This window comes from Vulpes lagopus, chromosome 5 (assembly GCF_018345385.1).
Source record: "Vulpes lagopus strain Blue_001 chromosome 5, ASM1834538v1, whole genome shotgun sequence".
Lineage (NCBI taxonomy): Eukaryota > Metazoa > Chordata > Mammalia > Carnivora > Canidae > Vulpes > Vulpes lagopus.
Genome location: NC_054828.1, coordinates 85610019 through 85719372, shown reverse-complemented (window position 1 = coordinate 85719372; position 109354 = coordinate 85610019). Strand labels below are relative to the sequence as shown.

Here is a 109354-nt window from a genome sequence, read left to right as displayed (position 1 = left end):
TTTTTCTCAGAAGCAGACTCTCATTAATGAAGCTCCATGTCTGATGTGCAGATACATTTCCATTTATGGTGTTTCCCTCATGTATGTTTGGAGGAGCCCTCATTTCTTATTTAGAGCTTTGTTACCATAAGCGAGCGATGTTCAGAATAAAAAGGGCCTCATTACTCAGTAGCTTTGCTGAAGACTGACGCTGGAGCTGGCAAAAAGCGATAGTAACAAGGCCTGATGTTGACTCAGAACTATATGCCCCACACAGTGCTGAGGGCTTTACTAGCACTATTCTGTGACCCTCCTTACCGAGTAATGACCATTATTGTCACTGAGGCTGAGAGATGTTATTGTGCCATTTCAGTTAAGGGTCCCAAACAGAAGATGCTATGGCTGATACTTCTGGCTATTTAAGTAAAATTAAAAATTTATACTCCTGAAGTCATTATTACACTATGTATTAACTAATTAGAATTTAAATACTTGAAACAAAATAAATACAATTTTAAAGTAAAAAAAGTAAAATTTAGCTCCTCAGTCACACTAACCACAGTTCAACTGCTCAGTGGCCACACGTTACAGGTGGCTACCACACTATAGCCATGTGTGGCTACACCCTGGATGTAGTACATCCCATCATCACAGAAAGTTCTCTTGGGCAGTACAATATAGAAGGGAATTAAGATAGGAGCCCAGATTCCAGGGATCCCATGGACAATAGGAGTTAGATAGGACTGCAGTGTTTGAAGGCACCTGAGTGGGGCAGACTGACAGCTGATCAAGGGGACCCTAGTCCTGGGAGCGCTGGCTAAGGTTCAAGCTACCCTACCCAATGGAGAATGGGCCCTAAGAATTGTCTCTGGAACTCCTTCCTCTTTCATGACTAACTAGTGCCCTCTACTGACTGGCACATCTTCTTCATATATTTGATCAGGTCTAGTTGAGTCTGGGAGTAATTCAGCCTCTGAAACCTTTCACTTAGGGATTCTAATTACAGAGGGCAATCTTCCTGGTTTAGGCCCAAATTCCTGGGGAGAGCTACCATAGCTTGCATACTGGAGCATATCATTAATGAGCAAAGGGCTACGATCTTGCACTTTGGAGCAGAACCTCACACCTATTTCCTTTCCATTTCACCAGATCTTGCAAATAGGGACAGCACATTTCTGAGGTTCAGGTAGCCTGCATTCAAAGAGCAGCAAAAATTCTGTATTGCAATGGGTACACTGCTTGGAGAGTCTGGAAGGCTTCTGGGCCAGAACCCATAGGAAAAATGTAATTGCCATTTCTCAGGAAACTCAGAGTTAATCCCTAAAATTGCCACGGCCTTAACCTCATCTGGCAGAACAGAACACATCTACTAAGTGGTGACCTAAGGGTGGGTGCCTTCATTGAGGGCTCAGGGAGTCCGCCTCCCTCTGCTGGTTATGGCCCAGGGAGGCAGGAGCCTCTGGATTCCTAAGCCACCTGTAGGCTCTGTGCCAGCATTCCAAGACCAATTCTTACTCTGACATGGCCACTTTACAAATGATCAATCAGTTCACAGACACACACAGAGAACCCATGCACCCAGGCACTGTGCATCATGGCACTGTACAGACCAAGAGTGTTGATACCCTGGAGGTGACACATACACTGAGAAGACTCAACAAATGGCTTTGCAGACAGTCTCACTGAGACACTCCTTAGGTTTGAATCTTTCTCTACGTTTCTGTGCCCAGTCCTTCTCTTACTGCAGGACCTTCACCAGGTAACCTATGGATCTAGTATTCCCCTTACCACAATTTAAAAAAAAAAAGTAAGGGAATGGGTACTGCTACATCCTATAACATAAACTGTTACATCCTGCAAACATTATCTAAGTGAAAGAAGCCAGATACAAAATACCATATATAAAATATATATATATAATCTTAGGATCCCATTAATATGGAGATATTTTAAAACTGACTGTGGTGATAGCTGCACATATCAGTGAATACACTAAAAATCATTGAAATATACACTTGTATAGTATGTGCATTATATCTCAATAAAGCTATTAAAATTTAACTGGTTTTAAATCTAGGATCACATATATTTAAACTTCTGAAGACCTCAAGTGGCATCCCATAAGTTCTGGAATCATGTTCTGGTGACATACTGGAAAAATAAAAAGCAAATAAATCAAAGGACTGAGGTTTAGAACAGCTGGCAAGGAAGATCAGAAAGGTCTGTGACTGGGCACAGACTGGGTGGCTCTCCAGTCATCGTGGCAAGGACAAAGGCAAGATTATAAAACACACTAGGTTGAAATTATCAGAGACCTTTATTATGGTCCTTACCATTCATTAAGCAACCTATACAAATCATTTTCTTTTCCTCTGTCTCAAACAGCAGAGACTGCATCCAAGCCTGACATGGAAGACACAAGTAATGGAAGACCTTGCAGAGAAAAAACTAACAGGTGAGATCTCTGCTTATCCCAGCTTAGGGGAAGGTTAAACAGGAAAAGCAGGTAATAAGTACAATATTCCAAATACTCCGTTCTTCAAAGCTGAGGCCTGCAGGAGAGGGGCTGGCCAAAGGATGCAGGTGAAAGCTCACGTAACTGCCCACCTCAGCAATCAATCCAAAGTTCCTAAAAAAGAACAAAAACAAAAAAAAGCAAAGAGCAACATGTAAAACAAGGTGCCTCAAAAACTGGATGAGTGTAATAAACTGGACAAAGTTCAAATGGAAGCTGCATTGGTACTGGCAGTTCTCTAAGAACAAAATACGCATTATAAGGAACATCCACCCAAAAGATCTCAGAGGATAAACATATCACTATAGAAATTGGGCTGCTGGGAATTAAGCATGCTGGTCCAGAAAATTAGATGAGAAGTAGGGAAAAGGCAAAGTAGTTGCCCTGTTAGTTAATGAGCATTCGAGGATTCCATACAGTGATATAAAATAATGAGGTAAGTTTTCTAAGCAAAAAGTTTATAATCTTTTGAGAAAGTACCAGTTCAAGATGGGAGACTGAGCCCACAAGTTTCTATGTCCTCCCATTTAGAATTCCATTCTAAAGAAAATAAGGTTTTAAAAGGGTAGAAACCTACAACAAAAAATGAGGCCTGTCACCAGTTAAGAGATTTTAACAAAAGCTGAATAATAGAAATTTGATTGAAGTATGTTTATAAATAGAGCAGAAAAAAACATAAGCCTAGAATGAATAGAGGGGGCAGCAGAAGTGGGAACCCATGTGCCCATGGTTCCAGGCAGACTCAAGGTACCAGGAATGACAGAAAGCAGCACAGGCTAGAAAAGGTTAATGGCTCAAGGGTCTACATGAGAAATGACCCCACCTCCCTACAACCCTTCCAGCCAAGAACATCACCAGAAGACAAATATTTAAAGCTAAGTGGAAAAAAATCAGAGGGCTCCCTTCTAATAAAGTAAATGAATTATCTGGAGAACTAGAGAAGCTTTTGAAAATGCCAACTCCTCCTCACAGAAAGCCTTTTGGGGCCTCAGCATAACATCTAGTCCCACCTCTGTCCACCCTAAAGTAGAAGTGCCAAGCAAACACCACCTTCCCATACATACACAACTTCCAAATAGCCTTCTTACCCCTTTATTCCTAAACAGAATGAAAATTACCAGGCAAACTTCAGAGTAAAAGGAAAAACTAAAATTAAAAAAAAAAACACACAACTAGAATAAAACATAATTCAAAGAACACATAAGAAAACAAAGCAAAAATACCTCTAAGTTAAAAAAAGAAACAGCCTCTTCTTGTGATAAAGGCAAATTCCTGGTGAGATCAACTGATAAAGCTGATTGAAACTTTTTAAAAAAGAAAATCCTTCAAGCCCTGAAGAGGCATCAATAAAAGTGAAATCCCAGATCTAGAGAAGGCAAGAACACAAAGTAAAACAAACCCAGCCTCCAAATCTGCTTTTGCCCTGAGGTCATTCACCAGCTCAAAAGAAAGAAGTGAGAAATTTTAGCTGAGTCAAAAATCTTAAGATTCTGCCCATGTGGGAAGGCCTAATTTTTTTTAAAAGCTGTAGTCCCAAAAGGCTACACTCATAGAGTAAAGCCACGCTAGAATTAAATCAGCCCCCTTACAGACTTGGAGTCAGGGTTCACATATATTCATTACCACAATAAACCAAGAATCTTCAAGTCTTGGATTTGGATTAAGGAAATCCTGAACTTACATATTCCCCTAGGTGTCTTGCAGCAGCAAATGAAAATATTATTTGGAGAAACGTTTCATCATACAGGCCTCAAAATAGCCAACAAATAATATTTTCAAGTACAATGACTAATACACCAATTTAATGAGGCATAAAGAGGAAAAAAGAGCATGAAACAATATAAACAGGTACAAGTCAGGAAAAAAAATAAACCAGCCTCATAAGGCTGTGGATATTAGACTAGACAGAGATTATAAAACAACTGCACTTATTTTGTTTAAAGAAATAAAAGACCAACTTCAAAACATCTGGAGCAAGTGACAAAATAGATGTGAAAAATAAGCAAAAGGAATTCACAGAACTGAAAATATAAAAACAAACTAAGAAATCAACAGAGAAGTTTAAAGAAGACAACCAGAAAAAGAATAAACTGGAGATCAGAAAAAAAAAAAAAACTACACAGAATGCCGCATGGAGAGGCAAAATTATGATTAAGGTTTAACACATACATTTAATGAGAATACTAATGAGAAAGGAGAGAAAGAACAAAGCAAAGCCATTATCTAAAAAGATACTAGCTGAGATTTCTCCAGGACAGGTAAAAGACATCAATCCATAGTTTTAAAAAAGCCTAAGCAGACCACAGAGAGGGAAATCTGCATGTAGATATATCCAGAAAAATGTATAGAATTCATGGATTCTAAGACCGTATTTTCTTGAGGATGAGGAAAAAGGTACTATCTTTAGGCTCTGATGAAATAAGGATGCATATAGTAACTGGTAGAGTAATAATAAAGTATATAATTTCCTGATAGAGGAAAAATATTATATAACAAATTACACTTAAAAAGGGGCAAAAATTTGAAAGAAAAAATAAAACATAAAATAGGACAAATAGGAAGCCATAAAATAAGATAGCAGATTTAAATCCATATATATCACTAATTACAGTAAACATAAATTAAGTGTTCCAGTTAAAGAAAAAGACTGCCAGCCTAAATTAAAAAAAAAAAAAACTATATTGTTTATAGATATGGAAAGGTAAAAATAAAAAGATAAAAAATACCATCCAAATATTAAAAGAAAGCTGGTAAGTTTTTAAAATATTAGACAAAATAGTCTATTATGCAAAAAGCATTATCGGAAGTAACAATGGTTAACTTGTAAAAAGCTCAAGAACTTAATAACCTACTGTTGACCAGAAGTCTTAAAAATAACATAGTCGATTAGCACATATTTTGTATGTGTATTACATACTGTATTAGTAAAGTAACCTAGAAAAAAGAAAATGGTATTAATAAGGAAGAAAAAATACATTTACGGTGCTATATTATAAAAAATCCCCACATACTCACACAGTTCAAACCTGTGCTATTCAGGGCACCTGCCTGCTCAGTACTGCATATGACTCTTTTTTGCCTAAGATTTTATTTGTTTGTTTGTTTAAAGAGAGCACTCCTGTGAATGCATGTAGGTAGGGTTGGGGATATGGGGGATCTCAAGCAGAATCCCTGCTGAGTAGATCTTACCTCCTGAGATCAAGACTTGAGTAGAAATGAAGAGTCGGAGGCTTAACTGACTGAGCCACCCAGGTGCCCCAGGCCTGCGACTTGGCACCACACTGGGCATAGAGCTTACATTAAAAAAGAAAATGCCCACTTGGGGCACCTGGCTGGCTCAGACGAAAAAGCATGTGACTCTTGATCTCGGGTTCATGACTTCAAGTCCCACACTTGATGTAGAGATTACAAATAAATAAATAAACAAAATCCTGTGCTGTTCAAAGTTTCAGCTATATACTATGAAAAACTTTATGCCAACAAAATTGATAATTTAGATAAATGTAAAATTCCTAGAAAAACTGTAACTTATGGGGAAAGCAGGCCAGGGCTGCCTCAAAAAATAAAATAAAAACAGAATGGTCTCAATATCATCCAAGAAAAATGGATTCAATAAGAAATCTTCCTGCAAGGAAAATTCTAGCCCAGATGACTTCACTGGTAAATTCTACCATTCAAATGAGAAATAATTCCAATCTGGGACACATGGGTGGCTCAGTGGTTGAGTGTCTGCCTTCAGCTCAGGGCATGATTCCTGGGTTCCAGGACTGAGTCCCACACTGGGCTCCCTTCATGGAGCCTGCTTTTCCCTCTCCCTCTACCGCCCACCCCCCCCCCACTCATTCTCTCTCTCTTTAATAAATAAAATATTTTTAAAAAATAATTAAGTACTCAGAGGAAAGCACCTAACAAAATATGTCAAGATTTCATCCTAGAAAGTACTTTACTAAAAAAATTAAATATCTAAATAAATGGATAAATATACTATGTTCATGGACTGGAGGACTATTATAAAAATATTGTTTCTCCCCCTAAGTATTCTATAGATTCAATGCAATCCCAATCAATATCCTTTTTCTGGGGTGCCTGGTTAGCTTGGCGGTTGAGCGTCTGCCTTCGGCTCAGGGTATGATCCCAGGGACCTGGGACTGAGTCCCACATCAGGCTCCTTACGGGGAGCCTGCTTCTCCCTCTGCCTGTGTCTCTGCCTCTCAGTCTCCCTCTCTCTGAATAAATAAATTAAAAAAAAAAATACTTATTAAAAAAAAAAAGAATTTATCAAAAGGCACCATAAAGAGTGAAAAGTCATAAACCAGGAAAAGATATCTACTTCTCATGTATTGATTCACATTCAGAAAAAAACAAAGAATAAAAGCATATACATATATACAGATATGTAATTACAGATATAGTTATAAATCAGAAAAAGACAAAATATCCAGGATAAAAATAAAACTTCACCCCACCTCAGAAAATGGACAAGCATATGAAAAGATGTCACCAGTAATCGGGGCAATGCAAATTAAAAGTATTACACAATTATCATTAATATTTCTACCAGATTGGCAAAAATCAAATACCAAGTATTGGTGAGAATGAGAAGCAATGCAAATTATCACACACTTGGTAAAAATGTGAATCAGGTATTCAGGAGTTCAGTAATATCTACAATCTACAAAACGTGGAGATATACAAATCCTATGTTCCAGCAATTTTATCCACATACACACCGCTAGAGAAATATGTGTAAGAATGTTCATAGTACATTGCTTATAACAGAAAAAAAAGTTATTCAAATATCCACATTAAAATGGTTCCATTGTATTACTGTCACACAATGGTATGCCATACAACACAGAAAGATATGTGCAACCACAAAGACAGATCTCATAAATGTGTTAACCTAAAGAAAACAGCCCCAGGACAGAAGGTGACTGATGAATACATATGGTTTGGTTACATTTTTATAAAGTTCAAAAAAATACAATACTAAATCCTACTGTTTAAGGATGCATGCTTATATGGTAAAACCATAAAGAATATCAAATAAATAACTATCAAAAGGTCAGGATACTGTTACCTCAGGAAAGGTGGTAGAAAGACCTAGATGAAGAAGGAATACATAAGGAGTTTCTGGAGGCTGACACTATTCTATCCCTTGACCTAGCTAGTAGTTACAATGGCGTTCGTTTTATTATTTATTGACTTTACATATGTTATCTGTGTTCGTAAGGAAAGGCTTAGAAAAGAACATATGTATATAAACTCATCTGCATAAAATATTCAGAAAATTACACAAGAGACTAATTAACAGTTGCCTGCAGGGAAGGCACCTCTATGAGAGATTAAAGGACAGAAAAAGTAGAAGACAACTGTTCACAGTACTGTTTTTCAACTACTGCACTCAACCAATATATATAAATCATAGGAGATTTAACTATGATAATAAAATATGTTATCAACCTTGATAATGTCAAAATACAATTATAGATGGACACCAAATGAGAGTTAGGAGTGGGCTAAAAAATGGGAAAGGAAAAGATAGGCCCGCTAGTAGTCATCCTTTCCAAAGTGGGGAGTTAACCAAAAAAATAGGTATTTTAGTATGTTATATAAACTGTAAAAGTAATAAGAAACTAAAAATGATATCACTTTAAAAAATCAGAAAGTAGGGATTTATGGAGCTGTATAGTTTACCTAAATCTTCATGTATCACAATAAGAAATTAATAGATACTATCTGCAGTTGAAAAATCAAGGATGAAGCATATTACTTAGAAATGTAAGTAACCGCCTGAAAAGCTAAAAACAGAAACAAGAGTGTGGAGCAGCAGCAGCATTTCATTATAAGTCATTAGTATATTGCCTTGATTAAAAAAGAAAAAAATAATTTTCTACTTAAGAGTATATACATCCAAGGACACAAGAACATTTATCATACCTGGTACAAAATAACATAATACTGACTGAATCCGCAAGAGCTAAAATGGCCAAAATTCAGATCTACAAATGTAGGCAGAGCAGAGGAATGCAATTACTGACATTGAATCAAAAGATGAAAAGGAATACATCCACCACTCAGTAAATGACCATATATTAAAAATCCAAGCTAAGTACTATGCCATGGTAGAGACCAGAGTGGAAAACTACGTAAGATCTCTCCACTTCTATTCCTGGCACCCTCCAATTCATTATCCACAGGTCTGTAGTGTTACGTCTTTAAAATAGAAATCTGATTATATACTCTCTGAAAAGCTGGTAATTAAAAATAAGAATGTAGAGTAGGCTCCAAACGTGTCTGGTGAACTGATGGAAGTCAGTCACAAGAAGTTGCCTTGAAAGAATACTTGGAGCACCTGGGTGGCTCAGTCAGTTAAGCATCTGCCCTGGGCTCAGGTCATGATCCCAGGGTCCTGGGCTGCTTATCCCGCTGCCCCCCTGCCCCTCCCCCCTCATGCTCACTCAGGAGCACACTCTCTCTCAAATAAATAATTTTTTAAAATGCTTAAAAAAAATTTCATTGAAAAAATACTCAAATCTAGACTTGAAGCCAGCCAGGGAAGCTAGCCATGTATCTTAAAATACATTTTTAAAAAATGTATCAAAAGGAGAGCAGCCTAGACTAATATACAGATGCAGAACAAAAGAGAAAAATAGTGAAATAAATACATCCAGAAAAGATTTCTGAAGGTAATGAGGCTCAAAGGAGATAATGAGAACACCCTGGTATTGTAAAGGTGAGAATGAACTGAAAGCGTGTAGCTCTCACATACTCAATCAGAATATGTGCAGGGAAAAATAAGCTGATCAGATTTAGGAATTATTAGAGAAAATAAGGTATTTCAAATATTTTCTACTGCAATGACAAGACTTAGTACATGAGTTAATCCAAAATTCTTAAAAACAAACAGAGACAAGTACATAATCTCCTAGTGGAAAAATCAGTACCTTATACAGATTGTTGAAGGAAAAAGAACAAGAAGCAACACTTTGCTTTTGCAATGTTGGCAACTGTTTCTGATCTCTAGCATCATGATAAGGGGAAGATTATACACAGGAAGAGAGATCAAAGTAGATATCAAACTTCTCAATCCACCTAACTCTCTAGGGTCCCTCTCATTTTTTATAATTAGCAATTTTCAGGAAGAAGTTCTAATTACCCAAGAGAATGAGAATTGGTAAATCTCACTAGATTTAAGATATTAGTTTTTCCCAACTTAATAGGAAGGAGGGGAAAAGAATTACCCCTAAAGCAGGTAGCAGTTTTATAAGGTTTTGAACTCAGATCATTAGAATGGGAAAGACAGGTGGAAATGATTACTCATCGACAGAGAACTCACCTTCAAGAAAAGCAAATTCATCCACAGCTTCTATTGCATTATCTGAAACACATGGTAAAGGGACCCTTGACTAACTCTGGTCATTTGGACATCAAACTCTTTAAAAAACCACAACTACATAACGAAGGGCATGACACTTTATGCAAATGAGGGCATTTATAAAATTTGTCCCTCGCTGTCATGAGATCCATTTCTACTCTACCACCAAATCTTACGTATCAGCTGTTTCTCTACAAAAGTAAGAAAACTCTAGGTAAACCCTGTTCAGCAGGGGCACCTCTTTGCTCTGAAAGTCATCAAAAAAAGAGTCTGGCAAAACAGTAGTGGGATTAAGGGATACAAAATCTTTCACATGTACAAGGGTGACCAACTACGAAGAGGCAGAAATCAAACCCCCAGTTTCTCAGGGGAAAAGAAGTGTCAAGCCTGGTACAACATGGCAAAAGGTATGAAGGGGTCTAGTCAGCTTTAGCAACACTTAGACTCCTTTCATTACCTACCCCACCACCTCTCCAGCCACAGCTTAGGGACTCTAAAGGTAGGACTTTCTATCACTGTGGCAGTCCAAAAGAAAACATCATAGGGAGACCCTGTGGCACCTCTCATCTTACAGTGATGGCTTATCCACCAATGAGAGGGAAGCCTCCCCCAGCCCTCCCTTCTTTGCTCCCAGACACCAAAATACCAGAGTTTGACAGTCTACCCAAATCTCTCCGCTGGAGGGTTTTCCTCTTTCCTTGTTGGGCACAGCAGTAGGCATCTTTTGCAATGGTCTCCACAAATAGTTCCTGTGAAGCGAACAAGGAGAACTGAATCAATAGGTTCTAGCACAATTCTTGTGAGCGCTTCTATTTGAGTGGTGGGAAGGGAGTAAGGGGTGCTCTGGTGCACAGAGAGGTTCTCAGTCCAAGACTTCAGGAGGATTCCCTTTCCCCCTATCCCCCTACCTCGGTAGGCCAGGCCACCTACCTCCTCCCTCACTTATAAAAAATCCACCCCAGTCATTGAGGCTCCTACAAGTTGTGCCAGACACTCGAAACGCAACTTAAAGTCGTCCAAATCCCTTACGAAGAGGCAGGTGTTAACAAATCAATACAACTACTGTAGGTATGTGCCTCTTTATTTGTTTATTTATGATAGTCACAGAGAGAGAGAGAGAGAGGTAGAGGGAGAAGCAGGCTCCATGCACCGGGAGCCGACGTGGGATTCGATCCCGGGTCTCCAGGATCGCGCCCTGGGCCAAAGGCAGGCGCCAAACCACTGCGCCACCCAGGGATCCCGGCATGGGCCTCTTTACCCCGGTCCTCTCGCCTACACTTCCGTCTGAGACGTCTGCCCGGCACCTCCCTCACCTCCCTACGCTATAGGAACACCCGGTCCACGCCACCTCCTCCTCCTCCTCTCCCGCCTCCCCAAGCCGCCCCAGACGCCGCTAGGCCCCGCCCCCCGGAAGCTTCCCGAGACCCCGCCCCTCGCCACCTCCCCGCCCCGCAACGCCGGGGGCCCTGACGCTCTTGCCGCACCGCGGCTCGTGCCAGAATGAAGATGGCTTCCTGTCCCGCGAGGGTCACGTCAGGGTCCGCCTTCACCAGAGCCTTCACTCGCGCTAAAGGCAGCCTCGAGAGACGAGCCCCGGGCGCACTCGTCGGGGCTTGCGGCTGCGGGGCCGCCGCCTCCCCACTGGGCCCCTCCTCCTCCCGGGGCGTCCCGCTTCCAGCCGCCGCCGCCATCCCGGCCCCGAGCGTGCTGCGCGCGGCCGCCAACTGTGCGCGCGCATGCGACGCCGGCCCCTTTCCCGCGCGCGCTGGAGGCCACGCCCCCTGTGGGCGCGTGGCTCCGCCCCTTACGCGGCTGGCTGCTCCCGGGACTCCGGTGGGCGGGGAGCGGCGCTGGGCGTGGCCGCGCTGTCTTGGCGCTGGCGGTTCGCCGCGGCTGTGCTCGCGTGGACTCGCTTCCGGGTCCTGGCGCGCCGTCGGGCCTAGTTAAGGCCGGGCAGTGTCCCGTAGTGGCTGGTGCCAGAAGGAGCTCGTCGGTCTGGAGAAGCCCCGACCTGCAAGAGAGTCTCAGTCGAGGAATAAAATTGAGTGATGGCCAAGACTGGGAAGGGCAGGTGCCTGTCCGAGGCCCTGATGTACCGGGGGTCGCTCGTGCGGGAAAGAGGGTACCGAGCAGGGCGCGACATCGGGGCCAGGGGCCAGGAGAACAAGGTGCCCTAGGAGGAGGTAGGACTTTGGCAGGCAGAAATGGAAGAATTTCAGCCCTGACCAGAAAAGAGGCTGGAAAGGATGCAGTGGTGGCGATCGCGAGCCGTGCACGCGTGTTCAGTCGCCACTTGCACCAGAGCATGGTCTCAGACTTCTTGTTCGCAGGCTCCCTTTACGCTCTTAGAGATTACTGAGGACCCCAAAGAGCTTTTGTTTCTGTAGCTTATATCGACATTCGTTGTATTTGAAATTAGAAATTTCAGAATTTTATTTACGGTAACTCATACACGTTAACGTAAATGACATTTTTACAACAAGTTTTCAAAAAAAAAAAGTTTGATGAGGACATTCTCTTTAATATTTGGGTTTGATAGAAGACACTTGGGATCCTCTAGCTGCTTCTGTATGTCAGCGTTACCACTTGTCACATAGATCTGGAAACTCCTGCATCTTCTTGAGGAAATGAGAATGAAAAGGCCAAATAACCTCCGAGTATTGTGAAGAAAATAGTTTTGACTGCACAGACACCTGAAAAGGGTCTCCAAAACACACCACCCCGAGTTAGTCCCCACACCAAAGTTTGAAATCTGCCAGCCCAGAGGAACAGTTCATATTTGCAACAACACTTTTCATCTAAGTCAGTTCTAACAGCTCACATTTTTTAGCATCCACTATGTGCATGGTTCAAGGTGCTTTACGTTTATGTATGTATTGAGTAACAATTCTCGTAATACCCTTTTCGAAGTAGGTAATATTTTAACTTTTACGTAAATCGAAGTTCAGACACAAAGTGGTTAACTTACCCACAACAGAATGTAGTAAAGCCATGAAGAGGTTGAATTAGATAATATGTACTATTTCCATTCATCAATGAGGTAGTAAACTCTACATGAATTCGTTAGCCGAGGCTCCCCTAGAGCAGAACAAGAGGCTTGGCCAAAATTAAAACCTTCAGAAAGGGGGCTGTGTCACTGAAAACTTCACTACAACCTCCTTTAGGGCCTCCTTCCTGAGTCCACCATCAGATTACATTTGTGGACACTCCTGCACAGGGAAAGCTCCACACAAAACTGATAACAGCACAGCCAGATTCTTGTGTCCCCTTACAATGGAACACTTCATGGAGCAATATTCTAACAATGTCGAAATAGTTAAGTACTAATGGCTGCCTAAATTCTGAATTAGTACAATAAATGAACACTAGGAACAGGAATTTGTTCAGACTTCCTGAGAGGTTGAGTCAAATTGGCTCTTCAGCCTCTCTTTCTTCCCGGTTTTCTCTGTTATCCACATTTTCCCTACCGATCTTACACTTGCTCCTCTTCCCCTCTCTTTTCTCTTCCCAGCTCCTATTTTTTTTTCCCTCATCAGTTGTGTATTTTACCACTTGATCCAGCTCCATCCTCCTTTCCCTGGTTTTACTATGACTAATAGGAAGAGGTTTATTTAGACCACACCGGAGTTCTTGACTATGAACATTGAAAAGGCACTAAGTCCTGTTAAAAGGGGTAATCGGGATCCCTGGGTGGCTCAGCGATTTAGCACCTGCCTTCGGCGCAGGGTGTGATCCTGGACTCCTGGGACTGAGTCCCACATCGGGCTCCCTGCGTGGAGCCTGCTTCTCCCTCTGCCTGTGTCTCTGTGCCTCTGTGTGTGTGTGTGTGTGTGTGTGTATGTGTCTCATGAATAAATAAAATCTTAAAAAAAAAGGGGGGGGGTAATCATGTTTGACTGTCTTTGAATTTGAGTGGTCAAAAGGCAGAGGAAACAGGAAATAGGTATCAACCCCTCCCCCCACACACACACAGGTTTGCATATCAATCCATATAGAATGAAAGGCTAAAATTATCTTTAAAGGCTACAAAAAGAAAATTAATGCAAAAAGGATGTGTTGTGTAATAACATTTTATGTAATAAACTAATAGTTAAAGACAAGTACCATCTCCCCTCCTGGAATAAGAGTTCTATCCATTAAATAAGTGTTTGGTGGAAATGCACTTCATTTCTAAATCATCTTTTTTAAATAATTGCATGTGTGTTGTATGTTGTTAAAATTCAGCTGAATAAATTTCAAAGATCTCATTGGCTTTATATAACACTTCATGAATTGGGCAACATCCAACCTAGCAGATAGAAAAGAGCTCAGAGGAGCTATGCAAAATGGAAACTTACAGGTGGAAGGGAGCAGGAATAAGGAAGGAACTAGGCACAAAAGCTGATTGGTTATTGCACAGTTACTTTCTTTTAGGAGATGGCCGGATCTAACAGGCATATTAATTGTTTACTAATGTTGATCAGGAGATTCCTGATCAACTAATATTCCATTTCTGGGAGAGCCAAAAGTGTCTTGGTTTGATGACATAAGGCTTAGCATTAGGTGACTCCATTTGGAGCCTGTTGTCTTGTTTTTAACAGTGTGTTAAAGAGCAGGATTCAACTAAGTAAATACTAAAGATCTCATTGACTTTATTCAGCAATTCATGAATTGGGTAGCAACCAACCTAGCAGATGGAGAGCTGCTCTGAAAAGCTATACAAGGCAAGAGATTTCTTTTTTTTTTCAGTTTATTTTTTTTTTAATTTTTTATTTATTTATGATAGTCATACAGAGAGAGAGAGAGAGAGGCAGAGACATAGGCAGAGGGAGAAGCAGGCTCCATGCACCAGGAGCCCGACATGGGATTCGATCCCGGGTCTCCAGGATCGTGCCCTGGGCCAAAGGGAAGCACTAAACCGCTGCGCCACCCAGGGATCCCAACGCAAGAGATTTCTATAGACCAAAGTAAGCAGGAATTAAGAAGTTATACTGAACATTTGCTGATTGGTTAAAGCCAGGGTAGTTTCCCTATATAGAGCAAAGAAAGCTCTTAGAGCCTGGTTAGGTAACTTATACTGACCAGGCAAGCATTGACTGGTTGATCGAAGCCCTCCTTTTCTAGAACAACTGAGCACAGAAACTAGTTAAGTTTTGGTTTGCTGACAGGGGGCTTATCATAAGCAACTCCATCTTAGGCCTAATCTGGTTGCTTTAACATATGCAATATATATATGCAATATATACATATTTTTATATATTTATGTGTGTCTATGTATGCATCCATATATGCACACACCCACACATATTTGTAGGATCAAATGTTAAACTATAGGGAAAACAGAGGGCATGGTAAGGTAAAAATAAATAAATAAATAAATAAATAACCATCAGAATGTTTAAAAGGACAAATAAAGAGAAAGAAAAAAGTATTGTGAACTTGGCCAAAGAAACCTTGGGATGCAAGAATTGCTTAAGTACTCAAAAGCCAACTCATCAGAAAGTAAAAACATATGGGAGAAAAAAGAAGGGAGAAATAAAAGGAAAAGTTTTTCAAGTCTTAAAAAGGTACAAAGGAAAACTTTACTCTTAACTTGGTGTTTAAAGAAATTGTTCAGACAGTGGTTCCCAATCTTTCCCCTCCAACTTTGATTGAAATGATAACCCAATGCAGTCTATAAAACACTCCGTAATTGGACTCCTTTTAACCTCTCCAGTCCCATTTCATACCACATCACTTCCTCTGTGTACTCAAGCCACAGATTTTGTTCCCAGATCTATAGCAGTTCTGCCAGGAAAACTTTTCTCACCTTCCTTCAAATTGCAAAAGCCTTCCCCCACCAACTCACCCTCCCGCAGAAGAGGTTAAGTTATCCATACCACTGAACACCTGTCCTTCATAGTATTGTTCACAGTTTTCAATCCTTCGCTTACCTGTGTGATCATTTGATCAGTGTTTGACTCTTCTTTTCCCCCACACTCCCTAGACTGTAAGCTCATTAGGGGAGTGCCTCTGTCTACTTTTGTTCATTGAGTCTTTGGTACAGTACTTGACATTTAGTAGGTGCTTGAAAGATATTTCATGAATGAATGAATCATTAACTGGCTCATCTGGAATTGCCATCGCCTAAGGAAGAATGTCAGCACCTGGAGAGAGAATTGTTATTTGAAAATATCCACCAAGGCTTTCTCATACAGTTGACCCTTGAACAATGTGGGGGTTAGAAGCACCAACACCCCTGCACAGTTGAAAATCTACACAAATAGCACCTGTACATAACTATGCCACCTGCATCTATAAGGTTTGTCTCCACTAAACTAAAGATTGTGAACCCATGTGCCTTCCTGGGCCCAGCTGATAATAAAAATGAAAGCCCAGCAAACTAGAATGTGGGCCATGTCCAGCCTGCCACCTTTTTTTTTTTTTTTTGTAAAGTTTTTTGGAAATAAACCATAACCATTTGTTTGTGTATTTTCTATATAACGTAAAGGTGATTTTAGCAGGGATTTACCATTATCGAAAGAAAAGCACTCTGCCTCAGGATTGCCTTTACTGCCATTTACACTATTATTATGTAATCTTGTGCCTAGGAAAAAATAAACAATGAGCCAATTAATAGATCAATAAGTGGTAATTAAGATAAAAATTAAATGGAGAAAGTAAGTAATTTGGCATAGTACAGAGATGGGATTAAAGGTCCCTGATAAGTGCCCTCAAATATATATTTTGAATGAAGTAAGGTAAGACTAGAAGAATAGAAGATACCTATGTGGCTATTGAGGAACTTGGTGAAGCCTCCCTCAAGTGTGTAAACTAAGGAAATAAAGTCACGCTCTGAGAATTAAGTTCTACAACTATATGAAACAGATCAGAACAGATACAAAATCCTCTTAAGGAGACATAATAAGTCTGAAAGTTTAAGCAGAGAGAAAGACTAAAAGGGCCACCAAAGCATGGCTGGTTGGCCATGAAAACATACAAAAAGGAGTATCATGCCAGTGTTCTGAACATCAGCAGAGCCCTTTTAGGAAATGCCCACTAGAGATGGCCCCTCAGCTAATGGCTGTGAATATTCTGGTGCCATTGGTATGGCCATTCCTATAGCAAAAAATGGCAGTGTCCGACTTTCCCAGCTTAATGCCAATATAAATGTGAATCATCTAAATTGCTCCCCTTGTTTGGATTCCATGCTCACTCACTAAGCAACATTCTGATAATTTGCCTTCCTCGGAGGTCTGTCTTCAGTGAAAGAATGTGCCAGCCATGTGAAGACAAGTATTCCAGACACAGAAGTGGTTCTAATCCTCTTGTGAATTGATAAGTAGACATTCTGGTTTCATGCATCTGCTCTCTGAGCTTAATTAATAAGAGAGCAATGAGATGGATCCACATTCAGTATGCTGACAGGTCCAATTTCTAAACATGCAGGGTGGAGACCAGACCATTGGCAGAGGGAATACCACTGTGTGAGGTATCTTGGGAGATGACCAAATCCTCATCCTCTGATATCCCTACATTGCCTTCGTCATGAAATTCCTCTAAGCTTTGTATCTGTTTGCTCACTCTGAGAGCATTGATTTATAGGGAAAGAACCAGATATGGATTGGCAAATCTCTGATGCAGATTAGAGAAAGGATATGAGAGTGAATTCAAAGCATATTTGACCCTTTTCACTAACCAGCTAAAACAACTCCTAAAACTCCTAATGTAATTGACTTCTGAAGATGTTCTTTGATCTTGGCCCACTTTTAGTTAATTTTGGTTAATAAAATACCATTTGTGTCTCTGGGTTGTGATTATTAAGTATCTTTTCATATCTGTCCATTTTCTCCACTATAAAATGAGGATATTGACTCTTCTCATCTCATTGATTTTACTAATCATTCATTCAGCAATATTTATTGAGTGCCCGTCATGTGAGAGGCACCATGCCAAGCACTGGTGATATTGAGGAAATAGAGACAATATTGGAGAAATTGACTTCTAGTGGAAAAGACATCATTTAAATGAATTGTGTTAGTCAGCTTGGGCTGCTATAACCAAATATCATAGATTGGGTGGCATAAACAACAGAAATTTATTTCTCATGGTTCTAGAGGCTGAGAAATCCAAAATCAAGGTGTCAGTTGATTTGGTTCCTAGTGAGAACTCTTGCTGGCTTATAGACAGCCACCTTTTCACTTTGTATGCACAAGACCTCTTCTTTGTGCATGCATAGAGAGGGAGAGCTCCTTGGTATTTTGCCTTATAAGGACACTAATCCTGTCAGATCCAGGGCCCCATTCTTATGACTTCATTTATCCTTAATTACTTCTGTTAAAGACCCTATCTCTAAATACAGTCACCTCTCTAAAGACTCTATTTCCAAAGACTCTCATAGGAGTTAGGGCTTCAACATATAAATTTGAGGAGGACACACATCGTTAATGGCAACTGAATCAACCATCCCAACACATTGAGTTCAGATGTATAGCCCCGAGATCCAGTTTATGGTACTTTATTATGGCAGAAAACTAATACACTAATGTTTGAGGGTCCAGCCCCAGTATCAATATCATTTCTATCAATTTATTCAAGTAAACAGAACTAAAGGCCTTCGCTGATATACCAACACTCTCAAAGTCCTCATGTGGATCAGCCTTTCTCCCCACCATTGTTACTGCACTCCCCTTATTGCCTATAGGACAATCATCTCCTTGGGAACTAAGGATTAAACGAACAATACTCAAAGTTTTGAAAATACAATGAAATTTTGGAATATTTTTGTTGTTCTTCTTTATTTCCGAAACTAAGATTGTACCAAGGAAAAGAATGGAAAAGAAAGCTTAATATAAAAAAATTACTAACTGGGGTACCTGGGTGGCTCAGTGTTAAACGTCTGCCTTTGGCCTCAGATTGTGATCCTGGGGTCCTGGGATCGAGTCTTGTATCAAGCTCCCTGCAGAGAGCCTGCTTCTCCCTCTATCTATGTCTCTGCCTCTCTGTGTGTGTCTCTCATGAATAAGTAAATAAAATATTTTTTAAAAATGACTATAACAGGCATTGACTATTAAGGAGTAAAGAGAAGTCTAAAGAAGAGAGGTATATGGATTGGGAGCAGCCACTACCCCCAGGGCTGAGGCAGGAAACAAAGGATGGAATGAACATGGGGGGAGCACCCTTACCACCAGAGCTGAAATCAAAGCCTTGTTGGAGAGGATACAGCCATGACTCACTGAGGAGTGAAGTCATTGAGTTGCCTGCTAGCAAGATTTGCTGGTAAATACCTTCTGGATGCTTTGAGAAGATGCCTTTAAAGAAGCGTTGCACACTGCCTGCCACTGTGCCCTACAAAAGCCTGCTCCAAGAAAAGCACCCTTTTCCTCCAGTGCCCTCTACTGATGAAGCATAATGTTCCATCAACTGACCAAGGAGAAATGTTCCAACATCACCAACAGACAATGAATGGATTTGTTGCTGAGACGCAATGGACTGATAACATCATGTTAACCCTGGTTAAATCGAATCCTGTGCCTATTCTACACTGACACCCGTGCAGCTGCGTGAAAAGAGAAAACAACATCAATTAACAAAACCCCACTGACCGGTCTTACTAGCCTGGTTAGTCTCGAGTGGGTATCGGGGCAGCCAGCTGCCCAACCCACTTCCCTGGCCGGCTCACTGGCCTATTCACCCCACATGGCAATTCCTCACTCTCCTCTCACGTGTCACCTTCTCACCATCCACACGCCCTCTTTGCTGATGACCTCGCTTCCTATTTCATGAAGAAAATAGAAGCACTGAGATGAGAGCTTCCGCCAACTCACCACCACACCTACCCACCTGGCAGCACCTGCACCCACATACTCTGCCTTCCTGCCTGCTACCAGGCTGAAATGCCCGGGCCCCTCTCCTTGGCCAGCCCGTGACCTCTCTCCTTAGACTCCCATCCCTTCTTGCCTACTCATGGAAACTGCTCTCGCTCCTACAGCATCGACATTTCCTCCCTCTGCTGAACCATGTCTATCAGCATACACCTTAAAAAAAAAAAAAAGTGGACTGTTTACCACATACACTCCTCTAACTTCTGCTCATTTCTTTGCTCTTATTTACAGCAAGTCTTTTGAAAACTTCATCTATATTCATTGTCTCCAATTTTTCTCTTCTCAATCCCTCTTGCACTTATTCCAATGAGGTATTTATCACCTCCGGTCCACTGAGACCATATTCAAGATCACCAATGACCAGGGGCACCCCTGGTGGGCAGAGCCCTGGACAGGTATTTTTTTCAAGGTCCTCGTCTATCTAAACAATTTTATTTTAAAATGCATTTCAAGAAAAATGTATTTCAAGGTTCATGGACCTGTGTGAGATGTTGACATTTATCAATGAAGATTTAGAATCATTAGGAGTGAAGAGGGACTTATATATTTGTTTATTGTTCTATCACTGTACATGAAGGTTCTTTATAGAGTCCAGGCACCAAGTACTTCTTTTCAGATGCAGGAAACATCTCTTCTTGCTCTTTTAGCTAATGTTCTGTCTCTCACAGCAAGAAAAAGGCAGCAACACCGTTACTGCTCACAGTGTCGTGCTTTGAAATCTGTTTGTATTGAAACAAGATGGTTTTGGGCTTGGGTTTTTTGTTTGTTTGCAGAGGGCTTTGGTGTGTGTGTGTGCCTCTGCAGTTCTCTAGTACCATTTATTTAATGCTGATTGCATTATTACTATGACATTGCTGCATCTATCATGGCAGCTGTGCATGCTGGCTTCCAGTCACTCTATCAAAGGTTGTCTCTGTACTTCACTGATGATGACCAAGAATGTAAAACTTACCCAGAATATGCAGAAACATATGAATGATAATCTATTTTCTGATTATGTTAAATTTTCCAATTGGCATTTTATAGTGTTAGAATAGAAAAAACATGTCTCCAAATCATGTATTCTCTTTAATTCTTTAAGCCATAATCACTGCATTTTCTAGAATATGATCACTTCCAGTGTTGCCTGTACCCCTACTTCTGCACACCACTACCAAGAAGACATGGAAAGAACAGGAAAAACAGTCTTATTCACATAGGGAATTTCCATTCCTTATTGGGCACTGCTTCAAGACAGACTTGGGAAAGCAAGTTGATGACCATATTATTGGAGGCAAAAGAGGACGTCAGGTAGGAGAATTTGTCAGCATTGCAAAGCAAGAGTCTTAAAAGCCCTCATAGGAGATATGCATAGCCTCTGCTGAAGGCCTTCTTAGTAGGCAATGTGAAGCCTGAGGAGTACAGGGGGTGACAACCCCAAGAGGCAAGGGAGGATGCAAAGTAAAGGATGCCTGCTACTATCCCATATCTTTGAGTGCTATAAATCAGAGATGGCACTATGCTGGAACACAGATGGGTGAAAGCTGGGGCATGGGCTCATACACACAGCTCAAGGCCACAAGTGCAGTGGATCATCAGTAGCCCAGGACACTGAAGTCACAGTGTCTGATGTGAGAGTCACCCTCAATCACTGTGTCAGAGCCATTCTGGTGAAATCTCACACAATCCCACACCAGCCAGCAGAAGCAATCCAACTGCCAGACTGCCCTCCCGGACCAGGGTCCAACCAAGAACCCTCAGATGACTCCACTGACACTAATTTGGAGTGCTTCGACCTAACAAGTCAACCCTTGATATAGAGTGCAGATTCAGAGAGTGCTCCAAAGGGGAGAAAACAAGGATTGAGTCCCTATCTAAAGACAGGGGCTGCCATTTGTTTCTAATCACCTGGAGAGTCTGCCACAATTAAACCAGCTCTATTGAAATCAGAAGTCACATAACTTCACATATTTTGCCACTTCCATTTATGCCCTAGCTTCCCTCCTGGGATCCTCATTTCTCTTCTTGGCTTGACTTCACCCATGATTACTTTAAAGCCTAGATACAAAAATTCCTCACTGTCAAGAATTATTTTTTGTAGTGTTTGGAGAGACCCAAAATTTCATCAGGAAGTTTGTTTTTTCAAAGATGCAATAGAGTCACAGAATTTCTCAGCTTGAGGGGATTTGAGACATTCATAAAATCACAGACATTCGGACCTGGAGGAGCTTTAGACCAATTCTTTCTGTCTGAAATCACTCTTTCCAAGCCTCCTCTCATTGTTTCTGTGACATCCAATGCCCTGATTTCCTTCTTATCTTTTTGGCGACTCCTGAGTCTCCTTTGCAGACTATTCTTTCTAGGGCTACATCTTCATACTCTTGCTCACTCTAGATCCCCAAGTGAGCTCATCCAGACCTATGGCTTTAAATACCATCTACATGCTGATGATTCCCAAATTTATATTTCCAGCCCCATATTCTCCACTGAGTTTCAAGCTCACATATCCAGCCATGCAGATGGAAATGGCTCCACTGTACACAGTCCTTACCTAGCCCCAGCTGATGCTAAGTAGACCGAAGAAATACTGTCTCCACCAGGCCCCACCTAAATTGGTAGGTTCATGAGCAAAATAATTGCTGTCATTGTTTGAGCCACTAAGTTTCATGGTGGTTTGTAACATAGCAGTGGATACCTGGAACACAGCAGAAGCCCCCTTCTCAGAACTCCCCTCTCTGAGCATCCTAAGTGTCTTTTGGCTTCCTCCATGACTTAAAAGTTGTTATTAACCTCAATGCCTAGCCTGGAGCCAGGCACACAGGAGGAGCTCAATAAATATTTATGGTATGATTAGATGAGTGAGTAAATCCTCTTGTCACATTTGAAGTTTTCAGCCACTGATAAAAGCGAGGTTTGTTTAGTCATTTGCAGGGTGGTGACAACAAGCATCAATTCAAATAGAGGAAAGGATCGTTAAGGAGTGTGCTGTCCTGGTACCACTATGCAGGAGCAGGGGCAGACTTTCTGATCACCAGTCAGAGCCCAGATGACCAGAAGTCGTGTGCATCTGCGAAGGTAGATGGTCCTAGTACTGGTGTCTGGTACCATCCTAGTACTGGTGTCAATACAGGAGACAATATGCCTTTTCTTTGTTGAGGAAGCAAAGGACTCTTTTTGTTGTCTGTCATGCCCAAAAGCATGTATCTTTCTCAGAAGTGGGGATATTCTCAATTTGGGAGACAGAAGACAGGGGATCGAGGCAAAGAAGTTTCAAAGAATCAGTCTTGCAGGAGATGCTGCACTTTGGTGGTGCTGATAATGACAACATGTCAGAGGATTGAGTTTCAGGCGGGTTCCTTGGGGCCCTGTTCATTGCTTTCTGCTCTGATGTGTGGTTTCCTTGGTGACAGGATGGCTGCTGGGTGGACAGAAGCTTTGGGGCCACCTGACTAGCTCTGACACTAACAGGCTTTGACAGCTTTGATTGGGATGAAAAGATTTAGGGTCCCTACTGGCTTTCTTAAATCAAACCCTCTCTTCTGGCATGAGTTTGTTTATAAATGTTGCATTGGATGAGGAGAATTTTCCTGTGCACAGAGCTCCTTTACCATAGAGGCTGACTTGTTGGAGCTGCTGGCAGAGTTTCTAAGGTTAGGCACCCCCAAAGCAGCCCAGCCAGGCGGGGTTACACCCTGGTCTGCCTCTCAAGCAATGCCTCTGACAGCATGTACCAGTCAGTCGCAGTAGGAACACAGGAGCCACTGCAGTTATTTTAACAGAGGGAATTTAATCTAGGCAACATGTGAGGCAGGTATGGGAGGCTGAAAAGGCAAAAAAAAAAAAAAAAAAAAAGAGAGAGAGAGAGAGAGAGAGAATATCAAGGTAAAAACAAGGGCAGTGACTGCAGGAAACAGCTCCATTTCTGGGGAGCAAAGGAGGGAGATGGGAGTTCCAGTCACTTAAGAGGCTTGGAACAGGAGCCTGCAGAGCTGAGACCCAGACCCCCATTGAGGGGCAACTGTCTAGTATCTCTGAGGCTGGTGCTGGAAGCATAGAAACAACTGGCAATTGGAACACACTGCCATTGGAAGGAACTGTCACAGCAAGGTGAAGAGTCACTGCTGGAGTGATACTCAGAGGAACAAGAAGCAGCAGGGAAGGAGCAAGCCCACTCCCAGCCCCTTACGGACAGAGCCTAAGCTGGAGCTGGCTGTGGTTTGCAGCATCCCGGCCCCAGCCTCACAGAGTATAGAAGGTATGTTTGAGCTGAGTGATGTCAGCTTCATAACCAGCAGTGGGAGGGCTGAAGAAGACAATCATAGTGGGAGGCCAGATGGAACACCTGGCCAGGGACATCCAGGCCTACCCGCTCACTATGGAAATCATCCAACGTTTACTGAGTTCTTTGCACATTACAGGCAGCTTTTTACGTTATCTTATCTAAAAGTAGATAATGGTAACTGCCAGTGTGTTCTAGCACTGAGGAGAATAGAGACTATCCCCAGCTTCCAATGTTGGTCCCTTTCGCCTCAGCCTTGACCCTGAGCTCTTGCTCTCACAGCCTGGAATAGCTTGACGCACCCTGACCTGTGCTCCCCTCATCCAGTGCACTTCCCAGATCTGGAAGTTTTCACCTTGTTCCTCTGGAGCAGATGGACAGGTCCCCAAGCAGGACGTCACCTTGTCCCCAGCCCTGTTTCAGCTAGAATAGATCCACAGCATTTTCTTCTCACACTGGGTTTCCAAGCCAGCTTACATTTGAAGAGAAGGTTCTACAGGAAACAACAGCTTGGAAACCCCGTACCCTAGTGAAGAATCCTTCAACCTGCCAGCTGCCATTGAGCCAGCAAGGCTCACTTCCCATGGTCTCCTCTTCCGAGATGTCCTCTGTCTCTACCAGCCTCAGGCAAATGTCAGTCCCTATTTGTCCCCTACAGAAGCTAACTGTCCCCCAAATCCCTCTAAAGTATTCTTCCAAAGGTATGTTGGTGGGTGGTCTGCTAAGTGCTCTGTCTCTGGGCACACGGTTGTGCCTGTTTGCACGTAGTGTAGTTTGAAGTACTATTTTTTGTTCATTTATTGGTTGGTGTGTTTTTTCCCCAAAAGCCTTTTAATCCACCCTAGAGGAAGGAAAGGGTAGAGAAAGGAGTGACTCGGTAAAAAGAAAGAGTAGTATTTTTCCTGTCCCAGATGGACCCTAGGCCCACACTTGCCTGTAAGGTTTGCAAAAGTATAAACAGAGGCAGTTTGCCTGCATTCCCACCTTTGCTTCCCACCCCCAACTCCACCCAGCAGGCAGCAAACAACACTTCATCCCCACTTGTCTAAATTCTACCCAAAGTCTTGCTAAAAACAGCTGCCCTTGGTTGTCCCTGAGGCCTTGGTGAGCTCACCACAGACAGGATAGATGCGGAAGAGGCTCATGCAGCCCTGGAAGAGGCTGGGACATTTAGGCAGAGAATTTTGGATCCCAGGTACCCAAGGGATGGGTCAGTCAGAAAAGACTGGCCCTGGTTGGCATAGACTTGGCCCTTGGCCCTTCTCATCCAGTGTGGAGGGATTGACCCCTACCAGAGCCAAAGCAGGGCACCTGAAACAACGGTCCAGGACTGCAGCCTAAGAGAACAAAAGAGGCTTTCCTGGGCACAACGGAGCCCAGAAGGAGGGGTGGCCACGCAGCCAGGCTCCTTCTGAAGTCCCCAACCAAACAAGCACTCCTAAGCCAGTGTGAGAAGCAACAGACGTCAAGGTATGGGCCAGTGCTCCATTGCAGCATCCCGTGGCAGAGGTGGCAAGAGTGGCTGCAGCCATGCAGGCAGGCCTGGGGCAAAGGGCCAGTGCCGTTTGCTTAGACAGAAGCCTGGGGGAGCTCTGCTCAGGCCTGCACAGGCCCCAGCGTCCAGCAACTCATGTGGAGGAGGCAGGCTTCCAGAGATGAACAATGGGCCCTGCCCTGGCTCAGCCAATGCTAGGGCTGGCAGCAGTAGGGACAGAGAGGAAGGGAAGGAGATACCTGGTTGTATATTAATTCTAGAAAAGCCCAAATATGACGTTTCTTCACTTTGTTGCACTCGCCAATTTTAGGCACCTTCCCTGCTCTGCTACATCCCCACTCTCCTACACTCAGAGTTCTTGAGTTTACTGCCCTTTATTTTAATATCTAATACCTTTCTTTAAACCTTTTCCAGTGGAGAAATTCAGACAAAGGCAAGAGCAGATGGGAGAGTACCCCCACAAGTGAACCCCCACACGGCCCTCACCAGGCTCAGCATCATCAGTTCAGAGTCCATCCTGTTCCACCCAAGCTCCCACCTCTGTCTCCCCTCCTGTATTATTTTGAGGCAGGGTATGTCTCTTTAAAATGATTCCTTTTTTTTATGATTTTAATGATTCCTTTAAAAAAATGTAACCTCAATGCCTTTAGCACACCTAGATTAAAATCAAAAGAAAAAACCTTAACACCATCAAATATGCGGTCAGTGTTCTCATTTCCGTGTCTCCTAAATACTACTCACGGCGCCCTGGGGAGGGCACTGGCAGGAGCAACATCTGCCGTAGGATGCCAGTGGGCCTGGCTGTGGCCCGGATGAGGCGGGTGCCAAAGGTTCGAGGCCGGGGCGGATTGTGAGAGATGGCCAGGAGGCGTGGGGGCTGCAAGCGAGCGCTCAGCAGAGGGGACGGAGTCCTCCCCCATTCCTTCGCAGCCCGTGGGAAAGGAGAGGCTGCAGGAAGAGGTGCGGTGGCAGCAGCCCTTGCGGGAGAAGTGAGTTCTTCCTGAATGCTGGCCAGTGCTCATTATCAGTAAACAGAAGTGGACATGCATCACCTCAGCAGGCAGGCTCCCTGGGATGAGACTGAACTTCCTCCGGAGGTAAGCCATGTGCTGGGCTAACGGAGGGGGCAGGAAGAAGGGCTGGATTCGGCTAGTGAATGTTAGACCTAAGGCGGCCCCTTTGGAGAGGGAGCTATAAAGGGAAAAGCAGGGGCACCCGAGTGGCTCAGCAGTTGAACATCTGCCTTTGGCTCAGGGCATGATCCTGGGGTTCTGGGATGGAATCCCACATTGGGCTCCCTGCAAGGAGCCTGCTTCTCCCTCTGCCTGTGTGTCTCTGCGTGTCTCTCATGAATAAATAAATAAAATATTTTAAAATAGAATAAAAAATAAAAGGAAAAGCATGTAGACTTTGTCCTCACACCAACCTAGGCATAACATCTGCAGCTGCCAGTTACTAGCTGTGTGACCTGGAGCAAGATCTAACCTCTCTTAGCCTGTTCCCACATCTCTAAAACCATATAATGGGAAACATAAAAGACCCCTAAAGGAATCGATTCAGTAACACGTGTGAAATGCCTCATCAACACTTAGCCAGAGAGAGAGCACCTGCCTGCTGCTTCTATCCCAGCCTCTATCTTCTTTCCCTTGACACCTAGATTCAGTCACACAGGTTGCTGAGGAGCCAAGGCTCTGAAAGGGCTCTTACTATGATAGAGATTCTGTCTTTGTCTACCATGCCATGTGGTCCAAATGGCTTTCACACTCATGGGAACTCCAGTCTTTTTCCTCCACTCAAGAAATCCTTCCAGAACGCAGGTGAGGTGGGAAAGAGGTTTTCTGGGACCAGGACATGTTGGGATAGCTGAGGACAGCAGTAATGACTGACCAATGGAGAGGACAGGAGAGACAGCAGCTCTGAGACACCAGGGGGATCAGATAGCCCTAGGAGCTCTGTGAAGGGGGATCTGGGTTTATGACCTAGCACCAGGGTTCCAAGGGTGCACTACCCATGCAGTCCCATGGAGTCCCATGCTTAGAAGGGCTTCACTTGGTTTAATGCCTTGCTATCACCATCTTGAAATTGTTAAAAAAAATTTAAGATTGTATTTATTTATTTGTGAGAGACACACAGAGAGAGGCAGAGACACAGGCAGAGGGAGAAGCAGCTCCTTGCAGGGAGCCTGATTCGGGACTCAATCCCAAGACCTCTGGATCACGCCCTGAGCCGAAAGCAGATGCTCAACTGCTGAGTCACCCAGGTGTCCCAAAATTTTAAAAAATTTTTAACAAGGACTCCACATGTTCATTTCACACTAGGTCCCACAAATCATGCAGCCAGTCCTACCTGGCACCATCCTGCCAACTGTGTGGATTCCTGCAGCATCCCCAGTGAAGAAGAGAAAGAAAATCCCAGCTGATCCAGCTAGTGGACTTCGAAAGCAGGTGCTTCAAAGTTAAGGGACTATCACATGGTTCCAGTGATCACCTACGGTGTCTTGGATGGGTGGGCAGGGGGCTGATTAATTAGAAGAAAAGGAAAGACTCTAGAGTCTGCAGGTCTTACAGACACCGCTAGTTGGGGTGGAAGTAGATGTGTGACTGAGCCACAAGAAGTGATTTTATTATCTGCTAATAATAAAAACAACCCAGCATTCAAGCTGGGGCTTGAAGATTTCACAGGTGGAGCACATGGTGTGGCTGAGCTGGAGCCTTGGAAAGCAGATCTTAGTGGAAGATTAGGCAAGCTGCAACTGTAGATAATGGGGTCAGGATGGCGATGGGAAAGTGTGGAGAGGAATGGGGGCTGTGTGTCAGGTGGTTGTATAATAAGTGGAGGACAGTCCTTGATATTCAGAAATCTAGGCAGCAGACAGCATTGAGGAAGATGATCAGTAAAGCTGGAGGTCCCAGCCCTACACAAGGGTTGCAGGTGACACTGCAGAGGGGGATGCCTGAGCCTCGGCAGGTTTCCAGCACCAAGACTGATGAAGAAGAAAGAAGAAAGAAGAAGAAGAAGAAGAAAGAAGAAAGAAGAAGGAGGAGGACCAGTAACAGGAATGGAACACCAGAATGAAGCCAGTTGGGCTTCCTGGGAAGATAGTGAAAAGGCTGGCATCTCCATTCCTGCCACTCCTGTCCTAGGCATCTACTTGGCACATTCCCCTCCCAATGCTTTGACCTCCCTTGACAGCCTGAGGCTCCTGAAAGGCAGATGCTTTCTCTCTTTCACCTGCTTACCTCTAATGCAAAGGAAAGTACGTAGCACATGGCAGGTGCTGAATAAATGTAGTCTGGTTGGCTGGGCACTAGCTAGTTGGACAGTTCGATGGCCACTTAGCTTAACAGTCAGAGGGAAGCCGGGCTGTAAAAAGCCTGCAGATTGTGACACCAGATGCCCAGGGTTCTAATCCTACCTCTGCTACTTGTTAAATGAGCAATCTTGGCCGAGTTATTTAACTTCTGCACCTGAGTTTCCCCACTATAAAATGTAAATTTTATTTTTTTTTATTTTATAGTGTGCCTTTGAATCAATGTATATAAAGCTTTTAGAACAGTGCTTGACACCTAGTAAGTGTGCTGGACAAGTCATATAATTGCTTATATCATTATTACAACCGATAAATAACATTTTGTGTGTGTGTGTGTGTGTGTGTGTGTGTGTGCGCATGTTGCAGCTGTCAGCTGCCAGTGGAGATGCGACTCCTTCCCCTGGCACCAGAGGCTTAGACAACACGCAAGAGGCATCGGAAGGCGGGACGCCCCTCCTCCCTCCCTAGTTAACTTCTCTAAAATATCTATGAGGTCCACGTGCACACGGAGGCAATGCGCCCGTGACTCAGAAGAAGAGGCTATGCGTCCACCTGGTGACGGGACCTCTCTGGGTGCCTCAGAGACTACCCCCCAGGAGCCCTCACCTCTGGGCAGTGGGCGCCACCTGGAGGCCACCTCAAGACCTGCAGGGATGCTGCAGGCACTTACGAAGATGGCAAAATCCTTTCATTCTATTTTATCCTTTATTAAGCCACTGCTGTGTGTTAGGCTCTGGTGACTTGGGTAGAAATAAAGCTAACGTCTGGTCGCCCATGACATTTATGGCTTGATGGAGAAGACAGACCCTTCACAAATAATTCAATGTGTAATGCTACAGCTGGGAAAGAAATGGATACAAGGAAAGAATAAACGTGGGACTCTTGATTTCGGCTCAGGTCTTGATCTCAGGGCCCTGGGATCAAGCAGCAGGTAGGACTCCATGCTGGAGGTGGAGCCTGCTCAAGATTCTCTGCCTCTTCTCCTCTCTCTCTCTCTCCTGTCTCTTTCTCTAAAGAGGGAGAAAAAAAGAGAGAGAGTAACCAATATGGTCATCCCCAAAGCATTTATTGGTGCCAGGCGCCATTCAAGGAACTAAAAACAGAGGAACAAAACAAGCTCCTGCTCCCTAGGAGCTCGTTACAGGTAGGACAGACCAGGCAAACGTAGAAGTAGGGAACAGAGCAAAGAATGAGCCAGCCCAGGATCAGAGATGTCTGGAGGGAAGTCAGGGACATCCTCCAGGAAAGTATATGACTTCACTTGAATTTTAAAGAATGGGCAGGATTTCTCCAGGCTGAGGATGGGGGGGGGGGGGGGGCGCAGTATCTTTTGTGAAGTTGTGGAAGAAAAAAAGACATGGGTTGGAGAGTGGCAAGTTTCTGTGTCTGAAATACAAGGAACCTGGAAGAGAGGTGCTGGGACATGAGGCTGGAAAAGGATATTGGAGCCAGATTGTGAAGGGCTCCATCTGATGAGTGAAGAAGTCTGGACCAGATCCACAGGACAGCAGGGAACATCCGAGGTTCCACAGCAGAGACCTGCGCTATGGAAAGCTCACCCCAAGATGCAGAAGTGAGGACAAGTGAGAATACTAGCAGCTCAAACTCTTAGGTGCCAGGGACAAGCTGAGCACTTGGCACCCTCTATATGGGCCTAGGAGCTAAGTAGTATTATTATTATTCCAATTTTGCCAATGGAAAAAACAGGCAAGTGCCCCTACATTGAAGCTAGATTCAAATTTGTGGGCCAGCTGCAGGGCCTGGGCAATTCTGCAGACAGCAGAGCTAGCTGCACCCCGGGGGGTCGAGGGCTAAAGACAAGACTTACTTAGTGGGTGCCATCAGCAGTATGAAATGACTGTCCAGATCTGCAAGATGAAGAATAGGAAAGAGCTACAACCAAATTATTAGGAAAAGTTTACTTTTGAGATAATACATTGTTAGACCTGGAAAATACCATGTTGCTCATCCAGAACAACCCCATTCTGCCCTCAATTCAGGCACTGATTCAAGCCACATGAAGCTGTGTTGCATCTCTGCTTCCTGCTCCCACCACCCCCTACCCTTCCAGCCCACACCCCCCCACCCAGGAAGCATGAGATCTGCATATTCCCAAGTGAAGGCCTCCACTGGACCTACTCACCAACACCACTTCATCCATCAGGCCCTCTCACACTGCCTGCACATTTTTTTTTTTAGAGGGAGAGTACACATATGCACGCATGAGGGGGTTGGGCAAAGGGAGAGGGAGAAAGAGAATCCTAAGCAGGCTCCATGCTCAGTGGGGAGCCCATCATGGGGCTCAATCCAGCAACCCCAAGATCATGACCTAAGCCGAAATCAAGAGTTGGTCACTTAACCAACTGAGCCACCCAGGTGCCGCAAACAATTTGTTTTATTTTTCTCTCTACTGAAGGAAACATGGATATGTTCCCAAAACATGCAGATGTACTATAATTTATTCCATCTAAAAATGTTTTATTTTAAAAATCCTATTAACCCCAGATCTCTCCCACCACCACCATTCTATTATGTCAATCCTCTTCAAAAGAGTTAATTATAATCAGACTGCACTTTTTCTCCTCTTAGTCTTTCTTGAACACACTTCAATCAGTTTCATTCCTGTAATGCCACCCAAATTGCTCTTGTGGAGGTCACTACACTCCACAGTGCAATCTCAAGTCAATTGAGAGTTCTCATCTTGGTGACCTGTCAGCAGCATTCAACACAGTTGCATGTCTTCACTCAGTGCCTTAAAGCAGTCTGTGCTTTTTCCTACCTGTATCCACTGCCTAGTGACCTGACCTGGCCTCCTGCCTACAACTCCCAAGTGTGTATTTCCAGCCTGACTTCTCCCTGGAAATCAGACCCATGTCTCCAGCTGCTGACTTAACATCTGCGCTTGGATGCCTGATGCCTGGTGCCTGATATGAATCTCAAACTTAGTGTGCCCAAAAACAAACTCCGAATCTTCCCCCAAAACTCATTCCTCCCATTCTCCCTCCCATCTCAAGAAATGAAAAGGCCAATCCTCCAGTTGCTCAGAACAAATCCTCTAACCCTGTTATCTGATTTTTTCAGGATAAATTAGGTGATGCTGCAGTGACACAGAACTCCCAAATCTCAGAGGCATAACACACAAACGTTTATTTTGTTGTTCATGCCCAGCCTGAGTTGGTAGGAGCTCTACACATCATGCTCACCTGGAGACTTGATCAAATATTTCCACATGCTTTGCTTTGAGGCAGAAGGCAGTCTTGCTGTCACACTTAAATGACACACACATTTCTTCTGCTCACATTTTACTGTCCAAAGCAAGTTGTATGGCCACACCACTTAAAGGAAGGTAGAAAATGCAAACCTACTATGTGCAAAGAAAAGGAAACAACCGAAATATTGTACACAGCTCCCACCATCCCCGACCCCTCTCTTTCCCTGCCTTGCATTGCAATCCACCAGCAGCCCTTGCCTTTCTTTCAAAAATGATCTAGTCTGACCTCATCTAACACCTAACACCAAGTTGGTGTTCTAGCACCAACATCTTTCACCAGGGTTACTGTAATAGCTTCTCTACTGGACTTTCTGCTTCTGCCCTTGGCCCCTCAGCTGATTCTCTACACAGCACCCTAGTGATTCTTCTCAGTCCTTTCCAATGCTTTCCGCTGGGGGAAAGTAATAAAGTCTTTACAATGACTCATGAGGCTATATAACCTGCCCACTCTGTTCCTACGTCTCAAACCTAATCTTCTACAACCTCTCCTTTGATCCCTCCTGTTCAGCCCCACTGGGCCCCAGGGGATTCTGGGATACTGAGCATCCTCAGTCTCAACACCTTTATACCTGTTTGCTCCTTGCACCTAAAATGTTCTCACCAGGTAACCATGTGTCTTTCTCCTTCAGATCTCTGCTCAAACATTTCCTATTCATAGAAGCCTTCCCTGATCACCTTTAAAATCACAATCACACACACACAAACACACACATACACACACACCACACACGCAGCACTCCCCTTACCCCATCCCAACCCTGCTTTATTTCTCATTGTAGAACTTTTCACTGCCTGGCATATTACATATTTGTTTTAATCTGCTTAATAGCCATCTCCCCAACTAGAATATATGTTTTATATAAGCAAGAATTTTGTTTTATCACTGTTGGATTTCCAGTGCCTGCAACATAAAATGTGTTGAACTTGAGGAAGAAGCCTGAAGCTGGTCAATGCAGAGCTTGAAATAATCTGTAGCTCTCCAGACCTTCCATCACAATATACCATGAAGCATCTCAAAAAACCATGTTTAGGCCCAAATTGCCCAGGGAAATGAAGAGCTGCTCACTTCCTCAGATCAGAACTATCACCAGGGCATGGGAAATCTATGCTGTGCATTGAGAGCCCCACCCTCTGGGAAGTGGGTGTGTGCAGAGGACTCATCACGAGTGTTGAGTCTTTTATTTAGAGGAGCCACGTGCAGACCCCCAGGAAGGCAGACTCAATCAGTGGTGATATAATATTCATGATTGGTACCTAAGGGTCTACCAGACTTACTATAATTCATATAATGGAAATAAAATGAGACAATACAAGAAGTGCTTATGGGGGAAAAAAAGGTGTGTTGGCCCAAAAAACCATAAGGGCCAGACAGAGCTCCTCCAGTGTCTTCAGTCCCAGCACCTGCTCTGGTCCCAGCTCCACTCTCAGCCTTACCTCTGGCCCCCACCTCACCCAGAAGCAGCATGTAGACTTCTTGGCCCCAGCAGGGACTCTAGTACTGACCAGCTGGTTCTCCCAGGTCCTTCTGCAGCACGTGGTCTGGCCATGCCTCATCACTGTGTCCTCCATCGTGAGCAGCTACAAGGAGCAGCAGAGCAACGGCACAGCCTGAGTTGTTTGGCTGCTGCTGGGAACTGTGCACACACACACTCATGCTGGAATCGGAAGTCAGCAAGTGTTTTGCAGCAGCACCCAGGATGTGGAAGGAGAAGATTTAGCTAAGAATGTGTACACGTTGCCCAAGAACGTATCCCCAGATGTGCCCAGAACCTCACAAGGCACCCTGTGCTCATCCAGGAACCCTAAGCTTGAGGTTTGGTGGGGTGGACAACCTCCTGCCCTCACTGTGGACTCAGCTCCAGAATGGCCATATGAGCATCAAAACTACATGAACACTTTCACAGAGCCCCCAGGAAGGCCATGCAGTGATATTCAGGCTTGGGACAATGAAATGAGTGTGTGAGAACACCAAATGCATCCTAGTGAAGCTGCTCATGAACCTGTTTCAGGCCCATGGGGATGATCCAGAACATCCTGATAGTAATCGCCCTCTTCCCCCATCATTATTTATTCTATCTCTCTACTGCATGATTCCCATCAGAATAAAAACACACTGTAATTCCTCCCACCTTGAAAACTAACCTGTCTGCCGTGCCCCCCTCACACATCTGTGCCATTTTTCTGCTGCTGTCTTGCAAAAAAAAACTCTTCTAAAGACTCAAGCATGCTCACTGCCTCTGGTCTCCTTCTCCGCCTTCTGGAATCCACCCAACCCTCCCCACAACCGCTCTGGTCCAGGTCATCGATGGCCTCTCTATGCCAAATGCAATGGTCAGCAGCACACCTCCTTTCCTGCCTCATCTTCCAGAGTTCTCAATTTTGGAAATCCTCAAGCAGCCTGTAGCATGTCTTTTCCCTCATTTGTATTAACTTTTAAGGTGATCTCATCTAGTTCCGTGATTTTCATATAATTGTAAATTTAGGACTCCTTGATTTTTGTCTCAGACCGTAATAGTCTCCTGAACTTCAGGCCCATATAGCCAACTCCAACTACCAACTCAGCGTCTCCATCAGGACATCCAATTAGCAGCTCCAACTTCCTGTGCCCTAAAGAAAACTCTCTCCTTCCTCTCGTTTCTCCCTCCTTCCTTCCCTGGTCCCTTCCCTTCCTCTATTCCTTTCTGTCTTCTTAAGTCTTCTCCCTCTCCCTCTCATGCTCTATTACTTGTGATGGGGAATTTCAAATATGTACAAAATAGACAGACTGGTCTAATGAATCGCCATGTGCCCATCACACGGATTCAACACGACTAACTCACGGCTAACCTTGCTTCTGCCCCTGAAGCCTGCATTATTTTGAAACCAGTACACACTGCATCATTTCATCTGTGTGTATTTCAGCACGTCTCTCAAAGATAAGACCCCATGTTTAAACATGATCCTCATAACATGATTGCACTCACAGAAACTAACAGTTCCTTCATAGCACCTCGTACCCAGCGTTCCCATTTCCAATGGTCTCATTAAGTTTTGGTAAGCTTGCGTGTTTGAGTCAGGATGCGAAAGAGATGTACACAGTGTGATTGATATACATTTTAAGTCTCTTTTAAATCCCTAGGTTCTCCCTCCCTCTCGTTTTTCCTTTTTAATGTATTTGTTGAAACAGGACCATTTGTCTACAGAGATTCCTTAATTTGGGATTTTGTTGAATGTCCCAACCTGTGTATTACCTACAAATTGGTATTTGGATTCTAGAGGTGGTGCTTCTCTCTCTCTTCGTCATACTCAAAACAGTTTATGCTCACCACGTGGGCCCATTACATCATTAACATTGTCCAACAGTGACTTTTAAATTTGTTAATTCTTCTTTATTCCTTAACTGGAATACCTCTGGTGAAGAGAAATGTCCCCTCAGCCACTACTTGGTTACCCCGAGGTATAGTTTGTATAGGAAAGGCAGTATGAATGCTTGACACTTTTCCTATATTAACCAGTTTTCAAAAGAATGAGTGGGTTCCTTAACACTCTCCAACAGAAACCAATTAAGTGACCAAATTTACTACCACCATAAATGCATAGATTTAAACATCTTTCGAGAATGTTTCAATGCATCACAGTTTAATCTGCACTGGTGCTCAAATTATCCAGTTTCAGTGTGTGGCGCAGTCCTCTTGACAGGGCCCGAATTGTCTTTGACAGTCCTTGTTATCTGGTATTTGAAGATGCTCCAGGATCAGGTGGTGCATTTCCTGCCCCCAGACCTGGGATCAGTAAACCTGGGAAATGGTATTTCAAAACCACCATCTGGGTGCTGGGGTGATCATTGTTTCTGAATTGGTCCAAAATAGACCTCTTGATTTTGCTCCTCAAAACCTGTCCCTGTCTCAGTTTCCCCCATGTCAGAGGATGACAACTCCATTCTTTGAGTTACTCAAGCCCAAAACCTTGGGTCTTTTCTTTCCTTCACACCTCCTGTCCATTCTGTTAACAAGTCTATTGACTTTTATCTTCAAAACATATCTAGTTTGACAGCCCTCACCACTGACACTGCTACCTGCCTGGTCTGTGACCTCTCACCTGGTTTGCCTCAGTCAGCTCCTAACTGGTTTTGCTGTGTCTGCTTACTCTCCATGTGGCTGTTAAGGGGCCTTTTTTGAAAACATAACTCAGCTCTTGGCATCATTTTGCTCAAAACCATTTCCAATAACTTCTCATTTCACTTGGAGCAAATTCCAAAAAGGCTTCCAATGGCTTGTGAGGCCTCACGTGGTCTGGCTTCCAACTACCTGCATACCTCATGCCTTCCCACTTGCCCCTCAAGCACCTTCCCGGCCGCACCAGCCCCTGTCATGCTCCTCAATAGCTCTTGCCTTTGCCTCTGTGTGGGCAGCTATCCTCCTACAGAGACATGTGGGTCTCCTTTTATTTTCTCTCCTTTATATAGAATAGCCACACTGCCCCCACACCATCATTCTCGATTTCCTGATCCTGCTGTATTTTTCTTCATAGCACTAACTACATGTGACATAATATATGTTAGGTGCTCACTTTCTCACTACAAGGATGTAAGGTAGGAGTTTATTTTGTCCACTGCTGTATCCTCAGCATCAAAATCAATGGTCCTAATCATTGTCCAATTGATATTTGATGAATGAGTGAATTAAGGCAAGAAAGAGGAGGGAACATCTGGGGGTGAGGCTGGGCCTCTGGGGCAACTTGCTAGTTGTGGAGTTCCAGGGGCAAAGGAGTAGAGTTGAGAGGTGGAAGGAATGAAGGGTTAGACCAGAGAAAGAAATCACAGATCCAAGGATGTCAGAGCCGTAGGAGAGGGGAGGCCTCCAAGGAGGGAATGCTGGCAGCACCAAGGATGGATGAAGTAAGGGCTGTCATGTGAGGTGCACTTTCCCCACACTGACCCTAAGCAGGGAAGATGCGGTAGCTAGTGGGCAAAAGATTTAGCTCTGCCTGTTTTGGGGTGGTCTCTGCCTAGCAACAGTGGAGTTGTGCAGGAAGGGGCCCAGAGACCTCTCCTAAAGGGACAGCAGTGGTGTCATCCCTGATCTCACTCTCCCTGGTGAGGTGTTGCCAGTAAGAAAGAACATAGAGCTCTTGACTGTCCCAGACTCTCTGATTAAAATGTCCCTTCATGATCTCCTGTAAAAACATCCCTCATCCAATCTACGGACAAGTCAGGATTCAGCACTGAACCATAAGCAAGAAAGCTTATTCCAGAAAGCTGGAAGAAACAGTGATAGAAAAACAAAAGAAACAGTGTGAGCCAGAGAAAAATAACCACTCCTGCGTTTCTATAAACACAAGAGAGCAAGAGAACCCAGAAGTCTCTATGTTGGCTAGATGTCAAACAAAGCTGGCTAGGCGCTTGGAAGCATCCCAGGGAGAGGCCCAGGGCCCTGTGGATGCGAATTTCTCAGAGTGCACGTCTCCACAGCCAGCCTGCTCTCTGCTCCCACAACAGCATTCAGGTGGGAAATTTAAAGTATTGATTTACAATAAACCCAACTCAGTATCAATTTATTAAATTGTTGATTTACAGCAAATAACTGACTTTTAGACTGTCAAGGGTAGACCACTTGCCTTGGGAAGTCTGATGTCTCTTTAAGACAATCAGCTCTCTCTAGTCACAGACCTGGGCTTTGGGGGCTACCTCTGCAGGAGGAGGAGCTGGAAGATGGGGACGCAGAGGTCCTGGGGTAACGGTGGAGCAAGGCGGGGATGGACCGTCCCCTGAATGCACACACCAGACGAAGCCCTCTGCCAGTTGTCCCTCCGCCTCACCACCCTCCTCCCTGCCCCCGACGATCCTCTGGAGTGTTCGAGTCTTCTTAGCAATTTCTCCCTCCTCTCCCCTCCTCCTTCTCCTCCTCCTTTGAAATACTGTATAAGGAAACACGCACTATTTTAAAATAATCTGCTTGCTTGAGGGGAATGGAAATGAAAAGAACCCATCCAGCGTCTGAGGCTGGAGCAGCCTCCAGGCTTTAAGGCGAATCGCAGGCGGAAGAGGAATTTGGGGACCGGGATAAAGGGACGCAGCGCCGGGCGGCCCCGCGGGGTGAAGGCTGCCGTCGTTCCCACGCGCAGCCACACGAGGGCGCCGCGGGGGAGGCGCAGCGGCCCGCGCAGGGATGGCCGTGTGCTACCCGGGATGTGCCTGCCGCCGCCAGGGGCGCCGTCCCCTCCGCAGGGACTGGGCCAGCGTAGGGTGCCAAGGGAGGTGGCTCCTTGCTCAGGGGCCCCGGCAGGCTGGCAGGCACCAGAGCTTCTCCAACTGGTCACCTGGGCTTGGGAAACAGGGGTCCCCTATGTGCTCAAAACTGAAGACTCTCAGGTGCTTCTGGACCATGTTGTCCCCAGAGACTCCCTCTCCATCCTGGGGAGGGGAAGGGCACCCCAATAGTACCCGATATTGGACACATCATCCTCTTGGTGAGGGAGGGCTCAGAGCTAATTTCAGTGCTGTGGTGTTGCTTGCAACCAAACGTTGTGAAGCAAACTCATACCCACTTCATGTATAATGTATATAAACTGAATAATCCACATGCACACACGCTGGCTCCCATGCACGCACGTTCACTCTCTCGACTTGGGGCAGCATCTGAGGCTTTGAGATGTGGAGAAATTTGCCCAGGATGGGTTTTTTTGGTTTTGCCGATGGAATGGGGAGCTGGTTCCATGGGGGCAATTCTGGAATCCCTAGGTGAGGACATTCCTGTTATGACTGAGTAAAATAGAAAAATAGAAGCTCAGAGGCCTACTGGTATGCCCTTCCCCGTCCCCAGGGTCAGCACACGGCTGCGGACTGTTCGGGTATTTCTCACTGCTTAATCAGAAGGAAAACATTTAATAAAACAGAGAGCACACACTCGTACTTCAACAGGCCTGAGGTCCTGGCCCTGCCAAGGGTAGTCTACCTGTTTATTTCAACGTTCTAAATGGCGCCCTTCATGTCTGCTCCCCCTGGAAAAAGGCTTGAAGCCTGGAAACAGAGAACATGCCGGAGAAAGAAACAAATTCATCTCTAAGGGAAAGAAGGGAAAAGGCCACATCATCTCCTGTTATTGCAGTGAGGAAGGCCTCATCCCCCTGCCTGTGGGTGGGAGCGTGCTCTCCCTTGAGGGCCAGTTTGTGAGGCTCCCAGCCACGCTGGCATCCAAGCCTGGACTATAGTGCCAGGATTTTCAGGTAAACACGCCAGCAGCAGATGGAGCTTACAAATAACAGAATATAAACGTTCAAGCTGGGCGGGAGCTTAAATCCCTTCATTTCACAGAGCAAGATGGCAGGCCAGGAAGGATGAGTGAGTCACCCACATGATCTACGGTGGCAGACATCACCCTTTGTCCGCACCAGTGCCCTTACCTATCGGGTGGAGGCGGGGCGGGAGGGTCAGTGCATGTGAAATCCCTGACATCGATTTCAAGAACATTTGGAAACACAAATAAAAACAACTGTTGTCCAAGAAGAAGAAAATAAAGGCTCACCTGTGCCTGTGCTTCCAGTGTCAAGAAGTTCAGAAATGATTTCTGTTGATGCTAGAATATATCCAGTCACTCTGCTTCAATGCTTGTCTTTCTCTCTAATTCTGTGCCCAACACCAGAGCATACAGACTTTTCAGACACACCTAGAAGGTCACAGCATTGCCCATACAGCATGCCACAAAAGATGACTTAATAATTCTAAAGATTCAGGGATGCCTGGGTGGCTCAGTGGTTGAGCATCTACCTTCGGCTCAGGTCGTGATCCCGGGGTCCTGGGATCAAGTCCCACATTGGGTTCCCCAGTGGGAGCCTGCTTTTCCCCCTGCCTGTGTCTCTGCCTCTGTGTGTCTTTCATGAATACATAAATAAAATCCTTAAAAAATAATAACAATAATAATAATTCTAAAGATTTAGTATCAAAGAGACCATATTCTCAGACCATCATGCCAAAAAATCAGAAACAAATAACAAAGTTATACTTTCAAAGACATATTACTGGAAACTAAGTAAGAGAATATTGAATTTTGAAAGGTTAAAAAAGAAAACTTTTGCCAAATTACTAATTACTTAGAATTCCAATGCTGTGTATCAAAATGTGTGGGACCTACCACAGTAAATAGAGGGAAACTTAAAGACCAGCTATAAGACTCACCTAAAAAGCTGGAACAGGAGCAGTAAGGCACACTCAAGAAACAAGAAGGAAGAAACATAAGGGCAAACATTAATGAAGAGAAGAAAAAACAAAACAAAAATTTAACAGAACTCATAACCTAATTCTTTAAAAAGATTAATGAAATAAAATTCTGACAGGACTGATCAAGAAAAGAGATGAGAAAAAAAAAAAGAAAAGAGATGAGAAAGAGAAATTATCCATTGAGATATACAAATAGACAATGAAAGGGAGGAGCAAGCACAGGTACAACAAAGATAAATAATGCAATGACCCCTCTGAAGTGGTCTTGCTAAAATATAAAATGCATAGGGCCCCCAGGTGGCTCAATCAATTTTGTGCCCAACTCTCGATTTTGGCTTGGACAGGCTCTGCACTCAGCAAGGAGTCTGCTTGAGAGTCTCTTTCTCCCTCTCTCTCTGTCCCTTCCCCTCACTTGCACTCACTCTCTAAATAAACAAAATCTTTTCTAAAAATATCAAATGTACATCTGATCAAGAGTTGAGGTTACACCACCGAGTACAAGAATACAGAGGACAGGGGGAACATGACAGACTAGAAACACAATCATGGGAAACTTGACAAATGACACAATTTCTTCAGACAAAAGGAAAACAGAGTGCAGGGAGCAGAAGGTTATGGAGAGATTAGAAGACAGGTCAACGGAGTGCAAGGCATAGACTGCTTTGATTCTGATTTAAACTTTGTAAGTGATATTTATGAGACAACTGGAAGTTTAAACACTAGTGGTTTCTTGATGTTGAGCAATTCTTAGTTTCTGGCAAGAGGTGATGGCATTGTAGATAGGTTGAAAATAGACAGTCTTTGTCTTTTTTAATCTTTTTTTTAAAGATTTTATCTATTTATTCATGAGAGACACAGAGAAAGAGAGAGAGAGGGGCAGAGACACAGGCAGAGGGAGAAGCAGGCTCCATGCAGGGAGCCAGACGTGGGACTCAATCTGGGGTCTCCAGGATCAGGCCCTGAGCTGAAGGCGGCGCTAAACCGCTAAGCCACCGGGGCTGCCCCAGTCCTTGTCTTTTGAAGAGTATACAGGAGCCTCTGCAGTTGTCATGGACAATGTCAGAGGTTTACTTCACATTAGCATGAAGGGATGAGCAGAGGCTACTGGTGAAACAAGGTGGGCCAGGAGCTGATAACTATTGAAACATAGGGGAGCCAGTAATCCTTCTGTCTACTTTTGGATGTGATTGAATTTTTCTAAAATAAAAGTCTTTTAAAGTGTTACAGAGAGGTGTACCCAAAACGATATAACACTCTAGATGTTATTGATGAATTTCTTGGGAAATATGATGCATCAAGATATAGAATACTTGACTAGAGCAGTAAAGATCAAAGAAATGGAAGTGGTAATCTCCAAAGCCCCAGCCACAGATGGCTTCCCAGATGTGTTCCACCTAACTGTCCAGAGACAGATAATCTTTATCTCATCACAGATTGTTTCAGTAAATGAAAAAAGAGAGAAAAGTGCCCAGACTTCAATGTGAAATTAATGTAATCTTGATTCAAAACCAGATCAAGACAATACAAAAGGGGTAAAATGACAGGCCTCTTTCACTTATGAATGAGAATGCAAAAAAATAAGATGCAACTGAACTAATACAACAATGTTATAAAAATATATACTTTATCCCAGCAATAAAAGATTTGCCAGTGAATGCATTGATGTTACTCATCACAATAAAGACCAAAGGAGAAAAACCACATATCTTTCTCAACAGATGCAGAAAAAGCATTTAATGTAGTACATCTATTTAAGATTTTATAATTTAAAATTTTTAGCAAAGTAGGGATAGAGAAAACAAGTTCCTTAAGTTGGTATCCAAAACCTAAATCAAACACTTTTCTTAATGGAGAAAATTTAGGCACGAGATTGGGAACAAGATGAATATGTACTATTACCGCTACTGTGTAGTATTGCTAGCTAGAGATCCTAACCCATGTGGTAAGAAAAGAGAAAAAAGAGGTAAAGCAAAGGGAAAGATCAAACTTCAATTATTTATAAAATATATGATCATCTATATAGAAAAGCCAAAAGAATAAAGCCCATTATAATTAATAAAATTGAGCAAGTTATCCGAAACAAGATCAACTTGCACAAATTTCTGTTTCTCTATACCCGAGGTTCTCAACTGGGAGCGATTATGCCTCTCAGGTAGGGTTGATACATTTAACAAGTAAAATTTAAAAAGATAATCAGTTAAATCTGAATTTAATAGATAAGCAGTAAGAAATTATATGGTAAAACATGTCTCATGTAATTTTAGGGGTAAAATACCAGGTCAGTATTTTATGTGACAATCCTACCCCCAGAGGACATCTGGCAATGTCTGAAGACATTTTCTCACAACTGGGGAAGGGGGGCTACTGGCATCTGATGGGTATAAGCCAGGGATGCTGCTAACATCACACAATGCACAGGACAGCCCTCACAATGAAGGATCATCCGGGCCCAAATGGCAGTCGTGCCAAGATTGAGATGCTCTGGGATACAACCAGCCAGAAAATATAGTAAAAATCAAGGACCACACACAGCAAATATAAACTTTCTGGGAACTAATTTAACAAAGAATGCACAAAACCTCTATAGAGAAAACTTTGAAACTCTGAGAAAAGGCAGAAAAGATTATGAGTACATAGAGATGTTCTATGCTCTTTTGAACGTGAAAAGTGTCAATTCTACTCTAAAAATCGCTAAATTCATTGTAATTCTAGTCAAACATTAAGCTGATTTTTCTTCAGAGACTTGGGAAGCATTTTAAAATGTACATGGAGGAATAACAGACCATAAGTAACACAGTCGAATCTGAAAAAGAAAAGTGGAGAAACTTGCTTTGCTAGATATTACGGCACCTTAGAAAGCCATGGTATTAGAAAGTCAGTTACTTGCTTAAAAACAAACAAAAAAGATCAAGGAGCAGAGACAGACGCTTGTGAACTTAATATATTTTAGAAACACTGCCACAAATCCGTGGGGAAGGGCAGACTTACTAATGACATGAAAAACCAAACCCAAACAAAACTGGACCCTACCTATTATATGGAAGATGCACACCCACAGGGTTTTACACTAACTCTTTTAAGTAAAGGGTAAAACTATACATAAAATTAACAGAAGACAATGTGAGTGGACTATGGGTGAGAAAGGTCAGAAGTACAAGCCTCTGGGTGGATTTGCTTACACCAAAAGAAAGGACTCCTAGTCAACAAAGGATGCCGTGGGCACAAATAACAGACTGGGAGAAGATAGTTGTCATATGTGAGGCAACAACAGACTGTTACCTCCGTCAAACAAGGGACTCTGGTAAATCAGCAAGTGAGAAGAACCCTGCATAAATAGCCAGCAAAGAATAAGGACAGGGGACCTTAAAAAGCTAAGAAACCCATAAAGAGATGCTCCCACTTATTGTAGAGAAGTGTAAATGGAAACAACCATACAATCTCACTCTGCGCTCAGCACAGTGATAAAAATCAGGAAGCTGGATAATGCCAAGGGCTGCCAGAGATGTGCCGTCGAGGGCTTGGGGGCAGCCTTTCAGGAGAGGAACCTGGCAATACGGGATCAGATTAAGTAAATGCACAATCTGTGATCCCGCTATCCGGATCCTGTGAACGTGCCCAGAGAGATCCTCCAAGGATGATTAACGGGATTTGTGCAAAGACGCTCCCTGCAGCGACCTCTGTGCAGCCAGCGAAGGCTGGGCCCCGCCTCCTGCCCCCCGTGGGTCCCTCTCCGGGAGCGCACGGCGCAGGTGCGCACCAGAGAATGTGCAGTGACACCAAGGAATGGGTTAGAGCTACGTGCGCCGGCATCTATAGGTCTTTAAAAGCGTGATGCTTAATGGAAAAAAAAAAAAAAGACTTTTGGCCAATAACACTTGTAAATTAAAAAGCATGTCCACAAAGCAATAGATGCTTCAGACACACATATAAGTTGCACATCAACACAGTAACGTGACGGCTGATCATGAGTGAGTGCAGAATGGGAAAAAGAAATGAGGATAGGGGCTCCCTGGGTGGCTCAGCGGTTTGGCGCCTGTCTTCGGCCCAGGGCGTGATCCTGGAGACCCTGGCGGGCTCCCTGCAGGGAGCCTGCTTCTCCCTCCCTGTGTCTCTGCCTCTCTCTCTGTGTCTCTCATGAATAAATAAATAAAATCTTTAAAAAAAAAAAAAAAGAAAAGAAAGAAATGAGGATAAAGGGGAATATGAAGATAAAAAAGCAAGAAAGATCTTTGCAAAGATGAGAAAATAAATATGCTGAACTGAGGGGAATGAGTAATTTAGCCTCCTGTACCTGGAGCCCAAAGAAAACAAGGCGACAAAGGAAAAAAAAAAAAAAGGTACAATGGGCTTGACAGAAGCTGGAAAAGCTACTTCCCAGCTGCAAGTTAACTGGGGTGCAGACTGTCCAACTGTTCCCCCCACTAACCCCCCCAACTCCTAAGGAGACATCAGGAGCTGGACAGAGAGGCAGCATGAGGGGACCCAGTGAGCATAGGGGTGGGGGGCTGCTGAGGGTCTCCCAGGGCCGGTGCCCAAATCCCAGAGGGGTGAGGGGTCAGCTGAGGGGATGTTCAGGGAAACACAGTAATCCTCGAACATAGTATGTATATAGACATATATATATATGTCTATATATATATATATATGTCTATATATATATATGTATATATATATATATTTTTTTTTTAACAAAACAGGATCCTGATAGAATGTTGTGTTCAACTTTCAACATGAAGCAGCGTGCTGTCAACGCTTCCTGTCATATTCAGTGTCCTTCAACAACTCTCATGCTTTTATGGGGTCCAGGCCCCACCCTCCGCTGCTCAGTCCACAGCTTCCCTTTCCAGCTGGTTCCCAGGCAGGCTCTACCAATGGAAACACTGCAGAGAGCCAGATGAGAGGGTTATTTCTTTTCTTTTTTTTTTGAGAGGGTTATTTCTAACCACCCTTCCTCCCTGCCCAGTGGTTCCAGATCCTGCATCCCCTCCCCAGCTTTTGGACTCTGTCCAGCCAGAGGGCTAGAAAGGGTTTTTTGTTGTTGTTGTTGTTGTTTTTTACATTGCTAATCTCTGGGTTGCTTCTCCATACTCCAGCTTCTCAGCTTTTCAACACCTGTATAACCAAGCCCCAGAACTAAAATCTGACATAACTGGCTCAGATGATCTTCCTCACTGAACTCTGATGCAGGACAAGTAGACCCATTGTACAGGATGCCCCTTTTCTTTTTTTTTTTTTTTATAAATCGTGTAATCATCAATACCCTCAGAGCTAAATCCTGGTCTCCAACTATCTGTGTTTCCTCTGTACAAATTTCTAGAAAATTACACAAAACATGCTTTGGATGCATGTCGCCTGTCCCCCCTAAATGGTTGTACCAGCTTGTACTCCCAATAGTGTCAGAGATGTTTTCATAATCTCATTCTCAAACAGGGCCATGTCAGTGGGGGTCAGCAGGGTCTACTGAGGAAAGGATTGCCCAGGTTTGCATTTTGTTTATTGGAGAGAGGGGAAAGGTTAAGGAGAGAACAAAAGGCACATGCTTTTTAGATGTTCACATAAGTAGGGCTTTCTATCCTGAATGTGAATCAAATGCCTAAAGAGACCAGCCAGAGCCCCCGAGTCCCTTGCTAATGGCTCAGCTGAACTCCTTCAACAGTAGTCTACTGCACCAGCCATGCTTCTTCACTGATGCTTGAAAGCTAGAGGCTCAAAACTGGCCTAGGAAAGGTCATCTATCTTCCAGCTTCATTGGAACCATGGTTCTGAGAAGAAAGATATCCAGGGTCAAGACCAAGTCTTGGCCACATACCTGCCAAGCAAGCACATGCAGTCAAAATCAAGATAGGCAATTATTCAGACCAGTCAGGAAGTCATAATATGCCCCACAGATGACGGTACCCTTAAAAATCCTCATGAAGCACACGTTGGCTATGTTGAAAAATGTTAAAATTTATTAATAGTTAACCTCACATAGTTAATTCAACTAGTTCTTTATTATACATGACAACAACTTTACCAGACTGAGTGCTCAAAGATTTGAGATTCAACACTTCCCAGTCAAAGATTGAGATTTACTGTATTTACATCAGGCAAAGCAGCATCAGCAAGGAACTGTCACCTAACCATGGGGACACAGACATTCAAAATGCATTTTCCTTTTTGGAAACCAATGACATAACTTTAATAGCCATACACACAGCTCTACCTTTAAAAAAAAAAAAAAGGTGCAATTTCACAGACAGTGCCTAATTTTCAAGTTTAAAAGTTAAAATTCATCTCTACTTCTTGGGCATTCTTTAGTGATATGCAGACCCAAACATTGTTCTCAACAAGTGTGTTACGTGTGCAAAGTTGGGTGCTAGTGAGTCCTGTCTTTTCTTCCTCATGATCCTTGATTCCTACTCAATAGTGTTCTAGGGCCATTCCCTCTTTACCATGTAGTCGCAGTATGTGGGTGTGCATAGCTTAGGGAAGACGTGGCTTTCAGATTCAGAATGAACTGCACTCCTGAAAAGAAGAGCATAGATTTTATGCCCCCCTCCCCCCACACCCACCAACAGTTTGAAATAAATACTGTATATAAAAACAGCTCAGCGTTGAGAAGCTCTTGGACAATGCTTCTTGTAAAAACATTTACAAATAAACCAATTTTGCTAGGAGGGCACAAATCTGCCAAAGGTGTTGTTCCTGAGGTTTTGTTTGATTGCTTCATTGCTTGGTTTAGGTTTGCTATTAATAATAGACGGAATTTTCTTTAAATGTTTTTGGCGGCTTCCTTTATCTTCTTAGATAGCTTAAAAATACTACTGGCTGTCCTAATGACAATTCTTAAGCAGTGAGTCTGTCTGAAAGGATTCCTGTTTGCTTTGGTTAAGAGCCCATGTAATATTACCCCAGGAAGGTCTAGACAGAGCAGCTAGTTGCTGTGGTCTCTGTGATCTGTAGACTCAGCTTCCCTCACTGCCTCCTGCCTTCCACATTTCCCAGTCTGCAGGCTAAAAAGGAGCTGGGAAGGAGCTACTTGGCCATTCACTCACCCTGAAGAGGCTTCCCTTCTCTTCCTGCAGGCGAATGAGGTATTTCTAGTAACCTATCAGTATCTTCACCTTCCATCCTGTAACTACGTTCATTGACTACAGAGACCAAGTCTGAAAAGACCCTGTGTATTTATATACAGAACAAATTGACATATAAATATATTACATACAACCAATCATTACATACAGTGTCAAAATAAAGGAGCAGATGGACTTCATGAACTAAGTAAATTTCAAACATAAATTAAAATGAAAATAGAATTGTTTCCACTTCTGCAGGAAAATTTTAAAAACAGACCAAAAAAGTCTCCCCTGCCCCAAAGGTCCATTGCTTATGGGTGACTCCAGAACCCACAAGGAGATATGACATGCTCTCCAACAGGGTGTATCAACTCATGGCCTTGGTTTTGCTTTCTCAGATTCAGGATGCTTTCATTCCAGGAAGAGCATCCACTGGAACCCACCAGGCTTGTAAATGAGGTTAAAAAGGGACTGCCACATCGCCATCCATGGATTTCCCTCCATTGCTGCCTCTATGCTTCCCTCTTCCCCCCAACACTATTTCTGCCTATGGGAGAATCAGGATCAAGCTAACTTGATCTCCAGAGGGATCTCAGAGGAGAAACAATAGCAGCCCACGCATGCTGGGGGATGCTCTTCACTTAGAAATAAATATCATGTTCAAGGTCCATGGTGAAGCAACCATATCTTTTCATTAGTGTCCCCATTCTGTAGGATGAGACAGGGACATGGAATTTGGTCAGGGGGATTACTAGAGGTTAAAATTTGTCTGAAGTTTTAAAAGAACCGGTAGGAATAGTTGTGACAAATATAAACAAGTCCTTACTTCAAAACATATTTATCTCAAGAGGCCAAGGCTTGGGGATTGAACTCAAAGTGGGTATCCACAGACAGCACACCCAGTCCCACGAGCTCCTCTCTGCCGAGGAAAAGCCGAGGGGCCTGTCTCTGACACAGGGGATGACATCTTATAATTTAAAGTGGGGGAGAGGGGAACCAGAGGAAGTCCCTTCTGATTTCTGGGACTCTATCGCTGTCCAGCCTCGCGGATGCGGCAGGCCACGGCAGTGATGAGAGCCGCCCCCTTCCCGCTGCCGTCCTCTGACTCGAGAAAGGACACGTCACATTTCGGAGCCAGGTCCTTCACTGTCTCGTGCATGATTTTGGCAAAGCTGCAAATGTTGGGTAGAAGACACAGGGAAAAAAAAAAAAAAAAAGAAGCACCTTAGTCATGATTGATTTGTGTCCTCCGAGGTGAGATCCTAGGAAGTGATGCTGGAACCCCAGGAACTACTAAGATGAGCAAAAGGATGACAGCTACTGTGTATGAAAAACTGTGTATTGCATATCAGAAAACCAAGGCTTCGAGTGGCTAGCAACATGCCCAAATTCTATGTCACAGCAGGCAAATGGGCAGCCGAGAGCCACTGTGAGGCAACTGAGATTTTGGAAATTGTGCTTTTTTTTTTTTTTAATTTATTTATTCATGAGAGATACAGAGAGAGAGAGAGAGAGAGAGAGAGAGAGAGAGGCAGAGACACAGGCAGAGGGAGAAGCAGGCTCCATGCAGGGAGCCCGACCCGGGACTTGATACCAGGTCTCCAGGATCACGCCCTAGGCTGAAGGCAGCGCTAAACCGCTGAGCTACCCAGTCTGCCCAGGAAATTGTTCTTAAAACTCAACAGTGGGAAGAAAGATTCAAGAGTCATGGGCACCTCAGGAAGGAAGAAGACCAAGCCCCATGCACGCGATATTTTATTTCCCACGGGTAGGGATTCACATTAGACCCATATCTAATCCGAGATGCCATTAAAGGACCAGGCTTGGAGTTGTTGCCTGCACATTGCAGTGATCACAGCCTTTCAGTGTGGGACTAGGGAAAGAGATAGTCACCACTTTCCCCAACTGAGCAAGGGCAGGAAGCCCTCATCATCTACGAAACAAGTCTCAGTGCCAGTGTCTTAACTTCTATGTCCCTCTCAGCTCTCAATTCAGACCAAGATTCCCACTTATGAGATATTAATCATTAATGGACTTGGAACTTCAAGGTTCTCTCTTTTTACTTTGTAACCCTGGGCAAATCTCTCAACTCCTTGGAACAGTCATGGTGAGAGCCGCCAACATTTCAAAAGAGGAGTCTCTCTATCTTCACTCTGTCCCACCTACTGTCCAGACTAGGATGTATCCTCAGCTCTATTCTTCTTAACTTTGAGCTGAGAAGCTTCTAGGGGAAAGGGATTGGGGTACTTCCTGAATTCAAAATGATTTATCCAAAACATATGCAAATGAGTGAAGAAGGGACAGGAACAATGGTTGATGAGAGGAGAGAAGAAGAGAGCTGGAGAGACAGGGAAAACTATTGAAAGAAAAGGGAATTCAACACTTCCACTCTGGTGGGAGTTTGAGGGACATGTTTCCTATGAAAGAGCCAGACAGTAGGTAGATACACTTGCAGCTTTGTGAGCAACTACTCTGCCATTATAGAGTGAAACCAACCAGAGGCAACACATATGTCACGTGTGGGCACAGCTGCATTCCAATAAAACTTTATTTATAAAAACAGTCGTGGCTGCAGTCGGCCAGCCCCCACTCCAGACTGCAGAAAATACCTCACTCCAGGGTTCCAGCATCCGTTTCCTAGAATGTTTACAGGAGCACTGTTTGTAGCAGACAAAAATCTAGAAATAACCCAATATCAACTAGCAGTACAAGAAACTATAGTAGACTCATTCAAAGGTATGCTACCCAGACCTGAAAATTAATGAACTATACCCACATACTTCAGTGTGGATGCATCTCAAAATTATAAATGCTGTGTAGGAAAAGCCAGTCATGAAAGGAGAGATGTAGAGAGAGAGATACATGGCAGAGGAAGCAAGGGACTAAGTCACCAGAGTACCTTCCCCTGGCAGAGGGACAGGGGTATAACCCTGAGTCCTCCAAGCTGGGTGGTAAAACACAAGCCTACTTCTGGTTATTAACCTTTAAACTAAAGTGTATGTGTTATAGACACTCATTTTAGATGCTGGGTGGTTTGCTAGAAAATAAAAAAGGGGGAGAAAGAGAAGGGAATGCAAGGAAAGAAGAGATGGGGAAAGAAAAGACAGTCGGGGCGAGTGGAGGTCAGGCACTCACTGAGGATGGAGCTTGTAGAGGGTCCCATCCACACCCACTGTCACTTTGAGAGTGTCCAGCCCACGGTTTTCTCGTATTTTGTCCACCACGGCGGCCATGCCTGCACCACAGAGCTGGGCTGCCCGCCGTGCCACCACAGTGCACACCTCTTTGACAATGATGCTGTCGTCACAGGTGCTCTCGAGCCCCAGGTGGTGCAGGATGGCACGGACCTGCAGCAGGGCCAGGCAGTCACTGCAGAGTGGGGGTGGGGGGAGACAGCAAGGGGTCAGTCACATACACCAGGGGCCTGGCCAGGCGGCAGCCCCCAAAACACAGCTCCTATGTTTGAAGCAGTCTAGGAACCTGTGCCCATCCCACTGGGCCACACAGAGCCCCTCCTGAGTGTGACAGGAGCACAAAGAAACAGCTCCTATGTCCATTTGGCCTGGGCAAGGCGAGGCACTGCTACCATACAACTGGTACTTAAGAAAAAAACAGGAAATTCACTGTCTAGTTTTGCACTCATTTGGAAAGAATAAAGACAGTGATAATGCCTGTGGTTGGCCTTTTCAGCTGCAAAGCTCTCTCATACCCATTTCATTATTGTTCACGGGTCAACAGGACCAGCATAGACCTCTGTTCTATCTCCACGCCCCACCCGGGGTGGTCTGATAGTTATTCATGTGCTCTTTATGAAATAAATGTAAATCAAATTTTAAGAAGAAAATGAATTTATTATATCAAGGGAACTGTTTTAGAACTCCAGAATCAGCTTCCTGCACACAAACGGACATGCAAACTCAAACATATTCTTTATATTCACTGATACAGATGCCCTAGCCCGCCCCCCCCCCCCCCCCCCCACTCAGGCTGGTCATCCAGTTCCTGGTTTTCCATACACCTGAGAGTAATGCACAGCATTAATTTTAAAAGGGCTCTGAGATTCACTGTTCTCATTTGGAACAGGCTTTGCTGCCATTAGACTGGAAGAGGGAGGTACTGCTTTAATGAGCAGCCACATGGCCTGATTTCTGATTGCCTGACGTGCCAACCTTCACTCAATCCTGCTTGTCTTATCGCCATGGCAGCAGTTAAGAAGCGCCCTCCTGCCAGGCGCAAGTGCTTTAATAGACTATATCCTCTGTGTGTTCCAATTTATATCGTAGAAGCAAGTATCTTCCTTTTTTTTTTTTTTTTTTTTTTTTTTTTTTTTTTTTTTTTAAATTTTTATTTATTTATGATAGTCACACACACACACAGAGAGAGAGAGAGAGAGAGAGAGAGAGAGAGGCAGAGACACAGGCAGAGGGAGAAGCAGGCTCCATGCACCAGGAGCCTGATGTGGGATTCGATCCCGGGTCTCCAGGATCGCGCCCTGGGCCAAAGGCAGGCGCCAAACCGCTGCGCCACCCAGGGATCCCGCAAGTATCTTCCTAACTTAGATGGTTGACCTAAAACCCAACAATATTACTTTGCATGGGCTCCTGTCAGTTCAGCAGGATTTTCCATGCTTAAAATGCCAACTATCCATAAGTTACTTTAAATAAACAGCATAGATATGAATGTCTCTGCTACCAAACTGACCAGTAGATAAGCCATGCCCTAATCTTACTTGAGCTATGGAAATCCTTTCAGCTTGTCTGTCCATGAGAGGGAGGACACAGTCCCACCCTACCCGGGCCCAAATTCTCACCTCTCAATCTGAGACAGAAACTTGGTTTCAAAGATTCCTCTTGTCTTGAGCCGCTCAGAGATGCGGCCACGGAAGAGCAGCCCACGCTTGGTGAAATCGATGAGGATGTTCCGGACAATCTCACCCAGGTACATTCCACTGATCATTTTCTCGAATCTGCAATGCAGGTGATGTTCATGGAGGTTACATAGGAAGGTGAGATGCCCAGAGAATTAGCAAGTAGAGGGCATGCAGATTCCCACCAAGGAAGGAAGTGCCACTTGATTCACTTGGGCAGGATTCCTGGTATCCATACACACTGACCCACAGCCTTCTTGAAACTGACAACAGCACCTGCCTGAGGCCCACGGGGTTCCCTGGGATCATCCCCATCTCCTGGGCTCATCACCTTCCAATGCTTCCTCCCAGCTCCTTGAGCAGGAAAACATACCCAAAGCCCTCCTCCAAGAAAAGGGCAGGATGCTGAGTCTTAATCGTGAACTTCCCCAGGTATTCTGCATGCTTTCTTTCCAAACCATGACATCACGATCACCCAAGTAACTACAGCCAACTGGAGATTCCCTGTCTTGTCCACTAGAATTGAATGGGACTACTCAATGGCTTGAGGATCTTCTATGCACTATCTGCATAGTGCTTTTTAAAAAGTTGAGACCCCCAGTTTCAACCAAGATCCCCATCACCACTCCATCTTGTCTCACCCTCTGTTTCATTAATGACACCTGTCTGGCCCCTATAAGCATTTTAGTCTGTGACCTCTACTTTCAGCAAAAGTATATTCTGCAGAACTATGGCCCTTGATTAATCCAGTTAGGAAACACTATACACACCTTCCCAGTGGGAAGTGTGCTGGATCTTATACTATCATCCCACAGCTCAGATCCCCTCTCTGCCAGGCTGGGGCTGGCCCTTGTCCAGTCCTGACAATACAGAGAGCTACATACCGCATGGATGGAGGAGGAGGAAGAGACACAGTCCTGTCTGCTTCCTGTTCCTCTCTCTGCCACACCAGCTTCTTTATCCTACTTCAGCAGATGGCTGTTTTCCCTCACCATCCCAGACCTAGGTTTTAACCCCCTCTCTCCTGTTCTCACAGGCAGGGGTGGGGAGGCTGCTTCTAGCATTTCCTTGTTCTGTGTTCCTCAGTGTCCCCTTTTCATGTCTTTTTGTCCCTTTAATACCTATGTGACCAATTCCCTATAGGAAATGCTCCTCAAAAACAAGTCACAACTATTGTGACTTGTCCTCCCAACTGAGCTTTGAAAGTGTCACAGTCCAGCAAGAACTTTCCAGATATATTTGACAAGAAACTTTCCAAGAAAACTTCCTCTCTTGGGAATGAGTGTCCTGGGATTTGCTGCTGTAGAGGATCTGATCACTTGTGGCCATAGTTTCAGGGTACCCATACCAGGACCCACATGCACCAGGGGTTCCTACCTCTGTTTGCCGGGGTTAAGGGAGAGCTCATCCACAGCCACATCAAACTCTGTGCGGATGTCATCAAGGCATCCATTGTCCCCGAAGGCCCCCCATTCCATGTTGACACACATCCGACCCTCTTCCCCCTCCACCAGCTCCACGTTCCGCATCTCCTCCATGTAGCAGGCATTGCTGCCCGTGCCTGCCAAACACAGACACATCAGCATCTCGTTCAATACCATCCTCCCCTCACCCGAGGCTGGGGGTTGCCACCCAGGAATGACAGCCGGGTCCTTACCAACAATGAGGCCAACTTCACAGTGAGGGTCTTCATAGCCACAGGTCATCATAGTCCCAACTGTGTCGTTCACCACAGCAACCACGTCCAGGTCAAACTCCTGACAGGGTAAAAGCAGATCCCCAGTCCACACCAATGAACCACATTTTCCTTCAGACACTTGTGCAAGAGAGATTCCTATGTATATGAAGTGTATTTTATACAGCACAGCTGATTCTCTTTTCATTCAGGTCTCTACTCAAATGTCACCTCCTCAGAGACCTCCCCTGTTTATGCTCTTTGAGGGTGCCCTTCCCTAGCCCACTCACCCTGTCCTCACCCAACTTCATTTTTCTTTCACAGCCCTATAGCGCCTGACATAGGCTCATGGGTTTGTTTACAGCACAAGAGTTTGTTGTGCTCACTGCTGAATCCCCAGTGCCAAGAGCAGGGTGGTATGACACATGGGGGACACTCAGTCATCACTGAAGGATCACATTAATTCTTCCCCGAACCCACTGCCCCCCTTTCTGCACTCAGGTCACTACCATAGGCCATGCCTCCCCCACCTCTCGCCGGTGGATGGCTTCCTTCAGCAGAGTGACCACATCCTCTCCCTCGCAGCCTGATGCCTTGAAGCCTTTAGTCCACTTGAGGAGGATGCTCTAAAAATCAAGAGCACAGATGAGGGTGTCAGAAGAGGGTTCCTGTGTGATTCCTACAGCCTGGCCACGCTTCCTATTCCCACCCTCCCCAGGTCAATACGGGGCCCCTTTCATAACCAACCATCTCTCCTACACATGACTGAGCACCTACTATGCATGCGTTCTATCATTTAATCCTCACAGCAAACTGGTGAAATGGTTATCGTTATCAGGCCCATTTTCTTGGTACCTGCAGCTCTGGAGTAACCTTGCCCAGGGCCAGAAGCTTGAAGGGAGAGGAGCAGGACCCCCAGGCTCACCGACTGCATGGGCCCCAAAACACCACACAAGCACTCCTGCCAGGGAGCGAAGTTCTATTACATGTGTTTCTTTCACTGATAAAAGCAGTTTGCTCTGTCCTGTTCTATATTTATATCAGAAGTCAGAGTCTGTCTCTTAATTGTCAAATTCCAGTAGGGCATGAACAAGTGCCCTGACCATAGTTGGGTGACAGCTGGGCTTCATACCACCCCTATGAGGGAAGCACTCTAGGCTCCTCAGACCACCCCCATGAGCCACTGTTTTTAATGTGGCCATCTGTCATGTCACAGGGGAACAGAGAGACATGGTGGTTTTACATGTGGGAGAACTGCTTCGTGTCTTGTCCTGACTCCCTCTTTGCAGTTGTAGCCCATCAGAAGACAAGCATTAGGGACTCCTGAGCCCCATCCTGCAAGGCCAGAATCCACACATGGGCTGTATGCTCACTATCCACCCACCAGCATGGTTCCCCGGGCCTTGTTCGGCATTTTATGGCCCAGCAAGGGATCACAAGCCACAAGTCAACCTGGATGCATCACACTGTGTTCAGATCCCAGGAGATTTGGAAAAACAAGATATAATCTAAGCCAGTGTCCTGCTTTACATACTTATATCCTAACAACTGTGTGCTCACCTCTACCTAACTGTCTTGCCTACAAATTAGCTTCACATCTCTAATGAAATTTTCTATTTGGCACTCTCAAGTTTACAGAATGACCAAATAACATTATTCCAGGTGGTCCTTAATAATAAGATGTGGAAAGGTGCCTGAAGCTGGGGAGACTTGCCCCAGGCCACCAGGTGGTCAAGGCAGCTTTAGGTCTCTGGGCCTCAGCACCTGCTGATTTTCCACTCAACAGGATGATCTTACCAGAGCAGAACCCGGTTTACAGACAGACCAATGACAGAGAGAAGAACTCAGCTTCTACTTTATCTGCTATTAATTTTTACAATGCTAGACTATTCACGTGCTCCCTAGAGAAACTTAGAACATACAGAATGAAATCTAATACAATGATCTGGAGTCTTATAATTCAGATAGAAACAGTGAACATGTTCTTGAGCCACCTGATAAATACATAAAGATATATACATGTTGGCATGAAAAGTAAGGTGTGTCTATTTAAAAATATTTCAGTATGAAAAGCTGGAAGCATATATATTGGAGTACTATGTTCTCATCTTCTTATGAATTATAATTATTACAGTCTTCTATATTGTAGAGACTATCTTTTTCTTAAAAAATTTGTTAGTCTTACCATTAAGTTTTTTTTCCCATATCATTGCAATTTCTTCCAAAGAAACTAGTTACTGCTAAGAGGCAGTGCATGGCTCAGAATTTGTTAACTATTTCCCAACTGTTGAATAATTGGATTTGTTTCTAATGCTTTCATTATAACATGCAATGTTTCATTAAGTATCACAAATATTTATCTTCATGTTCCCTTCGGTAAACTGATGCAAATGGAGAAGGCTTTGAAAACCCAATGCATTGACACTGAGAACCATAATGTTTCAAGACAAAGAAATGAGAAATGCTGGGGAGAGGGAATCAGAGAAAGGTGGTCAAAGGTACAAGCTTCCAGTGATAAGGGAAGTAAGTGCTCAGGATGGAATGAACAGAGCAAACACTGCTATACAGCTTATTTGAAAATTGTGAAAGAGTAGATCCTAAGAATTCTCATTACAAGGAAAAAAATACTTTTTTAGTTCTTTTTCTTGTTTTTTATCTATATGAGATGACAGATTTTTTTTTGAGAGAGAGAGATGACAGATGTTAACTAAACTTACTGTGATGATCATTTCACAAAAGATGTAAGTTAAATCATCGTGCTGTTCTCCTTAAACTTACATGGTGTTCATGTTACCATCTCAATAAAACTGGCAAAACAGAAAAGCAAAGAGTAACACTGCCCTATTAATACTGGACAAATGGTGAGACAGATGTTGGGAAATATTGGATTAGGCAAGGGTTTTTATTGTAGGACATCCCAAAACCTCCACTAGACTGGCGCATATGATGAATTTAACTCAGAGGGGAGTAGGAGGAAGCACTTACGAAACTCAGCTGAGCAACATCAAGGCTGCTATTCCAGGATCCTGTGGCAAGTGCTGGCCTCTCTTCCCCACTGGACCAAAACCCCTGTACCTGAGACGTTTCCCACTTCTGTGCTCTCCTCCACACTGCCAGGCCTGTCTGCCCTTCTTTCCCATCCACTCACTCTTCACACTTGGATGAAGATCCAAGTCTTCTTCCCAGGTATGCACTTAGGTTAAAGTCATACTGTGCAGCGTCCAGGCTCCTGTGCCTGATGGGTGCCCTGTTCCCAACAGCAGCTCATGCCTTCCTGAGCTTGCTTACTTTACATCAGCACAGTCTGTGTGTGAGCCCCTAAAGCAGGAACCATGCCTTGTGTACCCTTGCCACTTTGTCCACCGCATACTGTCCATTCGTAAACAGGCAGGTAAGCATCTAGAGAACCAACTGACACAGAGAGACAACTGCTTGGGCAATAGTATCCTAACAACCAATATGCTGACTGTCAACCCACAACAAACCCAGGCCTGGTACTCAGCTCTCTTACATTCCCAATACACCATGTCCAGAATATCTGAGCACACCAGCTCTTCATTCACGGAAGGCAAGTTGAAAAGGAATGAAAAGGGAAGCAAGGACTCAAGAAGAACTAGGGCATCTAAACAACAGGACATGAATGAAAATTTCCCACAGGAGCTGGTGGGCATCATTGAGAACAGGGGCTCAGATACAGGAAATCAGAATTCAAATCTTAGCTTGGCCATTCTTAAGCCTTCTGATCTGGTGCAAGATACTTGACATCTCTTTTGTTTTCCTTTCTGCAAAATGGGCATATAAACACCTACCTTATATAACTGCTGTGAGGGTTAAATGAGATAACACATAGGAGGAAGCCTAGTGCAGTGCCTGGCATAAAGTGCTGCAAAAATGTTCACTGTTGTTTATATTTTGATTAGCATCATCGTCATCATCCCAACCATCGTGACCTACTTAACCTCCACTAGCTCCAACTGAACCATTCCTTTCAACAGGCCCCTTGTCACCTCTGCTTAGTCATGCCCTTCTTCCCTCCTTTCAACTCAACTTTCTCCCCTGCTACAAACTCTGGCTGGGGTAGATCAACAAAGCCCACAGGCAAGCCCTCTGGGAAGACTCCATTACCTCGTCCAGGCTGTTCTGCTGGCAGGGGAAGGAGAAGGTGAAACCCAGAGGCAGGGACACGCCTTTCATGCCCATGTACTCAAGGAAGTCGGCGATGCACTGGACAATATGGTCAAAGAGCTGCGGGGAAAAGTCAGGCTCTGAGGAAGAGGCCCTTCCCACGAGCTTGGGAGGTTCCACTCAAGAGAAATGCAAGCTCGGGCACAAACCTGAGTGAAGACCAGGCCAGGGCCCCAGCCCACCTAGCCCTCCTTGGGACATTGGGTGAGCAGAGAAAGCATTGCCCTCCTGGGCGAGAAGCAGGTATCTACTGGGGTCCCCTCCCAGAGGTGCCACCTTGCCTCACCTCATCCCCAGTGCCATGCATGACCTCCTGCGGGATAGAGTAGATCTTGTTGTGCATCTCCACGCCACGTCGCTTTCCATTCTTCACACGCACCAGCAGGACCCGGAAATTGGTACCTCCAAGGTCCAAGGCCAGGAAGTCACCTTTCTCTAAAAAAGAAACCCAGGAAAATGATGTGCTGCAGCAGCGCCATGTCACCACTGCAGAGTGACAGTCACAAGCACTTTCCCCTAACAGGCACCTCCTCTGGCAGCCCCTCAAATGGACTATGTGCTCCATTTAACAGAAAAGAAAATAAGATCCCTGGGACCAGGGCCTTGCTGTCTCCTTACTGGTCCTCAAATGAGTTCAGATGGCCCCAGAAACCACAAGGAGGTCTGTGGGACTCTAGAAATTGTGATACATGATACAGTACACTCAGAAAATCTAGGGGCACCTGGGTGGCTCAGTCGATTAAGCGTCTGCCTTTGGCTCATGATAACAGGGTCCTAGGATGGAGCCCCACAGTGTTGGGCTCCCTACTCAGGGAGAATCCTGCTTCTCCTTCCTCCTCTGCCCTTTTCCCTGCTCATGCTCCCTTACATGCGCTGTCTCTCTGTCAAATAAATAAACAAAATCTATTTTAAAAAAAAATTCTAAACATGTGATTCATGCTCAATCAAAGGCCACCTTATCCTATCTTCTAGAATAGAGAAGAAATAACAGTTCAACTTTTTAAGGGAAATCTTTTTACATGAAAAAACTCTCCTTTGTTGGGCAATCCTAATGTGCTACGTGCCTCAGAAACACCCTTCATACAACCCTCAGGCAGCCCTGAGGAGGACACATGGCTTTTCCCCCTGGTGGAGGAGGCAGACCTGGCTGAGCTAGGTTGAGTCACTCACTCAGGCCCACAGGCCAGAAGCTGGAAGAGAAGGGACCAAGGCCCAGTCCCTACCTCTGGCACCCGTACCAATGTGTGACACTGGCCTGCTCAATGTTAGTTTTCTCTGAATAGGGAAAAGACCACCATGTCTCAATTTGCAAGACCCAGACCATGGGTCAGCAATCTTGGTCTATAAAGGGTTGGGCAGTAAACATTTTAGGTCTTGTGAGTCACAATCCCTGCTGCAACCATACAACTCTGTCACAGTAGTGCAAAGCAGCCATAAACAATGCGTAGACAAATGGGCATGCTGTGTATTGGTAAAACTTTATTTAATAAAATAAGTAGTGGGCCAGACTTAGCTCATGGGCCTTAGGTTTGCCAACACCTGACCTAGAGCTTATAAGAACTGAACCTTAAATCAAAATTCCTGGGTTTGAATCCCAGCTCTGCCCTTTTCCAGCTGTGTGATCTTGGGCAGGTCTCTTAATTTCTCTGTGCCTCAGTTTTATGCCATACATCTTAGTTTGTTAACAAAATTAATTACTAATCTCTGTTAACAGTTAAAGATTAAATGCTTACAGAAGTGCTTGACACATAGCAGGCATTCATAAGTGTTTATTATTATTATTCAATTTAGAGGAATGCCTTGGTTGAACTTACTGAACACTAGAATCTCCTAGTACCGTAGTTGAAGAAACATGTTCTGGTCCAAATATCTAATGCTAAAGCTAAGGGAGTGCCTGAGGCCTGAACATCACAACAAAGGCCCGCCACAGTGAGCTGGGTAGCAGCTGCACCGCATTACCTGTGCCATCAGGGGTGGCGCACACGTAAGTGGGCAGCATCTTGACAGGGGCAATGGCGTGAGTCTCCTTGCTCAGACCTCGCCCCATTTCTACGTTCATCCTCCTCTTGACCTCCAGTAGCTGCTCGCGGCTCAGCTTCAGAGACTCCAGGGTATTCTGGCGAGCTCGGTGTTGGTCAGCCAGCCGGTAGGCCACCGCCGTCACCATGGCCGCCCCCTTGCCACTGCCATCCTCGGAACGCAGGAAGCGGACGTCACAGTCGGGCACCAAGCGCCTCACGGTCTTGTGAAGACGTTTGGCGAAACTGCAGTCACCGAGACAGGGTAAGAGATGTTAGGGTCAATGGGGCAAAAGGCTGGCCGCCTCAGCCCCAAGGTCAGGAGGCACCTGCAGGAGACAGATGAATGGACTCTCCCTGCCCTCCCAAGTTGGCAGTCAACACTATTAAAGCTCACATATTCATCCATGACCACCCTGGCTGGGGGAAGGGAAAAGGCTCATTGTAAGAAGGCACTCCCCCCTGCACAGGGTCACATTAAGAACTCCCCTTCCCACAGGCCACAGCTCTTCCACCCCATACATGGGCATTGGAATCAGGGGACTCTGACACCAATGATGATTCGGGCTTCGGTGCTCATTTCATTAGATGCTGCCTGGGAAAGACCCAAAACAGAAAGAGGAGAAGAGCTTTTCTGGACTTTGGTCTCTATGGCCAATTCATAACAACAATCCCAAAGGTGCCTGAACAGCTCAAGACAACAGGTGCGTTCAGCAAGAAATTCTCGGGTGGTAGCTGCTCTAAGCCCTGGTCTCCAGGGCCTTGCTGTTCCAGGTATGGTCTGTGAGCAGCACACCACCAGGGGCCGAGACACAGCGTCAAGGGCTGGACCCTTCTGAATCAGAATCTGTCTCTTAACAAGATTCCCCAGGTGATTCATGTGCACTTTCAAGTTTTGGAAGCAATGGATTAGAGGACCAATTCAGTTAATGAAGGCATGCTGCACTGGCACTCGTAATAGATGAAAATGAGATAAGTGAGTACCATAGAGAGAGCAGCCAGGGCCCAAATGAAATTTGATTATTTTGACACTTGGGACTGAAGGGATCAAATGTGGAGGGGAAGTGCCAGATTATTCAATGCCCGGGTGGGCCAGACAGACTGAGCTCGGGTGTCCTCTGGCACACCACCTGAATGGACCCTCCAGAAACATGAAAGTCAAGGAAACAAGTGCAAAGAAACCCAACTCCTCAACAAGAGGGTGGTAGACAGAGCCCCATGGCCAGGAGAGCCTTGAGTGCAACTCTAGTCATTGGGAGCCCTCAGGAATCCCCTCCAAGCCTGCCAAGGAGGACATGCTCCCAATCCCCACATGCCCAGCTGGGAGCTTATTCTACAGAGCCCCTCAACTCCATGGTCCATCACCACCCCAGGATGCAATATGGAGTTGACTGTGGAGTCACTAGGGTCCTCTTTCAGGCCTGTCAGGGGCCCCGTCACTGTGGATTCCAGCACACTGACTCACTGCGGGTGCTTCTTGTAAACGGAGCCATCAACCCCAATGGTGGAGCGCAGCCGCTCCTCGCCCTTGTTCTCCTTGATGCGCCGCAGCACGGCTGCCAGGGTGGCTGCACACAGGCTGGCTGAGCGTGTAGAAACAATCTGGCAGACTCGGTGAGTAGCCACGCAGTCCTCCTGTGTCGGGTCTATGCCCAGCCGCACTAGCACCTCACGGGCCTTCCGGATGCCATCCTTTTCCCTGGGAAAGAGGACAGTGTGTGAGCACATGGCCAACCCACTGTGGCCAGTGGGAGGGCGGGCTGCAGGCCAACAAGGAAGCCGCTCAGCGCCAGCAAACACCATCTCCCAACAAACACCACCTTCAGGGCTCTGCCCATCAACGGAAAGGCAGAACAAAAGGGAAACACAACAGAGCCAATGTGAGCCTCCTCTCTTAGACACAAACACTCATACATTCATACACACATACACAGTGCTCAAGTGCTTCTTTTTCCCAATGGGAAAACCAGTATTTTTTATGCACATACTATGTAAGGACAAGGCTCTGCTCTTATGGCTTCACACACCAAGTTTTGTGTGTGTGCGTGTGTGTGTGTGTATGAGAGAGAGAAACAGAGAGACAGAGAGAGGAAGGGGGTGGGGAGAGAACATGCTATGTTTTTCTATCTAGGGGTAGAAGGAACAGTGTCCCTGCCACCAACAACCCAGCTGCAGAGCTCATTTTCTATGAAGCAGTCAGCTCATTGCCTTTCACAACAAAGCAGGCACTGCTTTAACCTGTGTTAGAGACTGTGCTAGTGTCTGCTGCCATGAACTTAGCAGTATTCTCAGGCGAACTAAGTGCTCTCACAAGCATGCATTATGCTGTCCCCTTAGCGTTTAACAAGCAAGCACAATTCCCTCAAGAGTTTCCACTTGAGGTCACTGGAACTGTTTCACTGTTCCCTCTAGCACCCAAATCCCTTCCTCTCCACATCTGGTCCCTGAAACAACAGGCTCCTCAAGCGACAAGTGAAAGTCTCAAGAACAGGAAACTGAGCCCAAGTCTTTGAATACCGTTAACTGAAAAACAAGATTCAGGCCATCCTGACTCAACCACACCACTGTGTGAAATGCCGGCTTCTGCTATACCTATTGGAACTAAACGGGTAAGTCTTAGGGCCATCCAAAGACCTATTCTTCTGTTATAAAGCAGGACAGAGCCCATTTGGAGACTCACCAACAGAGAAAGAAATGTCAGAGCTTCAGGAGAAGAGAAGGAAAGTAGATACATGAGTCATCAAGGGCCCACTGGGAGCCTCTGGCATTAAGCCAAGCCCCAGTCCCACCCGTGTAGCACCAGGAGCCACCTGGGTAATGGACAAGGGTACAGACAGTCTGAAAAGTTAAGTCAAGCCACATGCCTGCCAAGGACCACATTGCACAAGACCTTCTTGCTGTCCAAATCTGAGGGGTCAACACCCAGCCCCCCTTTTTCATTCCCTAAGGGCCTGTCCACTCTTCTGGAGACCCAGCGAACAAAGAGGGACTTGGAAGCTTACCCTTCGATATCTGAAACGTCTTTGGTCTCAAACTGGCCAGTAGCAAGGAGCCCTGGGCTGAGCTTCCCCCCGAAAAGTAGCTCTTCCTTGGCCATCTTCACCAGGATAAGCCTCACCAGTTCTCCCATGTACATCCCACTGATCATCTTCTCAAATCTGCAGGGATACAGACCAAACAATAAGTAACAGTCCTTGCTCTCAATGAACTCACAACTTCCCTATGAAGGCAACATGCACACACGTGAGGTTAATGCACAATTGTTAACTTGTGTGGCACTGCTGGGACTCAGATGTTCAGGGAGGTGACAGCTCAGGGGAGGCTACAGGATCGGAGCATCTGGGCCATCTCTGCAGGCAGGTGGGGCTTTGAACTATGGAGGGGAAGAGCCGTTAGCAGCCAAACAATATCCAGGGGATTTGGAACATTGTAGAACAGCCTGAATTTTAGGTTAAGTAACTTATGTGTAGTGTATTGACTTAAATTTTTTTCTCTAGCAAGGAAATACTTTTAAAAAATGAAACCTTATGTAGAACCTCAATAGTTATACACAAGAGAAAAAAAAAAGGTCAATATGATCAAATTAGCGGCACAGGCCCAGCAACATCTCACACTGCCCTCCCCTTGCAAGGTCATTTGTGGATTCCTAGAAAACAGTACAAACAACCCAGGGCAGGATTAGGTCAGATTAGAACATCAGACGGTCGTGGGAATCTGGGAGTGGGAAATGTTGGAAGTTTCTGAGCAGGCAGGTGACAAGATAAAGGCATGTTTTAGAAAGACAGAGGGCTGCCGCCAAGCTGAGAGCTAATCAGCTAATTAATTTTTTCAACACTAGGTGATGCTGTTTTCTTTAGAAGCCAGGCTCAAACTGTGTGATAGGAGAAACTGAACCTTCTTCAGCATTCTCTGTGGCAGCAAAGAATGCCCTTTCTTGGTATCTAAGGATCTGGGGTCTGGAGAGGAGGCCCCCAGGGCCAGCAGATGCTACCTAGGCAGGGCTTCAGCGAAGAAACCCAGAGCGAGGGTGTTGAAGGGGTTACGACATCATCTGGTACAATCTACAGGAGGAAGCCGGGCCCTCAGGAAGTGACCCAGGGCCAGGTGTGGCAGAACTGGAGCTAAGTGCGGAGCTGACAAAACCGCTTGAGCCGAGGGTGCACTTACAATGTCTAAGCGCTAGCACAGGCACGCTGTGCGGGAGGCAGCCTGGCTTTTACAGGCAGGAATTCGTGTATCTGCCTCTGCACCTTCTCCAAGTAGCTAGGTCTGTAGAAGATAGGGAATGGGTCCAGTGGGACTCTGAGGTGTGGGTGATTTATAAAAGCTTTTATCCCAGCTTTTTAAAAACACTTTCTTCCCGACAACATTTAGGAAAATATTTATTTAGAAATACATAAAGAGTGGGGAAAAGTTCCTACTGGAGACCAATGATGACTTCGGGGCTACCATGGCTGACACTTTGGTCTATGTCCTCCCAGCCTTTTTGATTTATCTAAGGCTGGGCCAATGGTGTGTTGTCAAGGCAGGGTTGGCAGTTGTCTTCGGACACTTTAACGGGCATATGGCTCCTTTGAATGGCTTGGGTGTGCCTCATTCTTGGAGGCAGACATTGAGTGAGTGACTTTTCAACCCATAGATTTTCACCAGCCATGGCAGACATAGCCAGGGTGTTCCTATGAAAGCTACAGATCAGTGGACTCATGCTTCAGTATGTGGGAGAAGCTTGTGACTTATATAAACCATGCCTTGAGGAAGCAAGGACTCTCCCTGTAAAGAAAAAGGTACCCCATTGCTGAGCTGGCTGATAGAGTTGGGTTTTACTCTCTGAGCAAAGATCTATGCCAGAAGGTTTCCTCCAACAGTCATACCAGCAAGAAGACCAGAGGGGACCTGAATTGCTCAAAACATTTTGTAATTGCCTTCAGAGCTTACAGCAATCCCTGTTTCAAGATCTTTAATAGGGACATTGGGTCAATGTTGGTGTAATAATGACAGCGAAATAATGTTTTGTAACAGTCAAAAATAACTAAAAATCAAGTCCAGTCAGGCTGGAGAGTATAATATTCAGGGTGCAAAATGTTGGAGGCCCTCCTGGTTCAGTCCACCCAAGAACCCCTGCTGGGCCACAGATTCAGGGAAGTGGCCAAGGAGGTTCCTAAACCTACTTTTCCACAGGCCTCGGGTCTGCCTAAAGCTGGTCCAGCTCAGCTCCCAGACAGCTCTAGTAGAGGTTGGAGTCAGAGCCTCAGCCAATACATAGGAGGCAACTGTCATAGCCTCATCCTCTGGGCAGTGGCAGGGGTGGGAGCTATGAAGATAGCTTTCAGGAGCCCTAGGCTTGGCCATCTCATGATGACTTTTCTTCTGTGTCTCACAAACTGTTTCTTTGGACAACTTACAAATTGAAGGTGGAAGAAAGAGCAGGGCCAACAATTAGCCTTCTAAAACAATGGCTCTGAAGGACATAGCCCAATTATTACCTATAATCTGGTCTGTCTGCTTGTTTTGTCATTTTTAGAGCCCTCTCAGCAATTTATAGTCATGATGCGTGTGATGAGCACATCCTTCCCATAACCAGGGGTGCCCTGGCAACCTTTCAGGATGTAAGACTATAAAGCAAAAGTGAGAACCACCCCCCAGCCCTGGTCAGCCCGCACCAAAGTTCCTGAGCCCACCCCCATGAGCCCACTGCACACAGGGGCTGCTCCTCACAGTTGTTTCCCAGGGTTCAGGGAGCCCATGTCGATCTCCTGATCAAACTCAGTGCGGAAGTCATCGAGTATGCCGTCATCTCCAAAAGCCCCCCATTCCATGTTGATACACATCCGCCCCTCGTCGCCCTCCACCATGTCAATGTGACGCATCTCTTCCATGTAGCAGGCATTGCTGCCCGTGCCTGGCCAAAACAAAGGACTGCTTAGTACCCACTTGCACCAGCCTCTCCCCCACCCCCCAACCCCCCCTTATTCCTGAGGCTGCCCAGGAATGCATGTATCCCAGCATGAACTAATCCACAACCACCCCCAACTCTCAAGTCCTGGCTGAGGCATACCATTATCTTCTAATATGAAGTATAAAGAAGCATCCAGGCCATGACGCCTTCTCCTTTTCCAGCCCACACCCCCATCCATTAGCCAGCACTGACTCCCCATACCCAGTGTTCACTCACCTACAATGAGACCAATCTCACAATTCTGGTCATCATAACCACAGGTCATCATGGTCCCAACTGTGTCATTCACTACGGCCACGATATCAATATCAAAGTCCTGCAGGGATAAAAGGGGGGCTCTGATATCACCATCACAGAAAGGTTACAATTGTGAAGACAGAAAGAAAGAGCAGCAAGACACACAGCTCAGGTGCATAAGGGCTGCCCCCTTACAAACCCTACTGGGAGCCAAAGAAGGTTAGAGCTGGGAATTGGGTCCCGATCTGACAGCAGTGACTCACTCCCCACCCTGCCTGTCCTCACCATGGAGGCCACCAAACCCACAGTCTAGTTTATAGACATCACTGCATTCACAAGAGCCTATCTTATCATTGCTGTCCCCTTCTCCTTCTCTTTCTTCTCCTTTTCTTTCTCTCCCTCCTTCTATCCTGATACCAACATTATCCCAACCTTCTTACTTGAAAATGATAATCAAGTCTTCTTCAGGTTAAAGACTGAAGGGTTTTTCTTGTACCAAGGCTAAGATTATTAATCCATCACATTAATATGAGAAATTTAAATGTATCTGGTTGTTATCCATCATGTGAATGTGAAGACCCAAGAGGCATCTAATTATATATAAGATTATCAGTGTGGCAATCATTTCACAGTATGTGGATGCCAAGTTATTATGAAGCATGCCTTAAACTTAGCCATACATCAACTATACCTCAGTAAAACTGGGGAGAAAAAATTAATAGTATTGGGTAAACCTAGCCTGGAAGGAAAAGAAAACCTCTCCTTAAAAACTACAAAAAGGTTCTCATGCTGATTTGAGGACAGACTAGGAAAGATTTCAGAACAGACTCAAAAGAATGTAAAGAGCCTCCAGACCCCAAACTCCTGCCTCCCCATCTCTGCTTCCCCTACTCACCCCTCTCCTCTGGATGGCCTTCCGAATCAGAGTAACCACATCTTTGCCTTCCACACCACTGGACTTGAACCCCTTTGTCCAGGAGACCAGGAAACTCTGAAAAAAGGACCAAGGAATGAACACTGATTCCTCACAAAATTCAGATCACACTACTCAAACAACCAGTCATAAGTGGAGACCTCTGCCATGGAGCTAAGCTAAACTACAACCACGCTTAAATATTCATACTGCTTCCTGACTAGCCTAAGAAAGAGAAACGGGGCCCCCATCAAACCTCCAGAAAGAAGATTCAATGAATGATTCCTTCATGATCTACTGCTCCCAAGAAGTGGAAAGAACAGGCTATGGAAATGCCAAAATAAGACACTCTCATCATTAACTCCCTAGACATCTTTCTTCCAAGAAACTTTATCATGATACTCCATATCAAAGGAGTTCTCATTCTTGGTTCCCTACAAGGGATGAGAATAATGTACAACCTATGGGGGGTTGTATATTATCCTTTGAGAGATGAGTGATAAAGACCCTCTCCCCATTTGACATTTCTTCACCACCCACCCACACCTACACACACTCAACCAGAAGGACAGAACTCTCAATACTCAAACCCCATCCATACAACCATCAGAGCCGCCTCTAAAACCACAGAAGCAACTGGCTCAAAGTTCATCCCAGACCTTCCAACCCAAAGAATGAAGCAACAAAAATGTCTAAAGAACTCATCTTACCTCATCTAGTTTCGTTTGGACACAGGGGAATGAGAAGGTAAAACCCAAGGGGAGCTTCTTGTCTTTGATTTGCAGCTTATCCATGAAGTTAGCCAGGCATTCGGCAATGTGGTCAAACAGCTAAGGGCACACAACACAGGAAGATGAGTAGGGAGGGAAAATAGCATGGAAATTAAGAGCATACCTGGACTTGAAGCTTAGAAAAGAACTAGTTGAATTTGTGCAAAAGATATGTATCCCCTCTAAAGTCTTAATTTGCTCATCTATAAAATGGAGGTGATAACTATACCTGCCCTCAGCATTACCAAAAGGATTAAATGAGTCAGTACAGTTAACTGACAAATGAGTCAGTTAACTAATGCTTAACATTAGTTAGTGCTTATTAAATACTGTCATCCACACAAACCATTTATCCCAACCACTGTCAAAAGAACCGTGTGGGGCAGGGGAAATCATAGGTAAAGCTAATTACAAAGTTATCACATACCCTAGGAACAGAACATCCCTTGGCGGCTCTGTCAGAACCCTCCTTGACATGGGTGCACAGCTGACTGTCTTGCTGAGAGGGCAGCCTATCTCACTGCCAAAAAGTATTTTAACATCCCTGTCTCTTGTGATTGGGGAACAACATTCTCTGTTGCCATTCTATGAATGAACTTAACAAAAATAAGTAACTCATATTTTTCCTACATTCTGGAAAAGTAATTTCCCAGGAACATTTCAAAGAAGTTATCTTTGATTTCTAACTTCAGAATGAAACACCAAGTGAGTCCATGAAAAGCACTAAAGAATAAGCAGGGTTTTTTACGGATAAGCAGCTTCACAACTGTGACCATGCCAAGCAGGACCCACAGCTCCTAAGAAAAAGCTGTATTTACAATTACCCAGGCTTTCAATCAGCCCTAAGGCCCACAGTCCCATGGCTTCCTTCTTGCCCACTCAGCATTCTCAGAGACTCCCTCTAGGAGAGACCCCCTTTAGATGTTGACAGCCTGAGGCCAGGGGCATTCTGGTACAAAAAGTAAGCAGAGGCCAAGGAGACCAAGTAGATGCCAAGAGCCAGGTTGACCAGATAGCAAAACCTAAAAGCGAAGGTGGGTAGATAAGAACATATCTTTTCCTCTCCAGACAGAAGCAAGGAAGATTCCACTAAACCAGAGGCTCCCAGAGGTTGCTGGTCCTGGACCAACACATCACCAACATCATGTTATAAATGTAAATTCTAGGGCCCAAACCCAAACCTGCTGGATCAGAAATTGTAGAGGCGGGGCCCTCCAAGTGATCCTGAAGCAGTGTTTTGAAAATCACTGCACTAACCACAAAAAGTATTTACATTTACAAAGGAACTGACAGGCTGGGGGAGAGCGGGTGGCAGAGTAGGCTGAGATGCCACTTGGCTCCCCAGATGTCTGAGGTATGCTTCCAGGGAGCAGTCCAGGAAACAAGGCCACCCTCATCTAGAAGGTGGCCAGCTCTAACAACTTCCTGCATTGATCCTGTCCCTGTCATGTCACATACAAAATTAACCTCAGCTGATGCTGAAACGCTCAATTTCCAAATCAAAACATTCTCAAAAACAAAGACTGGGCAACCACAAGACTCTCTCACAAAGAGGATCACCAGTGCAAAAGTGCCAACTACTCTGAGCAGAAGCTAAGTATTTTAATATGTACGTAAGGTTTCCAGATCAATACTCAAATTCTGTTCTTCTATTGTGAAGTTGACCAGAGACAAAATTTACAATATAACCAAATTCCCAGCACCTTCTTCCTGGTAGTCTAGTCAAATGACCTTTAGTAAAAATAGTGTTTACTCAAAAAAAAGGAAGTTGCCGAAGCAGTGCAAAGAGATAAGGCCAATCATCAGAAATGAAGGGAGGGGGAGCTTTAAAGGAGGAAAAGTAATATGGGTTCCCTTATCCAGCCCTGATCCACCGTTCCCTTTCCAGTTGTGCTGCCAACAAGGAGAGGCAGTGAAGAGGTAATAACTTATATGCAGCCTGATCCAGTAGCTACTAGCCATCTGTGGTTATTTTAATCACTTAGAATCTTAAAAAAAATTAATAGTCATTACCTCGGGCACACTGACTACATCTCCAGTGCTCAGTGCCACCAGTAGCTAGCTGGTGGCCAACATATTGCAAGGGGCAGATATGAAGCAGCTCTACTATTTCGAAAAGTTCTACTGGACAGTGCTCAGTTAGGAGAAACTACACCTCTTTAAAAGCAGGGAAGAGATGACCATCTGCTCTCTTAATTGGAAGACTATCTCCTTTTCTATTAGCTGATGATTTCAGGATAAGATACTGGGAGAAAGAGCTAACACCTTCCTGCCATAAAAAGGCTCAAAGGGCATCATTTCATAAGGTTAGAAGAGGTTTCCTTTTCCTTATTGGTCTGAGAATCTGCTCACTCTTCTTCCCACAAGATCCACTTTAAAAATCTATTACAGGGATGCCTGGGGGGCTCAGCGGTTGAGTGTCTGCCTTCGGCCCAGGGCGTGATCCTGGAGTCCCAGAATCACATCAGGGTCCCTGCATGGAACCTGCTTCTCTCTCTGCCTATGTCTCTGTTCCTCTCTGTGTATGTCTCTCATGAATAAATAAATAAAATCTTAAAAAAAAAATCTATTACAATTTGTAATGCACTGCTCCCAAGTGGTAGAAGTGCTCTCAAGTGCTAAAAGACAGATTTTATCCAGGGACCTACACTGCCCAAATTCACAGATATTCAGAAATCTTTGCAAGTTTAGGGCTCAGTGATTTGGTCACGGTCTTAACTAAATTTTATGTTGGAAACCCATTTGTTTTTCTCCAATTAAAAGATTGATACCTATGATCCAAAAGAAAAGAAAAATATAGGGAAAAAAAGCACCGGTAATTCCATGACTACAATAACCACTAGGAATTTCCTTCTAGTCTTTTGACCAACTGTTTTCTGCTTTTAGGCATAGAGTATTCTTTCCCTTCCTTAGAGTGAAATAAACACCTATATTTTCTTCATGTTTCATTTTTATGTAGCACTTTTCCATTTATTCAAGACTTTTAAGATATCACAATAGCTTTATAGTTTCTTCTAGGTGGCACTCATAGATTTTTTTTTTTTAATTTGGACTACAACATTTTTTATCTATACCAGAGCTGTGACCACTCCCATAGATCTAAAATCCCAGTCTCCAGGACTTCACCTCCCTTGCCCAATTCCATCATTAAAACAAGGAAAGCAAGTTTACCCTCAGCTCTGTCCCCAGAGACAAATAAAGAGTCTAATAGTATGTCCCCCACGTTCTACTTGTGTTCTGAAATTCCCTTCCGAAGAGGTGGCCCAGTATGGTGGGGAAGAACAGTATACTTGAAATAAGAAGGGTCCACCTCTTCCAAACCCTAAGGCCTAAAAAGTGACCACTGGAAGGGTATCTTATGGGCTATTCGCTCTTTTGTTGAGTACATGCTGGGTAGAAAATCAGCAGGAATAGCCAGCACTCTAGCTGAAAGTGATCCTACAGCAGTGCCATCTCCAGGAAGGTCTTCAGTGATTCCTACCCATGAACTGATAAGCAGCTGAAGCAGGAACAAGAAGAACATCCCAGGGAAGGTTTTTGCAGAGCAGCTGAAAGGGGAGACCCATTTCCCTGGACACCCAAGAGCAGAGAATCATGCTGGACCAGTGGCTGTCACCCACCAACTGGCCAGATACTTCTGGTGTGGTAGCCAGAAGGTCCCCTCTGAAGGAGGGTTCTCCTGATGGAACTCTTGAGAGCGAGAGCCACCAAAGGGCCTGCCCCACAGGACTTCATGTGTACAGGAGCACCAGCCCCTTCAGGGAGTGCCTACTACTCTGGAAGCAAGGGCAGGTAGTTGGGATCCAGGACCACCATGTTGCATAATTCCAGGAAGTACCACTCACATGGACCACATCACATAGCTTACCAAGTGGACGGAGCCCCTTAGAATTGTGCAAACACATCAACCTTGCTTTGTGTTGTGACTCTGACCCCTACCACCCCTATGATCTAAGGCCAAATCATTCACTCAATCTTTCAAAACCCAATCCTACATCTCTAAAGTGAGATAACAGAGGCCTCATAGGGCCAGTATGAGGATAAAAATAAATGTATATAAGAAGCTTTTGCTCAGCCTGTCACACACTAGGTTACCAAGTGTCAGCTCCTCCTGATGGTCACTCATCCACTTCAACACATTTATTACTCTCTGTAAGGGATGGGTGTGTGTCCTGGTGGTTCACCTGTGCTGAAAGCCATGGAGGGGAAAGGCAGGGACTTTGATTCCCACCAAGGATCACTGCCCAATGCACAGCAGAGGCTCAATACATGTTTGGAGATTATCACAGTGGCAATTCCATCCTATCTCCTTTTCTTCTAGCTATTATTGAGAGGATTCTTACTCAGATTTCACACTTCTTCTTTATCCACTCCTTTTATTGTTCAGATGCTCTAGAAGCCCCAGAAATATGGGGGTGACTAAGCATGATTTGGGGCAGTGTGGAAGCACACGGAGTCCCCTACAGTTCCAGGGGGACAGACACCCCAAAGCCGGATTTTGATGTCTTCTCAATAGGCTTCCACCCCTATACGCAAAACCTCTTCTGTTCTAGACAGTAAGAAGAGAAAGAGCAAATAACCACAAAGGAAAGGGACAAATTCCATCTTCCTGTGATGCTAAGATAATAAGTATGAGTCAGAGAGAGCTGCAGAATGACCATAGGGGCAGGTGGCAGTGTCAAACCACAATCGCATGCTCTGACTTGCCATTCAGTGGCACCACTAACAACCACAAGTGTCCAGCAGTGTGGGTCCAGCCTCCAGCAGGCTTCCACCAATAACCAGCCCTTGCAAGCAGATCTTAAAAGACTCCTGGCAAATCAAAACATCACTACAGCACATCCAGACCCTGGGGCCTCACATGTGCTCTCTGCTCTATGGTCCGTGTGCACCTCTCCTGACGGAGGGGCCTCACTCAGCCTCCAGGCGTAGGAAGGGGTCACCAGGCAGAGAGAGGACAGAAAATCTGAGCCTCAGTCAGGGTCTCCTCCCTTCAGACCAGAGAAAGAGCAGCATCTGCGCCTGTGGAGTCCACAGCCCCAGCAGCCACTGAGAGAAAGGTCATACCTGGGTGCCGCTGCCTCTCATGAGGTCCTCGGGAATGGCATAGATCTGGTTCTCCATCTCGACCTTCTGGAGCCCGTTGTCTGTTACTCTTACCCGAAGCACACGGAAGTTTGTCCCTCCAAGGTCCAGAGCAAGGAACTCTCCATGTTCTGCAGGGAGACGATGGACCACTATTAGTTCAGGAAAGATAAGCTCCTCACAGAGGCCAGGACTTAAAAACCCACAAATCCCTCCATAAACACTGGTCATCTCCCAGTGATGGGGTGGCCAGTGTCTCTTTTTATCACACATATTTATGTATGGTCTGATTCTTTTTCTTCATGCTAAGCATTTTTATATTACTTTTAGAATTTACATAAACAATGACATGGTCTTACATCCAATGATGGGGTGTGCAGCCCCTCACAAGAGCTAACTATCTCAGGGGCCTTCAGCCAAGCCCCCACCAAGCTCAAGAGGCCCATCAGGCCCTATCCCAGGACTCCACGCCTCAGTGTTGTTCTTCATGCCCCCAGGACACTCAGCACACTGCAATAGGCCTGTGGGCCTCTGGGCTTTCAGCCAAATTGTGGTCCCCATACAAAATTTACTTTTTAATGTCTGCATACAATGATGGCAATGTCCTATGGCAGGATAAGAGGGTCATGTGATGTAGTGAATGGGATCCAAACAGCTATAAATTAAGAGGCCTAGCAAACCAGCCAATCAGGTGCTCCCCAAAAAGATCCCAGGCTTATTAGAATGTGAGAGAATGCTGACCCAAAGGTATGTAAGACAAGAGTCAGGCCACTCAGCTGTTCCACTCAGGACAGACCACTGAGCCAGAGTGGAGGGGGGACGGGAGACTCCACAAACACGAGTGGATCAAGATCTTCAGGTGTCCCTTCTCTCCAGGAAATAAGCAGTACATAGAGGAAACATCCAGATTCTAGACAATAATACAGCAGGCTACAGGGACATGCTCCATTGTATGGCACAGAATAAAAGTGCTGAAGAGGCACAGAGGCCAAAGCCAGGGCTGGGGGCTGGCAAGGTGGGAAAGGGTTGGGGGAGGTGGGTTCACCCCCTCAGCAGCTTTCTCCTACCAGTAATAGCTCCACCAATCTTCCACTGCCCTGCCATACACCTTCTCAAAGGAGACAGTGTTATTTCCTGGGGAATTAACTTATTGGAGTGTTTGTCAATGCTCAGCCCATTTCCCCCTCAGTGACGGCCACTGAAGTAAGGCAGCATGGACCACAGGGGCAGGAAAATGCTCTGACAGAGTGGGTCAAAGAGAGTCCATTCTGTGCCTGGGCCCTCTGAGCAGCAGTAACTGGCCCTAAGTAAAGCTACTTCTACCCGGCTCCCTGGGGGTACTACCCACAGCCTCTACCGTCCAAAGGAGCAACTTTGTGTGTGTGTGTGGGGGGGGTGATGTCATCTAACCAAGATTCTATGGGACTTGCCTCCACACTACCATGGTCTGGTAGTAGTGACATGCACAGCCTGGCTCTGGAGCCCACATTACCTCTGTCAGATACCTGGCCACGTGTTGGCCGTGACAAGTTCCTGAGGCTCAGGAACCTCACCTCTAAAATAGGAACGTCCTAACTCCAGCGGTTGTTATGAGGGGGGAAACTAGATAATGTGCCTCCAACACCCAGCACGGTGCCAAGAACTTAGGACAAACTCCATAAGTACTAGAAACTTTCCATCTAGGCCCACACACTACCCAATCCCCACACTGGAGTCCTCTGGGCTCACTGTCAGGGCTGCCTCTCAGACTGAAAAGCACAATCACCCTCACCAGCAGGGACTAAAGGAACCTGTCTAAGAAAAGCCATTGGCATCTGGCCCAGTGACTTCAGCATTCCCCCTCAGGGGCGCTAATTTCCCATCTGCTCCCTGGCCTATGGAGAGCCTCCCAACCTCACTAGCTACAGGTGTTCAATAGCTGGGCAACCTCAACTCCACCTGGGGTGAGTCTGCCCTTCTCATGGCCATGGGCGACTTTTCCAGGCACTCCAGTTCTGAGCCTCCCCTGGTAGTGGGAAAGCTGCCAGACTGCAAGAAAAGCTATGTGGTGGTTGTCATGGGGGATGAAAAGGAAAATCAAAGACGAACTGCCTGCATCAGCACTCTGCAGGCTAGGATGCATGCAATGCGCTGAATCGGCGACCACGGGGGTCATGATTCAAGGCCAGCCCAGCCTCCGTTCCCAGGAAGGAATGTCATCCCTTGCTTTCTTTTCAGACTCTGCCGTAACAGACATTCCTCTCAGCATCCCTCCTCCCCGGCACCCTGTTCTGCAAACACATAGGATCATAACTACCACAGCCCAGGACTCTATTCCTTCCAGGGTCTGATATCTCTGGGGCAGACCCAGCACCATGACTCCTAGAGCTAAAGCTTAAGGTGAACCTTTGGGACAGTGGATAGACCCTTTTCGCACCATGCATGAGAGGCCCCTGTAGAGCAGGGGTGAAGAGTTGGGCCTTCAGGGATGGGCACACAGGCTTTGTTTTGAATTTCAGTTCAGCTACTTCACTACACTACCTGTGTAGCCTCTGAGCACGTCACCTCACCTGTAGAACAGGGCCCACAATACTGACTTTTCCTAGGGGTCATGAGGCAGACACGAAATATAGAACATACTATGTGTGAATATGTAGGCTCAGAGTAACCTGTCAATAAATGGCTACTATCACCACTGTTCCTATTCCTGTGTTTGATCATGGAGTTTTCTCACCCCTCCAATTGCCACCTACACCTACCTACTTGTAGCTCAAGTCCCACCTCCACTATGAACCTTCCAGGACATTCCAGAAGCCCAGAGCAGGCAGCGTGGGAGTGTGTGATGGGGCATGAAGGAGCATCACATCTCTTGGCATGGGACTATCAGACTGGACGGCTCTGGGGCAGGAAAACATGCTTACGGCAGGTTTCTTAAAGAAGTGCACAGTCATGTGACAGAGGACCCAGTACGGTCCAGAGAGATCATTCTGCTGAATTATAGTTGCTATCTGAGGCAACATATTAAGAAAACATCTCCTATTGCATTTGCTCATTGACGGTTCATTTGTTAAACAAAATGTTTGAGTACGAACCGATTTATAATATGAAACCATCAGGTCAGAGGTAAGGTTTCTTTCATTGTTGAGCAGGCCGTTATGTCTGGAAAGCAATTTAACTTGCTAAAAGTAGTAAAGTATAAACATCTGATTTTTTTAAAAAGCCCAAGTAATATAAAAGTGGGGGGGAAAATAAAAGCAAGTATCTCTCTTTTATTCTCCACACCCCAAAGGTAATAATTATTAATATTTCCTGAGTGTCCTTATGTACATTTATTTTATAGACAGCAGAGGCTATTAACAGACACATTCAGAGAAAGGGGTTGGAATTGCCGTTTCTAAGGATGTATGCTTTTAACGGGGAAAACATCGCCTAAAAGTTCATGCTTAGAAGTTCTCAATGATTTCCACACAAACCAACAGCTGAGTTTTGTTCTCACCAAGGTCTCATGTTATGTAGCAATTAATCTTTACCAACCTCTTTGGTCAAAGTGGTATCTTATTTTTCAAACTGGGTTTCCTTCTATTGTGTTAAGGTTACACATTTTGAATTGTTGACTGGCTTTTTGAATTCCTTGTTCTGTGAACTTGCTATTCACAACTTCTGCCTTTTTAGAAAATGCATTCATTATTTTCTTAATAACCTAAAAGAGCTCTTTGCATATTAAAGAAAATAGTTTTGTTGGTTGTATATTTACAATTATTTTTTCCAGTCAGATGTCTCTTTTCACTTTATTTGTGGTATTTTTGCCATGCAGAGACATTTAATTTTTATGTCTAGGTTTTATGTTTCATCTGTAGAAAGTCTAAAGATTAAATTTGCCACCTTTTCTAACTCTCACCAATTCCTCCTGGATGTGACCACCATCACTGCTAAAATGAAGGAAGCAAAGTTTCAAAATCCATTGGAAAAACCAAATTCATCTTCTATTTTTTTTGTTGTTGTTGCTTAAGCCCCCCATCCCCTCCACCTCTCCCTAGGGAGAGGCGCACCACTAGGGCACCCAGTTGCTCACTGCACAGCCACCATTTTTGGGTACATTGGCCCAGGCAGGTGGGGGGATCCCCCTGGTTAAAATTCAGCCCTGGAGAATGCAGGCATGGATTCTGCTACCTCACACATGCTAAGCAAGTGCTCTACCATTTGAGCTAATTCACCAGCTCCCATTATCTAGGTTTTTTAATTTGACTTTTTGGGAAAAAAGCGAAGCCCAGAACCCTGTGTCCTCATCTCTCTTGCCCCCAGGACAGAGTTCAGATTTCATCACTGGCATCTGGATTACTGTGGTAATAAAACAATGGGAAGGCACAGACAGGTGTTGGGGGGAGATTTAGTTGATGGAGGGCCAACATGTAGGTGTTTTTAATGGAAGAAAAACTAACATTTATTAAGTTATGGTCACTTTATTTATAAGCATTATCTCATTAATCTGCAGCAACCCTACAGGACATTATAATCTCCATTTTCCAGATGAGAAAACCAAGACTCAGTCAAGTAATTGAAACCAAGATTCAAAATCAGGTCTGCTTCTCAAGCAAAGTTTTCTACCGTAATGAGCAAGGAAGCTCCTCATGGCAAAGTTGTAAATCCTCAAATAAGGAAATCTTCATTAGCAATGCCATGAACATAAAGCCCAGAGGTCACCAGCAGCCTCCAAGCTGGCCTGGGTGGCAGAGGAAGTGACACTGTGGTTTAGTAGCTCCATAACTTGATTAAGGTCATGCAGGGGTAAATGATTGCTGGGTTTGAACTCAAGTCCATTTGACCCCAAAGCCCTGCCTGTCCCACTGTACCGCACCCATGTCCCTTGTTCCTGGAAGCTGAGGAAGATCTGACACCAAATCCAGAATGAGGCATAAGCCATAAAGTGGTGAAAAAGAAAGCAAAGACGCCCTAATCTTTATTAGTAACTATAGTTCATCCCTCCCTCCTCCAGGCCTACTGGATGGCCAAGGTGCTCTCAGATGTGACTGGGAGGTGGCAGACCTACTGAATGCAGGTGACATGCCCTTTTCCCCTCAGAGTCCAGGATCTTCTAAAACTTGATACCGTCTTTTTTGGTAGCCACAAATCACTGCCCTCTCACATAATTATATGGAACCTCTGTTCCCACCAAGAGCTCTCTGCCAAAGGTCCTCCTAATTAAAAGCATCCCCCTCCAAAAGAAGACAAGATTAGGGGCACCAACCTTTTTCTAAAAGAAAGCAGGACTCAAAGAAGCACTGCTGGCCCACAGTTAAGAGGAACTGGCAATTGGAGCATTATTAGATTGTGCCCCGCCCCCCCCACACACACACAATGAAATTGCCCAACAGTTAAGATACAAGTTGTTTCGTCTGGTGGAGTGTGTTTGCTGACTCATTTCCCATCCTGGACTACCATTCTGCCCACTTCCAGTGAGGCTCTTATCAAATACATAAGGTCAGCCAGATAAAAGGGTTTCAATTTCTCCTGGGAACTCACCTGTCTCAGGGAAAGGCTGAGGACTAAAATGGCATTAGACTAGCCACCTGACATGACAGTCACCATTGGGTTAGTCAGCGAGACATCAGTAATGTATCTGAGCAGACCATAACTCCAGCATTGTCAGTGATACACAAATAAATGGCCTCTACCTGGCAACGTCCACATAATTTTTGAGGAATGAAAGTCAAGGGCCAGTCAAATTTTCCAACAGGATCTATTTTCAATCATTAGGTACTTGCCACTAATGAAAATAGCTCACCACCTGTTCCTCCCATCAAGCACTCAGTGCTACCAGGCCTCAAGAGAGACTTACAAACAGGTTCAGTTTGGTTTTGTATTTTGAAGTAGTGGTGCCCTTCGTCAAAGGCCACTATGTCCAGAAAAGGCAGTGCCCTGCCCGTTCAAGGTTGGAGCCAGAACCTGGTCCCCTCGCTCCAGAGCTTTTCCAGAACAAGCTCTAGAAGTCTCTTTTTGAACAAGAAGAGGCTTTTACGCAGTGTTCCCAGAGTTCTGGGAATCCTTGCAGGTGTTAAGGTCTGGTCTTAGCAGGTTAAGGAAGGCCAATTAAGGCACAGCTTCACCTCCCACCTCCTCACTTCCAATTTTATATCCTTACCCTATTGTTACTGTCTTACATAGGGGGTTCTACATAAGATTTCATTTTGTTTAAAGTTGGGAATGGGGTCCACTACTAAAAAAAATAAAAGTTTCAAAAATCGCTATTTTAAGAATCAAACACAGAATCTATTCTAGGACCTGCCAACAAAATACTTCCCATTCTGCATTTAGCTATTTCAACACGAGCACTGAACATAGTACTAACGGCTTCTTGGCTATCTGGTGCTGTATGCAAACCCAGTCCCTGACCAGACAGTGAGAAAGGGAGTAGTAGTTAGATGTACAGTGGCAAGTACATGATAGAAGGAATGACTTGTTTTTGCTTGGACAAAGAAGGCTTCTAGCCAGGTCTGAATGGATGATATGAAGTTGCCAGACAGGGAAAAGTGGACATATATAAGGTTGTGGGAGTTAATGGAGTGTTCAGGGAATGGCACCTGGAGTGGCTACAATGTAAGCCTCCTATAGCATGGCTATATGCATGTAGCAAATACCAATGCCAAGGACTTTGGATCTTAAGCACAGGGTCAGCTTTGTTTTCAAGAAGGCTTTAGTAGCACTGTGGATGATTGGTCTAGAGCCAGGGATGATGGTGAGGAGGACACCGCAGAATAGTTAGGCTAAGCACTGATGAAGCCCTGCATTCCAGGGCCATGTCCGAGGGTCAACCACCCCAATTTTCCCAAGACTGGCATGGGACTTTCAGTGCTAAAATTAGGAGATTCCCAGGCACACCAGGATGGCTGGGCATCCCAGGACCATGTTAGATTGAAACATAATGCCATCACCCCTTATCACCTAATGCCAGAGGCATGCAGCCTTGAACTTTGAGGGAGGTCAAAGACCCACATCCATACTTTCACAGTCAGTTCCTGAATCAAACTTTACTAATTCAATGCCCCCAAAGGGACTATCTCCTGCCTGCCTGCCACAGCAGGAACATTTCCAGGGGCCTCAGATGACTGCACTGAACATTTCAATCTTTCTCCATGGAGTAGCTCTGAGTTGGAGACCTTGTTTATCTTTTAGTTTTCAGGTGCCTGCTAGCTAGCACACTGCAAGAGACTGCTCTAAGATTGTATGGTATGGACTCCAATTAAGAGGAATAAAAAAAAGAGAAATCTCCAGGTCCTAGACAGGTAAATCCAGCAAAACTTCCTTTGGCAGACATAGGTTTTGAGGCATGTATTTCCCATGTACCTGGAACCACACAGCCACTACCACATCTGGGAGCCTCTTTTCAAGTTCCAAGATCCCAGCTACTCCAGTATAATTTAATACAATGCTGGTCTCCACTCAATAGCTCAGAAATAAAGTAACTCCATGTCACTAAAAGTATCAAATCACAGTTAATGCTGGTGTCTAGTACAGTCATGGAATGGGGGTAATCTGATCTTCTACGTCATTGGTCTTCTAATCATTTCAAGCAATGGGATGCCAAATGCCAAGACATAAAACTAGAGAAAAACAGAGCTGCTCCAATTGAAAGAAGGGGGCTGGAGTACAATAACACATTGTTAAATGCCCTCAAAGCTCCCAGAACACCATCAGAAAGCACCATTCTGGTGTTTTGATACTCAAGAAATGGTTCTTAAGCTCAAAATATGTGCCAGTCACAGAAGTGTTACATTTGCTCCACAGATGTGAAACCATTCTTCAAAGAATTAAAACATGTTTCTTTTTTTTTTTTAATTTTTTTTTATTTATTTATGACAGTCACACACACACACACACACACACACAGAGAGAGAGAGAGAGAGAGAGGCAGAGACACAGGCAGAGGGAGAAGCAGGCTCCATGCACCGGGAGCCCGACGTGGGATTCGATCCCGGGTCTCCAGGATCGCGCCCTGGGTCAAAGGCAGGCGCCAAACCGCTGTGCCACCCAGGGATCCCTAAAACATGTTTCAATCCATTGAGTGTGTTAAGATTTTCAGACAGGCAGACCAGGAGTTCAAATCCTGTTTTAGTATGTATTAGCTGTACAATTTCAGGCCAATTACTAGAAATGTCGAGTTTCCTCATCTGTTAAAAGGGGATAGTAATGACTTCTCTAGCCAACACCTCCCCTCCACTCCCCAAGGCACAGGAGCACAAACGTGTGTGCACACACACACAGTTTTTGGTCAAGATTCAATGCAATAAATGTGTAAGGTGTTTGGAACAATGCCTGGCACATATAAATGTTTAATAAACTCTAGCTACTACTACATGGAAGCCACTTATCAATACAATCTTTGGTTTATATTGTAGGCACCATATAAATCCACTAACTTGCTGGTGTGCTGGCTATTGATCTGTCTCCACTGCACACCTGTTGATACAATGCTAAGCAACCAAGATAAGGGCTCCTTTAGGGTTTTACTAGCCTCCATGCAACCTACCAGCAGCCTAGTCTCTCTTTATCATATTGTGTGCTTACATTATATGACTGGGTACCATTCTGTAATCATTTCATCTATGTAAGCCTTATCTCCCCAAGGACAAGTTTCATTCTTCAAAGGCGGGGCACAAGGCAGTTTTAGCATACTGCTGCCCTGCAGAGGACCAGCCTAGGGGTGGAGGGAACTCTATGGAACCAAACTGAAAAGATAGGCCTGAGTTACTAGCAGAAGAATGAATGTATTGTGCTAGCAGGGGGCAGAGGGTTGGGGGGAGCAGGTGGCAGATAAGCATAAAATACATCGTTAGTGGTGTGCCTAAGCACCCAGGCATTGGCACATAGCAGGCGGGCTTAAAATCAAACACTTCCATTTGTTTACTATGTGAGTTTGGGCAAGTTGCCTAATCAAAAGAATCTAGTTTTTCTACAAAATGGGGTTCATAGCGCCTACCACTGGGTCACTGGCAGAATTAATGAGATTGCTCAAATACAGTGCTCAGCACAACAGTCAGCATTTAACAAGCCTACAGTTTATAACTCTCACTGTCATCATCATCCTCCTCCTCCTTTTCCTCTGTTCTCTCGGGAGTTCAGTCTGGCTAGTCAATAGAGATATGCTCACCTGTGAAAATAACTCACAATTCAGGAAAGTGGGGAAGTATCAAATGATCAATAAGCAAAGCCTTCAACTCACTCTGCCTTAGAAGGCTTCTTTACATCTAAACAATCTTGTCAAGGATGATAAAGACACCACAAAGATACTTTATTTCTATGTTGGAACTTGCCTCTGGAATTATTAGTAGATCTCAGTTAGGTTGTGCTTGAGCTTTTTATTTTAATGGTACAATGCCAAACCCTAACTGTGATGTATTTAAAAAGGTGATAATCCAATTTGCTCTAGAAACCTTGGTTTAGCAACAGGAGTTGATGTAAATTATGAATGTTATGGCCATGGAGTCAGGACTACCTCTGCTTAAACCCTTAAACTCTTCAACTCTTTACCTCTGCCATTCACTGGGCACGTGTGACCTTGGCAATCACAAACCTTCATTAGCATCATTTGCCTCATTTTTAAATATTTCTCTTATAGAGTTTGCATGGGGGAACAAACAGATTATTTATGCAAATCACCTAGCACAGACATTGTGGATGTTCATTAAATGGTGTCAATTATTCCTGCATTTACGCTTAGGATGGAATCATCCTGTCCTCTGAAAACTGGATCCCTATGTTATCTGTGGTAGGCCCGCCCGACAGGACTGTGGCTGGCGCTGGCCCCATAATCATACACACAGCCATGGCTTAGGTCAGGAGAGGTCAGAGATGGCAGGGTTCCTGGCAGATACAAACAAATGCTTTCTTTATTCAACTTTGCACTGCAAAGAAGGTAGGGAAAGGGTACCAACAACAAGCATCAGTGAGGATAAGGGGCAAGTGGCACTCTCATGCTGTTGGTGGGAGTGTAAAATATAGAGTGGAATGGTTCAATCACTTTGGGAAAAGTCTAACAGTTTCTTATAATAAAATACACACCAAACTTTATGACCCAGAAATTGCACTCCTAGTTGTTTACCCAAGAAAATGAAGGCATGAGTTCACAAAGAGGCTTGTGCAAAAATGTCCATAGCACCTTTGTCCTAATGGGCAAAAACTGAAAACAGCCCAGGCATCCATCAAGATGCAAGTCACATAGGCTTCCAAACAGCATGAAATCAGGTACCAAAGGAATGAACTACTGATATACATAACCTGGATAAAGCCCATGGTATGATGGATAGATGAAGGCCTGCATAAAGAGTAAATACAGTATGACTAGATTTATGGAAAATTGTTCAACAGGCAAAATGCATACATATGGAAATGTAAAAATGATTGCTGCTGGGGATCAGGGACAGGGACTGCCTGAGAAGGGGCACAAGGGAACTTTCTGGGTGAGCGGTAATGTCCTCTCTTGATGGGGATTGTATTAAAACTGTATGTATTTGTCAATTCATCCAATGATTTGTCATGTGAGATGACAAATACTGAAGTATTTGAAGTTTGAAATACATATAGTGAGATGACAAATACTGAAGTATTTGAAGTTTTAGGGTTGAAATAAACTGATTTCTGTAATTTACTTTGCAAATGCATCAAATAAAACAAGATAGGCTGATGGGTAGAAGGATGGAGGAGTGTGATAAAGCAAATCTAGTAAAATATTACTATAGAAGAACCTAGACAGTCAAGATATTGGTGTCTGTTATACAATTCTTTCACCTTTCTTAAACTGGGCAGGGGGGTAGGGTAGGCAGAGGAAGGGGGAGGACTTTTTTTACACACTCTGACAGCCATCTGAATAAGATATTCTTAGTCCATTGACATATCTCTTTTTTTTTTTTACATATCTCATTTTTTCTGTGCACATTTCTGTGCAAAGATGGTCCACACAATCTATGAAGTGAGGATATTTTAGAATCAGCCCCCATGGGCTCAGTGTCTATGAACATTCTGTTCCTTCTCACACAGAACTCAAACCATTTTCCTTCAGCGTAATGGAGGCCTCCATCATAAATGGATGGTCCGAAGCTTCTTGAAGTTTCTCCCACACTTTCTACCAGAACTTTATCATTAGACAGCTGGGACCCATATAAAGAAGAGTTGGAACCTGGTCCTTGCTCCAAAATGCAGGGCCTCTGGTGATGGGGATGAATCCTCACAGCCACCCCCACTAAAAGGAAGGATCTGGAAGGCTTACCCGCCCTCTCTCAGTGAACTTGGTGCTGGCCCTGGCTCTTGCAGAGATGGGTTCTGGCTGCACAGGACTGTGTTTACAGAATACATGAGGAGGTCATATATCCACTTCTCCCTTAGTTCTTGTGCCTCCACCCCAATAATGGTTCCTCCTTCTACAAATGAGGAAACCAAGGATCAGGGCATACATGAATTTCTCTAAAGCACGCAGCTTTAATTCAACCCCATTTAATCTAGAATTCTGATCCTCACCCTTCCTGACACTGCCCTAAAACCACCTCCTGTCCCTACCAAGAAAAAGCCTATTTTACAAATGCCCATCTAGGACAAGACTGGGTGAGGAGCTTTTAAGGCAACAGCTTTCAAACTGCAAGCTGGAAAAAACTCAGTGGCTCCAGACCAGCAGCTTTTTAATGAACAGACAGCAATAGATCTGACTGTACCACGTGTAAGAACAGACACTGGGCCCTGAAACTTGATTTAGCCGTATATAAATATTTATATACATGTGTTTCTTGGTGTAAGTGTGCAGCCCAGAAAAGTTAAAGGCCACTGATTTAAATATTACATCCCTCTAGATTAGAGATTTAGATCCAAGAGGTTTAATTTCCCAGATTCAAAAATTAATGCTGGAAAAAAATGAGCTGAGAAAGGTACTGAGGAAGGCCAACATGGAAAAGGCATCACTTGAGTGAAAACTGCTAGCCTTCTGTGGGAGAGACACATAATCACCAGTCACCAGCAGCAGCAACAGAACTCAGGCTGTGGCCTCAGCTGGGAAGCAGATGTACACGGGCTGTCTAGGGGAGAGGTACAACTGACCCACACTCCTTCCTCACAGCACTTGACTAAGGTGCCAATAACAAAGCAGAATTTTCATTTTTGATAGGATTTATCTATTGAAGAGTCAGATCCTTATTACCACATTCCATAACTCAGAGCCACAACTAACAAAATAAAATCAAAAGTCTTGGTGTTGACCATTTTAAATTACAACCTCTCATGTTCCCCTCCCCAAGCTCATTTTCCTTTCTTGATTTTCCAAAAGCAATCCCTATCATTCATCTTGGATATATATTCCAGTTAAGATCCTAATAATTTTACAACGTGTGTGTGTCCCCATAAGCAATGCACAGCATTGTTTCAGGGATTTTAAGTTATATACAAATACTAGGAGGTACAGTCGTTCCTCAATGCTTCATACATTGTTTTTTTAGATGTATCCATATTAATATATATATTTATGTAGCTGCATAGTATCCCTCCAAGGGATACTCCACAAACTGTTTCCAATATGCTGTCATTATAAGCAACAATGTTATGAACATTCTTGAACATGGTTCCTCAGTTGCTATGGGAATTTGTTCAAGTTACAATACAGCTGGAGGTAGTACTACCAAGCTGCATATACACATACCTTCAACTTTACTAGTTATTGCCAACCTCATATACCAGGAAAACTACTATTAAGAGTTCAATGTGTGTCCTTGAGACTTTATATACCTGTGAACACACACACACACATATATATATATACATGAGTTTCCAGAGTACAAGTATAGATAAATCTATCTCATGCTTTAAAATGGGTTGCAGAGGACTGGTTTTGGCATGAACTGACCAGTGCCCAGCTAATGGACACTAAGGGATTTTCCCCAATCACGGTATTTCAAATAATTTTTGAGGGCCCTAAGTCATGAGCTAAGGTAAGGAGCTGACCCAAAGACCTCAGCAAGGGAAAAATGAAAGGGCTGTGGCTGGGGTTCCTACAGTCTGGTCTCCAGTATCCTAGGGGGCACTTGCTCTGCTTAAGTGAATACAACATTCCAGTACACAGTATTTGCACTGTAGAATCTGACATTATAAAAAGGTACTCTTTGTATCAGAAAGGTCATGTAAAATCTCCATTTCTGTGTGCAACAGAGGTCAAGCAAAAAGTCTTTCTTGTCCCAGACACTTCTGCCCCAGAAGGCTACAGAAGTCAGCCTTGGGCTCCCACCTTCAGTCCCAGCAATTCACATTCAGAGGCTAAATGCTACTTGCTGCTCCACATCCTGGATTGCAGACAAGATCCCAGGACTCCAGCCTGAGGTCAGGGAAGAAGACTCAATAACCACATAGCACAGTAATTGGGGCAAACCCTAAGAGGCAAAGGGAGGTGGCCAGGTCTCCAAACTCAGGAAAGCGGGAGAGTTTTAAAAGCCTGGTCCCATATCTAGTTCTCCCCAGCAAATTTATTTGGCCACTTAAAGCCAGCCATCCAGCCCCATATTTCAAACACTTTGAGCTGTGCTTGTGCCGTGTGCTCTGGTGCTGACCACACAGGCTCACGCGTGCACGCACACACATAATGGATTGGGTGCCGTCTTGATGCCTGACCTTTAGCATAGATGAGTCTGAATCCTGACTCAGCCTTTCATTAGTTGTATTTGACCAGCCAAGCTTCAAATTCCTCGTCTAAGGAAAAAAAAAAAATGTAGATAAAATTTGTACTTACCTTATAGGGTTTTATGAAAAGTAAAAGAATTATAGCACATAGGTGCTCTGAAAAGCTCTTAGCCTGTAAAAATTTAGTAGATACTGGAGGTACTTGCCTAGTGGTGGTGCCTGAAATAAAACAATGTCCCTGGCCTTAAGGAGCTAGTAAATTTATCAGAATGTCAAATAAAAACAATAGAAGCAGGTGTGGCCACCAGTCTGAGGGAGTGGTAGGCACAGTCAACAGTGCTAATCTGGAGGGCATATGAGGGATAACCAGGTATCGGAGGCAGCCATTCACTGGGCTCACACACACACACACACACACACAAGCACACTCAAAACAATTCTATCAAAGTCACCCCCTAACTGCTGGGTCCAGGCTGGGTCCCAAGGCAAACATACTTATTTTACAAACCGTAGGAAGGTCCAAAGTCTTGTTACACAAACCAGGTCCCCAGAGGCTCTCAGGCAGGTTAGCCTCAAGGAGGCAGATATGAGGGACCCTCAGAAGGCATGTGGTGCATGGCTGAGGCCTGCCACATGCGGTTTGCCAGCATCCTCAGCACCGCTCTGCAGCCAGCCGGCCTCTCAGTGCTTGGGAGTCTGTGCTTGCCCGCTCCTCCACTGCCCTGGAGGCTGCCCCTTGGGCTCCTTCTCCCCCCCTCCTCATGCGGGTGGCTATCCCACGCTGCTCACCCCCATCGGCCCCCACGGGCGCTTCGGCTCCTTCTCCCCCCCTCCTCATGTGGGTGGCTATCCCATGCTGCTCACCCCCATCGGCCCCCACAGGCGCCTCATCTCTACCAGTGAACACGTGTGTTTAAGAGAAACAAGCCGCATGAATGTGCTGACACAACTGCGTTCCATCCTTCTCTGAGGATGCTGCCTCCCCCGGGCAGCAGGGCTCAACATCCCGGCATCACCTCTGACTCCCGACTCGGCCCCGCATGTCCCCCCAGGGCCACACCCTGCCCCAACCAGGCGCCCCATCATGTCATGCCAGCCCACGCTGCAGCTGCTACTGCTGACAGGCAATACCGAGACAGTTCGGTCTGCACCCCGGCAACCCTGTTACTCCCCTGGGCTTCCTGAAGAAAGACCCATTGTTTTAGGTGTGCAGGCAAGGCTTTGTAGCCCAACCTACCTTCCAACCTCCGTCTCCACCGCCACCCTATACTCTGACTAAAGCACCTGCTGGGTGGTGCATCATGAAATACAGGGTCTGGACCCAAATAAGGGGATGCCACAAAGCTTGACAGGTTCTTGTGTACACCTTCAGAGCCTTTTATACCTAGAAATGCACTGCAGCTCTTCATGTTCTGCCAAGTATGTGTGGAGTGGACTTCAAGTACTTGTTTTTCTCAAGCTCAAGAAACAAATCTGAAACAATCTGTACCATACTGTTTCTCACACAAGGCCTTGGAATGTGCCACATGGAGTGACCACCCTTGGCCTCTGGTTGTGACCATCTCAGACACGTCTGTTCTTCATCACCATTGCCGTATGCAATCTCAATGGGACTGCAAGGTCCTAAGTGGAGCCCATCAGCCTGTCTCATCACAGGGACAGGAAACACATGGCTGGCAGCAGTGCTGTGGTAGGGCTGACAAAAACCTACTTCCACCTTGATTGCCACGACTGCCTGCTTTCTAGTTTTCCTGTCTACCCCTCCCTGGAGACTTCATTAAATTTCCTATATGCCTAAAGTAGACAGGGATGGCTTCTGAGGTATAAAACCAAAGAACCTTCACTGATACATAGTTCTTTGGTCTCTGAACAAAAAGCCGCCCAAATCTCTCCCGAGCAATGGAGCACTCCGATCCATTCCCACTGCCCCCGCTCCCTCAGTGCAGCACCTGTCCCATCTGGAGTAGACCTCACAAAGGTGGGCAGCATTTTCACTGAAGCGGTGGGGTGGGTGGTGGCTCCAAGCCCCTTCTCCATCTCCTTGCGGAACCGCTTAGAGATCTCCAGAAGGTTCTCATCAGAAAGACGCATGTGGTAGAGATACTGGTCGACCTGCAAAGGAGGGGAAAACAAGAGTAGAGATGTTATCGCTAAAAGCAGTAATAGTACACATCTATGTCACGGAACAACACTCGGCCTTTCAAAAGAATAAAACCTGTTATGCCCAGAAGGTTATCATTAAAGATCATTTACTTGGAATCTGGATTATTTAATTTTGTCTAAAAGACAAAAATGAGAAACATAGGTTCAACTTTATTTCTGGAGAGTAGTAAAGATGAGGGTAAAAGCATGTTAGGGAAGAAGAGTTCTTTCCAGAAAGGTTGAGTTTAAGGTCTATGACAACACTCTGGGACCTGGGGTTCATTACTGACCCTCCTTGTTCCTCACCCACCTCGAGCCAGTCATGGCAATCCTATCATCCCCCACCCTAGGCCAAGCAGCCAGCACCTCTTGCCTTGCTTATACAATCCCCCAATTCTGCCTTTACCTCTTCTATCCATTTCCCAGCCCCAGCCAGACTCTAGCTCTTCCCTTGCTGAAAAAACCTTTCAGCAGCTTCCCATTAGAACCAAACCTGAAATCCTTCCAAGGCCCCACATGACCTGGCCTCTCCCCACCTCTGAAGCTCACTGCACGCCTCTATACTCGTGTGCAAACCCTACCCTTGGGTCAGTCCTTCTCTGCCTCAGAACCCGCACATGGGCCCCACAGCCTTTATTCCATCTGCCCTGTCTCTTCAGCCCTCTCCAGACCTCAGTCCCTGGAGGCCTCTTATCCTTCTAATGAAAATCAGGCCTTCCATTATTCCAAGAACTTAGGCTTTTCCCTTCACAAAGCCATCCACAATATGTATTTCTCAGTGTCCAAATCATAAGAACCAAGGGTAAGAAGAACCATGTCTCTTTGTTCACCCCTGCATCCCTGGCACGTGCTGACACGGGGGAAAGCCTCCTCTCCTCACAGGCAGAGCTAGCTCTCCCTAGTTACTTCATTGATCTTGTTTCCAACATAAATTTACACGAAATTTCCCCAGATTTACCACCAAAGAAGCACCCCCTCACCCGGTTTCCTTCTTGGAAGCTCCTGTCTGCCTTGGCCATGGAAATTCCCAGTTTTCTCTGATCAGGAAAAGGTCTGGTAGAAATCCATCCAAGGAGGCACTCAAGTTTCCACAGTAGCCCTGCTCTCAGCAGCACTGTCCAGGACAGGTGACACTGCTGGCCGTGGACGGGTAGGGGTAGACAGAATCAGGAACATTGGGCCAGGCCCCAGCTGTCCCCTCAAGGGATAAGGGTCACAGTCCTCCCAGCTTCATCTGCAAGCTGCGGGACTTCAAGCAACCCTGCTCTTCCTAGCTCTAAAATGGCAAGGTTCTCAAGGGCAAAGCTTGGCTGATGACCACTGCCCTGTTATTTCTGTGAGAAACAAGCAAGTACCCACCTGCCCCCTGCCCTTGCTCAACTTTGACAAGAAGCACACAATTTTTATAACTAGAGTTCCCAGATGAATGTGCTTGTTGTTAGTATTATAGCCTGTTATATTTTCCAGCCCTTTTATGTCAGGTCTTCTTAATTTTTTTTTTTCTTTTTAGCCAGCCTTGCAGCCTAAGATTTCCAGAGGAATGGCAAGAGGTGCTTAATCCTTTAAGAAAAGAACAAACCCAGTTCGTTCAACAGAGACAGTCCCCTCACTCACATCTGCTTTATTCCAGGCTGTATCCTAACTCCCTATGGGATCTAGGGCACATCCTCCTCTTTGGGCCTCTTTCTGCCCCTGTAGAATAAGGAAATTGGCCCTTCTTGGACCATTTCAAATATCCTGCTTAGGACACATCTTTGATCATTCTTGTAAAATCCCAAAAGGCCAAAGATTAGAGTGTGGAGTAAAATGCTAAAAACAGCTACAAGCGAGGCAAAGGAGAGTCTGTAGTGTGTCAGCCCAGCCTGCTTCACAACTGCTATGTGGTTAAAATACAACCTTGAGACATACCCTCTCACGCAGAGGGTGGGAAAGAATAGGGTAGGAGTAGAGAATGGTAATAGGGTAGGAGTAGAGAATGGTAATAGGGTAGGAGTAGAGAATGGTAAAGGAGTAGAGAAGGGCCACTTCTCTTCTCCCTCCCCAGCCAACAGAAGACCAGGTTTGTCATGTTGGGTTTCATATTTGCAGAAATAAGGATTTTCCAGAACTCATTTGTTGCCAGCATTTATTAAAAAGCCATCACAGATTACCCAAGTCTATCAGCCTAAATCAGGAAGAACCCATGGGGATCCCTGGGTGGCTCAGAGGTTTAGCGCCTGCCTTTGGCCCAGGACGCAATCCTGGAGTCCCGGGACCGAGTCCCACATCAGGCTCCCTGCATGGAGCCTGCTCCTCCCTCTGCCTGAGTCTCTGCCTCTCTCTCTCTCTCTCTCTCTCTCTCTCTCTCTATCATAAATAAATAAATAAATCTTTGGAAAAAAATCAGGAAGAACTCAATCATCCCTTCTCTTTCCTGACCTCAGGTCCACGATACCTCACTTGCCTCAGCCTCTCAGGGCTATGCGGACACTGGCCCACTCCCCAAGATGGGTCACTGAGCTGGGTTTCCTATCATACTAGAAAGCCAGAATGCTCCTGAGAAGCCCTGGCCTCCGTCACAAAGAGGTTTGAGGCTCCCCAGAAGGTAAACTGGTACCGCTTCAGCCCAACACCAGACAAGGCCCCTCCCTATTGGTGGGAGGAATATCTCTGGTAACCCCAGGCCCAGGGCAACTTTAATCACCCTGGAAGCCTCCTGGCTCCTGATCCAGCGACACCTGGGCTGGCCCAGGAATACTACCTCATGGCTTATGATGTTAATGTACAAAATCCAGGGTCCTCAGACCAGAGGTCAATGACAGGCTACATCTGAGAACAGCCTGAGAGGCCCTGGTGAGCAATGGTAATAACAGTAAATCCTTATGTGGCACGGACACTGTTCTCAAGGTTCTACATTCATTATTTAAGCCTCACAACAACCCTGTGAGGCAGGTAGTATTATCACCTCCATTCTACTGAGAGGGTGAAGGTGACATGCCCAGTCAGAGACCCAAAGGGCCAAGCTGGGACTGGATTGGATTGGACAGCCAGGCTCATCTGTGCTCTTGTCTACTCTGCTAGAAGAATGCTCCTCTTCTGCTGGACAGCAGTGGGATCTACAGACACAAAGGGCAAACAGCAGAGAGGGTGGCCCTTGGGGCTTGTCTGGCAAATCAGAGGACAGCAGGGGCAGCAGACGTGACTCTGAACATTGTCATGAGTTTGACACATGATAAAGTTGGGGCTCCCATATTACTACTTTCCCAAGAGTTATAGTGCCAAAAGCCTCACTGCCACCCACTCCCTACTCCCTGCCACCCTGCCACCACAGTTGGCTTTGGGTGTTACCAAGGAAGCCAGGAGAACAGAGTCTGTACTGCTCTGTTAAGACAATGCATGGCCACTTCTTGGAATGTGAGTTCATGTACACAAAGGTGGACTGGCCACAGTTCTACAGTAGTCATTCTTAGTTTAACTTTGATGCTTAAGCTACAACAGGCTAGTTAGAATTCCAGACAATACTTCTCATCCTTACCCCTCAAAGACTCTCAACAAGTAAACAGCCTTAATTCAAGTCATGTTGCCTTTTACCCAATAGAGTACAATCACCTTTTAGTGTTCGGTGACAGATGAAAACAATCATGATGATTGTTACAGTAGTTAAACGTGTACCAAGTATTTCTTACCTGCCAGACACCATCCTATGACTTTACGGACTTAACCTCCATTGTCCTTTTGTACAACTACTACATCTCTGCTTTACACAGGGAAGACCAGAGCTATAATTCAAACTGGGTGCTTGGGACCCCCACCTCCCCTTCACCTGTCCTGCGGGCCCTCCTGGTGTGGGTGGACACTCCCTGCCCTGTGGTTTCCTGGATGACCAGAGGGCCCTATTTCCTCTAACGCATAAGCCTAAGTTAAGAAAGGATGGGACAGCTTTGAAAAAATGCAACAAGAACACCATAGCCCAAACTTCCCTTCTTTCACAGCATGTTATGTGGCCACCCTGAGTTTATTGGGAAGGAATGTTTCATCACCTCATGCCACAGCTTCCTAAACATACCGAGGAGTCCACCCATCCTTGGTTGGCACTGCTGTGTTGGGGGAGGGATGGCCAAGGGAGGCAGAAGCCAGGAACAAGAAAGCAGCCTCCATACAAAGACAATTTCCCTAGATTGGGAAGGAAGTGAATGCACTTTGCAGAATCCTGCCAACCCATGGTGTGGCCAGAGGGAGGGAACACCAGACCCAAAATCATGGAACAAAGTCATTTGAGAGCTATCAAATGTATGCAGGCCAGTCCTACTGTAATAAATACTCTTAAAAATGCCCTTGGGGCATCACGTTCAAAATCCCACCACAGGTAGCATCCACATGTGTCAAGTTTGCCTCTCTCACCCCAATGGTCATCAAGCTTATGTTGGAACGCTTCTAAGTGTGACATGCTCAGTACTCTAAATTGGTTAGCTACTACTACTGGTCAGTGCTAATTGGAATAAAGTTTTTGATCAAACTGAGATAAATCCACTTCCTGATAACTTCTATCTAGGCCCCATTCTGCCATTTGGGATGAGAATTCCCAAACTTGGCTTTACATCAACATCACTGACATGAGGAGCCTTTTAAAAACATTAAGAATCCCAAGATCCATTCCAGACTAACCAAATTGACACTTTTAGCCCTGGGTGCTCAAACAGCTCTCTCCTGGAGCTGCCATCCCCCATGCCAATAATCTGATAACAGAGGGCTAGGCTCTGGGTCTACATCACCCATGGTCATTTTTACCACTTTTCTCCCTTTGAATCTTTGTAAGTCAGCAGTTAAGACATTAGGCTAAGTGTGAAATAATCCTGTGTTGATCCTGGGTGCTGGGAACTGGAAAAGATTAAACCCTGTACTTGCTGGAAACCCTTAGGTCACTGGAAACTATCAAAGCAGAATTATTAGGGCACCTGGCTCAGTGATTGAGCATTTGCCTTCGGCTCAGGTCGTGATCCCGGGGTCCTGGGATCAAGTCCCACATCAGGCTCCCTGTGGGGAGCCTGCTTCTCCCTCTGCCTATGGCTCTGCCTCTATGTGTCTCTCATGAATAAATACATAAAATCTTTAAAAAAAAAAAAAAAAAAGCAGAATCATTCAGGCCAACCCTCATTTTACAGCTAGTGATAGTCAAGTACAGGCTGTAGCATCAGAAAAGTCAGTGTTCAATCCTGGCTGTAGCACCTGTACAGGTGTGTAACAGTGGATGAGTCACTCTGACTGAGACCCAGCTCCCTCCCTGTCAAACAGGATGAACAGCCCCACACAGCAGTCACTGGCATAAATGAGGAACATAAAACTCTATCTACTCCTTCTCTTTTTCTCCTAGACTCCCCACTGGCCAATGGCACCCTCAGAGGCTAGCAAGGACATTTCTTAACCCTACCCTAGTCACATCCAGAGTTAACAAAACAGAGGCTGTTTCCCCAAATTGTTCCTTCTCTTTCTGTGGTTGGGTGTGTGGCCTATCACACTGGACCACCTCTCTTTAAAACCCTATCAGGGAGAAAGAGGGAAAGAAAGGGGCTTTCCAAGCTGGAGAGACTAAGGCAGGCTGGAAGCCAATGAAGGCCACTTGCGTGCCTGGAAGCAAGCATGTGTATTAAAGAAAAAGAGATAGCAGTTTTAAATGACACCTCTTTAGCAATCTTGAGATTAGAACTTCCTCATTGGGCAAATTTGGTCATCTTTCTTCCCGTAACACACCAGTCTGAAACGCCTGTTTCCTCTAGAGAACTGTGAGTAGAGGCAGGGATAGTTCGAATGAGAAATTAACCCCATACTCTTGATGAAATAAAATAGCAACCCAAAATGAGAAGCCCATACCCACATTTCCTCCAGACTAGCACTAAAAGGAGGGGAAATTATGCAGAGTGGATAGAGCAGGCCAACCTCCATTCAGAGGATCCCCCTCAATGTGTGCAGTGGCCTGGTGGAGCAGACAGAGCCCTGGCTAGGTATGGGGAAGCCCTGAAAAGAAAGGCCTGGAAGTAGCTGGAAAGGGACCTCAGAAAAACTGAGGCCAGGGGGCAGCCTTGACCAAGGTCACACAGTTAAGGCTACAGTGTGGATCACCTAGACACCTTCCTCTATTATCAAGAATAATAAAGGACAGTCTTACTGTTAGTCCACCAGGGCCCATGTCATCTTAGAGGCAACCCCAGTTGAATGACTGGTGGCCACTGCCTAGATCCTAGAGTGACTCTTTCTGGTCCCAGAGTGAAAATGGTCCTGATCAAATTATTCATACCCAGAAAAGAACAATATTTTGATCCTGACAGTTGGTTATATAAATTACTACAAATCCTACCTTGAATACCTTCCTTAAGAGGTTTCAAAGGGAGGGAAATGTAGAAGAAACTTCAAATTTCAACACCTGTAAGATTTGTATCATTCAACCCCAGAATCTCTGGTCACTGCTGCAACCTCATCTTCTCCCATTGTACAGCTTTCATGGAAAACCAATTATATGCAAAGCACTTCAGTGTACAGGAACATAATTTTAAAAGAAGTCAATTCTGGGGGCTCCTGAGTAACTTGGTCAGTTAAGCGTCAGACTCTTGATTTTGGCCCAGGTCATGATCTCAGGGTCATGGGATCGAGCCCCTCATCAGGCTCCATGCTGAGCAATGAGCCTGCTAAAGATTCCCTCTTTCCCCCCCTTCTGCCCCTGCCCGCTTCCCCTTCATGTTTTGCGTGTGCTCTTGCTATCTCTCTTGCTCTCAAATAAACAAATAATAAAGGAAATCACTTCTAGAAATGGATAGTAATGATGGTTGTGGGACAATGTAATGAACTGTATACTTTATACACACACACAATTTTTTTTAAAGCACTCAAGATTCATGTTCTCTAGGACTTTTTACAAGAAAGGACAGAATTCAGCTCATATTATAGACCCAATACATGTCTCTGAATTGAACAGAGGGATGGATCTCAGTAGATAACAAAGGCAAAGGCAAGGTGGCCCATGGAAGTATTACAGGTGTAAGTGGCCCATGAAAATAGCAAGCTGGGGAGACTGTGTTCTGGGATAAGAATATATATATCCAACATACATGTCAGTGGATATATGGTGACCTAGAGAGGAGGGGTATCCTGTGAAAGGGCTCAAGACAGTGTGGGCCAAGGTCTTGGAAGGACATTATGAATTCCAGGACCAGAACGCTACTATTACATTAACTCTCTCTGTGATGTCTTTGTATTAATCTGATTGAAACCTACCGCTTTTAATCACAGGATCATAGGAAGGAACTGTGTAAAGTCGCTGTGTTGTTTACTGACCAGTTAATTCCTGTAGGGTTTGGCGCCAGGATAAAGTCTGGCTGCCCAGAGTTACTGCTTTCTGCTACAGGCCAATGAAATTCAAACCACTGACTCTAAGACAGCTGTCCTTTTTGCCTGGACTGTCAGGAAGCTCAGAGCTTTGCTCTCAGCTCCAGTGAACCATGCCTCATGTAAGTATGTCGGTAGTCATCCCTGCCTGCCCGCCCCCCCCCCCCACTTTTTTTAAAGATTTTATTTATTTATTCATAAGAAACACCAAGAGAGAGGCAGAGACAGAGCGAGAAGCAGGCTCCATGCAGAGAGCCGGATGTGGGACTCGATCCCAGGACTCCAGGATCACACCCTGGGCTGAAGGCAGACGCTCAACCGCTGAGCCACCCAGGGATACCTCTGCCTGCCCCTCTTACTGAAAGCTGAGCTCTATCACCTAATCCTTTTAGTAAGGAGACAAAAGAACTAATATAGGATCAAGCAAACCCTCAGTCATCTCTACAGTACACATCCTCCTGAAAATGAAATTCAAGTGAACAAATCAGGTAAGAAAGCATAAAAGCGTCAGGGCTGAGGACACAGGGACACTGAAGCATTGAAGGACTTTCTTTCCCCAGGCTTTGCATATTTCTGATTTAATAACCCAGAACCTTCTCTCCAGAAGACGCCAGATGCACAGTAGCTAATTCCTACCTTTTAGCTTCTTCCTGACCCCAAGCAGACCAGCTGACTGAATTTCAGCTTTCCTAGCACTCTGGTTCTTGTCCCAAAGATATAATCAGGTCATATATACAGAAATTAGGCAAAGGCTTCAAGGCTCCAACCTAACTTCCCGAAAGGAAATTTAGGAAAGACCACATCCTCTTGAAAGGCTTTGACTGGTCTCATCCGCTTTAATTCAAACCAGTCAAAATTGGGTTGGGGGTGCAGGGACAGGGATACTATACAGCAGGCAAGAAGACACTACCTACCATCACATCCAGCCACATATATAGATGAATCTCACAATATAAAGTCGGGCAAGAAAAGCCAGACATGGGATGTCTGGGTGGCTCAACAGTTGAGCATCTATCTGCCCTTGGTTCAGGGAGTGATCCTAGAGTCCTGGGATCAAGTCCCACATCAGGCTCCCTGCAGGGAACCTGCTTCTCCCTCTGCCTGTGTCTCTGCCTCTCTCTGTCTGTCTTTTATGAATAAATAAAATCTTTAAAAAATAGAGAGGCCAGACACAAAAGTAGACATATCTTATGAGTCCATTCTTCTGAAGCACAGAAATAGAGCTCTGCTGACAGAAGGTGGGATAGTGTAATCACTCTGTGCTGCTAATGATCTATTACTGGATCTGGGTGGTGGTTACCTGGTGTTTTCAGTTTCCTATGTATACTATACTTCAATTTTTAAAAATAGGAAGAAAAAAGGGCAAGGTCCTGATTAGGCCCTGGTCTACCCACTACACATGGCCAGAGGGCCCAAGAGATCAAAGGAGGCTGTAAGAGGTCAAACCAGAGGGAAGAGCCAGGATCTAAATGCAGCCACACATAGCCTTCCAGTAGGCTGACACAGGCTTACAGCTTCATTTCAAAAGAATTTGTTTCTTGCATTACTCCTTTGCCAGTGCCACCTCAAATCTTTGACAACGAAAACCAAGCCTCAGAGAAGCTTCCCCAAACCAAGAGCCAAGTCCCTGGCAGGACTCACTACATCCGGCGGTCAGCTGAGTGCCCTAACCTGGGGCACAGGTGTGCCCGTCCTGGGAAAGCCAGGTAACTACTGTCAGTGACCTCATTAATAATAATGCCTTCACAGACTTCTCCTGGGAGGACCAGGGCTGTGCAAAGAGCAGCAAGTTTATTCTGTAATAGTGCCAAGGCAAGGCCAGATGTCTCTGATTAAAAAAAAAAAAAAAGAAAACAAAAAAAAAGATAAACTGGGGAGGAAAAGACACAGCAGATCCTCGATTCTTTAAGACTCCCTTCTCTAAAAGGCACCTAACCAATAGTAACAGGTCTGCCAGAACACTTTCCTCAGATGCGACACGGCGGACGTCGCAGGGGCCACCAGGCCACCTAGGGGAGATTCCAGCTGACGCACCATGCGCTCACAAGCCCAGGGTGCCAGCATGAGTGTGGAGCTGACCCAGGAGGCTTACAGGCCACGCCCCCCGGATCCTGTTGCACCTTGGTGAGTCACAGGCTTTCCTGTTCTTCCAGTTCTTGCCTCAGCTGCCTGGAGTTACCGCCAGACAGACCTCAGGCAGCAGCACCCCTTCAGGGGTCCAGGAGATGGGCATCTGGGACACCAGTCTTGGGAGCCTCCTGCCCTCACACATTCTGGGCCAGCTGTGGGGCAGCAGTGCAAGAACATGTTCTGATGCACAAGACCCTGGCACAGTCCATTTACACGCCATTGATGGAGGATGCTAACTGGAGAGGGCCCCGGCCAGGGGCCGAGGGCACCAGTCTTTGCCTGCAAGGGGCTCAGTCTATTGGTGGCAGGTAAATACATTAGCAAGTAATTACAAACTGAAGGTAAGGCCAGAGCAGGCAGTTTTTTTCCCTGTAATAAAATACAGATTTATAACACTTAAACATGCATGTATCAATACTATTCTAAGGAGTGTCTCAAAAAGGATAGAAATGTGTATATGTTGACCCCACACCTAGAATGTTCTCCTCCTCTGGCCTAACAAACTCCTACTTTGCCCTTCAGGGCCCAGCACAAATGGCCTCTCCCCAAATTCTCAGCTGCTAACACACTTTTGACACCTTATGTCTCCTGCTCTCGCTGGCCCTTGCTGGTCCCAGAGGACTAAAAGCACCAACTACATGTTCCCAACTTCATGTTTGTGATTCCAGCAGCTCTCTCAGTACTGAGATATAGTAGGTACTGAAGTCATAGGTCACGGTCATGGTCACGTACAAGGGTCTATGAGTGTGCAGTGGGAGGCAGTAGGAGGCAGTGGAGAGTAACCTGGGTGACGGGGAGAGTTGGCCATTCCAGAATGCCCAGGAGCTCAGAGCCTGACCCTGTTTTTCAGGCCTGAGCCCTCACTGCTTGTGACTCTGGGGGCAGCATGTTTTCTCTCCAGCTACCTGGCTGCCTGTTCAGTCCCCCTGGATCCCCTAAGGGTCAGACTCTGCCTCCCCTGGACAGCCCCATGCCAGGGACCAGAGTCTGCCCGAGCCTCTCGTCCCACAGGGACATCTGAACTCCCCACTCCCACCTGCTGCCAAGTGTCCCCTCAATCCCTGTGGATCTGTCGCTTGGCACCATGTCCAGCCCCAGACCTTCCCAGTCTGCCCCACTCATCTCACAAGCACCAAAGGCAAGGCAACCATATACCCCAGATTGTCCAGGACAATCTCAGTTTATGCTGAGGCAGCAGCCTAAGTATTAACAGTGTCTCCATTTACTCTCAAAAGTGGCCCAGTTTGGACAAATTATAGGGTTCCTCTAGGTACAGGCCACAAAGCAAATCCTGCCTTTGTTCTTGGGGAACCCACACCTGACTGATGAGAAGAGCTCATGCTGCACGACTGGTGCCAAAAGGGAAATGGGGACCAAGAAACTGGGTTCCTGCTCTGGGGCTTGTCCTATATAAAGTTGGGCTGGTCACTCAGTACACAGCACCTGGTTTCCTCATCTATAAAATGAAGGACTGGAACTAAATGATCCAAAGGTCCCTTCCCAACTGACAGCTGACTCATAGCCCCATGAAAATGGAACAAGTGACCTGTCTCCAGTTGTCCCAGGCAGCTCATGCTGGGGTCGGGGGTCTGGGTTCTGAGGTCAGACTGAAATTCAGGTTTGCCCTTGAGCAAGGTACTATCCCTTTTCTTTGCCTTGGTGTCTTCATCTGAATAATAGCTAATAATGTCTACCAGGGTGGGCTGCTTCCAGGGCGGGCTACTTCAGGATGGCCAGAGTTAAGAGTGCACAGACAGAGCCCAGCACTTAGTAGTGTTTGTTATTTTAAGAGCTTTAGAAATTGGTGGGGGTTGGGGAGATGGAACTGATGAGACATGGCTAAAAGGCTTCATTGCAAGGTTGACAGAAAAATCTGGAAGGAAGTAGGAGAAAAAAATCTCTCGAATGGGAAAAAAGAAAAGTACAGTTTCGCCATGCCCTTGTTTAACCCTAGTGGCTTCTCTGGCTTCATTCCTTTATCAGACAATATGGAGATGCCAGAGGAAGAGTCTAGGAATAAGGCCTTTCAAGAACATTGAACACACCTCCATGACAGAACCACTGAGGTAAGGGTGAGGAGAATCAGGAAGGCTGGCTGGGTGGGTACCAAGGGCCAGGGTCTCAGCACTGACTCACTCTCTAGTTAACTCCAAAATAAATTTTAACCAAGATCCCTCCAAATAAGGAACATAGGGGAAATGCTCTGAGACCCACACACAAAAGTGCAAAAAGTATGGCCACTCCTAAGAGAGGGCAACATTTCAGGGAAACAAGGCCAAGACTCCCACCTGGGTTTGGACAAGCCAAAGCCTGTACAGGAAGAAGGGGAGGAGAAAGTGGGTTCCACACAGAGGTTTGCCTTGAGCTTTGTCAAGAGGCATGGGCACCTGAGTATCAGGAGGGGCCACAGTGGACAGCCCAGAGTCCGCATGAGGGGCCAAGAGCTCTCTGCTCACACCCAAGATGGCAAGACACACTCCTCCTGATCTGCCAAAAGACTGTGGGAATGATGGTTCCCTTCATTGAAATTCTAGGGGTCAGTGGGACCAAAACCTACCATGACCTGGTCCTATGACTCAACAGCCCAGGGTACACAGCCCCCACAAGCAGTTTCCCCAGCAAGAAGCCAGAATCTGGGGCAGACGTGAGGAAGGGTAAGCAAGCATCTCACTGGCCAACTACAGTGTAAGTGGGCCTCAGCAACTGCCCTGGGAGCCTCTGCCCTTTGGTGCGGGGGACTGAAGAGGAGGGGACTAGGTTTCTACAGTGAAAAGGATGGAACTAATGCTATGGTCAGTCATGCCTTCCAGTGAGGATGCTTTAATCTGTGGTACAATGACTGTGGCATCACACACACACACACACACACCCTACCCCCCACAGTGGGGAGGCTACTTCCCAGGGGACCCAAAAGAAAGCAAGTTAGAGAAAGAACTCAGGAATGGTTCTCCTATGCCCAGGAAAGAGACAGTTTTCTTTTCTTTTTCTTTTTTTTTTTTTAAGAATTTTTTTAATTTATTCATGAGACACAGAGAGAGGCAAAGACACAGGCAGAGGGAGAAGCAGGCTCCCTCTGGGGAGCCTAATATGGGACTCGATCCCAGAACCCTGGGATCATGCTCCGAGCCAAAGGCAGATGCTCAACCATTGAAGCCACCCAGGGGCCCCAGAAAGAGACAGTTTTAGAAGGCAGAGAGGGCAGCGAGGACGCTTCCTTATCCCTCAGCTTCACGAAATTTCCATCTCTCTGTCCTCCTTGTCTTCTACCCTAACCCGACATGAGATGGCATCAATGTTCCAGGACCCATATGTCCTAAAAGCCCTTGGGAAAAAAGAAACAGGGCCTCTTTTGCTCCTGCCCAGATGGACAGCACAGTAGGATATCTAAGAATGTAGTACCATATGTATGTAGTCTTCTATGTACTAATATTTAACACATACAGAGTTGACTATGTGTCAAGCACAGCTCTAAGAGCTTCACATATACTAACTCTCTTTAATCCCTACAGTAACCTATGAGGGTGTTATCCAAAAACTCTCCACTTTACCAGAGGAGGAAACCAAGACCTGGAAAGATTAAATTAACTAACCCAAGTTCACAGGGCTGGTTACATAAGGCAGGACTCAATCCTGGGAGACTGGCTCTATCACTCCCCATACAGCCCCTTCCAATATGACTGTTGGAGTGGCCCTTAATGAGTAACACTAGCCCTGCTTCTCTGTTCCCAGCTAGAGCAGCACCTGGGCTCATGTTCCACCAGGCTCATCAGCTTTGTTCACAAGTCTGATGGATGCTTGGCCTTGGTGGAAATCCCAGCAACAACCAGGTAAGAGTCTCCTGGGGACAACTGAGCAGACTTCTCTCCCACTGGCTTCCTGCAGTGCTTACATTGTAGGCATTTTATTGGTGGAAGGCAGAAAAACAGTAACCCAGGTAACCCACCCTTCTTCAACCAGGGGTCATGGACATCTGCTGACTGCTGTGGTCTGCAAACTTCACCTCAAATTCATCTATTCATCTTTTGTAAAAGGCCACTCACCACCATGATCTCTTCACAACCTGCGAGCTGAAAGCCAAGGTCCTGGTTACAGCTACTATTAACTAGCGGTGTGATCATGAACAATGTGCTATAAAGCTAAAGGAAGGGATGAACTATGTTCTTCTAATACAGTTTCTCAACCTACGGATATTTAGGGCCAAAAATGACTTTGTTGCAAGGGGTTTTCCTGTGCACTGTAAGATTGAGTAGGTCCCTTGCCTCTACCTCCTAGAGGCAGCAACACATCCTGACCCACCTACCTGGTGATAGACAAAAATGTCTCCAGACATACCAAAGCCCACTGGAAGGCAAAATTGCTAACACTTGAAAACTATGGCTCAAAAGAAGTCATAACAAAAACAAAGCAAAACAAATAGAATACAGGTTTTGGCTCTATAAACTTGGGAGGCTGGGAATTTTTGCTCTTTATTATAGGTTGGCATACAGATAGCCCCTCATAAAAGATTGTGTGGCCCAAAATGCCAGCAGCACCAAGGCTGAAACACCTGCTTTAGGAGTAAAGCAGAAAGAGCCACTCCAGTGCAAGGAAGTATGGCCTGTCTGTCCCTCATGAGCATATGATATTAAGACTCAGGCAATGAACTCTGGGATCTGATCTGCTCTCTGCCACCCCCCACCCCTCATTCCACCCCTGGCCCCCCACTGCTTTGGAAAGGAAAAGATAGACAACACACAGTGTTGGAAAACAAACCAAACTTGCTGACTTCAAAATTCAACAATGATAATGAGGAACCCATTATCAAGAGTCGTCTTGTAAAGAAATATCTGAACAAAGGGCATCAGTTTTCTAGGGTTCCTGAGGTCTTTTAGTACATCAGATCTCCTTAGGCTGGCTGCCAGATTTTGAGAAAACTGTTGTGAATTGTGCTGTTTTGATTTCCCCTGGAAAAGGGCCCCTAACTGCCCTCAAACTCCTCAGGGTGCTGGAAACGTTCACCTTTGAAAAGTGATGTTTGAAAAAAAAAAAAAAAAGTTGGCTTTGTCTGAGGAGCCTCAGAGGGAATTTTAATTAACTCAATGGTAAAGAAAAGTGCTTCCTAGCACTGTCTGAAATAGTAACTGGCAAAACAAACAAACAAACAAATAAATAAATAAATAAATAAATAAATAAATAAATAATAGCAAAAAGCTACAAAATATTTCTCCTACCATCAAATGCTTTTGAGCAAGGAAGGGACAGTATTAAGATACTAAGTATTATGTACACAGAGAACAAATGAGAAACCATATCTGTCAATGTCAGTTAACTGGGTCAAGAATAATCTTAGTGAGGTTGTGGTCAGTAGTTTACTCCTGCTACTTTAAACCCTTCCCAGAAGATTAATGGCACATAGTAGGTGCTCAAGGCACACCAGTCAAGGCTCCCTTCAGGTCTCCAACCTCTCACCTCGTTGATGCTCCCACTCTTGGCTCCTGCCTTATTTCACTAGACAACTGAAAGGTATCTGAGTTTCAGTTTCTCACATCATAGCCAGAGGGCCTGGTACCCCCAGTAAGTTCTCAAAAAAACATTAAAACTCTTCATCTTTCTTGACTCTTGGGGGCTCTCTGTTGAATTTTCTGCCTCCAAGATATCCACCCCCCCATAAGAGTTGAAAGCCACCCCTCCCTCACCCAGAAAAGAGCTCAAGTGAGCTATCTATATTCCATAATCAGAGTGAAAATATGACACCACTCTATGCATGTTAAAACAATTTGGCGAAGGTCTAAAGCAAGGCATGCATACTTCATTTCACTTCTACAGTTAAAACTCATTCTCATTCCTAAGAGGCAAAAATCCTTTATCTTGAATATTAATTATACAACAGTTAATAAAAAAAAGAATCCTCTATCTCTCCACAGAGAGGACAGAGCCTTGATTGCTGGAAGACAGGAAAACACCTTTACCCTCCCTTTCTCCCTCCCTGTGTCCCCCACCCACTCCCTTTCTCCTCAGGATCAGCCTCAGGGTCAGGATCAGCCTCAGGCCTTGATGAAAGAAAAGCCCACCACCTTTCTTTTTTTTTTTTAATCTTTTAAAATATTTTTATTTTTTATATTATGATTTTTTAATAATAAATTTTTTTATTTGTGTTCAATTTGCCAACATATAGAATAACACCCAGTGCTCATCCCGTCACGTGCCCCCCTCAGTGCCCGCCACCCAGTCACCCCCACCCCCCGCCCTCCTCCCCTTCCACCACCCCTTGTTCGTTTTCCAGTTAGGAGTCTTCCATGTTCTGTCTCCCTTTCTGATATCTCCCACCCATTTCTTCTCCCTTCCCCTCTATTCCCTTTCATTATTATTTATATTCCCCAAATGAATGAGACCATATAGTGTTTGTCCTTCTCCGATTGACTTATTTCACTCAACATAATACCCTTCAGTTCCATCCACGTGGAAGAAAATGGTGGGTATTTGCTTCGAATGGATAAAGAAGATGTTTATGTATACAACGGAATATTACTCAGCCCACCACCTTTCTTAATGTCCCTTTATCCACCCATCCCTTCAGCCCTGTACCAGCCATCCCCCAACCTGCCTCTCACTCTCCTCTTCCGGCAGCTCTTCTCCAGAAAGGTCCCCTCCCTTTTCCTCACACTCACTAAGTACCTCATCAGTGGCCAGAAATAGTGGCTACAAAGGTGAGCAGCCAGGATTCTCGCTGCCCTGAGGAAGGAACTAGAACTGAAAACCACCTGGTCTAATGCATGGTGGGCTGATAAAAATGCCATGATGGGGGCACCCGGGTGGCTCCGTCATTTAAATGTCTGCCTTCGGCTCAGGTCATGGTCCCAGGGACCTGGGATCAAGCCCCCATGGGGCTCCTTGCTCAGAGGAGAGTCTGCTTCTCCCTCTGCCTCTGCCCCTCCCTCCACTCATACTGTCTTTCTCAAATAAAATCTTGAAAAAAAAAAAAAATTGGTCATAAGAACTCCCATTTAAAAAAAAAAAAAAATGCCACGATAGAGAAAAGCACCTCGTGTGAAGAACATGGCATTCAAAGGAAGGGTGATGCGGTGATGCAAGTCCTTGGGGAGTGAAGGGGTCAAGGTGCATTCAACCAGCAGGGTTAAAAGGCTTCTGAAATGTTCCAGTCTGACTTCAAAAAGAGACTGGAAACAGAGAAACCCTAGGAGGCCTCTGAATTAAGCCAGAGACTGGTTGACAAATGTGTAGCAATCAGAAAGGAAAGTCAATGAAATGAGTCCAGAGCTCCCAGCCAGAATAGCCAGAGGGTACTGGTGCCATTAATATAACCAAGAGAAGAGCTAGTTGCATTTCTGGGCATGCTGAGTGACAGTGCTGCCATCATCCCAGAGTGAATGCAGACACAGGCCAGGATGGAGTTGACTATTGTTCCCAGGAGCAGGTGAGTGTGGTCAAGAGCATGGGGCTCTGGAGCCCAACTGCATGGCTTTAATTCCCAGCTCTTACAAAAAAATCTAGTGACCTTGGACAAGTTCCTGTGCCTTTGTTCCTTACCAGTAAAACAGGGATGCTGATAATAACTGCATCTACTTTGTGAGGTGAGGTTGTTAACATTAATGCGCTAACACATGTAAAGAGCTTAAACCAGTGCCCGGTACACAGTAAGTGCTTTATATGTTTGCTCTTGAGTTTCAAAGCATCAATCAGCAAATGTGAGCAAATAACCCTTACTCTCCTCTTATTGGTACAAAACACTGGACTTGTTCATCAGGAGACAAGGTGGGTGGGGACTAGTTCTAGGTAGGTGAATCTAAGTTTTCCATGCCTCCAACTACAACCCCGAACATGTAAGATAATGATTTCAGGAGAGTCCAAATCAAGGCTTTTTCAAAAGACTCTCTAAAATTAAAACTCAAGCTTCAGCCTTCTCTCCTAATTTGTTCTTGTAGCAGGAACTGAAAAAGAGGCTTCTAGGGGCACTTGGGTGGCTCAGTCAGTTAACTGACCTTGACCTCAGCTCAAATCTTGATCTCAAGGTCCTGAGTTCAAGCCCCACCCTGGGCTCCACACTGGGCATGCAGTGGAGCCTCCTTAAAAAAAGAAATAAAGAAAAGATAATTCCAAAATATTCTCTGATTCTCTTTCTACTTCCTATCTAATGGCAGCTGTAATCAAACAGCTTTACTCAACTACGTCTAGAGACCAAGTCCCAGATTCTGATACCTGGTAAATTAAAGGCCTGACTCTATTGTGCCCCCATTGGTAATTTAGAGGAAGGACACCCAGTGTCCACCCAGACACTTCACAGGCTAAAAGGAAGCTGTGAGTGTAGTTAAGAGTAGCCTACAAAAGACACATTCTACTTTACCGTGTTTAATCATCACAACTCCATAAAGTGGACAAGGCTGCTGCTGTCACTCCTGTTTTATAAAAAGAAACCAACAGTCCAAAGAGGCAAAGTGACTTGCTCAGGGTCCTGTGGTTAATAAATGACAACAGAGAGATTAGAACTCACTTCCAGATACCCCAGCTTATTTATTCTCTTTCCACTCTGGGACAAATGAGATGATCGCCATACCAAGACAGTTTGAGTCTTAGCCTCCTTCCTCTGGATTAGGGGAGAGTAAATTGGTAAAAGAATTAAAATGTCCTGGAGTGATATTCACACGACTGAGAAGACCTTCACCAAATTAATAATCCTCCAGCTTCCTACTTTAGGATTGCCAAGGGATGAGTCTTGCCCAAGGGTTAACTCACTTCTTGGGCAGAGAAGCCCAAAGAAGATGCCAAGATCCTACCGGCTCACACACACATTCTTAAACTGAAATAAAGTGCAGAGCAGGGCCACATCCCAGGAGTGAGAGCGCAGCAATCTTTTATTTAGAAGCAGAGTAAAACTCAACTAAACCAGCCGCCCACTCCTCCCTACTCCAGTCTGAGGCTAAATATTGCCATGTTTTATTTGGGGGTTCATCTGCCACCGCTCTGAAAACACACCTTTGCTCTCGGAACCCCCAGGATGGGAGTACGAGCCCGTCGCGGCGCCGAACAATTATATCAAGATATTCTCCCAAAATGCGTTCCCTCTAAGACAACAGAAATCTCAAGTATGTAATTGGGCAACGCTGTCATTGCCTCACAGCTCGGGACACCCCCACCGCCGCCTCAGCCCGTCCCGTCCCCTCTTCTCAAGTCCTAGCTGAGGTCCAGGGTCGGGTGCCCGTCCTGAAATCCCGGTATTTCAGAAACTCAATGCTCCCCAGGGTGATAGCGCCTCGGGCCCAGCCCCACCCCACCCCCACCCCACGCCCGGAGGCACCTAGAGCTGGGCTCCCGGCGGGGCCAGAAGCTCTTTCTTATGCAAATGACCTGGCCCGGGAGCTCGGGCCTCGGGGGCCGCGGGGCCCGAGGTGGGCAGACCTGTCAGAGCCTAGGGCAGGGAAAAAGCTCCTTGACGTAAGGAAAACTTTCCAAAGAAGACAGGAAAGCGGGGTGGGGGTGGGGGTGGGGGTGGGGGTGGGGGTGGGGGGGTCCCCTTCGAGTAACCTTCAGTTGCACACCAGCCAAAGCTCGCCTCCTACTTGGAGGCAGGCGCCGGGGACTCCGGGCCCCGAGGCACCTCTGGGGGAGAGTGCACGGCCCTCGCGGGGCCTCCGTTCCGGGGAGGGGGCGCGGCGGGCGGAGCTCCCGGCCCGGCGCCCGGCTCCCGGCTCCCGGCGCCCGGCTCCCTCCCGGACCGGCCTCTGCCCCAGCGCCCTCCGCAGGCCCCGAGGAACGCCGAGGGGAGCCGAGCGTCCCCAGAACGCCGTCCTTCCGCACTAGACCCCCCACCCCGGCATCCCACGTGGCGGCGGGGCCTCCCCCCACCCCCACCAGCCACGACTCTCCCCCACGTGCTCTCGCCGGAACTCCGGCAGCGAAAAGGGGGCTCCTCCCACGTGGGCCTCGCAGGCTCAGACTACGTGCCGGGTGACCCGCCCCTCCAGCGAGGGAAAAAAAAAAAAAAAAAAAAGCGCGACTGCGCGCAGGACGGCAGGAAGGCGGAGAGCCGCGCGGTGCGCGAGCCCCGGCGCCTCGCACGCGCGCACTCGCCTGCCCGTGCCTAGCGGACGTGGCTCCCCGCGCCCAGGGGTTGCCCGGCGGCCCTGACTTGTTCCGCGTCCTCCAGCACGAATGCGGGGGGAGCGGCTCCCCGCAGGGTCGAGGAGGAGAGTCGCGGCCGGCCGGGGCCCCAGAGCGGGGGCCGGGGACCACACGACTTCGCCAAAGGCGAGCCAGCCGCCCCTGCACGCGCTTACCGACCTTCTGCACCTGGTCGTGGTTGAGCTCCGTGAAGAAGTAGGCGAGCAGATGCGAGGCGATCATCCTGCCGCGCGCGGCCTGACGGCGCCGAGTTAGGAAACCGAGGTCGGTTAGAGCGCGTGCGGGGGAAGAGGGCAGCGCGGTCCGACCGCTTTGTACCCGGGCTCGGCGGCCCGGCGGGGAGCCGTGGACCGGGCGGCACGGGAGAGAAGGCGATGGCACGCCCAGCTGGAGAGTCTAGCGTCTCCAGAAATCGGTGTGGGGAGTCGCGATTGCTAGAAGGCGCCCAAAAATCACTGCCGGGACGTGGCGGGCTGCCCCACCGCGGAGGCGCTAACTCCTCAACTTGGGAAGAATCTCGGTCCGGCCTCCCTTGGGCGAGCGGACCCCTCCGGCTCCCGCGCGCGCTGCCCTTGCCCACGGATCCCCTCCGCCCGAGGACACGGCGGCGCGAGCGGCAGCCCGGGACTTCTGCTCTGGAGTTTCGTGCAACAATGTGGCTTATTGAGGGGCTGCCGGCTCGCGGGCCTCCGGGCCAGTGACGCGCGCGCGCCCATTGGCTGCAGGGGGAGGGTGTGTGCGCCCACGGGCCGCCCGCCGCCGCGGCGCAGCCAATCCGTGCGCACGGCCCGCGGGCGCGGCCCCTCCGACACCCGAGCCGGCAAACTGGAGGGGCGCGCCCGGGGCAGGGGGCGGGGCCGGGCGGCCGGGATGGGACGTGTGGTCCGTGGCTAGAGGCTGGGACGGCAAGGCGCATGAGCCACCGCCGCGTCAGGCTCAGCTCTGGGTGGGGGGCGCGTGATCGCGGGCCCAGCGTGTGGC

The 109354-nt window shown here is 45.6% G+C and overlaps 2 protein-coding genes across 5 annotated transcripts; both read right to left on the bottom strand.

Moving 5' to 3' along the window:
* Positions 1 to 2277: 2277 nt before the first annotated feature.
* On the bottom strand, positions 2278 to 11615 carry POLE4 (DNA polymerase epsilon 4, accessory subunit). Of its 4 annotated transcripts, none has more exons than XM_041754003.1 (5): positions 11357 to 11615; positions 10519 to 10621; positions 9834 to 9875; positions 8435 to 8496; positions 2278 to 2608 (listed from the first exon to the last, which is right to left on the bottom strand). In XM_041754003.1, the coding sequence occupies exons 1-5, from the start codon at positions 11561 to 11563 to the stop codon at positions 2588 to 2590; spliced, it is 435 nt and encodes a 144-aa protein (XP_041609937.1). In that variant the 5' UTR covers positions 11564 to 11615; the 3' UTR covers positions 2278 to 2587. The 4 variants fall into 4 exon arrangements, with proteins under 4 accessions (XP_041609937.1, XP_041609938.1, XP_041609939.1 ...); XM_041754004.1 differs by having other exon boundaries at positions 10537 to 10621; positions 11357 to 11611; XM_041754005.1 differs by lacking the exon at positions 8435 to 8496 and having other exon boundaries at positions 11357 to 11611.
* A 34556-nt stretch (positions 11616 to 46171) lies between these two features.
* Positions 46172 to 109040, bottom strand: HK2 (hexokinase 2). Its single transcript, XM_041755579.1, has 18 exons — positions 108533 to 109040; positions 88579 to 88741; positions 72989 to 73137; positions 67862 to 67981; positions 67134 to 67229; positions 66218 to 66317; positions 65761 to 65944; positions 63048 to 63203; positions 61511 to 61744; positions 59987 to 60291; positions 58314 to 58462; positions 57968 to 58087; positions 54373 to 54468; positions 53825 to 53924; positions 53545 to 53728; positions 52111 to 52266; positions 50436 to 50669; positions 46172 to 48472 (listed from the first exon to the last, which is right to left on the bottom strand). Exons 1-18 carry the CDS (start codon positions 108593 to 108595, stop codon positions 48328 to 48330), a joined length of 2754 nt encoding a protein of 917 aa, XP_041611513.1. The 5' UTR covers positions 108596 to 109040; the 3' UTR covers positions 46172 to 48327.
* Positions 109041 to 109354: the final 314 nt, after the last annotated feature.

Excerpts from the sequence above, each read along its gene's own strand:
- POLE4 (XM_041754003.1), bottom strand. The coding sequence starts at position 11,563 with ATGGCGGCGGCGGCTGGAAGCGGGACGCCCCGGGAGGAGGAGGGGCCC. Across the intron at positions 10,622-11,356 it reads TCATTCTGGCACGAGCCGCG|GAACTATTTGTGGAGACCAT; the intron begins GTGCGGCAAGAG and ends TTCGCTTCACAG. Across the intron at positions 8,497-9,833 it reads TGAATTTGCTTTTCTTGAAG|ATCTGAATTTTGGCCATTTT; the intron begins GTGAGTTCTCTG and ends CTACATTTGTAG.
- HK2 (XM_041755579.1), bottom strand. The coding sequence starts at position 108,595 with ATGATCGCCTCGCATCTGCTCGCCTACTTCTTCACGGAGCTCAACCAC. Across the intron at positions 73,138-88,578 it reads GTCTACTCCAGATGGGACAG|AACATGGAGAGTTCCTTGCT; the intron begins GTGCTGCACTGA and ends GTCTCCCTGCAG. Across the intron at positions 58,088-58,313 it reads TGCATGGCACTGGGGATGAG|CTCTTTGACCATATTGTCCA; the intron begins GTGAGGCAAGGT and ends TTTTCCCCGCAG.